At 45.4% G+C, this 116455-nt stretch overlaps 6 protein-coding genes across 14 annotated transcripts; 2 read left to right on the forward strand and 4 right to left on the reverse strand.

Moving 5' to 3' along the window:
• Nucleotides 1-418: 418 nt before the first annotated feature.
• Nucleotides 419-13718, forward strand: BCL7A (BAF chromatin remodeling complex subunit BCL7A). 2 transcript variants are annotated; one of them, XM_081338937.1, is made up of 6 exons: nt 419-699; nt 5370-5451; nt 6590-6686; nt 7500-7667; nt 8848-8969; nt 9815-13718. In XM_081338937.1, the coding sequence occupies exons 1-6, from the start codon at nt 608-610 to the stop codon at nt 9887-9889; spliced, it is 636 nt and encodes a 211-aa protein (XP_081195063.1). In that variant the 5' UTR covers nt 419-607; the 3' UTR covers nt 9890-13718. The 2 variants fall into 2 exon arrangements, with proteins under 2 accessions (XP_081195063.1, XP_081195064.1); XM_081338938.1 differs by having other exon boundaries at nt 7500-7600.
• A 794-nt stretch (nt 13719-14512) lies between these two features.
• MLXIP (MLX interacting protein) lies at nt 14513-55331 on the forward strand. 6 transcript variants are annotated; one of them, XR_014027905.1, is made up of 26 exons: nt 14513-14940; nt 26787-26893; nt 31379-31458; nt 31763-31852; nt 32468-32509; nt 32923-33067; nt 33873-33956; nt 34753-34835; nt 35174-35732; nt 36320-36435; nt 36648-36749; nt 36884-37011; nt 37318-37441; nt 38095-38224; nt 46444-46496; nt 48558-48839; nt 49129-49239; nt 50153-50292; nt 50898-51136; nt 51427-51605; nt 51740-51863; nt 52213-52259; nt 52442-52581; nt 52911-53042; nt 53234-53425; nt 53686-53782. XR_014027905.1 is itself a non-coding variant. In XM_081339043.1 (26 exons), exons 1-26 carry the CDS (start codon nt 14528-14530, stop codon nt 54389-54391), a joined length of 4035 nt encoding a protein of 1344 aa, XP_081195169.1. In that variant the 5' UTR covers nt 14513-14527; the 3' UTR covers nt 54392-55331. The 6 variants fall into 6 exon arrangements, 4 of the variants coding, with proteins under 4 accessions (XP_081195169.1, XP_081195170.1, XP_081195171.1 ...); XM_081339043.1 differs by lacking the exon at nt 52213-52259 and adding an exon at nt 54249-55331; XM_081339046.1 differs by lacking the exons at nt 26787-26893; nt 52213-52259 and adding an exon at nt 54249-55331 and having other exon boundaries at nt 14857-14940.
• On the reverse strand, nt 55041-58960 carry DIABLO (diablo IAP-binding mitochondrial protein). Of its 2 annotated transcripts, XM_081339051.1 has the most exons (6): nt 58079-58960; nt 57562-57682; nt 56904-57035; nt 56618-56728; nt 56312-56408; nt 55041-55748 (listed from the first exon to the last, which is right to left on the reverse strand). In XM_081339051.1, exons 1-6 carry the CDS (start codon nt 58126-58128, stop codon nt 55534-55536), a joined length of 726 nt encoding a protein of 241 aa, XP_081195177.1. In that variant the 5' UTR covers nt 58129-58960; the 3' UTR covers nt 55041-55533. The 2 variants fall into 2 exon arrangements, with proteins under 2 accessions (XP_081195177.1, XP_081195176.1); XM_081339050.1 differs by having other exon boundaries at nt 57562-58960.
• A 571-nt stretch (nt 58961-59531) lies between these two features.
• On the reverse strand, nt 59532-59977 carry LOC308674515 (uncharacterized protein; the record flags this gene model as incomplete). Its single annotated transcript, XM_081339052.1, has 1 exon — nt 59532-59977. One exon carries the CDS (start codon nt 59975-59977, stop codon nt 59807-59809), a length of 171 nt encoding a protein of 56 aa, XP_081195178.1. The 3' UTR covers nt 59532-59806.
• On the reverse strand, nt 59532-71723 carry VPS33A (VPS33A core subunit of CORVET and HOPS complexes). Of its 2 annotated transcripts, XM_081339048.1 has the most exons (15): nt 70789-71723; nt 69968-70033; nt 69582-69709; nt 68928-69117; nt 68684-68800; nt 67875-68049; nt 67264-67457; nt 66338-66464; nt 66064-66131; nt 65441-65578; nt 64686-64823; nt 64410-64578; nt 61778-63681; nt 61067-61245; nt 59532-59991 (listed from the first exon to the last, which is right to left on the reverse strand). In XM_081339048.1, the coding sequence occupies exons 1-13, from the start codon at nt 70888-70890 to the stop codon at nt 63488-63490; spliced, it is 1806 nt and encodes a 601-aa protein (XP_081195174.1). In that variant the 5' UTR covers nt 70891-71723; the 3' UTR covers nt 59532-59991; nt 61067-61245; nt 61778-63487. The 2 variants fall into 2 exon arrangements, with proteins under 2 accessions (XP_081195174.1, XP_081195173.1); XM_081339047.1 differs by having other exon boundaries at nt 61067-63681.
• An 836-nt stretch (nt 71724-72559) lies between these two features.
• On the reverse strand, nt 72560-115859 carry CLIP1 (CAP-Gly domain containing linker protein 1). Its single transcript, XM_081338652.1, has 28 exons — nt 115378-115859; nt 109927-110057; nt 108812-108981; nt 107315-107841; nt 104882-105006; nt 104419-104635; nt 101520-101717; nt 100667-100770; nt 100180-100240; nt 98446-98478; nt 95825-95929; nt 93787-94731; nt 92651-92767; nt 91743-91800; nt 91483-91566; nt 90688-90844; nt 89942-90107; nt 89142-89357; nt 85689-87974; nt 84278-84415; nt 83408-83514; nt 81303-81417; nt 80039-80091; nt 77119-77236; nt 76652-76793; nt 76086-76135; nt 74944-75068; nt 72560-74521 (listed from the first exon to the last, which is right to left on the reverse strand). The coding sequence occupies exons 3-28, from the start codon at nt 108903-108905 to the stop codon at nt 74299-74301; spliced, it is 6564 nt and encodes a 2187-aa protein (XP_081194778.1). The 5' UTR covers nt 108906-108981; nt 109927-110057; nt 115378-115859; the 3' UTR covers nt 72560-74298.
• Between the last annotated feature and the right edge of the window lie 596 nt (nt 115860-116455).

The raw sequence follows: 116455 nt of genomic DNA on the forward strand, positions 1-116455 counted from the left end.
TGGGAGTTGAAGTCCACCCATTTTATTTTTTTATTTACGCAGGCAAGGACACAGAGAGAGAGAGAGAGAGAGCCCAGGTTTTTATTTATTTATTTATTTTATTTTTATTCGTTAAACTTCCATGCCGCCATCGGCCAAGGAAGCAAAAGGCTCAGGAGGGACCAAGAAGCCCATGCTCCACTCGGCTCCTTCACTCGACGCCTCGAGCATGAGCGGCGGCGACCGCGCTGACAGAAAAGGGCGGGAACACGCAGGCCCCTCCCCTCCTCCGCCCCCACCAGCGCGAGCCGGGCGGGGATCCGCGCTTGCGCGGCGTGCTCCGCGCTTGCGCAGTGAGCTCCGCCCGCCTCTCCCGCCCACCGCCTCGGCTGGCCTCCCTGGCGGCCTCGGGCCTTTCTTCCCTCCTTCGAGGCGGGGCGGAGCCGGCCGGGAGGCTTCATTGTGCGTCCGGGCGCCGCCGCCGCCGCCGCCGCCAGCCAGGCCGGGCCTCCCTCTCCTCCTCCTCCTCCTCCTCCTCCTCCGGCTGCTGCCGCTGCCCTTCCTCGCCCCCAGCTGCCGAGCGGCGCCGGCGCCTCAGTCCGAGTCCCTCCGCCCCCACCTCAGCAGCATGTCGGGCCGGTCGGTGCGGGCCGAGACCCGCAGCCGCGCCAAGGATGATATCAAGCGGGTGATGGCGGCCATCGAGAAAGTGCGCAAATGGTGAGGAGGGGGCTCGGGGAGAGGCGGGGACCCCCACCCTCGGAGACGCCCCCCGCCCACCCCATTCAAGACCCCGACCAGGCTTTGCCCCCCCTCCCTAGGAGCGGCTCTCGCGGGCCTCGGGAACGGCGAGCCGAGGCTCTGGACTACAACTCCCATCGGGCCTTGGCCGGCTGCGGGGGCTGATGGGAGTTGAAGTCCGGGACCTCTTCTCCCCGCTTTGAAAGTCGGGGTTCCTCCTCCCTTTGGAGGTGGGGGTTTCTCCACTCGGTTCCTCCCGCGCCCCCCCCACCTGGCCACGAATCCACGTGGCTTCCCTCTGGTGGGGCTCCCTGCCCCTCCCTCCCTGCCCTCCTCTGGGCCCTTTCTCCTGCCCGGCCGGGGGCTTGAGATGCAGGGAGGCCGGTCGGCTATCTCGGCTGCTTGGGTCCTTCCTGAAGGTGCTGGACAGCAGGGACGGTCCTGCTCCTCTGAGCACGGTGGGCATGGGATGGATAGTCCGTCCACAGACTCGCCAGTTGCCCTAGTGGGAGAGAAGATTTGTAGCTGAGGGTTGAATCGTGGGGGTCCTGGGTGCTCCCTGAGCCGGGTGGTTTTCTTGCAGGCGTTTCACGACCCGACTAGGGAACATCAATGCTTGAAAGGAGAGGGATTTTGCGGACAGGAAGACGATGTGGGGTCCTTGGTGCTCTTTGCGCTTGGTGGCTTTCTTGCAGACGTTTCATGATCCAACTGCACTGATGATGTTCCCTAGTTGGGTCATGAAACGTCTGCAAGAAAGCCACCAAGTTCAGAAGAGCACTAAGGACCCCCACATACCTCTTCCTCTTCTCTGCAACCCCCCCCCCTCCTCTAGTGTTGATGATATTCCCTAGTTGGGTCATGAAATGTCTGCAAAACAACAACCAGAGAGCACCAAGGTCCCCACTCTTCAGTTGTTTGGGGGGAGGTATTACTGGGGTCATCTGCTGCCTATGCTGAATAATGAATATGGGGTTTTCACCACAGAAGATATACTATGTCATTAAGATGCGACTTCTCTACGTTCTCTATGAGTTGTCCTCCTAGCTGCTATTGGTCTTCAGGGCCCGTTTCTCTGATGTGTCCTGTTCCATTTTTTTTCTATAACTGTTAGCTTAGGATGTTCCTTAAAATGTCCAAAGTATTATGAGAGAATATTCTTTTGAGAAGTGCTTTGTTGTTTTAAATTTATGCCTCAAGTCAAAACTGCTTGTTTGTATTGTTCTATCGATTTTAAGTTCTGAACAGAACCAGAAAGAGGTGCATTATTGCTATTTCAACTTGTCTGATATAATGAGATTTTTGTATCTTTGGTAAATCCATCCTGGTTTATTGAATGTTTGCAGCATGTAATGATTGCGTTCTTTTTGAGAAAGGTGGTATGACTTCTATTGTGGAATTTTGTATGGCATAATTAAACATAACACAGTGAAATGGTTATTCAGACCCAATAAGCAATAATTGTGTAGTTTGGTATCTTTGGATCAGATGACATCTTAAAACGTTCTTCAAGAAAAGTTTAAACCCATTTCATTGAGTTGCATTGTGCCCTTCCACAATTGATTCCAGTTCATAAATCACAATTTTTTTAGCTGATTGTTAAAAGCAAGCAGATTTTAAGAGAAACACTTTTTCTTACAGAACAGTTGATTAGTTTTTTAAAAAAATATAATTTAACTGAGAGAGCAGTCTTGTGTTGTGCAAGGAATCAAGGTGCTTTCCCCCCACTCCCACACAGCAATTTCCAACTAGAAACTTAAAAGATTCTGAAAAACAGAAACTCAATGAGCTCATTTAGAAATGAGGGAATTGACAGTGCTGGATGTTTTGCTAGTTTTGCATGGTACTTGATTCCCCGTGATGGAGGGGGGAAGAAAATGCCAATCTTTCTTTCTTAACTGCTTAACAAACAAAAGTGGAAAACTTTTGGCTAGTGTTTTCAGTTGCTATAGTAACTGTGAGCAGGTGATCCTACTACAGTAGCTCAATACTTCAAAGGGAGATTGTTGATGTTCCTGACATTTGAAAAATTGTTCATGCCAGTCATTTGTCTCTCTGCAAGGACATTGGGCTCATTTCTTCCTAATAAGTTAACAAAACTGCTCAGCTTGTTCTCTTGGGGGACAAAAGACCAATTATCTGCTCATAAATGTATAATGGTGAATTGATGACAACATCATCAGCCTTCCGATTTCATTATTTTTTTAAGTGGAAATTTTGGCATGAAATTAAAACTTCACTGAAAGTTGAAAATTAAAGCTGGCTGTAGATAAGTGTCATTGTGTTAAATAGCACAATAGAAGCCAACTTGTACCAAGTATTCCAGGCAATACAAAATGTGATTAAATCAGAACTGAAGAAACCCATCCTTCAGGTAACACAGAAATTCAAGCATAAAATTGTGAACAACTTTGATACGGCATCATTTTGTTTTCTTACTGGACTGGAATTTTAAGTGTTTCCTGTGATGGGGCTTTCATCCACTTGATTTGTGTGTGCTTTGACATTTCTACAAGAGTAATACAAATCAATGTGTATAATTTGTGTGGTGGGTTCAGAACTGCTTAGTTCAAAGCTGTATTTAGATGCAATTAAAACTGTACAGTGCTTGAATCTATTTTTTTGTAGGTAGTGAATTTTCCATCTGTAATAACTAGAAAAATATTTTTTTGCAATTACAGGTGGAGTGATGAGTTTATGGGTAACTCTTGTTCCCCCTTCAGTTATTTTGATCAACTGGGTGGCAAAAATAAAAGAGTTTGGGATTGTGTCTATGTTCATTGGGGGGGGGGAATCCTTGGGACTTCCTAATTAGTATAGCTAGAGTTTGGGCTGTTGCCACTATTCCTCATTCACTTGGCAATCCAAGAAGTTTCATAGCTCCAGGGCCTGGAGTTTACAGATCCAAAATAAGATTATTGTTTCATAATTCCAGTCATTCTCAGGGGAAAAGTTAAAGGCAATGGATTTGAGACACAATACTGTATAACAGACAGCCTTCATGGGAAATATTTATAACTGGCAACAGTTCACTTATCTGAAAACTTGGGAACCAACAAACCATAATTTTTCTCATGTATTTTTTTTTGCCAGTATCCTTCTACACGCTGATTGACAAAGCATGTGGTTTGGTTACTTATGATGGTGTATCAAGATCATTCTTTAAACTCTCATTGAACAGACCACCTAGAAATTCATTTTAGATACTTACTTTAAAGACTTATCTATAGTGCATTTTGAAATAAAATCTGTGATTGAATATTCCTGATAAATACAGAGAATTTAAAAATAGACAGTTTGACTTTATTTCGGATAACCAACCCCCCCCCCCCACCACCACCACTTTTAGCCACTAACAACGGTTTCTATCATTCCTGCAAGTTAGATAATGTACAGCAGAGAAATAAACAGTGCATTCTACAGTGATGTGTAAAAAACTACAGTGTATATCATATGTAATGCAGAAATCCAGTTTAAAGAAGAAAACCCTTATGCCTGTTTTGCCCTCTTCCATTAAGATGTATGCGATTTGTGTAATACCTGACACACCGTTATACCATCAACAGGGGAAATTAATCTAAAATGAACTGTGGGCTCGTCATGACGACATGATTTTGTTTGGAATCATCTCAGACAAAGATGATGCAAGCTTTGCTTTGTGTGTATAGCCCAGAAGCATGAAATATTTAAGCTAGGACTTTACAAGTTAACGGTGGTGATTTAGGGAATATCTGAAGACACCCCCCCAAAGTGAAGTGATTGAATGTGTTAATGTTCTTCCATGGTGACTGGAAAACAGTGAATGCTGGCAATTTTGGATACCGGGAAGACTCAGTGGCCAATGATTCTTTGTAATGTTGAATGACTTGCTGGGTTTGCTTTATTTAGATCAGCTATTGAGAGCCGATATGTTGCTTTCTTTCTTGAGTTTCTGCTGTTGTGAGAATTAAGAAGGCTTTCAGCAAAGTGGTTTCTTTAACACTACTTGAGTCCAACCTCTGGTTGAGTTCTACAGATTTCCAGTGTCATCTCCACGGGACTTGTTGGGGTGGATTGCTTGTGGCTTGGTTAGATGAAGGTTTTGAGTTCTTTTTATCTTGGAAGGCATTCGGTACAGATTTCTGCTGGATCAGTGTGCATTTTTGGAGCCAGGTTTGGGGGCCAGGGTGGTGCTGTACGGCCTTCTGTTTACCAGATGGCTCTTTCTCCCTTTACTAGATTTATCTGCTTGAGCATATAATGAAATAGGAACGTGAAGTTCCGTCTTGCAAATATTTATTTTAACCCAGCGTAGATGCTGATGAGGTATATTTTGAAGCATGTAAGTGATAATATACCTTTATTTCACCTTCAAACCCAACTATTTACTGGGGAAACTGTGTATTTAAATCCTATTAAAAGGCCATGCTTATTATCTGATTAAATAATATTGATGTGAGTGGTAGTCTGATCCAGGAAATTAGAAATTCTTAGCATTCTCTGGCTAACATGTCTGCATAGGAGATGTTTACCCCGATTCACCTTGTGCCAGTTAGTTATTCAGAGAAAATGGTTTTTATAAAGCAGATCTACTTGCATGCCTTCTCTTTGTTGCCTGGGTTTTGCACAGGGGCTTGTAACTAAATGTTTATAATTTTGCCACTTTCTAGGGAGAAGAAATGGGTGACGGTTGGTGACACATCCCTTAGGATTTACAAATGGGTGCCAATAACAGAGCCCAAAGTAGATGATGTAAGTATTTCATGGTACCCCATTAATTTGAAAGTTTAGAGACAATGACTCTTTTGGCAGCGTAAATGACATCATATTGAATATTAAATATTGAACGTTAAATGTCCTTTCTGTTTTACGTGAAACTTTGCAGTGAACCCTTTGATAGCAAAGGTCTTATGAAAAGATTTCCTCTCCCATTGTGGGAAGCCACATTTTTCAGCTCACCCTCAGCCTCTTAGGACTTCCTGATTGCATCATATAAGAGAGTTCGGCACCACCTGTCCTTGCAGTTACCTTAGAACCTGTAGTGTGCCCCTAGGCGTAGCTGTTACGTTTCCACCCATCTTGCCCGCGGTGGTGCCACTCAGAACAGACCTCGTCAATATTAAGTCAGGGCCTTCTACGGCATGGGGCTGTCACTTTGCCATCTGCCTCTGATTTTGATCCTATTGCCCGACCCTCACGCTCTTTCTTTCTTTTTGCATGAGGCTGCCTTTTGATCGTCTGGGTTTCCTTTCGCTGAGCGGGCTCTGTATATTGAGAGCAGAGCGGTGCAGCTGGTACTTTCTCCTTGGAGACCAATTACGTCACCTTCTAATTGAAAGTGCCGCATCCTTTTTCATGTGTGTTTTTCCCCCCCACACAACGGATCCTATTGTCTTTCTCTGCTGCTTTATCTTTTGTGATGGTGCTGGGGTGGGGGGAGAGACATAGAACCTGGCCCTTATGCACCCAGCAAGGTTTGTGGTTCCTTATTGACCCAGTTACTATCACAATTAGTATGAATCAGTAGTATTAAAAATCGGTAACAGTAGACGAGATTTAAGACAAATTCAGACCAGAGCCCATCTTTTGGATTGTATCGCCATGTATAAAAACATGCTAATGTCATAAATGAACATGTAGAAAGAAGAAACCAAAACCTAAAGTAGGCTTTTTGAAGCTGTGTAATGATCCTAGGCAATATTCCTTCAAAAAAAGGTTCCACCTTTCTGTTTCCAATCAAATTTTAAAAGACAGACAAACTACCCAGCAACAAGGTGGCTTAGAACAAGGGATCACCATAAGAGTGGCATAAGATTCAGACTTCACTGGGAAAGCCTATCTTTCAAGCTAGCCGCACGCAAACTTACCATCTTCTTCTCCTTTCTCTCAGAAAGCCAAGAACAAGAAAAAAGGCAAAGATGAAAAGTGTGGTTCTGAGGTGACGACTCCAGAAAACAGTTCGTCTCCTGGGATGATGGATATGCACGGTGAGTGGGGACGGGGGGGGGGGGGGAGGGACTGCTAGGGACAGCCAGCACGGGGAACGCTAAGTCTTCCCTAGGAGCAATTTTAGATTTAGCTTTGAAGAGTAACAACTGACAAGTGCGGAATAAAAAGGCACTGTTGAGGCTTACAAGTCTCCTGCTGAGAATTGTGGCACTTTATTTTTCCATAGTGTTGTAACCAAAAGGCTGTATATATATATATATATAGGGCTCTAGCTTCGTGCTGATTGCATTTTGTGGCCTTTTAAATAAAGTTTTCCAAATTCTCATTTAAGAGGAGGTTTTGAGACACGGGATAGCTGTGTCCCTTGGAAGCCTCCAGCCTGATAAAGTTGAACCTGAAAAATTAAGATATTTTTTTTCTTTCCAGAAGCACATGCTTAACATTTAAAGTGAGTCATTACATGTTGCCATGGTTACCCTCACTTGAATCTGTAATTTTCCCATTCTGAATATCTCTCCGAGAGGATAAATGGGTGAAGTGGTAGCTTTTCTTAGCATCGTTCAGCAAGTGCCTGAGTGGGGATACTGTGATGTCAGCAGTTGTGCCCTGGACAATTTTCGTATTAGGCCAACCTGTTGGACTTCAGCTTCTGTAATGAAGCACTCTGGGCACCGAATGTCTGAACTGGCCCTGCATTTCTGTTTTAATTAAGTGAATTTGCGAAATGCAGATTCGTGTGGCGCTCAACCAGGTATTCATTTTGGCAAGGGTGGGCTTGAAATCTCATCACCTGGATTTTGTGAGTGCTGCTCTTCAGCCTGTCTCACCAAGCCAATCTCTCTTGTTTGCAGATGACAATAGCAACCAGAGTTCTATAGCTGATGCTTCCCCCATAAAGCAGGAAAACAGCAGCAACTCGAGTCCCGTGCCCGAGCAGAACTCGACAGGGCAGGTAGATGGTCCTGGCTCAAAGTCGGACGATACTCCGACGGATGGAAAAGAAGAAGCTGGGTCGGAAGGTAACCATGGGGTTGTCAGGTTGAGGAGCAAGCTGGACATTAAGGCCAGGAAATTTATTAAAAAGATTTCAATGGGGTTTCACAGCGGCTTTTCCTAAGGGATTAGAGCAGTGTTTCTCAACCTTGGCAACTTTACCAAGCAGTTGTTTTCTCCCAAAAATCTTGAAAAACATGTCAGGAACTTTGTCCAGCATACGAATTTGTCATTATTATTGGGACTTTGAATTCTGGATCACAAATTACCAGCTTGTGAAGTCTTGAAAAGGAGATACATTCACGCCTTGCATCCCTCCCTCTCCCCAGAAATTATCTGTGTCGCAGAAACACTGCCCAAATATTTCCAAAGGGTTTTAAATCACATTGGTTAAACGCGGTGGCTCAGTGGGTTAGGACGCTGAGCTTGTCGATTAGAAGATGGGCAGTTTGGCGGATCAAATCCCGAGTGCCGCGTATCGGAGTGAGCGCCTGTTACTCGTCCCAGCTTCTGCCAACCTAGCAGTTCGAAAGCACGTAAAAATGCAAATAGAAAACTAGGGACCACTACGGTGGGAAGGTAACAGTGTTCTGTGCGCCTTTGGCGTCTAGTCACGCCGACCACAGGACCACGGAGACGTCCTCGGACAAGCGCCGGCTCTTCGGCTTTGAAAGGGAGATGAGCACCGGCCCCTAGAGTCGGAAACGACTAGCACGCGTGTGCGGGGGAACCTTTACCTTTACCTATATCTTCTGTATTGCCTAAAATACCATGCTTCCCTCTAGTGGTGATTCAAAAGGATCCTAGTCAGCTGCTGAGTTAATGAATTCTGTAGAGTTCTGCTTTTTTTAATCCTCTGGTTAAGGAAAAAGCTCTGTGACAATTTGTATAATTAGATGAAAAGTACAGTTTCAGCCTTTCAGTTTAAAGTTTTTTTAAATTAAGTCCTCTTTTTAAAGTGCTCAGTGCTTGCCATTGGCAGCTTTTTGTTTCTCCCTTGCTTTCCTGTGGAAATTTTTTTTTCTTAGAACAAGTATGTACGATCTTCAAGAACAAAGTAAAAGTGCCTGCCTTCAGAACTCCAGTGGCAATAAAACTCAACCAGCTTCTCTTTAATTTCTCTTTAATATGATGATAGAAGTGAATTGAAAGCAACCTTTGGTCGGATGATTTGAGAGCTGTTTTCTTGTCATTTTTCCCCCCCAGATGCATCTGATGAACAGAATTCGCAGTCTTCAATGGAGAATTCCATCAATAGTTCGGAGAAAGTTGAAACAGAGCCTTCAGCGGAAAATGACACAACCACAGAGACATCTAAAAACTCTCAGGTAATGAAAAAAAAACCCTCCTTTTATGATGCTTTTCTGCATCTCTTGGTTTAAAGCTAAACTGTAATTCTAAATTCATGGAAGCCTGAGACAACCACTTAGCTAGTCAGCTGCCTGAAATAAAATCTGGCTTTCCTGACCTACTGATGGAGCTCAACTATTTGTTGCCCCTCTGACAATTCCTTAGCTATGAGGTTGAAGAACAATCTCCTGGCTGAGGAATTCTGGGAGTTGTAGTCCACCCATCTTAAAGTAGCCAAGGTTGAGAAACACTGGATCAGAGCATGCTCTATTTCCTAATATTGAATGTTAAAAAACTGGAAAGATTAGTCATCTGGAAGAGAACCAATTTTGATAAGCTAGTGCTGCCAGTTTTCTTCATTTTAAAATTCTAATAAGAAAACATGAAGATTGGATTATGGATAGGAATGAAGTATTTTTTTCCCCTTCCAAATCTTTAAATGTGGTGCCAGCATATTCTGCAGTACAAGAAATGTCTAACCCTTTGGATTGTTTATAGCCCACATGGAGTGTAAGCTTCAAGGATGTTCTTTTGATATACTTTGGAGAATTTTCAAAGATTTATTTAAATACTCATTGTGATATAGAAAAGAGCCACGTAAATAGCTGTGCACAATGATCTTCCGGTGTAATCTTGTACAGAAATAAATTCTGCGATTTGGAAAATTATACAATTAACTGTGGTCGGACTGAAGAGTCTCCTTTAATAGTGGTGTTATTTATTTCTTTATCCTCAAATATATAAAAATAACCGATTAATTTTATTCATTGCTAACGCTAATTCTCCTCTCCCCACCCCTTTCTCCCTCTTTCTCTGCATTAAGGACTCTGAAGGAGTGCCACCTCCTAAAAAGATGAAAGTAGAGGCTCCCTCTCAAGAAAATATGGATGAAATATAAACTTTAGATTTTTCCTGGGCGGTTTTTATGTAAAGGTACATCAATGGGCTAAATTATCAAACAACCGTACATAAGCATCTTCTCTTGGACCAGGAGGGAACTCCTATAAACTTTGCAAGTTACCAGGCGAAAATCCAAGGAAAACCAAGCAAACGTTTAATCTCTTCAGACACTGAAAACTTTTTTTTTCCTGTGAAGCAAAACTGTCGAGCATTTAAGTTACTGTCTCTGAAATGGTTAGAGTAAACACTCAGGAGAGGTCTACGCACTGTTTCTAATTTCAGAATTACAATTATGCTGCTGATGTTTTTTTTCCCCCCATTCTCTATTTAACATTATAAGATATTTAAGAATGGTACAGGTCAGGTATTCTCTTCACATGTGAAGTTCACTGTTCTGATGTGATGTCTCTTTCTTTCTTTCTTTCTTTCTTTCTTTTTTTTGGTGCCTTGTGTCCCAAAACGAAAAACAAACAAAGCAGGGATAATTCTGCAACTTCTCTTTTGCGAAGTAGCCTGTTAGTACAATGCCATATAAAATATGTTCCGTTGTTTTTTTTAAAAAAATAAAATACTCTGGTGCTTACTGTCCTGATAAGAGATAACATGAGAGAAATTAAGAAGCCATTTTCACAATTGGAGGGCGAGCGGATCCACGCTTGATTTTCCTGTACCTCCAAGGCTCACTTCCTTTTGGGAATGCACCGTGTTGAAGTTTAAATTTTCTTAAATAAGTAAACCTCTCCTGCACTGCCTTGTGTGCCCCCCAAACCTCCTTGCTTTACAGACTTTCATAGCGGAATAATGCATCTTTTAGGCTGCCCAACATAGCCTTGTTAAAATTGATTGATTGGTTTCACTTAAATTAGGGTTTATTTGGTTACAAAAGCAATTATGCGTTTTAAGTACTTGAAGCTGGAAATCTGTCTTTGAGCTTTCTTGTGGCTTCATTACAAATGGATGCACGCTGAATGCCGGTGTAAATTTTGAATAGATCTGTTCTCCAATCATTTTTAAAGATTCAACTGGATTTTACCGTTTTGTTCTTTCATGAGATGTTGACTCTTGTCCAACATTTGTGTACTTGAGACTCCTTTGTTTCAAGATTTGCCTGCAAATACAGCTTTGTGATTTTCGGAATCTCTCGTTCAGACAGCTGTGTCCTGTGCACGCTTGACCTGGCCACAGAAGTTGATTTAATAGAAGCTGCAAAGGGCAGAGTGACTTACGCATTTGGGGTGCTTTTATGCCAGTTTCTGGGGGCAAAATCTAGTGAAATCAACACAGCTTCGGTCGCAACAGATTTGCACTTTGTCATTTTCTAGTGGGGCTATGTTGCGGTTGGACTTGCTAGATTACACTCATTTTTTGTGCACCTAAGGACTGGATAAGCTCCTACAGCTCCTTTGAGTAGGTGGGAATATTCTCTGTAGGAGAAATGCTTATAAAAAGCAAAAGGCAGCAAATGAGAACAAATGCATTTTGTCACAGCAACTATTAAATAGTTACGCCTAGTTTGCTATGGAATTAGTAGGTGGCCTTTAAAAAAAAAGCTTCCAATCCAGACACTTCCCTTAATAATTGCTTGTTTAAAAGATACATATTTCTGATTTCTCCAACAGTGAAAATGGCTTTAGTTTTGACTGCTGTGTTGCATTTGCAATTAATAATGAAAAAAGGTTGGGTGAAGTGAAGGTGTCAATTCTGACTGTCCATCAAATGTTTATAGAGGCGTTAACTGCAAGAAAGAGGCCGTGCATTTAAATTTGAGAAGATCTTCTCATTTTTGTGTTGAAATAAATATTTACAACTCATCAAAATTAAATTTTCTTGCAAGTTATTCATGACAGCAGTGTGCTCCTTAGAAAGTCTCTTTGTGCTTGGATCACAGATTCATTAACTATCTGAAAGAGACGTATTTGCACAATATACAGAGTTAAATGCTAAAGTGATATTTTCTCTCATTGGTGTATCTGCTTCAGACATGGCAATGACTGGTTAAATTGCAGTTAGTGTGGACATGACATCTTTAACCAGGGTTTGTGGGGGTTTTGGGGGGGGACATGTCGGCTGATCTATGAAATAGACAAATATATTTTTTGAAGTTTTAAAAAATCGTAATTATGTAGCTTTTAATTGATCACTCAAATGGTCCATGGCTCTAAAACCACCCTGTCCAATTGTCTATAGAAGGTTCGATTTTTGTGGTTGTGCTTTGATGTTTTTTTACAAAGTTTCCAAGGAAATAAATAGGCTTCTTTTTTTAAGTTCAAAGCTGAATCCTGTACTTAAACGGATTATATATATATATCACTAAAATACCTCAATTATTTCATTTGGTAGAAAAGATCTATTGGCATTACTGACATTTGATAAGTTTAGTGATAAAGCTGGCTTCTTAATTTCTCCTGTGGCCTCTGCAGCTGATTTTCCATGAACTTTAGATGAATTCTGCAGCAGGAAAAATGCTCAGGAGTTAACTTTGAAGAATAGCGGTCATTTTGTCCTTCCATGGCTCAGAAAAACCAGCATCCCCCTAGTCCTCAACTGGCAATGCAGGCAGCTGGGTGGAGCTGAGAGAATTAGTTGTACGAATTATTCCTGTTAATGTCTGTGTGCACCATTTGAACAGGTGGGTGGGTAGGTGGAATCATGCAGACCAGATATGCAGAATTGCACAATGGTGTCTAGATTGCACTTTGTGTCTTTTTTCGAAGTGCCTAATAACATGGATAGGCCCTTCGCTCGTGCAAGCTTGTTACACTTTGAACTGTTGGAAAGTTTAGCATTGAGAGCCAGCTGTTCAGGATGTGTGTGTAGGGGGGGAATCTCCATCTCTTCAGATCTAGTCCCAGATCCAGTTTGGGTCTGGCTTTACTGGGACTCGGGTTCAGCAACTGGTTTGATTGCAGATCCTAAGGTGGGGGGAGAGAATTAAAATTTTGCATCACAGTGACTGGAAATTCTCGTGTGAATTAATAGTCATCTGCCAGGCCTGCAAAGGGGGGGGGGGGAGGAATTGTGCAGCCCTAGAAGGGTGCTGGGCCGTATCCAACCTTAGTCAGAAATAGTGCAAGAGTTCTGAAGTGCTTCCTAATCTACAGTTGGGTTATTTGGCCCTCCAAGCAGGTAGCCATAAGCTAGCAAGGTAATTAACTGACTTTGATTGAGATGGAAGCTATACGAACAGGCAGGTGTTTTTTTTATAGCCGAACCGTTCGTTTCTGAAATTCAGATGCTTGGGGAAAGAGTTAAACATTCCAAAAAAGTGCAGGCACTTTAAGAACAACAATTAATGAGGCAGCATAACAGTTAGTGGCTTGATGGGTGGGTGGGAGATGGGAACTCTGAGGAGCTAGCTTTCTTCGCCCTGAAACCATGGATATGTTTTAAAATGTTCTTTATACAGTATCTAAAGGCCTGCTAGCGAGGTGTAAAGAATTTTGTGGGTTTTTTTTCTTTTGTTGATGGGGTTTTTTTTGTAAAGAAAACACCTAACTGTTTTTTTCACCACCTTCAATGATTTTGTGTGTGTTGTACAGCAGTATAATTTTTCCACTTATTTATTCCATCAGTAGCTATGGTTTGTACAATGTACAATGGTTTCATTTAGAAAAATAAAAATTAAAATTGCGAGAACTGCAGCTTGTGACGCTTTTCATTACAATCATCGCTGGGTTCAATTCCATTATCTGTTATCTTGGATCATCCTATCCGGTGGCCTGGTCGATAAATTTTTCTCCTTGAATATCGTAAGTTATTTTATTTGTGACATTTAGAAACTGCCCATCACTCGCAGGGTGACTGTTCAGCCAAAATAAGAGTTTTATATAAAATATCTTGCTCTGCTCTTAAATTTATAGAACTTTTGATGTGGGGGGCTGCAGGAGGGCTTGTCTGGGAACTAGGCAGGACCCCCTTTTGCACAGGGGGACTTGAGGCAAAGGGGGGGGCAGCTGGGGCAAACCATCCTGTAGAAAAAACTCTAGACCGGGAGTTCCCCACCTCTTTGATCCAAGGACCCCTTTGCATTCTTGAGAATGGGGGAGGACCCCCTCCCAAGAGTTTTGATCTGGGTCCTATCGGTACATACTGCGTTAGAAATAAAAATTTGAGAAATGTTTAAACGTGTTTCTTTTCTGACCTTGCGGAGCCCCCAGGAGCCCCTTTTGCAAGCCGAACGGCTTCCCCTCCACGGATGCCAGTTCAGGTTGAGGGGCTTCAGAGCTAAAGACCCCCCCCCAGACCGAAGCTTCAGCTCTGCAACCCCCTCCCCCCCACGCCCCGGGACTCCGAGCTGGGCGGCAGAGGTTGAAACGGAGCTTGGGGTCCTTCATCCGCCCAAAGGGGGAGGGGGAGGCCGAGCTTGGCCCCCGGACCGGCCTTTTGCCTTGGGGGGGGCTTCACCTCCAAGCCTGGGCCCGGCAGGGCATTCCGGAGAGCGCGACCCCGGCTGCGGCCGCCCGCGTCTCTCTCTCTCCGCTCGGGAAGGGATCAGGGCGCGTGGGAGGGGCGGGAGGGCGGGGCCAAGGGGAGCCCTGGCCCCGCCCCCCGCACGCGAGGAAGTCCGGCCGCCAGGGCGTTCCCGGCCAGGCCCCGCCCACCCGCGAGGGCCGTGGCGGCGGCGGCGGCGGCGGCGATGGCCTCCGGCGTGTCTCTGCGGGCCGGGCCGGCGGCCCCTCTTCCCCGGCGGCGGCGGCGGCCCCCCGCGGCCCGCCCGTCCTCGTCGTCGTCGTCGTCGGGCGGCAGCGAGGGGGACGATGCGGCGGCGGGGGCGGCGTCGTGCGGGGCGTCGTGCGGGGGCCCGGCGGGGCCCGGCGGGGGCTGCTCGTCGGCGGGGCAGATCATCCACTCGGGCCACTTCATGGTGTCGTCGCCGCACAGCGAGCACCCGCCCAAGAAGGGCTACGACTTCGACACGGTCAACGAGCAGACCTGCCAGACGTACCGCTTCGGCGGCTGGGCCCGCAGGGAGGCCGCGGCCGGGGGGGGCCGCCTCAGCATCGACGCCTCGCTGACCAAGCTCTTCGAGTGCATGAGCCTGGCCTACAGGTGGGCGGGGGGGGACAAGGGGGGCGGGGGGGTGCAAAGGCCGGGGGGGGGTGAGAGGGGGCCGCTGCTAGGCTAGGGCTGGGAATATTGGGGCCCATCGTGGAGAAAAAGAGCCTTTGTGGGGCGGGGGTCTCTCCCTCCCCCTCCCCCCTGATTAGGCCATTGCGGAGCGCTGCACCCGGCTGTAAAGGTGAGCCGATTTGCAAGCGCCCCAAATGTGGTCACGTGACCTGGGGAGGGGTCTCTGCAGCTGTCAGAGCTCCAGAACTGGGTCATCAGTCGCTCGGGTGGGGGGGGCTCTGTCGTAACTGTGGATAGTCGCCACAGTCGCGAGGACTGCTTGTATTTCTGAACGAAAGAACAGGACTTGAATCTGGCACCTTGTGGATTGTGTTTTTAATATTTCTGGGTTTCGTTGCTTTTTAATTTCTGGGTTTCTGATCCTCCGGCTTTGGGGAGTTGGATGTTGCCTGGGCAGTTAAGGACATGTTTATGTTTTGGTCACATTTACAAGTACACTAAATCCAAACAACGCATTTGTATATACTAAAACAAAACCCCAACCTATTTGTTTTAACCATCCATACCTGCAAATGCAATGTAAAGATTACAAATGAAGTGTGTTCTTTTGAGAAAAAAAAACAAACAGGCTGAATCTGTGGCTGTAACTACCCTGAGGTTGTGTGTGGTTTCACCCAGCAACAGCTGTAAGTGTACAGTATTCTGCTCTGCTTTGAGGCTGATCCCATATTAGGAAGTGCAATCAACATATGGTCTTCACAGAACGAACTTGAAAAGCATATTTATAATGTGGAATTTATTCCAAGAAGCATTTTGCTTGCCTCTCACTGGGTGCTGGTTGCAAGAAATGTTTATGCTTCAGCAATTTGCTTGCAGAGTGTTTACTTTTTTTGAATAATGGTGAGGAAATAGAATGAATCTGGATCGTAAGTAGTGCTGGAGAGTTCCATCGTAACCCCGAACAGTCGCTAAGCCAGTGATTGTAAGTTGAGGAGTACTTGTATTCTGGATCTTGTAATGTTCTGGTAAAGAAGTGGTTTCCCTGGAATGAAACTCTCTTCCTGAAAAAGCTGCCTTATCAGCTGAAATTTACTGTTTGCTCCCGTGCGCTATATCACGTTCTCAAACTGGTCTGTTTTCCTGCTGATAGGAGAGTCTGTTTTATGACTCAAATGTAGCCGGAGTTTCCTCATTTTAAGTGCCTCGAAAAAATGGTTATTACAGGGAAGTGGAAAGTTGTCCCTCTCTGGCATATGAATCACCGCAGGTGCAGAGGTTGGGACGGCTCAGTGCACATGAAAAATGCAATACAGGATGTGATTATTATTATTATTATTATTTACATTAAATTTATATGTCATCCATCTCTCCTCCCTAGATTGCTTATTCGCCTTCTGCTTGGTTATATTTTCCTATATTTAATTTTTGTCACTTCTAGAAGTTCTAGTCTTACCTGGACATCAGCTATTTCTACAGATTCCTCTCCTTCTCCTCTCTTTCTTCCTCTCTCTCCCCCTCCCTGTCCTTCTCTCTCCCTCTCTTTATCTTCCTTTTTCCCTCCTCTCTCTCCCACTCCCTTTTTCTCCCTCTCCCCCTCCCTCTCCTCTCCTCTCTTCCCCCCTTCCTTTCTCTCCCTCTCCTTCTCTCTCCCCCTCTTTCCCTCTCCTTCCCTCCCTCTCCCTCCTCTCTCTCTCACTCTCTCTCCCTCCCTCCCTCTTCCTCTCTTCATGGGAGAGCTTGTGAGATCTTTCAGTAGATAATGTGTGAACGCTTTCCTGGAGGAACAATGCTGGGCCTGTGAGGTGTGACCTGTGCTGTTCCTGAGTTTTGTTTTGTGTTACTAATTTACTTCCCAGCGGAAGCTCTTAGCGGCCCACTTCATTTCCTGTTTATAGAGAGAGTTTTGGCCTGTTGTGAAATATGAGGCACCCTTGTTGCTCTGGAGCTGATTTCGCTTGTATGCGTTGTTCTTAGCTAGACAAGAAGGAGCATCCACTTATTAGGCCAGTGGAAAAAAGAAAACTTTTCCTAAACCCAGGTGTGGAATAAGATGCTTTGGGCTATGAGGGACACCGAAACTGTCATAAGTACATGCCAGTTGCCAAGCCTCTGAATTCTGATCACGTGATTGTGGGACTGCTGCAATGGTCGTAAGCGTGAAAAAAACAATCGTACGTCACTTTTCTTAGTGCCATTGTGACTTTGGACGGTCACTAAATGAACCGTTGCAAGTCGAGGACTTCCTGTACAGCAGATTCCCCTTGGGAAGAGCCGCGTCCGTCTTTCCAATAGAGGAAAGAGAGGGATGTTGCTCTTCCTGAGCACAGCGGCCAACTTCTTTTCCCTGCCCGAATCCTGACGGTGATAGTTCAGACAGGAGCACTGCAGCAGACTTGATTTTAAATCTAGCAACTCTGCAGGGTTCAGATGGTCTTAAAACGGTGCTTGGGAAAATGCCTGCCTGCCTGCAAACAGAGCTGCTTTAGCTTCTTTTTGAAAGCGTAGAAGCAAAGTAGTTCTGGGTGTGCTAAAAGTAGGTTTCATGCCACACCTAAACAAACAGGCTGAGAGTTTGGGAGATTGTTTTATTCTTGGTGCAAATAAGTGAAGTGTGAAAGCGTTCGGGTGCTTTTACAGCTTCCCACGTGGGAAAACACCTTGGCGTTTGGGCTAGAATTCAGTGTTAAATCATTTCCCTCCTTCCTTCTCCCTAATTTCACTTGGTCCACTTGGATTTCGAAGAGCTTCTTGTTCCTCTTGTATGGAAGGGATCTACCGCCTTCCTCTGTGGGTCGAAACAAAATCTCTGCGCTTTGTTCTGCTTTGCTCTCGATGGCAGATTTTTCCCCCAAAGCACCCTCTCTTTTTCATTTCCACACCCAAACAGTCTTTTTTGGCATTGGAAAAGCCGTGCTCGGAAAATAAATACGCCAGGGGGGGTATCTTTAATCCAGTTATATGCCCTTCGTTCAGAAGACGAGGGAAGAAGATGTTGCTCATTTTGTCAAGCTTGTCAAGCGCTCGTGGTGTGTCCCTTTGCAGGCTGCTGGGGGGACCCTTTCACCAGACGCTCGCTGCATTATAGGATAATAAAGTGCCACTTGATAAGACAGCCACTCCAAAGTGCTAAGTGGAGGCTGCTTGACCATCTCATCGCTTGAGGCTGTCCCCGCGGTGCAAAACCGCCTCCAGTTTGGATAGTTCTCTGGCACCGGTTGGGCCAGCCTGACTTCCTTGTAAACCACTCCGGCTTGTCTTCTCCTGATAAGGGCTAGCCAGAAATCTGGATTTTGTCCCAGAGCAGATGCTTGATGGGGTGGGTCAGCCACTGTCCCTTCGCCTCCAGATACAATTTGTAGCTTTCAGCAGAGATCCGTTGTTGGAGGAGAAATGAACAGATTGGACAACCATTTGTCCAGAATGGTATAGGGTCTCCTCCTTGGGCAGGGCTTGGACTAGAAGACCTCCAAGGTCCCTCCCAATTTAGATAGATAGATAGATAGATAGATAGATAGATAGATAGATAGATAGATAGATAGATACATAGATAGATACATAGATAGATACAAAGAGAGAAAGAGAAAGAAAACTTTTATTGGCCAATGTGATTAGGCACAAGGAATTTGTCTACGGTGCATAACCACTCAGTGTACATGCAACACAGCAAAATAATAATAATAATAATAATAATAATAATAATAATAATAATAATAATAATAGTAGCAAAGTAATAATCATAATGACGATACCAATAATAAAAGGTAGTGGATCAGATGAGATCTATTAATTAATTTAACAGATTAAAATCGGTTAAAGCAGAGCTGGGCAACTATGGCCCTTTCACAGTCTGTCGACTTCAGCTCCCAAAATTGCCATCTCATGAATTCTGGGAGTTGAAGTCCACAGGTCGCAAAGGCCCATAGTTGTCCATCCCTGTGTTAAAGATTTTTGTTTAAGGTCTGGGCAAAGATGGCGACGAAAGCAGCAAAACCCCCTCTTCATTAATTGCCACCATATTGGCCTCTTGGTCAGCCGAGAAACACTTTGCAGGGGGGGGGGGGCTGCGGTGTCTCTCAGTGTGTGAGAGGTGAGCCACTGCTTTTCCAGATCATTTGAACCAGATCCTCACTTGCCTTTGATGTATTTATACACCCTCGGGTTGTTTAGAGAACATGATGCAACCCTGGATGACAGAAGAGGGTTTCAGATTTCTCCACCTGTTATATGTCAGAAACCGCTCAGTCTTGAAGTTGGGGGCCTTGTCCGGCTCCGTTTCCTCCAGTTGGAGAGGTCCCCCCATGAAAAATTGGACTTGTGATTGTTTTGAAGAACTGCAGACAAACCCTCTTGAAGTGTGAAATCGACCCAGGATTGCCACCTATCCTGAATGTTGGCCCAGAGGTGGAAATTTATAAGGTCCCCAAAGGGCTTGACGATTCTCGTCTCTTGCTGTTAGATCTTGTCCAGGATACAGTTCCCCTCGAGCCAACTCAGTTTCCCAGGAACTCAGTTGTCATAAAGTTTGTGGGAACATTTGTGAGGCCCATCTGCAGCTCCTCCTCCATCCTGGCCCTCGGGCACCCTCCAATCTGATTTCATTTGTTCAGAACTAGAGTGGGGTTGGACTACTAGAAGACCTCCAAGGTCCCTTGCACCTTTTATTGAACGAACGTTTGCTTGAAGAAAGGTTGTTAGTCTTGACTTGAGGAGAGCAGGATTAACACGTCTGCTTCCCCAGAAGAGAAATTTGAATTCTCTAACCTATACCACGTATGCATCACACACATTATCCTTAGGAGGAACTGTGAAGCGGAGCCAAAAATATATTCTGGGTATGGAGACCGTACGCTACTTTCGGTTTTGGCCTTGACCCTGGGAAAGATTTCCAGCAACCGCTGTTTACGGTCCAGAGGGAAAATGAAGGAAGGAGCTGCAGCGTTTGAAGTAAAAACTGGGGCTTGCGTGCATGAGGTTTCTTTTATTATTGCTTAATGCTTTCCAGAAGACTTCCGGTGGCGGCGCGGCGCCGTAGACAGCCTTCCCGGGCTGCCCGCGGCTCAGCTGTTTGTTTTTTCGCCCGAAACAGCGCCGATCAGCTGTTCGGGCGAAATTGAAGCCCCCTCCTCGGGAGAAGAGGAGGGGGTGAGGCCCCAGGTAGGGGTAGAGTTCTCCAGGGCCGCCTGAGCTTGGAGCTTGGGCGGCTGAAGGATTGAACTCCCCCGAAGCCTGGGTTGCTCCCAGCTGGCCGGCGTCTCTGCTCCGAACTTCTTGGAGCGGAGCCAGGCGTCTGCGAACCATCCCTGCCTGCAGAAAGGACTATGATTTAAAGGAGCAGGCAGAGCGGTACAAGAGACAAAGGTGAAGAGATTTATTTTAATATACTCTCTAGCTTGTTGGACTTTGTAAACTTTTGAAAGTGCGTCATAATTGAGGACTAAAAGATGGCGGCGAAACCTCCCCCTAAAACTCTTCGGAGTGGTGGATCCTCGCCAGTGCAACAATCATCACTACAGGCATTGCACCCTCCTGAAGCGCTGACACCGAAGGATTTACGAGATGCTTTGGATAAACTTTTGGAATCAATCAATCAATCAATGGCAGATAAATTTGCGCAGATGGAGGAGAAACTGGAGAAACTGGAGGAGAGAATGGAAGAGAGGATGGAACAGAAGCTCAGCGTGATGAAGGTAGACATTTTGTCCTCAGTGCATAAAGTGGCGGAATGTGTGGAAGAATTAGATGAAAAAATGGATGATTTGGCTCAAAGAAATGCTATATTAGAAGTAAAGGCTCGAGAGAATGAAAATATAAGAGACAAAGTGGAAAAGGAGTTAAGCTTGGCCCAATATTACCAGATGCAGTTTGCTATCAGAATTAGAGGTTTAAAAGAGGATATTAAAGAAGATTTAAAGCAACTGATCTCTGAGGCTCTTGAAGGGGTATTAAACCAGCCAGCATCTGAAATAAGAGCAGCTATGGATAAAGTGTTCAGGGTGAATTCATGGATTGCTAGGCAGAGAAAGTTGCCTAGAGATGTGGTGGTTTATTTTGCAAAAAGAGAAATTAGAGACCAAGTTATACAAGCTGCCTATGATGTTAAAGTGGTGATTGCTGGACAAGAAGTTCTGGTTTTAAAAGAAATTCCTCCAAGGATCTTAAGGGGAAGGAAGGACTATGCATTTCTTGTGCAGGAGCTTAAGCAAAGAGATATAAGGTTCAGATGGGAGATCCCTGAGGGGCTGATGGTGATGCATGAAGGTAAAAGGTACCGGCTGATTACTGTGAAGCAAGCGCGTGATTTCTATAACAATGTCTTAAAAGCAGCCCCATTAACACTTCTGGAAGCTGGAAAGGGATCTGGAGAAGGAAAACATCAAGAGGATGGAACAGAGGAAAGTGGTGTTGGAGGAGATCAAGCTACAACTTCTTTGGATGATCCTAGAGAGCAAAGAGTAACGCGTGCTGCTTTAAAACGAGCAAAGAAAATAAAAGAACAAGATCAGCAAAAGTCTTCAGATTCTTCACAACGTACATATAGTCAAGCTGTGGGAGGAGCACGGCCTAAAGAAATTAGTCCTATCAAAGCTGTGGTCCAAGAGCTTTTGGAGGATATGCATGGCAACTAAATTTCTAACCTGGAATGTTAATGGATTAAATTCACCGCAGAAGAGGAAGAAAGTTTTTCAATACTTAAAACAATTTAAGATAGATGTTATATGTTTGCAAGAAACGCATATTAGAGTTTTGGATCAAAAGTATTTATTGAACTCGAGACTGGGTACGCAATTTGTTGCCTCTGCAGAGAATAAGAAAAATGGAGTGGTTGTTTATGTTAAAAGTGCCTTAACAGCAGACTTAATTGAAGCAGATAAGCATGGACGATATGTTATGATTGAGCTGTTGTTAGAAGGTAAAAAGACGCTTTTAGTTGGATTATATGCACCTAACCAACAACAAGCTGATTTTTTTAGCTTACTTCACACAAAGATTACCCAGTTGGATTATAAATCTTTTATTTTTATGGGAGATTGGAATGGTGTTTTGGATGTACAGCTGGATAAGGCTGGAGTTTTTAAGCGCATTCCAAGTCATGCAAGACTGCCTAAATCCTTTTTTGAAATGAAGGATGACTTGGAATTACGAGATATTTGGCGTGAGAGACACTTCCAAGAGAAGGATTATACCTTTTATTCTGACAGACACCAATCTTTTTCAAGGATTGATTTTATTTTGTTGACTAATGACCTTTTTCTGAGATCTAAAAAGGTGAAGATTTGTGCGAGAATTATCTCTGACCACAGCCCAGTTTGGTTGGAGATTGATGAGGAGAAAAGAGACAGACGCTCGTGGCGTGTAAATGAGAATTTGTTTAGAAATCAGAAAAATGTGGAAGAATGTAAACAGCGGATGAAGGATTTTTTTGAGATTAATATGAATAAGGGTACTTCTATGGACATGGTTTGGGATGCTAGCAAGGCCTATATGAGAGGGGTGTTGATATATATGAACAATAGACATAGACGTGCAGTGGAAATTAGAAGGAAACAACTGGAGAATGAAATAAAGGAAAAAGAAAAGGCTTTGATTTTGAATCCAGAGGATGTGAAGATTAAGGAGGCTATTAGATTGCTAAGAGGACAATTTGATAAATTAATGGCAGATCAAGTGGCAACTAATCTGCGGTTTGCTAGGCATAATACTTTTTGCAACGCTAATAAACCAGGCAGATGGTTAGCTTATAGACTGAGAAAAAAGCAAAGGGCCTCTAATATAGATAAGATTGAATATAAAGGAAGGGTTGTGTTTCAACAGAATCTTATTAAGGATGCTTTTCTGGATTTTTATTCGAAATTATATACTAAGGAGGAAATTAATATAAAAGATATTGATATATATTTGGAGAATGCTAGCATCCCGGTTCTTACGCAAGTACAAAAAGAGGGGATTAATCAACTGATTACAGAAGAGGAAATTTTTACAGCTATTAAGGAACTGAAGGTGGATAAAGCACCAGGCACTGATGGCTTGACTGCGGCCTATTATAAAAACTTGCAATTAGAGATGATAAAACCGTTAAAGGAACTGTTCCAGACAATCCAGAGGGGGGGAGAGGTGCCCCCGTCTTGGAGAACAGCTTTTATTTCTTTGATTCCGAAGGAAGACCAGGATGCTACTCAAGTTAAAAATTATAGACCGATATCGCTTTTAAATACAGACTATAAGATATTTGCTAAGGTCTTGGCTAATAGACTGATGAGGGTCCTGCAACAGGTGATTCACGGGGACCAAACGGGGTTTATTAGTGGTAGGCAAATGAAAAATAATGTGAGACATATAGTTGATGTGTTAGAGTTTTTGGAAAGGCACAACCAGATCTCTGCAGCGCTAATCTTTTTAGATGCTGAAAAGGCTTTTGATCAATTGAATTGGCAATTTTTGTTGAAAGTCTTAGATAAAATGGATTTTGGCGAAAATTTTTTGCAGCCGATTAGGGCATTATATCAAAAACAAACTGCCCGAATCATAGTTAATAATAGCTTGACAGCAGTATGTAATATTGAGAAGGGCACAAGGCAAGGGTGTCCGTTATCGCCCTTGTTATTTGTGTTAACATTGGAGATACTATTGACCAAGATTCGGAATTCAGAAAAAATTAAGGGAATTCAAGTTGGAGATCAGGACTATAGATTGAGAGCATTTGCCGATGATCTGGTTGTTACAGTGACCCAGCCAGAGAACTCTGTTGTGGACCTGATGGAGATAATAACACAATATGGCAAAGTTTCTGGATTTAAAGTAAATATACAGAAAACTAAAATTTTGGCTAGAAATATGACAGTTTCACAGAAGGCTCTCTTAGAAGGATTAACTGGATTTGAGATTGTTAAAAGGGTTAAATATCTGGGGGTGATTTTGTCGCCCTCTAATACAAAGCTATATAAAAATAACTATGAAAAATTATGGGGAAAAATTCAAAAAGAATTGGAGAGTTGGCAAAAATTGCAATTGTCTTTGTTGGGACGGATTGCAGCAGTGAAAATGAATGTCCTGCCCAAATTTTTATTTTTATTTCAAATGATACCGATTCTTAAGAAAGATTCTAATTTGGAGGAATGGCAGCGTGGTATCAATAAATTTGTCTGGGCAGGGAAAAAGCCACGAGTTAAACTTAAGATTATGCAGGATACTCGTGAGAGAGGTGGCCTTAAGCTGCCCAATTTGAAATTATATTATGAAGCTGCTGCATTAGTAGGAATAAGCGATTGGATTAATTTGACGCAATTGAGGTTATTAAATCTTGAGGGCCATGATCTGTTGTTTGGCTGGCATGCATATTTGTTGTATGATAAGAAGGTAGATATTGTGTTCAGGATGCATATTTTAAGACAGGCATTGCTGAGAGTTTGGAAGAAGTATAGACATAAGTTAAGCAGCAAGATACCATTGTGGGCAATTCCAAAACACGCAATAGAAAATATACATGCTGGCTTTAAACATGATGTGACTACGTACAAGGAGATTTTAAGTTTGGAAAGGAATATTTGGTGCTTGAAAGCATATAGCCTGTTGCGAGAAGAGAAGGTTGTCCAAACTTGGTTTCAATATATTCAGTTACGGGCCAGGTGGAAAGAAGACCAGAAAAATGGATTTATAATGACTGATGAAAATTTGATAAAGCAAATTAGAAACCAGGGACCAGCACATATTAAACGGATATATCTTGCATTGCTGGAGATTGATTCAGAAACGGAGCTTGTTAAAGATTGCATGATAAAATGGGCCCAAAACATTCAGGAAGTTATTACAATGGACACCTGGGAGAAGATTTGGGTGAGGAATGTAAAATTTACTCAAGCTCAAAATTTAAGAGAGAACTTTTACAAAATGTTTTATAGATGGCATTTAGATCCCAAAAAGCTTGCAAGTATGTATCCGAAATACCAGCCTAAATGTTGGAGATGTGGTGATGAAGATGCAACATATTTTCATATATGGTGGACATGTAAGAAGGTTAAGGCTTTTTGGATAAAAGTCTGGTGGAATATGCAGAAGATTTTTAAACGGAGGATAAAGTTTTGTCCGCAATTTTTTTTGTTGGGAATAATTGTTGACGCTACAGTTGTGGACTCTAAGCTGATGTTGAACTTAGTTACGGCAGCAAGACTTTTGATAGGTCAATATTGGAAGAAAGAGGTACTGCCGACTATAGAAGAATGGACTTTAAAGGTTTCCGACCTGGCAGAGATGGCGAAGATTTCAGCCTATTTGAAAGATCATTCGCAAGAACGTTATATTATGGAATGGAGAAAATGGATTGAGTTTATCCAGAACAAGTATAGGGTTAAGAAGTTTTATGTAGCATTCGAATGAGTCTTCTTTCGTTTCTTTTTCTTTCTTTTATGCTAGTTTTTTTTTTATATACATTTATTATGGTTAAGGTGTGTTTTATCCTATATAAGCTAGAGAGTGATGGATTTTAGAATCTATAGTCTTTAGTATATGGTAGTTTATGATTGCTTTTTTACATACATATACCTTGTATTTAGCTCTGGGAAGTCGGGGGGGGAGGGGGGGTGGAGGGAGGAGGGGAGGGAGGGACGTTGGGGGGAGGTAGGGGGGGTAGAGGGAGGGGGAAGGGTTTTTTTTTTTTTTTTTTTTCTAATGGAAAACTGTATTTTAAAACTTTTCAATAAAAAAAAAAAAAAATGCTTTCCAAAGCCCTGGTTGGCATCAAGGCTCCTGGCTATTCCGCCCAGAAAGCTTCAAAGGAGATTTTCCTGGAGTGATGGAACAGAAGGGGAGGCAGCTGTCACGCCTGCCCTGTCTAGACTTAAGTCCGTCACGGCTGTGGGCCCTTACAGAATTATTTCAAGAATAATGTCATTAAATTGAGGAGCAGGAGGGCGAATGGCTGGCAGCAGAAACCAGAACAGAGAGGTGGGGTGGGGTTAGCTAGCATCGGTTGGGGAAGCTGGTCAACTCAGAGACAGCCAAAGAAATCAGGAGTGTCGAATTAAAAGTGGGGATTGAAGAGGTCTATTGGTAGGAGGAGGGACGTTGCAGTATTCCCCAAACATGCAAATTCCCATCTTGTGGAACTTTAGCTCGGAACTCCTTTGGCCATTTTACCTGGAGAATTTGTGTGTGGGGGTGTGCTTTTCTAGCCTACCTGGTGGAGGAAAGCTTGGAAAGAGAAGTACCTTCCTGATTTTTCAAGATCTAGAACAGCGTTTCTCGCCCTCGGCAACTTGAAGAGGGGTGGACTTCAGCTCCCAGAATTCTCTAGCCAACATGGGTAGATTTCTAGCCAGGTTGCTGGCTGGGGAATTCTGGGAGTTGAAGTCCACCCCTCTTCAAGTTGCCGCAGGTGAGAAACACTACCAGTTTGGCTCAAATCAGTCCTTCCGAAAATAATTCCTTTCTGCTTTAAAACAACTCCGTAGCATAGGTTCTTTTCGTTTCCAAACCATAAACCAAACCATATTGCTAAGCACATTGATTTGTGCTTTAGATTGTAAGCCGCCCTGAGTCTTCGGAGAAGGGCGCGATATAAATGGGATTAATATATAATATAAACATTTTTTTTCCTTCCGTCTTAGAACAGACTCAGCTTTTAGAATACCTTCCCGGCATCTCCCAATGGTTCCCGTTGAGGAAAATGTGACAAATTCCCAAAGCTGTCCATTTTGGGGCGCTCCAAAACTGGGAACTGGCATGAAAAAAGCCCCTTGCGATTTCTTCCAAAGGTTTAGGAAAGGCAGGGCAGACTTCAGAGCTTGTGGTTTGTCTTTGTCTTCATGCAGATCTGCTCTGCTTTGTTACAGTGGGACCTTGGTTTCCCCCAAGTGGAAGAACTTCAAAGGGTTGAAGTTATTGTGTCGAGACAAAATCCGACTCAACAATGCCATCTGGAGGGCTTGGTACATTCAGTGTGAGTAACAGACAACGTTGTCCCAGAAGAGTTTTTTAAAAGAGAAATTCATGTCTCAGTTAGGAACAGAAAGAGTCCAGTTATTTCAAAACAGCTACAATTTGCTTCTTCACAAGATCTTTCTTGCAAGAGAAGGGAATTTTTAAATCTGTTTTTTGCAAACAGAAAAGGGGAGGTGTGGCAAAATATTGCCCCTTAATATTCCCTAAAGAAGCTGGATTTTAACCTATTGTCAGGATCCTGTGAAGGATTCATAGGAAAGCAAGACAGTCTCCCGCAGTTGATCAGGAGCAAGACATGATCTGTTCTTGCCTGGATTCCAAGAGAATTTTGGCCGGCCTCTCTTTATGGCTCACCACGTTCCCTGGACATAATGTTTGGGCCTGTATTGTTTTTTGTGGAAGTTTTATTCTTGTTCTAACATCATTTAAAAAAACCCACAATGATTAGGAGAGGCATGCATCATTAAATTTATTTATTTATTTATTTATTTATTTGCATTTATATACCGCCCTATTCCCTGAGGACTCAGGGCGGTTTACAGGGAATTAAAAATCCACCATACAAAAGTTAAAAAACCAATTAAAAGATATTAAATTACCCTGTATACATTAAAACCCGAATTAAAAATTTCTCCTCAGCCTGGGCCTGAGAGCTCAAAGAGCCAGGTCTTCAGGCCCCGGCGGAATGATCGGAGGTCGGGGGCAGTCCTCAGCTCCACCGGCAGCTGGTTCCAGAGGGCAGGCGCTCCCACAGAGAAGGCCCTATCCCTGGGTGTCACCCGCCGGCAATCTCTCACCGGCGGCACCCTGAGCAGACCCTCCCTGTGGGAGCGCACTGGACGAAGGGCGTTTGATGCCGGCAGCAGGTGTTCCCTCAAATAGCCCGGACCCAGGCCATGTAGGGCTTTATAGGTAATAACCAGCACCTTGAATTTCACCCGGAGGGCAACCGGAAGCCAATGCAGCTCGCGGAGTAGAGGTGTTACATGGGAGTATCGGGAAACCCCCATTACAACTCGCGCGGCCGCATTCTGCACCAGTTGAAGCCTCCGAGTGGTCTTCAAGGGCAGCCCCATGTAGAGAGCGTTACAGTAGTCCAAACGGGAGGTCACAAGCGCATGAGTAACTGTGCGTAGGGCGTCTCGGTCCAGATAGGGACGCAACTGGCGCACCAGGCGAACCTGTGCAAAAGCCCCCCTGGTCACGGCTCCTATGTGGTCTTCAAAATTGAGCCGTGAATCCAGGAGGACGCCCAAGTTGCGAGCCCTATCAACGGGGGGTAACACCTCACCCCCCATCGTTAGAGGTGGAATAACTTGGTTAACCCGAGATGCCGATATGCACAGCCACTCAGTCTTGGCGGGATTGAGACGAAGCCTGTTTCTCCCCATCCAGACCTGAACCGCCTCCAGGCACCGGGACATCACGGAGAGGGCATCGCTGGGTTGGTTCGGGGTGGAAAGAAAAAGTTGGGTATCATCAGCGTACTGGTGATACCCCACCCCGAAACCACGAATGATCTCGCCCAGCGGCTTCATATAGATGTTGAACAGGAGAGGTGAGAGGACCGACCCCTGAGGAACTCCACAAATGAGAGACCTCGGGGTGGATCTCTGCCCTCCTGTCAACACCGACTGCGAGCGGCCCTGGAGGTAGGAGGAGAACCACCGTAAAACGGTGCCTCCCACTCCCAACCCCCTGAGACGCCGCAGCAGGATACCATGGTCGATGGTATCGAAAGCCGCTGAGAGATCTAATAGGACCAGGACAGAGGAACAACCCCTGTCCCTAGCCCTCCAGAGATCATTCACCAGCGCGACCAATGCCGTCTCCGTGCTGTATCCGGGCCTGAAGCCCGATTGGTACGGGTCCAGATAATCAGTTTCCTCCAGGAACAGAGGGAGCTGATGCGCCACCACACTCTCAACAACCTTCGCCAGAAAGCGAAGGTTGGAGACTGGACGATAGTTGTTTAAAACAGCCGGGTCCAAAGCAGGCTTCTTGAGAAGGGGCCTCACCACCGCCTCCTTCAAGGCGGCAGGGAAGACACCCTCCTTCAAAGAAGCAGTTATTACTGCATGGAACCAGCCTCGTGTTCCCTCCCGAGCCGCATAAGCTAGCCAGGAGGGGCACGGATCCAACAAACAGGTGGTGGTGCTCAGTCTCCCCATGATCCTGTCCACATCATCAGGGGAAACAGGGTCGAACTCAGTCCAGATAACATGCTCAAGACCGCCTGATTCCTCCACGTCAGACTCTGCCCAGTCAGAGTCCAAGCCGGTCCGGATCAGAGCGATTTTGTCCGCCAGATGATGACTAAACTCCTCGGCTCGTCCCTGCAAGGGATCCTCTCTCACCTCCTGGTTAAGGAGGGAGCGAGTCACCCTAAACAGGGCGGCCGGGCGATTATCTGCGGACGCGATAAGGGAGGCAAAGTAGTTAGACTTTGCCGTCCTTATCGCCGCAAGATAAGACCTTATAAAGGTTCTTAACTGCAATCGGTCGGATTCGGATCGGCTGGATCTCCAACCGCTCTCTAGACCTCGTCTCCGACGCTTCATCTCCCGGAGCTCCACAGAGAACCATGGGGCCCAACGGGATCTGCGCCGAGTCAGAGGTCGCGAGGGTACAACGCAGTCGAGTGCCCTGGTGGCAGCCGTTTCCCAGGCCTCCACCAGAGCATCGACTGGGCTGTGGGTAAGGGTGATAGGTATAGGCCCAAGCGCCCTCTGGAACCGGTCCGGGTCCATTAGGCGCCTGGGGCGGAACCACCTGGTCGGTTCCGCCGCCCAGCGGCGGGGGATGGCATGACGGAAAACCAGCCTCAGGAGGTGATGATCTGACCATGACAGAGGGGTGATGGATGGAGAACCCCCTCCCAGATCATCCAACCACTGTCCAGACAGGAACACCAGGTCGAGAGTATGATCCCCCAATAACCTGGGTCAGGCCCATGGCTGTCATGGAAGCCATGAACTCCCGAGCTAACTCCGACGACCCCCCCAGTGATGGCAGGTTGAAGTCACCCAGGACTATAAGCCTGGGGAACTCCACCGCCAACCCTGAGAGGGTGTCGAGCAGCTCAGGCAGGGCTGTTGCCACACAGCTGGGCGCCAGGTATGTGAGCAACAAGCCCAACTGAACCCGAGGACCACATCTCAAGAGGAGGGATTCACTCCCGGCCATCTGGACAATGGTGGCCTCCCGGGGACACAAAGACTCCCGAATAACCACTGCCACCCCACCACCCCTGCCCTGAGCCCGCGGCTGGTGCAGCACCCGGAAACCCGGCGGGCATATCTCGGTGAGAGGCACCCCTCCCTCCGAGCCCAGCCAAGTTTCCGTGATGCACGCTAGATCCGCACGTTCCTCCTCGATCAGATCACGGATGAGGGGAGCTTTGTTAACTACGGATCTAGCGTTAAAATAGACCAACCTGAGCTCAGGGGCCTGATCACCCTCATCCCCGGGTAAGAGGGCGCTAACCGGAGGGTCGGAGCGCGCCACCGCTCGGAGATAGCGGGGGCGCGATCCCAGATGTTGATATGGCCCTCCGCGCAGACACCTGCTGCCGTTCCCTATCGCCGTGGGGATTTGAAGCCCCACCCCCACATTCTCAGAACCAGCAGCCACCTCCCCCAACCCCGTCCCGTCAGGACCTCTAACAGGACCAGACTGAGTGCCGGTTAAAAATTCCCTCCCTTCCCTCCCCCTCACTAACTTCTTAAAATAACCGGCTAGAAATTTTATCAGGGGCCTCTTAACATATCTTGACTCGAGGCCCCTATCTAAGCCCAACCACCTCTCGGAATCCCAAAGCTTGGGATCGTCATTAAGGGGAGTATGGAAACAGGCGACAGGTCGCGCCCATGAGGCAGAGACTGCCCTAAGGGCATACAAGTCAGCTCCGGAGTAGTGATAAATCATACTGCGCTGGGATAGTCTTTTAGGGCAGATGTTATGAGTATGTCCAAGGATCACTCAATGATGGTATAGAGATGGTAAAAAGTCCAGTAGGCATATCTCCTAATCTGCAGAGCCATCTCAGCTCTCACCTGAGATGGGAAATCCAAGGGACAACCTCAGTCGTCCTCTCACTCCGGCTGAGGAGTCCAATCAAGGGCAGAGAAAGAGAAGGGAATCCTGGGCCAGGGCCACCCCAACTGGTCTCTCACACCAGTGAGGTGGCCACTGACCAGTCCAAAACCGTCCTCCCACCACGGTCCGGACCCGGCCACACTGGACTATCAGTAGGAGGGATCTTAATTCCCATCAGGTATGGAGCTAGCCAGGTGCCTGCCTGTCAACAGGGAAAATATGAACAGGCAGGCCGGGCCTCTGTCGATCCTCGCATCTCCAGCCAGCGTCACCAGTCTGGGAGGGGGAAGAACAAAAACATAACCTAAAAGAGAACGTCCGAAGTTGGAAACATCAAACGTGCACACCAGGAACCCGTCTGGCAAAGCCTCTTGCTCTCTTTCAGATCTAGAGAAGAGGAAGAACCCCGTGTGCAATTTTGTGACCCCCCTGGATGGTTCTGTGGATGTTCCTGAGGTAAACCAGGTGGGTGCTTTGAGGCCACCTGTCCCACCTCCCCCTTCTTGTAGATCAGCGGACTATTCAGCTTCATGGCTTTAGTTGATTCCTTCCTGAGACTGTGCTATTTGGGACTTCCTGAAGGGGTTTGTGGGGAGACATCCATGGGCAGTAATAGTGACCCTGGGTTTCCAATTTATGCTGATAAAGAGTTGGGTTGGATTGGGTTGGGTTGGGTTGGGTTGGTTGGGTTGGGTTGGGTTGAGTTGAGTTGGCTTGTCTGAAATTCCTTTGATCTCTCCTGTTCCTACCACGTTTCTTTTCCTTTTAGGGTAGTCGAACGGATGAGAAATATTGGAGGCAGCGGATTGACATTGTCATCCGAGAATATCACAAGTGGCGAACTTACTTCAAGAAAAGAGTATGTCTCTTTTTTTAAATGGCTGATATTTTGGTTAAAAATAATTCCGTTTTGCCAGGGAGTTGCCTCCTGAGCTCAGCTTGAACAGAGTTAGTAAATTTAACCGTGTGGGTCCGAGGGCAACTGGTTTATGACAATACAACTTAACCTTCTAACATAGCGTCTTTCAACTCTCCCCTTTCTGCTGGGTTTGGGACTTCAGATTGCAGAATTCCCAGTTAGAGGCCCCAGGAACTGAGATGATTCTCTCGTCAAGCAAACAGGCCAGGCTGGAATCAGGCAGCTTAGTCAAACAGCAGATAATGAGATGATATTTTGGGAATGGGGGTGTGTTTAAGGCATAATAATGGCTGTTCTATTTTTTTGTATCTTGTCTGCATAAATTTGGGGTATCGGCTGTGTTTCTAGCCCTGTAGTAAACTGATTTGGATCCCATAAAATGGGTGACTCAAATTCTGCTCCAAGTTGGACAATTGTCCTTCCTTCCTTCCTTCCTTCCTTCCTTCCTTCCTTCCTTCCTTCCTTCCTTCCTTCCTTCCTTCCTTCCTTCCTTCCTTCCTTCCTGTTTCAGCTCTGCTTTCAATTATTTCAATTTCCTTCCTCTTTGTTCCCCAGTTACAAAAGCACAAAGATGAAGACCTGTCCAGTTTGGTCCAGGTAAACATTATTTTGACTATCGTTGGTTTTTGTTTTTTCAGTTCAGGAGAGACCTCCCTAAGTTTTCCAACAAATGAATGACTGAAACAAATCCAGATTATATGTTTGTTTGATTGATTGAATAGAGGATCTGCTCCACCTGAACGCTCAGGTAGAGCACTTTGGAAGTTGGAAATTTTATAGAAGAGAAGAACCGGGGTTGGGAGGGGGTGAAGCCTGCTGTCACGAGCACAATAACCCAATGCTGGCTGGGGAATTGGAAGTCCACAAGTCTTAACATGGCCAAGGTCGGACACCCCTGTCTTAAAGGGTTAATATCAATTTCAGAGCTGTCCTCATTCTCTCCTCTGAGGAATCCTGCAGGATGCCAAGTTTCTCCGCTTCACCTTTTCCTGTCCTTCTCCACCCCCCAGGATGATGGCTTCTTCAGGAAAGAAAGCCCCATGGAGCTGGAAGAGTTCTTCACCACGGACGATTACGTGTCGGGATCTTCTGACACCCTGTTCTCTACGCTGTCCAGTCACCAGCTGGTCACCTGGCCAAATTCGAAGGAGAGAGGTAGGCCTTTGCTTTCACCTCCATCAGGCCTCGCGGCTGCTGATTCCCAGTCTGATTGCCCCCTCCCCAACCCACAAAACTAGCCCCAAAATACCTCCCACGTTGCTCCCCCCTTATATAGGCAGTCCTCGACTTACAACAGTTCATTTAGTAACCGTTTGAAGTGACAGCTACACTTTAAAAAAAAAAAAGGACTTAACGGCCGTTTTTATACTTAGGACCGTCACAGCCTCCTCACTTTCACGTGATCAAAATTCAGACACTTGTCAGCTGACTCACATTTATGACGGTTGCAGCGTCCCGGGGCTCACGCGATCCCCTTTGGCGACCTTTGGAGAAGCAAAGTCAGTGGGGAAGCCAGATCGCTTAACAACCATGTTGCTAAGTGAACAGCTGCAGCAAAACGCGGCAAAATTTGCAACAAAATCTCTCGCTGAGCAACAGAAATTTTGGGCTGAATTGTGGTTGTAAGTCGAGGACTTCCCTGTGGCTGCCCCTGTTAGGATCAGGTGGCATCCAAAGCTCCCACAGGGCATCCTTCCTGTGAACAGACGGAGTGCTCCGATCTGCGGCCCCTTCATTCCAAAGTCTCAGCAGAGATGGGGACCGGTTCCTAATGGTTGGGATCTGTTGGGATCTGAAGTTGGAATCCTCCTCCCATTCTCTCCACAACTTGCAAACTGAATTCATTGTGGAAGGATGCCTCTTGTTTTGGGCCCCCTTACGGCTCACCGCTTTCTTTGCTGGTCGAATCTTGCTCTCTAGAAGTCTCTGACAGATGCTTTGGTTTTTCATGTGTTTCCAGCACACCTGGGCAACGCTGACATGATTCAGCCAGGACTCTACCCTCTCCAGCCCAACTGGATGGAGACTTTGGAATTTTTCCCAGGTAAGCACAACTGGTTCCAAACTGCCAATCTCAGCCAGCAGCGGCAGCCCTTAGCCAGAAAGGATCCCCGTGGAATTGGAGGGGGCCGAAATGTTGTCTCAAGCTGTGTGTGGGATGTGTGTGAAATCGCATATAATTACAGGGTGGTGGGTGTTCGCTGAGCTGGGTGGTTTCCTGGCGGACGTTTCATGACCCAACTAGGTTACGTCATCAGTGCTAGAAGGGAGGGGGGTTGGTAGAGTGGTGGTGGAGGAGGAGGCTTGTGAGGTCCTTGGTGTTCTCTGACCTTGGTGGTTTTCTTGCAGACCTTTACCCAACTAGGTAACCTCGTCGGTGCACTGACGGCGTTACCTAGTTAGGTCATGAAACGTCTGCAAGGAAACCATGACGCTCACAGAGCACCACGGACCCAGGGGTCAGCCCTGAGCTACAGAATTTCTCCTCTATCAGGAAAGATGAAAGCGAGAACTCTTCTCGCTTCCCTTCTTTGCTAAAACAGGGCTCTTCCTCCAGACTTTGGGTCAGGCTGATCTGCCGAGTCTTTCTCCTGTTTTACCTTGGGGGGAGGGGGCTGCTATTCCCTTGGGACTTTCATTTTCCCGTGTTTTACCATTTGCACACCTGTGAGGTCACCCGGTGTTGCTGGGGTAGCCTAGAAATTTGAAATATAAATAATCCACCGAGATTTGGCACCTGTAGGAGGAGGCGTTTGTGCTTTCTGACAGAGCTGCCTTGTTCTAAAAAGAGCTGAGGAAATATAACCAGGATCTGCTTCCTTTCCTTCTGTCCTGGCCAGATATTTTTGCCTTTCCTGCCAGCACTACCTCCAGCCTGGCACCCAGTGCCACTTTGCCAGGGGCCACGGAACATTGTGCCCAGGTGAGGAAGAAGGGAAGAGGTGATACTAAAGTGGGGCGGTGCACGGCATCCCGGTTGACTGGGCAGTCAATATTTTCCCCACAGCGTTGCGTGAATTTGAAGCCCGGCTTTAAAAACGTCCATCCTTCCTTTATTTATTGCAGTATTTTTCAACCTCGGCCACTTTAAGAGGGCTGGACTTCGATGCCCACAATTCCCCAGCCGGCACAGCTGAAGTCCACCTCTCTTGAAGTGCTCAAGCTTGAGAGACACCAATTGATTGCACTTTGATTACCAGTCAAGTAATAAAGACAGAATATTTGTATAAGGCATTGAACAGGCCTCCGTTCCCTTTTCAGACCCCGAGCCTCTCCTCGGCCTCTTTACGCAGCCCGCTTCCAACGGTGAACCTCGGGGAAGAGCTGGTGGCCCCTCCGGTGCCCGACTCCATCCTCTCTGCTGACCAGTGCCTGGGCCTGAGGAGCCAGGAGCCTTGCCTGCAGACCCCCAGCTTCCCCCCAGAGCTGCCCCTGACCGGCCAGCCCCACTTCCTACCCCGCTTCCCAACTCTGGGGCTGCCTCTCCAGGGGGAGGGCCCTTCCCAACCGCCGCAGCAGACCCTCCTCTCCGTCATCACCCACACCGCCTCGGCCACCCCCACGCAGAACGTGCCGGCCACCACCTTCAGCCACGGCCCGGCGGGACTCTTGACCCCCCAGCAGCCCGGGGCGGGGGTGCCCTGCGCGGTGGCCACACTCCAGACGGCGGTGGTGCATCCCCAGGGCCTCCTGCAGCCACCGACGCCCTTCGTCCTCCCCCTGGCGGGCCCAGGGCTGCGGCCCAGGAAACCCCAGCAGATTGCGCCCGCCCCAGTGGAGCCCATGCCTTTGATGCTGAGCAGTGCCTTCCTCCCCCCAGGTGAGTGAGGGGCTGCGTTGGGGAGGGGCTCTGGGCAGCGCATAAGTAGTCCTCAACTTACGGCCACAGTTTCCATCGCTAAGTGAGAGGTTTGTTTAATGAGTTGTGCCCCGTTTTATGACCTTCCTTTCCCACAGTTAAGCGATCCACTGCAGTTGTTAAGTTAGTAATGCGGTCGTTAAGCGGATCTGGCTCCCCCGTGGACTTGGCTTGTCGGAAGGTCGCAAAAGGGGATCCCAGGGCACTGCAACCGTTGTAAATACAAACCGGTCGCCAAGCCTCTGAATTTTGACCTCCTGACCCTGGGGATGCTGCAGCGGTCCTAAGTCCCCTTGTTCAGTGCCATTGTAGCTTCGAGCAGTCCCTAAAGGAAACGTCGTAAGTCGAGGTCTGGTTTTATATGTCAGGGAAAAGCGAGCACTCCTCTTCCGCTGCTTTCTCCTCTGCAGGAAAAGGTTCGGACTAGATAAGCAGTGATTAAATCAAATCTCTCGCTGCTGCGGCGGCTTAGCTGCATTTAGCTGACGGGCTCTGTGTGTGCGTGTGTGTGTGTGTGTTTCCTTCTTGTCGTTTCTTCTCTTCCCAAGTCCGAGACTGCCAGCCGTCGAGACAGGCCTCTCCCCACCCGTCCGAGCAGGGTCTCAGCCCTCAGTCCCCGCAGGGCGGCCGGCCCAGGAAAAGCGCTCTGGAACCACCTTTCAAGGTGGGTTGAAATCTGGAAACCTCACCCAAGTTTTCCAGGGTTTCAGATTCCAGAGATTTGGGATCCAGCCCAGGGAGATCACCTCACCCTTCGCGGCCCATCCGGGTTGTGGGGGAGAATCCCTGAGCTTCAGGTAACGGGGTTAAAGTAATTGTGTGTGTGTGTGTGTGTGTGTGTGTGTGTGTGTGGTTGTTTTGTTTTGATGGGCACAGAGTCGCAGAATGAAGCACATCTCAGCAGAGCAGAAGCGCAGATGCAACATCAAGATTGGCTTTGCCACCCTCAACAGTTTGGTCTCCCCAAACTCTAAATCGGTATGTGGTTTTTGGAGGGGGGGGATCCCCAAAGAGTTTTCTTCCTCCTCCTCCTCCGTGCCAGATTTCAGGACCAGGGTGGCATCGCACAGCTCCCACCGCCACCCGGACCCTCTTTTTGGTCCCCCCTGCAGATCAGCCACGCTCTCACCCTGCAGAAGACCGTCGAGTACATTGGCAAGCTGCAGCAGGAGCGTTCGCAAATGCAGGAGGAAGCCAGGCGCCTTCGGGAAGAGACAGTCGAGCTGAACGCAGCCATCATGTGAGGACTCGAGAGTAGCTACACAGACGTTTTCTCCTTTGCGTGTTTGCTAAATTGATTTACGTGGCCGCCCAGCTCATTAAAAATGCTAAAAAAATTTTTTTTATTAACCTGACCCCAGGACACCGCGACCGTCACAAATGCATGCTGGTTGCCAAGCAGATCCAGATTTTGATTGGGGGACCGTGGGGATCCGTAAGTGGGAGGGCTGGTTGTAAATTCACTTTGAACAGTCACCAGCCAAACGTTTGTAAGTCAAGGACCACTTGTACACAACTCCCTCCTTTTTCTTCTCCCTTTCTGCAGTTCCTGCCAGCAACAGTTGCCTGCCACCGGGGTGCCCATCACGAGGCAGCGCTTTGACCAGATGAGGAGCATGTTTGAAGACTACATCCAAAACCGGAGCCAGCAAAACTTGAAATTCTGGATTGTATCCTGCTTTGGTGTGCGTGAAACTAGGGGAGGCCCAAAGGTCGAGCAGGGGAAGAAGAGAATGAGGAAGGGATTTTAGCAAGGTGGGAGGGCCCATCGAGATTACACAGGACAAGTGGGAAGGGGAGAGGACTGGTCCTTCGGAGGTACACTGCCCCTGAAGCTGGAGTCTCTGTTAGGCTGCTCTGGTGTAATTTTTAAAGCTGGCGGGAACCTTGCTGCATTTTCAAGTCGTGAATTTTACAGGTTTTATTCCAAATGTCCTGAAGATCTTTTTTTTAAATGGTTAAAAAAAGGGGGGGATTCAGAAGGAAGGAGGGACGGAGGAAGGAAAGGGAAGGAGGATGGATGGATGGATGGATGGATGGATGGATGGATGGAACTGGAAAAAGCCATCGTTCCTGTAGAACCCCCTGCTTGTCTTCTTGACTGACAGCGCTCTCCAACTTTTCACACTTCTGGAGAAAGACCCAGGAGCTTCCATAAACCAACAAAGCTGGTTGGACCTCTGCCTCGATGTAACCACCTACATATTTCCCCAGACGTGCCCTGCCTTCCAGCCCCCTCCCCTCCCCTGAGGGTCCCTTAGTCTCCAGAAATCTCCAGCTTTGTGTTTGCACCTTAACCTCCCCCCCCCGACCCTCTCTGCAGTTCAGCGTCATCATCCAGCCTCTGTTTGAAACCTTCAACGAGATGGTGTCCACCAGCAGCCTGCAGGAGCTGAACCGGACAGCCTTGATGTGGCTGGACAAGCACTGCTCGCTCCCCGTCCTGAGGCCCAGTAAGTTGAGTTGCTCCTGAGAGGCTGTAGAAATCTCTTGGTTTGGGATGCCGTCTGAATTAACCGGGCTGGATGGTTTGTTTTGCACCCTCCTTTCCTCCTAGTGGCCTTGAACAGTCTCCGGCACTTAAGCACCACCACCTCCATTCTCTCCGACCCATCCCTCTTGCAAGAGCAGGCCAGCCAGGCCTTGGGCAAACTCCACAAAACACCCGGGGAAACGTAACAGAAGACACGCTCAACTCACGGTGGACATCCCGGACTCAACACAGACTTTTATCACTTTCCCCATTCTGGGGGGGAACAAGCAACGAGCTTTCCTTGCATTTCTCAGCCCGCCTGCTAGCTGAGAATACAAGGCTTGCATTTCCCCACAGTGTGGAGGGCGTCCAGCTGTAGCAGGAGGCCTTGGAAGCTTCCTTGTGTTGACTCGCCATCGGGGACAAGAGGCGTCATCAAACCGAGCGTTGTGCCGGGGAGAGCAGAGAGTGGAGATTCTCCCAACGCTGCCTCCGAGTTTGGTCCAATGCGAAAAATGCAACTCAGGGAAACTGTTTCCAGCAATAGAAGCCCCCTTCAGTGCAACCTCTCTTGAAATATATGCAGCAGGAATAAGCTTTTTCTCCAACCCGACCTCAGTCGCAAGTGGCGCGGTGGTTAGAATGCAGCATTGCAGGCCAAAACTCTGCCCACAGCCTGGCATTCGATCCTGACGGGGCTCGAAGTTGACTCAGCCTCCCGTCTTTCCGAGGTTGGCAAAAGGAGGGCCCAGGGGGTTGGGGTTTGCAACACGCAAATAACGCTCTGCCTTGTAAATCTCAAGAGAGTGCTCTTAAAGCGCCACGAGGTGGTCTATAAGCCTAAATGCTGCTGTAATTGCTATTGGAGAGAAAAGGTAGGAAGAGGCCACGAGACAGAACAGAGGTGGGAGCTGGCACCTGAAGACCTCCGCCCTCGCCTGTTCGGACAGCCCTCATCTGAGGCTGCCAGGAGCTGTGCAGAACAAGCCAAAAAGCACATTGTTATCTCCCCTAACACCCATAATAGCTATGAATTTTTTTCCCTCCGTAACAGACAGTGATGGTTCATCAGGACCTTGGCAGCCCGAGAGACTTTTAGCTCTTTGACTCAACTGCTTGACTCTTGACTCTTTCTTTCAACCTCTCAGGTCACTTTCTAGTCCAACCGAGGGTTTTGGGGGGGGGGTCCCATCTGCCTTAGAAGAGCCCACTTCTCTCGAGCCCCCCCTCGGCAGCCTGTCTAGGAGCCTGTTTCCACAGGTGTACTTTTGCACACAGCCGTGCAATTTCCCCCCTTCTTTGGGGAATAATAAAAGTTTGAAAGTGCAGGAGAAGAACAAAAAAGCGGACAGTCAGCTTAAGAGCATAAGGCGAACAAGTTGAATTCTAGTCTGGGTCTCTCACGCACGGCTTTCTTCCTGCGGTAGCCATCCCAGTGTCTCTTGGAGGCTCAGCTGCAGTGGAAGTGTCCTCTCCACATTTTTCGTCTGACTTCTTCGTGCGTGTGTCATTCTCACAAATCTCAGAAAGTGGCCTTCGAAGAAGAGGTGCCTTCTAGGGTAACCGTTTTTGAATTTTGCACCAGGATTGCCCGTCAGACATTCTCGAGTTTCCAGTATTGGCCTCCAGCGAGGAAGACCACCTACTTCGCCACTCCATGCAGTACGTTGTACCAGCCTTGAGTGTGAATCGCGATGGCTTTCCATCCACAGAGTAGGACAAGGCTGGTAAAGAAATCTTGATAGCAGTGAGGGTTGCCGTTGACCCAGACTTCTGAACTTTATGGAGACAGAGATTATCTCATGGGTAAGATAAGCTGGCTCTTTGTACGATAGCTAGCAGGCTCTCTAGTCCTTCAGACCACAAGTGTTGGAAAGGGGCGCCTGGGTTGAGATCGTGATTTAAGCTCTAAAATGGCTCTCGGGCAAACCCCGTCTCTAGGCACCAATGGAGAGCAATGTTCTACTTTAGAACGGCTGTTATCTGGGCAGCTTTTATGCTCTAGAACATTCTTCCTCCAACTTGGAAGCTTTAAGATGCATGGATTTCAACTCCCAGAATCCCCAGGCCTGCCATGCTGGCTGGGGATCTCTAAGAGTTGAAGTCTGCCCGTGCTGGCTGTTGAATTCTGGGAGTTGAAGTCCATCGCTGCTGGTTGGGTACTCTCTACCCAGAATGCAGGATCTGAGTACGCATTGTTCTTCTGCTGCAAACTCCACAATCTCGATCACCTGGATGGAGCAGGGGGTGATAAGCTGGCGCGCTTTTGGAACAGTTATTGCTAATGCAGTTTCAATATTGTTCTGTGGGGGCTGGGGCTGATTTTAATCTGCAGCAGGCAGCCAAAAAAAAAAGATGCATGTCTTTTTAGCAATGCAATCGGGTTTTTTAGCCTCTGGGGAGATATTTTACCTCTATAATGTCTGAAATCATTGGGCAATTTGTACTCTCATTTGCAAGCAAAAAAAAAGATGAAGTTGATTTAACAAATACGTGTTGTTTTTCTTCTTCTTTGTTTTCATCAATAGCCTTTTTGGGAGGCTCAGAGTTAAGCCGCTGCCTTTTGTTATCTAGATTTCTGATGAATGAAACTCCCAATTCTTGCATTTCGATCTTTCGATAACATCACTTCATTTTTTTTAATGAGTCAACAGAAATAAAATGCTATTTTTGAGGAGCTCCAAATGTGTAACTTTTTTCCGTCAGGTCACCTGCCTTAGAATTCTAGATGATCAGTTTCCATAAGTGTGCAACATCGGAACCGTGTGACAGGAGCATCTGGCACCATCAGCCATTTAAGCCCCCGGAGGTGGGGTCATCAAAGAGCAAATGGGTGTCTTAGCTTTTACACCTGAGCCATTCCCCCCCCCCATTTTTTTTAAAGCCATTTTCCCCCCTTCCACCAGGATTCCAAACCAGAGATTTGGAGACCTGTGAACTGTGTTGCATTCGTGTGGTAGAGAAACACATCCTGTTTAGATCAGCTCAGAGTTTCAGAGGTTGCCAAGTGGCAAGAAGACAGTTCGGTGTGGTTCAGATGCTTCAAACGGGCGAGGTGTGACTTGCTGGCTGCCGAATTTCTCAGCCTTGTAAGATGCCCCCCAAATCCACCCTGCTTGACCTCATGGCAGATGGCTGTAGAGTCCTCTGGTTTGATTGCTAGGCCGGTTATGAAAATGGAGCTTGTCCGGAGGCCTTGAAGCTGCCTTTCCTTCTCTTCAGACTTGTAAGTAGACTTGGGCTGGATAAAACCTTTGGATGCTTTTTGTTGAGGAGCCGAAGCACACGGAGGTGTAACCCCAAAGGTGCTTTTCTTCCAGGAGGCAACTGGACTTCCTTGTTTTTCTTTGAAGATATTTCGCTGCTCATCCGAGAAGCTTCTTCAGCTCTGTCTGGACGGTGGGGAAATGGAAGGATTTATACCCCTTGCAGACCGCTGGTCCTTTGTATAAATGAGTGTAAATCCTTCCGTTCCCCACCGTCCCGTCAGAACTGAAGAAGCTTCTGGGATGAGAAGGGAAACCTCTTCAAAGAAAAACAAGAAAAGTCCAGTTGCCTCCTGAGATAACTGTGATCCGGATGACTGAGAATCTCCGCAGACGGAGATGTCATCTATAAAAGCGGACCTGTTGACGTGATTTTTGATAGCAAGAATGGCTTCGGATACCTGTGGGCAGAACTCTGCCTCACCCTCGGTTTGCTAAGAATCAATCGTCTGGATGTTTGCAGTTACAAGACCACCAAAAATGGGATTTGTGACTGGCGTTCACCCTTTGCAGCATCCACATCAGGGTCACGTGATCAAAATTCAGAGGCTTGGCACCTGGCATGTACTTGTGACGGCTGCAGTGGCCCGGAGATCATTTATCCCCTTTTGCAACCTTCTGACAAACAAAGCCAGGCTTGCTTAATGACCGTGTGATTCGCTCAACAACTGCCAAGAAACGGCGTAAAATGGGGTGCAACTCGCCGAACAGCAGCCTCGCTTAGCCACAGAAATTTGGGGCTTAATTGTAAGTCGTAATTCGAGAACTACCCGCATTTTTGTCCATCAAACTCCATGTCAGAATTAGTGGATTCCAAGCTTCTAGAATGATTTTCAAGAAGGTGGAATTTAAACCCAGAATCAAATTTGAAATGGTTTGTCATCTTAATTGAGCAGAATAACTAAAAACCCTTGGAGGCAGAAATAAAATAACTGAAATGTAGTTTCCAAACCTCAAGAAGAAACTGTTTCATTTTTGTATATGTTTATTTATTATATATTGCATTTTAAGACATGACTCACTTAGAATTAATCCATATTTATTTAAAACACCAAACTTCAGTAGCACCTTAATAGCATTCCTTAAATTAAAACACTCAAGAATACATTCCTTCCTCAGTTGATGATCCAAACATTTTAAATAGATTTAAATATAATAAAATAACCAATGGAACTGTTTCTCTAAGAAATAGTAAATAAATATTAACTATAATTTAATTTTTAAATTAAGTTATATAATATACATTATATGAAGTTATATGTGTATAAAATAGCATAAATATAATAAATTACATTCCTTAATTTGGTAAAATTTAGTTGCAGTTTTTCTAATGACCCTTAACTTTACACATTTCCCTTATGGTTTTCTCTGCTAGCTTTAATTTTGAACTCAAAAACTTCTCTACGTGAGCTTTGTAGAGTTCAAAAATATAGTGAAACATGTTCTGTGTCGAGGGCCATTTGCTCTCTGTGCTGTACTTCGGGCCGTTGAGCGGTGCTACTTCGTCTGATGCTCCTTCCGAGCAGGTCTGGTTGGTGTAGCGTTCGTGAAGCTCAGTGAGGAATGTGAAGGAGCTCATCACGGATTTCAGGAATTTATCTTGCCGATAGGTGTTCTTCAGCCCGATAAACAGCCCTTTGAACTCCCAGAGAATTTGACATTCCTCTGCTGACTTGGTGAAATTGTAGGATTGGGAAAATTCGAATTCCACTTTTGCCCTCATTTCGGGAGACAAATATTTGTTGCCGATCTACAGAAATGGAAACAAAGATCTGCGTCAGTTAAAGTTGGTCTCCCACCCAAGACCAGCCTACATTTTATTCTCCTTCTGATAAAGGTGAACCTCAAGAGAATTGTCTCTCCAGTTGCTGCCCTGGGCTTTCTCTCTGTCCCCTGAACCAAATTATAAAGAAGTGAGACTTTGGGAAAAGTGCAAAGAAGAGCAACTAAGATGGTGAAGGGCCTGGTGACTTAAAACCTGTGAGGAACGGTTGCAGGATTTGGGCATGGCCGGTTTAGAGAAAAGTAGGACGGGGGGTGGGGGGGTCATCATAGCAGTCTTTCAGTATTTGAGGGGCTGCCACAAAGAGGAGGGCATCGACTTATTTTCCAAAGTTTGCAGGACAAGAAGCAACGGATGGAAACTAATCAAGGAGAGAAGCAACCTGGAATTAAGGAGAAGCTTCTTGACAATGAGGACAATCAACCCGTGGAACAGAACTGCCTCGAGAAGTTGTGGGTGTTCCAACACTGGAGGCTTTTAAGAAGAGAGTGGACAGCCACCTATCTAAAAGGGTACAGGGTCTCCTGGACTAGAAGACCTCCAGTGTCCCTTCCAGCTCTATTCTGATTCTGATTTTTAATGTCTTGAGTGCCACTCTTAAGAAATAAGGAGCTCTGGTCTCGCTTGAGAAAGATGGATGGGAAGACAACTATCTTGAACTGGCCTACTAAGTGGAAACAGGGATGTGCAAAATTGGAGATTTAGGGGCATCAGTTCAGCAAACTTACAGATTCATAGTTTTCAAGTAACGATTCTGCTTCACAGTAGAGTTGACACAACTTCAGATTAGCTTGGGAAGGTGGAGTTGGCATTCCCTGGATGCCCCACAGGACAATCGCCAACACGGTCATTTCTGTCGGGAAAGCAAATAAATGGATTATGAGTCCTGGGAAAAGAGGGCTGTGATTTAAAATAGTGCCTTTCTCTCAGAAAGTGGTTCTTCCCCCTCCTTCTCGATCTCTGCAAGGCTGGGGTCACCAGCGATGAAGGGATCAAGTCCAGTTAGAACTACGTCCATTCCTTCTAGCCGGTGGTCAGCATTAGAAGATTGAATGGAGCATCCTGTCCTGTTTATCACCTCTACTCCCAAGTTCTGAAACTCCAGATACATTTGTCCATCTTAATTTTCACTGCAACCTTTTGCTTTTTTTTTTAAACCAAACCAAACCAAACCAAGGCACTTGAAGGAAAGACCCTCTCGGTAGCCCAGACCTATGAGTATTTTTTATATTTTGATGGGTGATAAAAGCGTTTTTTAATTTCCCACGTTATCCCCTAGCATAGAAGTGTCCCACCTTGGCAACGTTTAAGAATTCTCCCAGCCAGCATTCCGGAAGTTGAAGTCCCCGGGTCTTAAAAAGTGGCCAAGTTTGGACCCCCATGCCCTAGCACCTTCCCTCAAATCATCTCAGCTTCTGCACTGATATTGGAAGGGTTGGGAACCAGATTTTGCATTGATTTTGGAAGAGGTCTAACCCTGACATAAAAACAAAGAGGGCCTAGAGGGCCCAGCTCTTCCCCATTAGCAGTGGGGCAGGTGTGCGCCTCTGGGCATTTTGTATTGCCAAAACCCTACCCAAAGCCCACCCAAGAACTTGAAGTGTGCCTACCTTTAAGCATGGTGAATGAAGCGCTGAGAGTCGGAAGTCGCCTACAACGTTTGCTTGTCTCTTCTGAGTTTGCTTCTCTGCTCTGGCTGTCGGTCGCACCATATTTAAGCTGCTCCTGAGGAAGATGGTTATCTTGTTTCCTACCCTGACGAAGTGCCCACAAGTGATTGCGATCAGTTTCCTAAGATAATCCGTGATTGATTTCCCACGTGGTGTGTCTGTGTATAGTTGCCGTGATGCTGTCGCTCTGAAAAACTTCCTGGATGTCCAGTTTCCGCTCGTCCGATATTTCAAGATGGGTCCAATTGCGATGGGTCTACTGCCCAAAAGGGACTTTGATGGCCCTTGGATGGTTCTGTCCGCCATCTTGCTTGGGTTGACCCTTCCCTCAATCTTGGATTCTGCTGACCCTACCTTAGAGAAGTGCATTTATTGGTTCTGATTGATCAGATAAATAGAGGGGAAGGGTCTCTGTTAGAGCCGAATGGCCATTTTATGAAAAAGGGGTGTTGTGTAGGCTTACATTGGGAACACGTTTTGGCCATCCAAAGTTGGCTGAACTGACCTCTGGACATTGAAGGCTTATTATAGTATCAGTTTGGCCTCTAAACGGACAAATCATCTTTTTTATTTTTTATTTTAAAAAAGGTCCTCTCTCTCTCTGCTACGGAAATTACCTAAAGATATACTGATAAGGTGAGAAATCAGTCAGCCTTGTTGTAATTGGCTCTGCGTATTTTTTTTCTAGCAAAAAAGATTGCCTGCTTCCTTCCAATTCAACGCACCCAGGAATTACACCGTGATGCTTTCATTTTATTTCCATTTGAAAAAATCCATTTTCCTTTCTAGTGCCAGAGAAGCTGGATGTTGCAGAACCTCAAACCTTTTCCTTCTCCTATTAATAGAGGGTCAAATGTTGGTTTCTTTGTCCAGGGCCGGATGTAGCCCTTACATCGACAATGCTGGAATTGGGTGGGGGGGGGGAAAGATGCTCCCTATTATAAATCTTGGATCTTGCAATTAAGCAATCAGGAGGACCTTTTCATCTAATGGTGGCACATACTGAATTCCATTTTCCCTCTTTTTTCCAAAAAAACATCTTAGGGTTTCTGAGAGAAGATAATATTTGTAGCTCAGGGCTGAATTGGAAGTCCTTGGTGCTCGATGGTTTTGTTGCAGACGTTTCATGACCCAACAAGGTAACATCATCAGCACCTAGCAAGAAAAGTGAGATCAGAGAGAAACCAGCCTTGCCCGGTACAGGGTTAGATATGCTTTTTCTTTGGCTGGGAATTCTGGTTCTAGACCCAAAACAAACTTGATTATCACAGAATAGAACCATGCTTCTCAACAGTCAGTGGATTTCAAAGAATCTTGCGAAGTGGAGACTGGCTGTGTTTTTAAAGGCAGGTAAAGCTTTTTTTTTTAGTAGATTAATTTGCACCTCTGTGACTGTGTCATCTGCAAAGCTGTTTTATGAAGATTCAGTATGTGAATTTCTCCCTTTTTCTTTTCTTTTCTTTTCTTTCCTCAAAACCAGAAAAACTGTTCACATCCACCCAAATACGGTGTGGAAAAGCCCAAAGAATGAAGGTAATGCTTCTGGGGTTTTTTTAAAAAAAATTATTACTATTATTAAAAGCCTTAATCATGTTATCTCATGGAAAGCATTTCTTTGACTCACTTTCTCTAGTTTTTGAACTTGGGAAATGTTAGTCACACCTATTAACCTTTCAAACGTGGATACCTGGGGAAAGAAGGGGGGAGGGGAAGTTAGTCTGCAGAAATAGGAAAAGGAAGAGATAAGATGGTTCAGATTGATGAGAGTTGTTAATTTTGCCCATTACAAGGTGATGGGGAATTTTGCATTTCTGCCCCAAAAGGAAGCAATTCAAAGGTTCTTGGAAAGCCAAAACCAAGTCTTAGAAGGAGTGAAGCTGCATTTTGAATATTCCACGATTACATTTTTTACCCACTTTTTAAGATCAACGTTGATCGCGGTGTTTCTGCTTCTGATTGCCATCTAGGGATATTTTACAGGCAGTCCTCGACTTACAAAGTGCATTTGGTGAGCGTTCGAAGTTACAACGGTGCTGAAAGAAGGGACTTGTGACCATTTTTCACACTTAATGACCGTTGTGGCATCCAGACAATTGATTCATGTTTATGACAGTCAGAGCACCCCGGGATCATGTGACCCCTTTTTGCGACCTTCTGACAAGCAAAGCCAGATTCGCTTAACAACAGTTGACTAACTTAACAACTGCAGTGATTCACTGAACAACTGCAGCATGGAAGGTCATAAAATGGGGCAAGATTCAACAAATTTCTCACTTAGCAACAGAAATTCTGGGCTCGATTTTGGTCATCTGTAGAGGGCTACCTGTACTGTGTTTAGGTCTCTAACCATGACTTGATTTGATGTCTCTTCGTTGCTTGATGGGGCTGCAGCCCCTGTCCTCTTTTGCCTCTCTCTGCTGTATGCGCTCATAAGATTTAAAAAAAAAGCTCTAGAGCCTTGGAGTTTTGAGGCAGAGAAATGAAGAGAAACTTAATGAAGAGAAACTTAAATATTTAACTTTATTATTATTTAAGCTTAATTGCTCTGCTTCCAAACCCCAAAATTTTATTTTTCAAGGTATTTTTTTTTTTGGTCCTCCTTGCATCTAGAGAGGGAGAGCTGATTGCCGAGAAGGACATTGTGTTATATCAGTCAGATTCCTTCCACCGCTTGGGTCGTTTCCAGAAGGGTTTGAAACAGAAAGAACACGACAAAATAATTTTATTAAAATCAAAATTAAAACAAAATCTTATCAGTTGGAGTTAACCTTGGTACCTATTGTGGGTGTTTAAAACCACCTGCAGGCTAACATGGAGGAGGCCCCGCCCCCTTTGAGAGCCAGCAGTATCTCCCTCCCCTGGCGTCGGTGGGCACCCCTAGCAACCAGATCCTGTATCCTAGCAACGGAAGTTGTGGCCTGGTCCTGCTGCAGCCGCCATGCCATGGAAGGGCTGAGTGCCTCGGCCGCTTTCTGGGATCACCTTCGCCAGCTGTGCCTGGACCAGTTTCCTTGCGGGGTGGGGAGCTGGGTAAGGGGGGGCAGCCATCTGGGCCTCCCCCAGGGAGAAAGCTAGCTAGGGCAGGGACTGGGGGGGGGCTATTAGCTACTATCCTTCTCCCTTTTCCCTATTACTTTTCCCTTAGCTTTTTATGACCCTTCACTTTGTTGTTTGTATCTTGTGATTTATGTTGATTGGTTACTTAATATCCCATGACTATCACTGAGTGTTTTATGGTGGTGGTTTTTTTTTATGATTGTGATCATGGTTTATCACTTGTTGCTTGTGTGGACACAAGAGAGCTTCTGCACCGGAGACAAATTCCTTATGTGTCCCATCACACTTGGCCAATAAAGAATTCTATAAAGAAGTCTCCGCATTGGAGGTCTCACTGCACATCATCCACAGCCAAGCCCTCCGAGGCTTCAGGCATTGTGGCTTATTGCCCAAACCATGCTTAGCCAGGCCCACTCCAAAGAGAGACCCTCTTAGGGCTTAGCACCCTGGGGGGAGATGCCCACTATCTGCAGCAACTCTGGGCATCCTCCATGCTCTGCCCTTCAATGGTTTCCCCTCTTCTGTGCCCCCACACAGAATAAATCCCGCTTCCCCCCTCGCCTGTCCCCCCGTCTCCACGGCCTGCCTGCCCCCCGACTGGCCACTCTGCCCCGGCGCAATGGCTTCCTATCGCCCAACGAAGAAACGGTGGAGGCCCTGACAGAATTCCTACGCTGCCCAGACTCCCCCTGGACCTTGCCCCCCCACTGCAGCACCCCCGAGCAGCAGCTGCGGGAGCTGGCCGTGCAGCACCCCCAGATCGTCCGGACCAGCTTCGTCTGCTCCTACTTCAGGTCGCTGCGGATCGTGAACAAAGGGGTGAGTGTTGCTGGCCCCTGAACCTTTGGGATTAATATTCCCCCTCTGTAAAATGGGTCCAATGTCCCAGTAGGTTCAAACACTGGCTGGGTCTTCTTCCTTTGGTGTACAGGCTGCCAAATGAGAAATGCTGGTTAGATTTAGCTTAGATTCAATCTCGTCGCCCAGGATCATTGACCTCACATAGCTCGAATTGGAAAGCTGGTCTGGAGGGTTGTCTGTGTGGATACGGATTAATCCGAATGACCTCTGGGTGTCCCAAGACACATTCTCTTGACTCCCTTTTCAGGTGACTGAAATCGATGGGGGTTTGTTAAACTTCCCCAATTTGGAAGAGCTGATCTTAACGGCAAACTATATCAGCACCATCCCGGCTGCCAATCTCCCTCCGGGCCTCAAGGTAAATCAAAGGAACAATTTCCCCCCCTCGGTGGTGTTTTTATAAAGTAGGGCACACTGGATTCCTAGTGGAGAGAGAGGCAATACCTATATCAGATCATAAACAGATTAACAGCCCCCACCCCCCAGATTGGCTTTGCAGAGTGAGATGGGCAGGCACGTAAGTTTAATAATAAATCAGAAATAAAATCCTACTCCTTATTTGCACTCGCTGTGCAAATCTGGCCCTTCTTACACAGGGGAAGAAAACTGCACAAAACCCATGACGTAAAAGGATCTTATCCAAAAAGTGTACTAAAGGTGAGAGACGTGAAAAAGATAAATTTTAGAAAATCCCAACTTGGGTGGGTGGGTGGGTGGGTGGGTGAGTGGGGCAGCCCTGGACTTCAAGAGAATTGGGCCTGATTCATTCCTGGATGGCTGACGAGATCCTCACGAGGGAAAGAGGTAAAAACCCGTCGAAAGATCTTGCAAGGATAAATCAGTTTTCTCTCGGTGGAAAATGATAAGAAAGTGTTCACGGAGTCCAGAGGATCAAAACGCCCCTTGGGAGTCTCCCTCCTGTGGCCATTGCTCTGTCACCTCACCGTATTTGGGCATGTGGCGAAGCGGCTTTCCTGTCGGTTGAAGAAGGAAGATAAAATGGCTGTTATCGCTGGCTGGCATGAATCCCTCACCCACCGGCCTTATCTTGCGGCTGAGGTACAACTCATGGCCAGCAAATCAAGCCCAACAGTGTTTTTGTTCTCCTAATAGTGAGAACAATTAACCAGTGGAACTGCTTGCCTCCAGAAGTTGTGGTGCTTCATCGCTGGAGGCTTTCAAGAAGAGACTGGACAGGCAGGGGGCTGGACTAGAAGACCTCCAGGGTCCCTTCCAGCTCTGTTCTATGCCTCCCTCCCTCCCTCCCTCAGGTGCTGGAGCTTTGTGGCAACAAGGTGCAGAGTTTAAAGGACCTGTGCACATCCCCCCCAGCTGGACTGCAGCATCTGGGTCTCAGCCACAACTGCCAGCTCAGTTCCTCGGAGGAGCAATATCTGACAGCTGCTTTCTGGTAAGGGAGCCAGTTGCAGGCAGGGTCACCTGTCCAGCCAAGAGATGCCCCCCTTTTTTTAAAGGCTGTTTCCCCCTGTGTGAAGCCCCCTCCCCTGCTCTCCTTTCTCCTAGTTGCCCTGGAGAAAGGAGAACAGGGGAGGGGGCTTCACACAGGATGGAGGGAGCAAAGGAACTTCTCAGATGCCGATGGGTAGATGAGCCGTGTCTCACCCCCAGGTTAAAATTCCCCTCCAGGTGTCCAGAGGTGAAGGGAAGACGTGGCTGTCCTGCCTTGCTCCAGAAATGGAGGGTCAGAAAAATAGCCTCGTAGTTTTCTCCAAGCGATGAATGTTCAAAGGGTTTGAGACGAGAACAAAGGAGAATTTTAAGCCTAGCCTAGCCTCTCTTTCCAGGATGGGGAGCTTGGCGGTTTTCCTGCAGACGTCTCGTTACCCATCCAGGTAACGTCATCAGCGCAGCAGGGGTGACGTTACTTAGCTGGGTCATGAAAAGTCTGCACAAAAGGTCGGAGAGCACACAGGAGCCTTCATTTCAACCCCCGGGCTACAAATATTCCCTTTCTTAGGGAGCTTTGTTGTGCCTGCACATGTTGCCCCCTCTTAGGCCCAACCTCGTCTCCCTGGACTTGAGCTACAACAACTTCACCGACCTGCTCAGCCTCCTCCCCGTGCTCTCCACCTTGAAAAAGCTCCGGATCCTCGTCCTGCAGGGAAACCCCTTGGCCCTCTTTCCAGGTTACCGAGGTTTTATCATCGACAGCCTGTCCCAAATCTCTGTCTTTGATGACATCATCATCACCCCAGAGGAGAGGCACAGCTTCCTCAACCTGTCCTCCTTCCCAGGTGAGTCTTCCTCCTGTCCTGACCTGGAGGCAACTTCTGTCCCGCTGATTAATTGTCCTCATGTCAGGAAGTTTCTCCTTAGTTCCAGGTTGCTTCTCTCCTTGATTAGTTTCCATCCGTTGCTTCTTGTCCCACCTTCGGGTGCTTTGGAGAATAAGTTGACCCCCCCTCTTATTTGGGGCAGCCCCTCAACTGTCAGGTCAACTCCAGTCTCGCTCCCCAGTTTGCTAAACAGCTTCACACGATGTCTCCTGTCTGGAGCTTGGAGAAATTCAGATTTTTTTCCCCAGAGGCCTTACTGTCGGATGTCAAACTGATAGTCAGCGTTGGCAAAATGCGAGGTCTCCCCAACCCGCTTATCCCAGAGGAACTGGAGGGCAGTCCTGACTCCCCAATCATCACTCACAGCTACTACGTGACGTACGAATTTGCCAAGGGTGAAAAAAAAGGGGAGAAGGCAGCCAGCAAGGTAGGGGTGGAGCTTTTTAGTCATTTGTTGTTTCTAAATTATATCGGGGTGCCTGATTAAAAAAAACAGCCCAAATTGGGGATCAAAAGCAGGATGAAGTGTTTGGGGCCATCGCAGGTGTGTTTGCGCTCCAGCACAGGGGAATATCGACCGCAGGGGACGTGGCGAGCTCGCCCTTAGCGACGGTGGATGGAGAAACAATTGAGCCCCTGTCTTCTCGGCCTTCGCCCAAGCTGGACCTGCAGCCCGAGCCAGGAGGTGCGTAAGTTTCTTCGTATGATTAAACACAGCAGGTAGGAAAGAAGGATCCGCTCCTTGCCCTGCTCGGGGTGCAAGGCGCCCAGCTTTTGAGAATCCTCACTGTGGCTGCAGGGCCGAGGCTTAACCAGGCCACTGGAGACGCGCGATATATTGACTGTCACAAAATGAGCAAGGTTTAGCCAGCAAGCCAGGCTGTGAGAATGAAGCAAAGTTAGGGCCAACCGAGCTCAGCGTGGTTGTGAGAAGGACTAGTTTAAAAATAATTTAAAAAGCATGCTGCAGGAACGCAGCGCAAGCTCACATTTCCCCCGTTTTCTTTCTGTGTTTTTACTCCTATAATGGATAGCCAGTTCCTGTCCTTTGCAGAGGAAAACATCTGTTGAGGACTTCTGGGTAACTGAAAAATTTGGACCATGATGATGAGGGTGATGAATCCCTGGTTTGTGGCTTCAGCTCCCTTTTACCAAAATGTGCCTGCAACCAAGTGCGAGCGATGGTTGACGGAATGGAAAGTTGGTAACTTTAATTTGTTAAATGGCAAAAAAAAATAAATTCCCCCTTTCTCGCCCACGTAGCAAATATGCACTCGACTGCCAAGAAGGGCTGGGCAGAGACCATTGACTGCGATTACCGAAAAGAGCATCTCACCCAGGATCTGGTGGCTCTCAAGGCTTATCTTCTTGCTGGAACCACCGTCTCCGTTGTTGAGGAAAAGGTGTAGTTCTTTTTGTTAAGTTTTGGTTCATAAAAACTTCTCCTTGGACTGGTGTCAGCCTGTGTTTTCTTAAGCACATCATGCCATCAAGCTGTTCAGCAGAGCTCAATCCTTCGTCTTTCTTTAAACTTGGCTTTCCCAACTTGGACAAAGTTTTTGTCCTTGTCTGCAATAAAGACTATTTTTGCAAGGCTTCCTTCCTTCCTTCCTTCCTTCCTTCCTTCCTTCCTTCCTTCCTTCCTTCCTCCCCTCCCCTCCCCTTCCCTTCCTTTTTCCTGTCCTCTCCAACTTTCTCTTTCATCCAGAGCAATGAAACACACCTTTTCCAGGTTGTCTCCTGGCCTGTGGTCCTCACTCCTGAAGAAAAAACAAGCAAGAAAGGAAAGGGGAAAGGGGAGAAGGGAAAACCCGACTCGGGAAAGGCAGACAAAGGGAAGGAGAAGGAGAAGGACACTGGGAAGGTAAGGCTTAATTCAAGGCCCCGTCGAGAATTGTGGGAAGCCAAACATCGTGTTTTGTGCAACTCCCAGGATTGGAGGATAGAGGGGAAAATAGATCCATGCCGTCACATCCAGGGTGTGTTTATGGGGGTCAAAAAAGTCAAGATGGTGGCTGTAGCCCTGCAGTCAGATTCCTTTCTGTGCCCAACTAGGGTGGGAACAAAAAGAGAAAGAAGCCCCCTTCGCCAGAGCTCCGAAGCGACCCCCCCACCGTGAAGACCCTGGGCTCCCTTCACGTCAGCTTAGAGAAACTGCTAGCGGGGGCATCGTTGCTGGAGACCACCTGCGATTTTGGGGTACAGATATCCGAGCGGAACGTCTCCCCGCCATCGTCCAAGGACAAGGTACCAACTGAGGAGCAAAGTTCCCTTTTCAAAATCCTGCTGCACTGAATGTCTGGAAAGATATTTATTTAATCCGTGTGTATAGTTGCTCATCTCGACAAGTGGTGGTGAACTATGTTAAATAAAAATGAAAAGACCAATATTCAATAAAAATAAAAGCAATATCCGATAACAAGTAGTAAATAAAAAAAAATGATATAATAACAAGGGACGTTTTCTGCCATTGGTTGAAATGCAGAAATCTATCTTCTACTTTGCAGGAGAGTAAGAAGGCTGCCAAAAAAGACTCCAAAGCCAAATCTGGGACTGACAGCGTTCGAAAAACACCTGCACCCCCAACCCCCTCCCCTACCAGAGGTAAGCGAGACAGCTGGGCTTCCGGAGTGTTTGCAGCTACTGCGAGCGTATTTTAACCGTCTGAATGACGACTCTCCGAGTTTCTTGGGTTGCAAACATAAGGCTCTCATCCAATACTAAAAAGTTAAGGGTATTCAAAAGTGGTTGGCTTTATTTTTGTATTTAACACCCATCCTTCCATCTTGAGCCCACAGTGGTGTACAAGATCTCAGTGGCAAGGTTTTGCTGCCATCAAATGGACTAGGAACTTTTTTTTAAAAAAGGGGGAGAAACGATTGGCAAACCACAATGCCCTGAGCTCTGTTGCTTGAGGGGGCTCTTGTACTGCACTGACCGTTTCTCAACCTTGAGCACTTGAAGGTGGTTGGACTCCAACTCCAAGCATGCTGGCTGGCCGGGGAATTCTGGGAGTTGAAGCCCACTCATGGAGTGATGTATTTCTGATTTTTTTTTCCTCTCTGAGCAGGAAAGGGGCGGAAGAAGGACTCTCCAGAGGGACCCGATTCGCAACTCAGCCAGCCCGTGCCTTTGACCGTGGAGTTTCAGATGCAACACATCAAGTGGGAATCGGCTTCCTCTGTCCTAAAAATGCAGGAAGCCTCAGAATAGGTTTGCAGAGAGCAAGACCAGTTTGGCTTTTAAGAGATGACGCTGGTCCTTTCCTGAGCGATGTGGCTCTTTGCCGCTTTATGCAATGTATAGAATATGGCCAGACTTCTTTTTCTCCTCCTTTAGACCAGAATTTCTGCTGGTTGGGGGAATTCTGGGAGTTGAAATCTACCCATCTTACAGCTGGCAAGATTGGGAAATGCTGCATAAGAGCAAAGAGGAATAACCTAGAAGTTAACAGACACTTTCCTGTTGCTGCAATCAATACCCAGATTTATGTGTGACTACTGCACAAGGACATGGCATAAATGATAACCCTATGCCGGAATCATCAAACTAAAAGCAGATGCAATGCATTGGTTTTAGCTACACACAAACTTAGCTAAAGTGGGTCTAAAACTTGGCACCAGGAGCAAAGTCAATAAACTGAAAATAATTAAGAGGAGTCTTATTTGCTTAACGACACTCCAGATGTTGTCTGTTTCACACAGCTCCCAGTGTGAGTTCTGAACGTGGCTGCTTCAAAGAGGGGGTTTGTCCTAGATGACTTTCTGTGGCTGCAACTAAGCTTGGTCTGCCAAACGCCTCAACCATAACAACGGATGTTTTTCCCAGCGCACTTTCCATCTCACTGTTAACAACAAAGGAGTCTTGTTCCTCAGACTTTTATTTTAAAAATTGGTTCAGGGAGGATGATCCCAAGTACATCAGTAGAAAAACAACAACACAAAAATGATATTTAGCCTCCAAACTGGTTAAAATTTTCCACAACTAATGTTAGAAATTTCAGGCAGAGCATTTGTCCTTCACACCACCAGTGCGTTTCGCTTTAAAAACAAAACAAAAAAACAACAGCAACACAAGACACAGCTCTTAGTGATTACAATCTGCGATTATCTCTATAGATTCTGGCAGAAAATGGATCATCTCAAATCAGCCCTCCGTACCAGAAAAATCACTCCTTTGTAGATTACTTCGCATTTGCATAGCTGTGAATTTAAACACAGAGGCAACAGAACACCCACAGCTCAAAGCCGAGGGCTAACCAGGCTGGGGAAGCCAGAGAGATGGAGTGGCACCTATTCCTCTACTTCTGTGCCATCCCTTCCCACCAAGTAGGATCGTGTCCATGCTAGCAATCCTCAATCTTCACGGAGGTAGGCTTCCTCTGCCTCTTCCCTGACGGCCTGCTGGGAGGTCGGTAGCAAAGGTTCCTCTTCCTTTAGCTTCAGGAGCTCCTCCGTCTGTGCCTCAGCCAGCTTGGTTTCGGCTTTCTGGGACAGCTGCCGTGCTTCTTGGACTTGGGTCTTCACTAGCTGGATGTGGTTGTGGGTTGACACTGAGGCCTGGTCAGCCCCTGAAAAGAGGAGGAAGACTCAAATGTCTTTTGTTTTTGCAGAGGAAGCCTGCAAAGAGTTTGTGCATTTTCAAGGCCACTCAGATTAAGGAAAACCCCAACTCATACTAGGACTGGGATCCAGACATGGTAGACTGAACCAAAGCCAACATGATTAACAACTCCCACTGACTCTACCTCTGGATTTAACCCACAAGGTGTAATTTTCTTGTTGGCAAAGCTAGAAAGGCCCTGGTTTCTCCATTACTTGGTCAAACATTTTAGAATGAATGCACACACCCCTTTATATCACGCACGAGTTCCTCCTCAAGACCACCAGGTCAAGTGGAGTTCCTATTATGCATTTGGGAGGTACTGAAGAGTTAAAGGCATATTCTGAAGAAGGTCTGAAGAGAGTTAAGTAACTTCAGCGCTGTTCCACCCTTTCAGAGAGTGTTCAGTGAAATATAACATTTCTTGCTAAAACATTTTTCTGACAGGTGGAAAAATGAAGAAGCTATTTGATTCTGTCAACAGTATGAAAGTGCGGTGGGTCAAGATGAAGAGGCTTGCCCATCTCTCACCTGACTGATATGCTGCTTCTGCGGCCATCTCTGAAAGTCGCAGGGCCGTCATCCACCTGGATTCTAATTTGAGATATTCCTGCTGTTTTGTCGTCATCTAAGCAAAGCCAGAATTAAAACAATTAAATCTGGCACATTTTTTTGCACAGCTTACAGATCACTCTCACCCAAGGTTCCTTATTTATGGTCACCCACTAGAAATTACTAAGGATCTGACCCTCTTGGGTCCACACACAACACTGTCAAGATGGTGGAGACCTCCTGAGTCCCCGAAGGACAAAAAGGCACCAAGATCAAGTTGCTCACCTCCACTCGGGCCCCGATGATCACTTGCCAAACCGCATCCTCTTCTTTGGAATTCATTTTCCCCAGGAGATGCGTGTATTTCTGGTACAGGGACACCAGTGTGTAAACTGCCTGTAAACAAACCCAGCCTTTTTAAGGTTGTGCTTGTCTGGAGTTTAACATTTACTTTTTACTTTATATTTGATAATTGAGGGTACTTCTTGGAACCAAGCTATCCTATAGCTTAACATGGAGCTGTATGTGCACCATACTACCAGACGTGGCATCCTGAAGGCACGTGTCTTACCGTTGTATATTCTGTTAGAGCATCAATTAATGCGTAAGTAGTTTGAGAAAGGAGAGTCCCGGTGCTGTCAGTAACTAAAGAGACTGCTCTTCGGATCAAGGCTTCATTGCTTAGAGAACCCGGATCGTGTTTCTGAAAGACAAACATTAGTTGCTGCTTCAAAAACAGAATGGCTTTTCAAAACTGGGAGAGAAGGAAATAATCTGTGTTGTCATTAAAAAGAAAAATAAAAGCTAGGAACTGTTATACAACTGGAAACTTGTGTCCCTACAAGTCAACTGGTAAACATAAACATAAGAACACAAGAAATTGAAAGGTTTTACTGGAATAATGGAGCAACCGTTGGCAAAAGAAATGGCAATAAATCTGGGGGCTCTGATTGCTTTTTCGCCTCTTGGCTAAGATTAAGTGACGGATTAACATACATTTTAAGGCCATAATTTCAGGTAAACTATTGAAAACAACTTGGCTATTGCTGAAACTGATTGCTGCTGGGCTCTGAACACCTGCAAAAGCTGTCAAAAGTTGGAGATGGGAAGGAACTAACGGGAGGCTTAGCACATAGTGGCAGATTCACCTAAAGACGACAGCAAAACTAAAACTAAGGAGAAGCTCGCATCCTGGCATCAGAACAACACGGGAATTTCTGGGAAACTACCTGTGCAATGGGAATAGCAGCCAAGGTCATTCCAAATCCCAGCGTGGCCATTTTCCTCCATGGTGCCCTCAGTCCAGGAGCGCATTGTGTCCTCACATTGGAGAAGAGCGGAAAGTTCCGTCTAGAAAACGACACCCATCCCAAGTAAAAGAGCAGCAAACCAAACAACAACAACGAACAAACCCAAGCCGGACAGCCCGAATCCAGCATGTCCTAACCAGCCAACCCGCATTTCGTGGACACCAAGCCAGGGGGCCTCGCCGACTAACCGCAGAGCAGCACAGTAGGAGACCCAGGCAAGGGACGGCTGCGGATGATGGGAAGTGAGGTTCCAGGCGCCCCGGGACCCCCAACCCGCAGAGGCCGCTCGTCCGCCGGTGTAAGCAGCGCCCTTAAGGGCCCGAGGAAGGAGAGCCCGGGGAAGCTGGAAGGTGCCGGGATCTCCCAGGGAAGACGAGCCCCGGCCAGGAGCTCCGGGAAGCGGAGGGAAAAAACAGAAGCCGCCGGTTCTGAATACCCGAAAAAGGCGCAGCAGCGCCACAGCCAACGGCTCCTCGCCGACGCCATCTTGGCTCTTCCTCTCAATGGCAACAAGGCGCGCAGGAAATGACGTATTCTTACAACGCCCAGAGCGGATTGTTGTAGCTTTCCTGGATTGTTCCACGTGCCTGCAATTACGTCATCCCGGGTTTCTTTTCCTTCCCTGGCTCCTCCTCTCTTTCTGCCCACGCCCACTTTATTGTGATGTCATCGTTTCTTTTCTGTTCCACTCTAGGATGGAACGAGTTTCCTTCAACTTCCAATGGAAAGCAAAGGTCTGCACCATAGAGCCAGCGAGGCCTAGATCGTCAGACCACAGTCGGTTATTCTTTGCCAAAAGGCTATTTCTAATGAAGAAAGGGGGGCGGATCCGCGCATGCGCCCTAAGTATGTAATTCATTGAAGAGGGCGCATGCGCCCCTTTACCTGTCACTTGATAAATTTTGTGCAATACTTTTAATGTTACTAATTTGCTCCTCTAATGCTAAAATAAAATTTTCCTAGATGTCTGCGAACATCTGATGAACTTTTCAAAGGAGTTAAGCAGTGAGCATCATCATAAAAGTGAATTTTCAGAATACTTTAAAATTACCCTTTAATAATTTTTTATTATTATTTCTTCATCCCAATATAAGGTGTTCCGGGCATTTCCCTGATTACATTTTTAATTGGCTGGCAAGGTCTAATTAGTGTGTATGTTTGTAGCTGATTAAAAACTAACTTTAATCATTGCTAACTTAATATTGAGGTCAGAATTAAACGCTTCTGAATCCTATGATTGTACACATATTCACACACTTCAAGCAGGCTGCTTTGCACAAAACAGGCATTAATGTTAATCAAGTCAGCAAGCTGGGTGGGAGCCTCTGCTAAATCTTTCAGTCTGAAACCCACCAATAACTCAATTATTGGGTAATTAATTTCCCTTGAAGAGAAACTGTAGTATTCAGGAACGTCAGACAAATTTCCCATACTTGTACAGCACACTTTTGTCACTTACATAAAGGGTTGGAGTTAAAGCATATGTTAAATTTTATTAATAGGAAATGGAGAACAATAAAAAGCAGCTTTGTTGTTAACTTTTACCTAAACATTTATCAATCATTCAGAATATGTAGGACAGTGTACATGTTCAAATCTCCTGTTTCCCTTTTTTTCAAAAGTTTACATGTTATAAGATGTAGCAATGTGAATTGTTATGCTTACATTTTTGAGCACTTCACATAGACAGTCCTAGGCTTGCAAGTAATTTTATTGACCTGTTTTTTTGAAGACGAAGCTGTCTGAAGCCGGAAATATAAAAAACCTCATTAAAAAAAATTCAAAAGTGCAGATTGGGAGTTAATTTCAGAGTTCAATCAAAGGGAGGAAAAAAGCTGACACTGAAGTGTTTAACAATATCAGGAAATAAAAGGCATGTTACAACTTGCTCAGCCTCATCCAGCTTTTAATATGGATATTCCCACGAGATTATATATACATATAAAAAATGGATTGGAGAGATAAAGTGCATTAATCACTCTCTGAGATTTTGATACTTGATAAATAGATTTTAAAAAAGAAACCTTAGATTGAAACCAAGTGGTTCTTTAAAAAGCATCAGAATTAGCATGAAACAAAATTTAAGTCTGGAAAAACGCTGGAACAGAAAGGGATATTTGGTCCAGTTGAGGTCTCCAGGCTCCAGAACCGCAACAAGCTGTCGTCACTTCAGCACAAGGAAGTAAGTCGTCCATCCAGCCAACAACAGCGCTCCAAACAAGACGGTGTAACTGAACAGCACAAAAGCCAGGAGTTCCTTCAGCACTTTCAGAAAATGAAGAGTAAAGGATTCTTGCATCATCCTGGATTTCAAAGTTGGTGGGGAAAACTGCATGGGAACAGCTGGCTCTGGAGGAGGAAGGGAAGGAGGTGAAAACAGAACTTCAGAATTAAAGATGCCACAAAATAGAAGCTGGTTCGTGATCTACGGCAGGAATTTAAAGCAGTGCATATTAGACAGAACTAGTGAGAAAGAAGCTTTATTGGGCATTGTCTTTGGTTGGTGAGTAAATTGGCCTAGGATTAAAATATCTGTCTGTTTGGGAGTGAGGTCCCTGTCTTTGGACTGGAAGATAATTTTGCAAGATCTGATCATAATTTTTAAGAAAGTTGATCCTAGTGGCCGGCCCGAGAGGATTCCAGGGTTGTGCACCCACAGAACCTCAAGATATATAACTAATGGTCCATTAGTACCAACTAAATCCAGTCATCAAAGCAGTCAATTCTTCCAGAGGGAGTCTACTTTAATATTTAATGTTATAATTGCATCTAATGGACAGGCTGCCGGGAAAACAATGTTTCTGGTTTGGCGATTATCTACAAATAGTTTGGCCTGCATCTTTCCATCCACGTAAAATAAGGGGAGGGCAGATTTAAAATTAATCTCCCCATCAAAATGATCTGCAACACTGTAATAACTTGATAGTGCCTAAATTTTATAAAAAGTTCATTTTCAATCTCCAATTTTTAGAAACGTGTGGTTGAGGATCTAATAGATGCTGCCATATCTTTACGATTTGAGATATTTTGCTTTGAGCGTGTTAATTATAGTAAATTTTCCTTTTACTAAGAGAAATGTACTAACAGGGCAGCTAATAATTACTCTCACTTTAGTCCCAAAGGTGGAAAAAAACAAGCCGAGATCCGCATACTACTAATTGAGATTATTTTTCTTCCCATCAACATACAAATTAGACAGCCAGCAAACCAAGGACCTGCAATGTATTTACTTTAAAAAAAACTTTCAGAGAATTTCCTTAAAATCCCCAGACGTATGATTTTCAGCAGCAATGCACGTTTGGATGAGAACATTATCTTGCATAAGATTATTATAGTTCTTATAATTAAACCACGACACCTCTTCTATAAATAAAAGTTAATTAATAAAAGTTAATTAATACTTCAATGCGGATCAGTTGCTCACCTTTTCTGAAGGACGAGGTTTGAGGATCCTTTTTGTGGCTGTATCTGGTGCTTGTCTTGAGTGAGCGGCTTCTGGACGTGGCTGGACCTTCTCTTCATCTGAAGAGGCAGCACAGCAAGGCTCTCTCTATATATACGCCGGACGAGTGAAACACTAATAGGTGTGGCCAGAGGGTAATTCTGCAATGGGATACACAGATCTCCTTTGTTCTTCACTGCACAGTAAAACACATATCCTGATGCTTTTTAAAAATGAAAATAGTAAGTAATAAGGAAAGTGGTTTTTAAAGAGATTCTTCAGTACTTGCAGTGTAATAAATTTCTTACCCTTTAAGATACCACTGGACTTTTCTACTTTTCCAAAATAGTACAGGGTAGGTTTTTATGTCTAGCCACCGGATAATATAAATCTAAGTAAAGATCCATTATTGAGAGTAACTTTCTCCTCAGTGTTGCAATGGTAACTTTTACTATGAAATGGAGGCAGGTTTACGTGCCACGCTGCAGTCGTTAACTAAAAGAAATGTGTTATGCTTATTAAAAGATGTGTGGTTGTTCAACACAAAGTGAATGTACGACAACAGCTAAACATAGATGGATAGAGCTGAAAACAGCCCGTTTTCAAATTCAACATCTGCTTTAAATCTCTCAACTGACAACAAGCAGCCATTTGATGCTTGGATCTGTTTCGCTCAGCCAGTTGCTTATGTACCTGTGTGTATTTCTCTGCGGGCAGAGCAACAATCACTGGGCTCTAGTTCCCCACAAGAGACCACAATGCAACTCTGCTGGTCCCGTCAGGGCCACGTGGCCAAGTCCTTCGGTGACATTTTGCAATGTCCCTTACTTAGGGACAATTTTCTCCCTCGGCTACTTGAGTATCCTATGAAAAATTATTAAATGTTATGTTGGTTCCCTCGTTTAAAATGTAAAAAAAAGCCAAATTCAGAGGTGCTGAAAATAACACGGGGGGAGAAATGGAAGGCAGGAAAATGGCATAAGGCACGCAGGCCGTTTGGCACTTGAGAAGAAAAAAAAAACGACTTCTGCTGATAACCTATTTTTTTTACGTTTTGCTGCAGAAATCTTGCATTACGCCTCTCTTTATCTCTAACTTGAAAAGCATGTTACTGCTCTATTTAAAGTTTTATTTTCCCCTTCTGTTTACCTGTCTCTTCCTAGCTATTATACCCTAAAAGGTCTCAATTACCTCCTCCCCCCCCATTTGGCTTAGACATTATGGCTTGACAAATGGACTCTAAATTTAATCAGGAGATCTTATTATCAAATTATTAGCCTTGTGATCATCCAGGCCTCCATCAAAAGTAGATCAAAATCAAACTACCCAGGAAGTTGTTAAGAGGATAATTATCTCCCCCGAGACTCGGTCAACATTGTCCAGAAACGAACAAAGTTTCCTGATTCTAAGGTTTTGCATTCATGGGGCTGTGGCACTCTGGAGAATGGGGAGTAACACAACTATTGCAATAACGATGTTGAATGGGAATCATATTTTTACATTGATAAGGAGAGGGTCTACTGCCACTATTGTAGAAACTGCGCGCGTTCAGTAAAGCAGTCACACACACACACAAGCTGGAAAATGCCTGTGTTTGCCTCTTTATAACATTTATCTTCTCGGTTTTCAAATGTAATATTTCAGTACTTTTTAAACATGCTTCTTTGTTTGCAACTGAATGAGGTTTGATTAGACAATAACTCTCGTGTTCTTCTCCCACTATTTGCAATAATGTTCAGTGCAAAAATGTTCGTTCAATATTGAGGACCTGTAAGCATTTAAAGAGATATTAATGAGAGGAGGAGAGCAGGATTTTTCAAAATAGGCAGCAAAGCAATATTTCCAGGATTGCCATCGAAAACTGTGAGAAACAAGGAAACGAATTCCATCAAAATAGGAGGGTCGGGGTAGAGCTGTGTAACCTAAGTGGCAGATCTGTTACAGATTTACAGACTTTCAAGCTTTCAAGAATGGCAGCCCAAGAGGGAATATGGTTAGAGTGTAATCTACCAACATGACTAACTGTCTGGGGAGAAAAATTAAGAATATTGGTGGACTGAAAGAAGGAAACCAAGCTAAGTACAGAATGGGAAGGAGGAGGAAATATTAAGGAAAAACGTCCCGAAAGACTGTGCAACACACACTAAAAAAAGTAGGATTTAGAAACCATAAGTAGTCGTCCAGGAACGACACTTGTGAACGACGCACGGAAGCAAAGCAAACGCAGATCGCCAGGCTGGGCTTCCCTCCCGTGTCTGTATTGGTTAGACAGCAGCTGAGAAGCCGTCTTCCTCGCTGCATTTCAGTCCACTTTTTCTTCTCTCTTCCGAAGGCCTCGGTTTCCCCTGAGGTACTCTGCACGTCGACCGAGTCCTGCTTGGCCTGTTCTGCCTGCCGCTTCTCCTAGAAGGGTGGCGGCTCCAGCTTCTCCATCAGTGACTTGACCCAGCTTGTTCCGTTGATCAGCTTGGTGGTGGCGATGACGTATTCGGTGCCCCCGTCCTCCATCTGAGAGAGGAACCGGAGGGCTGCGATTTCAGCGTAGGTCACGCCTCCCAGAAAGAGAATGAGAGTCACGCGGTTTTCTCCCTGCTGGCCTGGAATTGAGAGAGAAAAAGCTGAAAACTGCCTTCAAAATCCTATTTTGTGCTTTGCCGCTCATTCCCATCCACTCAACGGCCCTCTTGCGATGCAGTTCAGGGCAGTTCGGTCACAATGAAAAAGTATACTATGCTATCGTTTGAGTGTGAACAAACGTGTGTATATAGGGAGTCCTCAACTTACAACCAGAAATGGGATTAGAATGTCTGTCGCTAAGTTGCTGAGCGAGGCATGTATCATTTTACAACCTTTATTTGCCAGTTGTTAAGCGAATCACGTGGCTGTTCAGTGAACCGCATGGCTTCCCCCACTGACTTTGCTGGTCGGAAGTGGCTGGGAAGGTCGTCATAAAGACAGGACAAGCGACCAAATTTGATCACACGACCCTGAGAATCACAGTCATAATCCTGAGGACGTCGTAACTCACTTTTTCTTTCAGTGTCCTTGTAACTTTGATCAGCCGTTAAACAAATGGTTGCAAGTCAAGGATTCCTTGTAATGCCGCCACACAGGAGGTACGAAGTGCAATGCAGAATTTAAATGTGATTAAACCTAATCAAGATTCTTTGGGTATTGTAATATTTTGGAAACAGCTGGTGCCTCCCAGAGTTTACCTATCATCCCATTTGTGTGGCCACACTGGGACCCCCCAAGTCTGCAAGAGGCAACTGGGAGCACTTAAAATACATATCCCGGCTTGAACAGGATGTCCAAGGAGACTTACGCTTCTTCTGAAGCCCGGTTGGCAGTTGTTGCCTCTCCTCAAAGTGTGGGCCAGGAAGTAATTTTAGGACTTCCTCGATGCTTCGCCAACCTGGCCGGGCAAGCAGCTGTGCCAGACGCACACTGAGAGGCGCGTAACCGCTGTAGACGTAAGAGATATCGTTCGGGTTCTGCAGGTAGCAAAGAAGGGGGCGGAAGTGAAGAGGAACAGCAGGTTAACTCAGGACCACTTTGCAAGTCGTCTCTTAAAAGCTGCAAGAGGCGGGGGTGAGCTTGCCTGTTCGTTGACGTCGTCCATCCATAAACGCAGAGTTTTCCGTATAGTTGGGTAATTGTTTCGGCTGCCCACCTGAGGCTTCAACAGCCCAGCCTTTTCTAGGTTATTTAAAGTCAGGATGTGTTCGTAGCCGTAAGTCTGTAACAAGCACCATGGCCTTTTAGTGTCAGTATATTCATTTTATACATTATTTATGAAGTGGTGAGTTCACCCACTGAGATTAGAAGCTATCTGCCTGCCAGGTTGAAAGGAAAGGGGGAAAAAAAGGATTTTCAAATCTATGAATTCATTTTAGCTTTCTTTTCAAGGATTTGAAAGTCCAGCTTTAACATTAAAAACCTCTCACTGTTTCTAGTCTGCATTTTAGTCTGCAAACGATTTTCAGGGGAAATATGGAATTATAACGACTATTCAAATAAGAAAAAAAGGAAGCCTGACTGACTACTGCATAGTCAAGCAAAATGAATCGTAAGGCAGGATAAAATATCTTGATCTTCTGGTTGATTTTTTTCCTTTCCTTATCTGCGACTGTTTTTTCATTCTACAAAACTCTCCAAATCAGGGGTCTTCAAACTCGGCCCTTTTATGACTCATGGACTTCAACTCCCAGAATTCCTCAGCCAGGCACACTGGCTGAGGAATTCTGGGAGTTGAAGTCCATGAGTCATAAAAGGGCCGAGTTTGAAGACCTCTGCTCCAAATCGTTTAAGGTCTTCCCCAAGCTGTATCAATATTTGCCTGTAGAAAAGCCTCACCTGGAGGATTTCTCTCTTGTAATGATCCAGCACCTTCTGCTTTAAGCCACTGTTGCACACCGACTGCAGGCAAACGAGCCTCAGTATCTTAATCAAGGGATACTTTTGGGCAATACAATCTTCTATGTAACTGTTGACCTGCGCAGAAAAAAAATCCAATTAAATTTTCAGTCAAAATCACGAGCTTGCATAGAGGTTGCCTTCTTTGCTGAAATGACAACGTGCTGAACATCTTGGATTTCAGAAATCTCTTGTACCAATCTGATGAATCACACACAAGGCTACCTTTTATTCTGTGGTTTTTATTCACCTGTTAGGGATCACTAAGGGCAGTGTTTCTCAACCTCGGCCACTTCAAGAAAGGTGGCCTTCAACTACCAGGATCCTCCAGCCAGCCATGTTGGCTGGGGAATTCTGGGAGTTCATTAGTAGCTAAGGTGGAGAAACATTGGCTATGGGATTAGTTTGGTCACAGCAATCTGGGTTTCAAAGATATTTAAACCCCACATTATGGATGCTATTTTCTTCAATTAATGCCTGTAGCCAGATGTACACCCACCTCAATTCCACAAGAAACCAGATTATGCAAAACACATCAGCTATTTGAGAAAACATTGGCCTACCTTATCGGTATCTATGCCGGACATAAATTCTTGTTCCACCGTTAAATTATCGAAGAAGTCTTCAGAGGCTTACAATACAAAAATGAAACGAGTTGCAAAGAAGGAACTTAACGGGATCCCGAGATATTTTAATAGCAGGGATACTGCTGAGATCTGGCCAACGGCCAAAACTGAGGGAAAAGGTTAAAACTGGTTCGGTCTTTATCCTCATTCAAGAGGGGACACTTACCCTCCCTTATGCCCGTCCCCCCCAAAAGATACTCGAGTTACTCACTGGTGATGTCTTTGATGAGTTCAGCGATGGAGGTGTGGTTGGCCAAAGAGCTTCTCGCAGCCTGCATGTGTGGCAGCTGCGAGACAAACTGCTTGATCTCCCCCACCGTTTTGGCGTGGTGCCTTTCCTAAGAACGTAAATCAGAGTCCAGAGCCATTCATTTCATTTATATCCCCCCCTTTATCATTTTTACAATGATGTAAAAATGCCCGAGGTCACCCAGCTGGTTTTTTAAAGGCTAAGGTGGAACCTAGAAGTCACTGTCTCTCACTTTCTAGCTTCATGCCTTAATCACTTTATTAAACCGGCTCTCCTTCCTCGCAGCCCCATTAATCTTGTTTGGATTATTTGCCCTTTTGCACAGAAGCTTTCTAACCCCCCCCCCCCAACCATCTGAGAGGTCATCATTTGTCAAATCTCAGGTGGTTTTTCCGAAGCAGGATTAGTGGAATTATCTCCATAGCAATGAAAAGCAGAGAGCATAACTCTAAGGACTGGATAACCATGAAATATAATGATCTATTAATTAATCTTTTTTCAGGGCAAAGTAAGAGTGGGGAAAAAAAACCATGCAAATCCCACACGCTCACTGACAAGTGCAAAAAGGGAGGGAAGTGACAACGATACGAATGGCAAGCCCAGGCACGGAGACCCTAATGAAGCTGGCCATTAACAGGCTTCTTCTGCCACTTGTAAGCTCCTGTTTCATTATCACCTAACAACCCCTGGCTCTAGAGAGAAGCTTTTTTCAAGGCAGCCGTACAAAATTTGGGTACTGGGTTAGTGACAACATAGTTGGAATCTAAGAGAAGGTGGATGAAGTACGGGTAGCCCTTGACTTACGACCACAATTTATGTTGTTCAGTGAGCTTCCCCCCCCCCCCCCCCCCGTTTTACCATCTGAGGCGGGTGTTATGCTTTATTACCTCAAAAGCAGCCGAGATGATTTTGGCTTTCTTGCTCAAGACGCTGCCCACGGCGTTGAAGTTTTTGTCGCGGATCTCTGCGTACAGCTCCTCCGCGGAGTTCAGCTGCAGCTTCTTGGCCTCGGTGGGGAGCTCCTTGGCAGCCTCGCCCTGCTTCTTGGGGGCAAACTTTTCGGGGGGAAGCTTCACGTAGGCTGCCAAAAAAACAAAAACGAGGCAGATGTTTTAAAGGAAACCCCAGGAGAGACACATTGAAGATATACAGGTAGTCCTTGACTTACAACCAAAGATTTTTGTTGTTAAGTGAGACATATATTGAGTTTTACCCCATTTTAGAAAGGGGATCACATAACCCTGGGACACTGCGACAGTCATAAATATGAACCAGTTGCTGAGCAAGGAGGCCGGAAAGGTCATACCTGTGAAAAACGGTCCTAAGTCACTTTTTCAGTGCTGTTGTAATATTGAACAGCTGCTAAATGAACTGTTGTGAGTCGAGTTCTATCTGTGTATGACTTGATAATGAGGAACCTGCTTCCTCCAATTTCCCCCCGAACAACCCTGCGAGGAACGGACGGAGCTTCTACCTTCTCGGCCGTGATCTTACTTACTGTTCTGAATTCCGTATATTTCATCAATCAGGCCCTCGTAGGTCAGCTGGGTAGCCAGAGGAGAGATCAAATCCACGTTGCGGTCAAGCAGCAGAAGGGTGTCAAAGACGGGCAGTATGGGGTTCTGGATCCCCGAAAACTCCCTCTTCATGCGAATCATCATGTTTGCCACATGCTGCAATCCAGAGAATCCAGCAGGTTACGGCCAAGGCCACCAATGAAGACTAACCTCGCAAAGACCAGGAGACTTTAAAAGTACGTTTCTCACGCTCTGCTCTGCTGGCTCAGCTCTCAATTCCTAGACATCCAAGCCAAGCAGATCCTGCTCTCCACCATCTCTGCCTATTTCAGACATTGCCCAAATTACGTGGCAGACATTCTACTGTTCCTGTGCTTTGACCCTCTGGAGTTAGGACCTTCTGTTGAGCTGCTTTTCGTCAGCGACAAACCTTCCACAGCCTCTGTTTAAGCATCTAAATCGGAGGCTTCCAACCTCGAGAACTGACTTCTGGACTTCAACTCCCAGGATTTCCCAGCCAGCCAAAATTTGTGCACTGGGTTGGTCACAACATGGATGGAATCTATAGAGAAGAGGGATAAAGTATTCTTTTGTCCCTCCTGAGAACAACAGCGGAGACACACAGGTGGCTGGGGAATTCTGGGAGTTGAAGTCCACCAGTCTTAAAAGTTACCATGGTTGGACACTGCTAGTTTAAATGATCTAGACAAAGGGGCCCTCATTGCAAAAGAGGCTGGCAGGAAGTTCAACTGAGCTACACATTAGGAAAGACTTTCCAGCTTATTTTTACCCTGGCACACTCCCCTTTTCCAAAGATGAGTGGGATGGTTCCGTAGAGAGCCTGGAGCGTCACGAGTCCTTTTGCCGCATGGTAGAGGCTGGTCTGATCATTTTCTAAGTAACACTCCTATGAGAAAGGAAAGTCACTCTCAATTTTCCAGGAAGCCAGCATTTCCTGCAATTGGAAACGAGGCCCGGAGAGCCCCAGGTTCCCGTCTCGGGAGTGGCCTCCTTAGCCCTCTGCAGCTTCTGACCTTAAAGGCGTTTTCTGACTCCATGGACAAAAGGTCTCCATCAAAGGGAATGAGGTCCAGGCTGTATTCCTCTCGGTGAACAAAAGAGTGCAACACGTCCAGTTCTTTGAGGCGCTGCTCGCATAACAAACTGCGACGCGGCACAAACAAGATGTGGAAATCGCGCTGCGGACAGCGGATTTTATCTTCGCTGGAAAAGGAGAAGTTTATCCAATTAACCCAGCTGAATTTTAATAGTCTCTGGACCAGTTCAAATGATCATCAATCATTCATTCATTCATTCAATGTATATAGAGCACTCTGTTAATTTATTAAATATTAAGTTATCACTAAATCAGGAGCGTCCAACCTTGGCAACTTTATGACTTGTGGACATCTATCTACTCCTAGAATTCATGAGTCATGGCTGGCTGGGGAATTCTGGGGCTTGAAGTCTACAAATCCTGAAGTTGCCAAGATTGGACACCCCTGATTTAGATTAATAAGGACCCCCGATTCAAAACTGGCTCTGGACAGTGTACAGACCTAAAAGCTGATTAAAAAATGAATAAGCATTAACTGGGGGAAAAAGCCATATATTCTGACCTTCCCCTGCCAACATAAACAGTAGAGTTTGTCCTCGTGAGAAAGCCCACAGCCAACCCGAGACATTACCTAAGCATATTGTCGGCAATGATGTCCATGAGCTCCAATCTGGGCCTGACAAAGAAAATAATGTTCTTGACATCAGCTGGTGGAAGAAGACCTCCTTTAAGGGTGAACATTTTCTCCACCTCATGTTCCTGGAAGGAAACAATCAAAACAAAGATGAAAATATTCAGTTTTGTTTGAATGTTTGAGAAAGAGAAGGGGTTTGAGGATCGGCTTGCTGACAGAGGTAATAGCAAGTCTTTTTCGAAATAGAAGCTCACCGCTCTCTGTATCGCTCCAGATGTGCCAAATGTGTTTCCCCCCCCCACAGGAAGAGAACAAGGCATGCATGCTTTTAAAATGAAAGAGCTAGTGCCTTATCACATTTCTAGCTCTTGCCAATATCTTACCTTCAGAAGAGAATACTGTGCAATCAATCCAAAGGGCCCAGTAAGATACTCATCCCACACAATAGCCTAAGGGGGAAAAAAACAGATTTAAGAGAAACACTTTGGAAGACATATAAATGTATCAATGTATAATAAGTACCAATAAGTAACAACAATGAATCCAAAATATTGATAACAAGAATATCAATGTATAATAAAAACTGAACACTGATGAGTAACAATAAAAATATGCATAAAAACATAAGCAGCACTATAGAATACAATAATATAGAATACTTTATTTGGCCAAGTGTGATTAGACGCACAAGAAATTTGTCTCCGGTGCAACAGCTCTCAGTGTACATGCAAAGCAACAGAATAATAATATCACTGAATAACAAATGATAATTTATAATAGCGAATAGTATCAGTGTAGATTAATATCAACAAATGACAAATGATGACACTTTAAAGTATCAATGCATAATAAGTATCAGTGCACAGTATCAGTGCATAACACTGATGAACCAATGATAAATTAAAAATACCGATAGGCAATAAATATATACCGCACAATAATATCAATGAATAACAAAGGATGATAACAATACTTGAGACTATCAATGCAGAGTACATATCAATGGGAAAGGATATCAGTGCATAATAAATAACGATAATTAAAAATATCAGTGCAGAATGGCACCAATGCATAAGAAATATCCACCAATGACACCTGAGAAGGAGGAGGAGACTAATTAAAAATAGGATCAGGGTTAGGGAGGGGAGGACCCATCCTCCCCGGCCGGCGGTGGAGTATGGGCCTCCGGCGGGCCCGCGCCTACTTTGGATCCGGCGCATTTGTCGAGGAAGGCGCGCAGCTCGCGGCGCCCGGCTTCCCTGAGCGCCGTCAGCGGGACGCGGCCCGAGCTGAGGTGCGCCGCCATTGCCGCTGCGCTGGCCACGCCCACGCCGGTCACGTGAGGCGGCCGAGGAGGAGGAGGAGGAGGCGGACCCTCGGCGCCGCCACGCCCCCTCCGGTTCAGACGCTCACCTGGACGTCCAGGTGAAGCTCGCCCCGCGATTTCTGGGCTCCTGAATTATAGTATCTATCCTATTGCAATTCTGTGGTCCCGTGTTATTAATATTTTATCTTGTCTATTGTATTGACTATGTACTTCTTCTTTCTTTCTTTCTCTTTCCTTCCTTCCTTTCTCTGTGTCCCCTATTCCTATGTTTTCAGGAAGCAACCGGACTTTGTTTTTCCTTGAAGACGTTTCACTTCTCTTCCAAGAAGCTCCTTCAGCTCTGACTGCATGGTGGATCCTGCCATTCCCCACCATCCAGTCACAGAGCTGAAGGAGCTTCTTGGAAGAGAAGCGAAACGTCTTCAAGGAAAAACAAAGAAAGTCCAGTTGCCTCTTGAAAAAAGCACCTTTGGGACAACCATGACCTGGATGACAGAGAATCTCCATAAACATATCTATCTATCTATCTATCTATCTATCTATCTATCTATCTATCTATCTATCTATCTATCTATCTATCTATCATCTATCTATCTATCTATCTATCTATCTATCTATCTATCTATCTGTGTCTTTTTCTTTTTATCTATCCTTTTCATCTTTTTCTATCTATATATTGATGTTTTATTTAAATTTACATTTGTGTTTGTATGAATAATGTGTTTTATTAGTGTTGCATATCAGTGAGAAAACCAAGAAAACCAGGATCATGGCATCCGGCCCTCTCAATTCCTGGCAAATAGATGGGGAAGAAATGGAGGTAGTGACAGATTTTATTTTCCTGGGCTTCAAGATCACCGCAGATGGGGACTGCAGCCAAGAAATTAAAAGATGCTTGCTCCTGGGGAGGAAAGCCATGGCAAACCTAGACAACACACTAAAAAGAGAGATGTCACCCTGCCAACAAAAGTGCGTATAGTCAAGGCTATAGTCTTCCGAGTTGCAATGTATGGCTGTGAAAGTTGGACCATAAGAAAGGCTGAGCACCAAAGAATTGAGGCCTTTGAACTATGGTGCTGGAGGAGACTCCTGCGAGTCCCTTGGACTGCAAGGTGATCAAACCAGTCAGTCCTAGAGGAAATCAACCCTGACTGCTCTTTAGAAGGCCAGATCTTGAAGCCAAAACTCAAATACTTTGGCCACCTAATGAGAAGGAAGGACTCACTGGAGAAGAGCCTAATGCTGGGAAAGGTTGAGGGCAATAGAAGAAGGGGACGACAGAGAATGAGGTGGCTGGATGGAGTCACTGAAGCAGTAGGCGTGAGCCTAGATGGACTCCAGAAGATGGTAGAGGACAGGAAGGCCTGGAGGAACGTTGTCCATAGGGTCGCGATGGGTCAGACACGATGTCGCAACTAACAACATATCAGTGATTGCATGACCTCTGTAGATACCATATGCTAAATAAAGAAGTAAATTTAAAAGCTGAACACTTTCAAAGTTGATGTGCCCTTAAATAACTCATTCCGGCAAATCATCAGGCTGGCCAACATAAGCCAGCACTGTTGCTTGGACAGCATCTGCTACACAGGATACTAAAGCTCCACTCGTATAACAGTTGTGAAAAGGAGGAGGCCAGGCTGATGAGTAGAGAATAATCCCTTTATTAAAGATACAGTACAATTGGTTTAGTTTAATACTGATTTCCCTGCTTTTTTAATGACTATCCCTATAATACATTCTTTACTCCAAAGTTCAGTTACATTGATTTTAAAAAAAACACCTCATAGGCCAAATACTGATTGTAATTGGGAATAATTAGCCACTAGCACAGAGATGTGCCTGTCTATATGTGTGTGCGTGTAAAAAGAAACACATGAACCCAAACAGAGTTATAGAAGAGTTAAAGTCTTCCATCATGTGTGGAGAAAGCGAGCAAGGCTGATAGTGTGTTTTTCTTTACATTTCTTTTTGTGACATTCAAAATAGAGCAAAACCAGCGTGGCGTCATCTTTGTCTCTCTTAAGAGTACATGGCATTTACTCCGTGACAGATTAACTCCACAGGAACGCCACGTGCGTTAAGTTAGCATGACACAGTTTCACTCAGAAATTTTCTCAGTTTTATACTTCCTAAAATGTTCTTGTAAGGTATCGGCTTCTTAGAAACTTCACGTTATTTCAACATTGAGTTTTCCATTTTACATTCATCTGGAACAAAATTCCAACCCAGGGGAAAATAAATAAAATACATATTAATTGGCTTTTAAAAAAGGTATTGATTTCAGGACAGACTTTTTGATAAAAATCTGTTAAGAGCATACAAACTGTAGCTGGAATATTTTTTTTGTCCTTTTTTTGGTACATGCAAACTAGCCCCCTTATTCCCCCAAAATGCCACCCCAGTCAGAAAAAAAAAATCTCCCACGTTTGAGGCTATTTAAAGTCATTAAATAAAGTTACGATGCACAAAAGCCCTCTGAATTCAGAATAACAAGCACTAAAGACAATCAGATTGTTTTCCAAAATATAAATCTTTGTTTTTCTTAAATATATTTATATATGTACTTATGTACAACTCTACAGAAGCTGAAAAAACAGGGAGAGGTTTCCCAAATGCACAGCTGGAGAGGTTTTGTTAGGGAAAATAAAAAATTCCCCTCAGTGGCTGACCTTTTTGTGGTATTTTTGCCATGACAAAAATCTCACAGCATTAAAGAAATCTCACGGAAAGGAAGGCACTACTTCAAGGTCTTGCACCAGTAGCACACGCACGAAGGCTTGCTCACGCGTGTCGGTTGAACGAGAGGTCACAAAGCCAAGGGGAGGGGGGGGAAGGGAACCAAACAACGTTGGGGAAAAAATTAAGAGCTCGCCTCTTAAACCCATTCCAGTGTCAGAACATTACAAACACTAAAAAACGTACAACCGCAGCTTGGAGGAGCTTAGTGCAAATAGGAAAATTAACAGCATAATTTCAAAGAGCTTTAAATTAGCTAAAATAGAACTAGTGCTTGTTGGTTTGACACCCCACCTCCTCTTATTTCCTCCCCCACCCCTCCCCCCCAAAGTAAGCTAGGCGACCGGAGGGAAGTTTCTTGATGCAAACCCAGGAAATGAAATTTCTAAATGAAAATTGGCAGCCCCTGTTAAATTCTTTATTTTAATTTCATCTTAAGAAGGGCAGAATAAACTATCTTTCTTGTGGAAGACGAGATACACTACGTCTTTCTAAGCTGGGTGGCTGCTGCAAGGAATTCTGGGAGGAAAAAGTGCCGATCCCCTCTCTCTTCTCTCCTGCGGGCCCCACCCTTGAAGGCTGGTGGGGGGAGGACAAGGTCCAACTAGCACCTGAACCAACGTTCATCTTCTCCAACCCTGTCCTGTGTCAGAAGGTCTCGTCATCGTTGCAGTTGGAGGTCCAGTGGCCAAACATCTCACAAATGTCGCAGTACGGGCGTTCCTCTTTCCGACTGCCATGGTACGTGGAGTGGAGAGGTTCCTCGGGCGCCTGGGCCTGCGTAGGACAATCTTCGGTCTCGTGGAGGTCGAAACAATCGCAAATATCGCAGAAAAGACGAGGTTTCCTCTTGACTTGGTTGTCTTCCTCGCTGTCAAGACACAAATAGTTTAGAAAAGCTGATGGCCTCCCATCTGTCATGTTGGTAGACTTCATGGGGATTCCTTGAGGAACTTTGCTGAGAAACAGGAGTCCGCAAGAAGTTGGCTGTTGGTTTTTCATTTCTCCAGGCCAATGTTCCTCAATCTTGGCTACTTTAAGAGGTCTGGACTTCAACTCCCAGAATTCCCCATGGTCTGGCCTCTCTAGAGAGGAGACTCTATGTTGCCCGGAGCTCAGTGGATTGGTTTATCCAATGCTTGAAGCCAACGTTTCTCAACCTTGACCATTTAAAGAGATGTGGACTTCAACTCCCAGGCTGAGGAACACAGCTCTGTGTCAACCAGCCGGGTCCACCATAAGCCACTCCAAGCAAAACAGGCACCCAAATCCCCCATTTTTCCAACCACCAACCTGTCATAGTTTATAACTTCTTCCTCGTCGCCGTTGAGAGCTGCCTCGGACATCTTTTCCAGTTTTGATTTCAGTTCGGCATTTTTATCTTGAAGATCCACAATGACCGAATTTAGGAAGTCAATCTGAAGGGTTCAGGATAAGAACGAGAAGTGAGTCTCAGCACATGAGGCAAACTGGATCGACAACATGACCTCTAACCCCTGTGATGGCTGCGCTCAGTTCAACTTCACTGCTTGAAACTAAAAGCTCCTTAATGCCTTATAGACAGTCCTCGATTTACAACTGGTTGCTTAGTGACTGTTGGAAGTTACGACTGACCTCCCAAGTTTGAAACTCTGACTTCCCTCAAAGTCTCCTGATCGTTTTTTTGGGGGTACTTGGCAACGAGTTCACATTTAGGGCCGTTTGTGGTGTCCTGCATTCTTTACGGTAGGTGTTTGCTTAATGACGGTGCAAATAAGGTCATAACATCAAGCGTGGACACCTAACAACCTGAACAAGTTAGAGGATCAGTTCCAGTTGTAAGTCAATGACTGCCTGTAGCCTTGTCTTGGAGACAGAAACACTGTACAAAAAAAATAGGGAACCCATCTTATTATCTTGATTTGTGCAATGTGACACCCCCAGTAGCTCAATAGCTCCATCTCCTCGGAAGGGGTCGAAGACAGCAGGGAGGAAAGAGACCAAGGGACGCTCCCAGCAGGCCCCCAAACCCCAGGGGATAATGCGGTCTCTCCTCTCCTCCATTTGGTCACCCAAAAGAACAAGGGCTCCCTCTCTCGGAGGCTGAGAGGAGGAGAACAGCAGCTACCTGGCAGAAGGACCCCAAGGTTATTATAACTGAGAAAACTTTATTATTTTTTTTAAAACAAAGCAGAGAAAGCTGAAACCAACCATTTGCTGATGCCAGAAGAATATCCCCAGCCGCAGAGCAACGCAAGGGGTGAAAAGGAAAGCGAAGGGGGAAGGAAGGAAGGAAGGAAGGAAGGGGGAAAAAAACAAAGAAACCACATGTTAGCATGTTAAGGACATGACAAACACAACCGCAAGCAAAATCCCTCTGGGGCAGGGGGGAATACAGTCTTTGGACAAGGTTTTTCCAACGATGGAATGATACGGCCAAGAGGAGGGAAGCCTACCTGGCTCTCTTGGACTTCTTCCTTTTGGAGGTCACCACCAGATGAAACATCTTGGACAAGATGGAAGAAAAAACAAGTTAGAAAGTCACATGACCTTCATCCAAGACTGGAATTCTGGTGGGGTCCTGGGCTCTTCGGGAGCGCTTAGCTGACTTGGTCTCAGGAGGCCACATCTGGATCCACTTCTCCATGTTTGGATAAAATCAGACTGCTTTTTCAACCGTGGCTAGCTAAAGACCTGTGGACTTCCAGCTCCCAGAACTCCCCCCCCCCCCCCCCCGGTCTATGGCTGCTGGAACTCAGTGGGTTGTTTTAACCAACGCTTTAAGCCAAGGGACACAGCACAGCGGGCTGGGGAATTCTGGGAGTTGAAGTCCACCCCTCTTCAAGTGGTCAGGTTGAGAAACACCGATTGGTTGGACTTTTCCCAAATGCCCCCTACTTGAATTCTGGGATTGGAAGTTCACACCTGGAGACGTTGCCTCTGTCCACTTGGGAAAATCCCCATGAAACTGGCCTACCTGAGGGGATCCTGCAGGTAACCTGCATTTCAGAGCTGGCCTTACCTGAAGAGCTTTTTTGGCTCTCTTTGAGCTTCTGCTCCAGATTCTTTACTTTGATCTCAAGTTTAACCTTATCGGACTCCAGAGATTGAACGACCGAGTGCAAATTCCTGGCCGTGGCGTTCTCTCCGCGGAGCACGGAGACCTGCAAAAGTCCAAACAGAAAAGGGACACGCAAGGTGAATTTAATAACATCATGGAAGGAAAGAAATGAAGGGTAAACAGATAGTCCTTGACTTACAACCACAATTGACCCCAAAATTTCTGTTGCTAAGTGAACCCTAAGGAAGGAGGGGGGCGAGGGAGGGAGGAAGAGAGGAAGGAAGGAAGAGAGGAAGGGAGAGTGGAAGGAAGGAAGGAAAGAGGGAGAGAGGGAGGGAGGGACAGAAGAAGGAAGAAGGGAGAATAGTGTTTTGAGGGCTACCCAGATATGAGAGGCTGCGACAGTTCACATATTTCGATGTTTGTACCTCGTTTCTGAGTTTCTCCAGCTCTTCGTCTCTCTCTGTAATCAAGGCACTAGTGACACTGATGGATTTCTGCAATGAAGCTCTCTCTTCATCATTCTCTTTTATTAACTTGGCTTCTCTAAAAGAGAGGTCAAACAATTTCAGAAGAGTTGTTGCATTAATCTTCTTTAAAAATCACATCTAAAAAAAAGGATTAGCAGCAATGGGGCTTTCTGGAAATTTAAATGTCCTTTTATTTAGTTGAGCCAAGTTTTACAGTTGGCATTAATGATGGGGGAATCTTACGACAGGGAGACAAAGTGAGAAGTTTTACCTAGGGAGATTCATGCCAGAATCTGCATATCACCGTATCCATTTCAGTTTTTTTTCTTTTTTTTTTAAAGAAAGAAGTTAATAGGGTTGGGAGATGAAGAAATTGAAAAGGGAGGAAAAGAGGGTTTAGCCTCCATTGGTCATTTCTCAGAACGGTTCTGAACAAGCCACAAAAATGCATGCAAAGCTCAAACACCCACACAGTTGTCATGCAAAGCAGGGATTGTGCTGGAATTATCGGCTGGTCCTCCCTAAATTCTGTTAATTTAAAACTTCCATTTTGGGGGCCATTCTGGAGCCTTAGCTGAGGTTTAAAATTATATATATTTTTTAAAAAATGTAACTCTAATAGAAGAAAATCTCTGTTGCTCAGGATTGAACTGTGGAGTCCTGGGTGCTCTGTGAGCCGGGTTGCTTTCCCGCAGACGTCTCGTGACCCAGCTGGGTAACATCATCAGTGCTGTAAGGGAGAGGGGCTTGTGGATTGGAGGAGGGAGAAGGGAAGTGGGTGAAAGAGCCACTTAAAAAGAGCTTTGTATCACTTTGGGAAAGAAGGACCCATATTAATTTTAGAGAGTTACGTCAAGTTTTGTATTAACTGAAGGACAGCCAGGGCTCAGCCCAGCAGGAGAATCTCTGGAGTAGGTCTCTGACAAGGAGTAAATTTCACTCCACCAAAAGGACTTGGTGTGTGCTTCATTTCTGTAGATTATTAGTTTGGTAACTCTGGGCACAATCTCAAGAGTTAATGCCAAAAATCTCCTCCTAGAAAACACCACCCAGATTTTTCCCTTGCCACAAAAAGGAAATAAAAGAAATTGCAATAACGAAGCAAGTACCTTAAAGTAATACTGGGCAAGCTTTAAAAATGCAAGATAACAAGAACCACATGTTAGAAACATGGCAGAGAAATGCGAGATACAGTAAAGGAAGAACTAAATTTGCACCTAAGGTCGATTCTGCTTGTTGTTGTTAAAATAGATTATATATATACAAATTTAACACTGCCGAGTATTTTACAAAACCAAAACTCAAAAAATAAAAATAAAAATTCAAAACCAGAAACCAAAAAAAAAAAAAAGCAAGACACGGAGGTAACGAAAGGCAGCCAAAAAAATATGTACAACGATTTCATTGGAGGGGGAAAAAAAAGTTATTTATTGTAACGCGGATAGACTTTCTTTAGTCTTACCATGAAAGACACACAGATATAGCAAGGAAGCAGAGAGGCAGGAAGGGAAGAGAGAGATTCAGAAAAAAGCGCAGAGCCAAGTCAGACAGTCAGCAAATCCGCTACGAGTCTAAGGAGCCGAAATAACGCCAAATCCCCCGTCAGCTTCTTACCTCCACCTTCCAAAGCACTGACCCAGGGGCTGAGAAAAAGCGTGTGTGTGTGTGTGTGTGTGTGTGTGTCCCCTTATGGTAGGGAGGGTGATGGGGAAGAGGGGGCAGTGTGACACCCCTCCCTCTGCTTGCAAAGGTTGCCTGTTGCCTGCCAAGCCCAGATCAAGAGCTTAGAATCATAGAATGACGGAGTTGGAAGGGACCTTGGAGGTCATCTAGTCCAACCCCCTGCACGGGCAGGAGACCCTAGAGGAGAAGACCCCTGAGAAGGTCCTCAGAGGCCGACATTTGAGGCGCAACAACTTCAGTCAACAATTCCCTCCTAGCCTACACATAAAAACCGTGGGCGATTAAAGAAGTTTGAAAGAATAAAATACAGGTGAGTCCTCGGCTGGCCAAGCGATCACGTGACCCGTTTTTCCAGTGCCGTCGTAGCTTTGAACGGTCACTAAACAAACCGTCATAACCCGAGGACTCCCTGTATTTGGTACCGCAAATATACATTTGGTGCTTTCAGCTGATTTTGAGCTGAGTTGACTAATCCCTGCAATTTTCCTGGCAAAGTTTTAGCAGAAGCGGGCTGCCCCTAACCCTTCCCCTTCCTACGGTTGAGGGGGAGGGACAGGCCCAAGGGCACCCAGTCGGCACCCTGTCTAAGAAAGAACTGGAACTCACAGTCTCCTGCTTTCAGACAGCAATAAGGACCCCCCAATAATTGGGGGGACCTTTCCTGAGGGAAGTGGGTCTTCCTGAATGACAATGTCCTTGGGGGGGTTATTTTCAGGCTTCTAATTTTAGCAATGATTTTGTTTTTTTTTTTTCGCTGGGGGGAAAAGAGAAACTCTCCATGAAGAATTTAGAAGTGGACAGAGAGGGCTTTGAGGATTTGACACGTCTCCATGGAAATCTCCCCCCCTCCACACACACACACCAGGAATGCTAAAAATGGCTCAGAATTAAGTGGGGATTGAAATGCAGAGAAGTGAAGAGAACCACTAAGTACTGAGGATGAGGGAATGAGTTTCCAGAAATTCATGTTTCCATCCAGATTTTAGGGATGGGTAGGGCTCAGCTGCTTTGATGTATTTTTAATGTAATAGTCCAGCTGCCGAAGATGTTTTGAGCAGCCAAGGTGCAATACTAAGATTACTTTAAGCGCGGAATAGTAGCGGGGATCAAAGAATCCTATTTGAGATTTATGTTCTCTCTTTTTTCCCCCCTTTCTAACTGCTTAGATGCCCCAGAGCTGTGCAAATAAACTTACCTCTTTTTCATCTCCAAGAGCTGGTTATTGAGGACTGATCTCTCTTCTTCCAGCTGGAAGACCAAAAGAGGAAGGAAGGGAGAAAAAGCAGATTTTTACTCTGCTCATTAAGGCCTCCTTTTCAGACTTCTTGGGCTCTTGAATCTATTCCATATCTTTTTTTTTGGGGGGGGGGGGAAAGGATTTTATTTAGCCACTTCTAAGGCTTTTGGCAACCTTGTTGTGCAACCAGCATTTCCTTCTTACAATTTCATTCACTATTAAGCCGCCCACTCCACAAGACTCCAGCAGGTTAAAATATCCAAAAATAGAGTTAAAAGCATGAAACAAAACAGGGTGGCCCTGACTAAACTCAACCGCAGCAGTAACAACACAACACACAAACGGAGGAATAGAATACTGCCTTACTCCGTAGTTGTCGTACACTTTTTTATTATGAGAAACTAGCTTTAAAAAGATCCTTTTTAAATCTTATTTCTTCCACCCTCTTCTTGCAGGGGGCATCTTCAAACCTTCAGCCCCATAAGACATCTATTGCTCATGTAAAAACACCAAAATAAAAGATAATGAAATAATTTAAAGATCTGAAACCTCTATCATACTAGACCAAGAATGGGGCAGAATCTAAAATAACCCTCTTGTCAGGCACAAAGAATCAGGACCACATATTAAGTTCCAGTTAAACTGCTGGCTGGGGAATTCTGGGAGTTGAAGTCCACACATCTTTGAGGCGCCAAGGTTGATCAAACACTCATTCATTGTCCCCAAAGCAAGACTCCCAGCACAGCTGCAGGGATTTTTTTCTCTCTCCACTTTTTCAACGTAATCTTCCTAAAAAGCCATTTCCTTCCGGTGCAAATTAAAAGTGATTCTGGGTGCGCCCCAGAAAATGAGCTTGGTTTGCAAAGATGCGCCAGAAAAGGAAAAAAATAATAACTCCACCGAAAATCTATTTATGGTGGGAATTCATCCTCAAATATTTAAGGGGTGTAGGCAGGCCCCCTCCCAGTTTTGGGCCGAGGTGGTATCCGAGTCTCTCAAAACAAAGGGCTTGCTTTGCACAGCCAAAATGAACTCCTAACAACGCAACTTCTCCCCTGGAAATGTCACCGCAGAAGAAGGCCCCTTCTCCAAAGCCCTTTGGCAGCCCTCCTCTTCCTCTCTCCCACATCCTCGTGCCCAGCATCTCAGGGACCCCTTTAGACTCTCTGCCCCCGCTTTCCCCGCCCAGCCAAGAAAACCCAAGGCCGAAACCTCTGCCAACCTTCTGGTGACTGGCCAGATCTCCTTTGCCCAGCTCTTTAGCAAGTTTCAGGTTCTCTTCCTGGAAGACGGCGAGCTGGTGGGACTTCTCCTCTTCTGCCAGTTTGAGCACTTCTCTGGAAGAGAGGGGGGAGGCAGCAGGGTTGCCATAGGAACAAGGAGGATGGAAAGGAACGGGGGAAGAGAGACCGGCTTGCAAAGCGCGTCATGGTTTGTCACGGTTTGACGAGACGGCTGATAAGAGAAACAGCCCACCCACCCACCCTCTCCTCGGTCTAGTATCGATCCCCAAAGGGTCAGGGCTTGCTCGTTCTTTGCGTCGCCCCCTTGGAAACAGAGCACGAAGCAGCCATCCCAGGAAATCCTAAACGCTCGTGCAAGTCTCCGTTACCGGATGGATAGGAAGCTGCCTTTGGTGGCTTCTGGATTCGAAGACCATCTGCCGGTGCCTTGGCTGGCAGCCATCAATTCTGCCAAGCAGCCGGGGGGCTGGTTCATAAAAGCTCCATTCACTAAGCATCCCGTTCACGCAGGCTCATGGACGCAACCGCAGAGCCCTGGCTGAGCCCGGTGGAAACCCCCCCCCCACCCCCGCTTTGGAGAGCGCGTTCCTCTTGTGGAAGACAAAAGTCCCTGACTTGTACAAAAATTGTGTGAATAGGACCTGGGGTCCCCTGAGCGTCTCCCGCCTGATATGCAAGGCGGGAAAGCTTGGATATTTTTCGAGACAAACGTCTGCCCGGATCCTTCCGGGTGCATCTCGGTGTCCTACATTCCTGTAAGTGAATTAATCCGCTGCAAAATTAGATTTCTTCCTCTCCAGATTGGCCGGCGCGAGCGTGCGGGAACAGTTTGATTTGAAAAGCCTGCGCTAAAACCTAATAAAAGAAGTCCAGGCGGGATTACCATCTGCTTTCCTGGCTGCTGTGTGCAGGAGTTGCATGCGCGCATCCGTCAAGCTATCTATTTTTAGAAGAGGCTTTAGAAGGTCAGGCTTTTCAAGCAGCGCAGCGTATGTTGGTAGAAAAAAGGGATTTTTTGTGTGTGTACAGGCTGCCCACACACAACTGAGACTAAAACTGTATTTTGTATAGTGTAAAGCATAAAGAGAGAGCCACAGCTTAGTTCATTAAGAAAAAGGCACTGCGTAGGCTGTAATTCTAGTCTTTTTCAGCACCGTGGCAGCTTTCAGTGCAACAGTACTGAAAAAGTTACTTCTGACCAAATGTCACCCTTACGACCGTTGCGGTGGGTCCAGGGTCACGTCATGAAAATTCGGGAGCCTGGCACCTGGCACGTATTGTGATCACGTGATCCCCATTTGGCGGCTTCCAATGAGTGAAGTCAGTGGGAAAAGAGGTTTGCTGAACAACGCTGTAATTCGCCTAACAGCTGGAGTGATGCACTTAACAACCACGGCAAAAAAAAGTTGTAACCTTGGGTGCAACTTGTGTAACTGTCTCGGTTAACAACAGAAGTTCTGGTCGTTAAGTCAAGGACTGCTTCTACTACTGCAGTTTTGTACATTAAATCTCATAACAATCTACAAAAATGTGACTTTTCCGCTTCTACGAGTCAAGAGATAAAACACCCATAATAATCTTAGAATAAGCCTCAAACAGCCCATTTCTCCTACCTAGGACTTGCGATGAACACTTTTGATTTGACCCGTAAAATAACAAAAATGCACCATGAACGTGGTTTATGAAACAGAATTTGGAAAGTCCCGTGCCGGTGGACTTCTTGCATAAAATCTGCCATTAACAGTAATGAAAAAAAACATGTTTGGCATTTCCTTGACATTTTGTTCCTGATGGAGATAATACACAAGGGGAAAACAAAGGAATACTGGGGGGAAAATGTGCCCTCTTCAGCCAGTTGAGACCGAAATAGCAATCTCTGCTTAACATGCAGCCCCGTTTTGTCTCTTACACCCAGAAGCAGCTGCAAATTCTGGCTATTTTTGTTCTACGCAGAGCTTTAGGAATGTTGATTTTTTTCTCCGCATTTCCTCTCCTTCCCATTCCACGAATAAACATTCCCCCCCCCCACACACACACGCCTCCCCCCCATGAAAGTCTCCCACAAAGTAGAACAAAAACTCACAGTTCTTTTCGAAGTTCTTCCAGGTTTTGGCTCTCGGTGTTCAGACGTTCCTGAGACTTAGTCAGCTCCTCTCGATTCTTTCGCTGGCTTTCTTTAAGAGTGTCCAGCTTGAGAGGGGAAAGGGAAATTAAAAAAAAAGGGGAGGGGGATGAAATTAATTCCAAGTGATCCCAGGAGTGAAGAACGCTGACCGAGTCTTGTCTTGACCCTTTTTTCATTTCTGCTAAAGCAGCTGTGTCAGATGTGGGCCAGGGCCTCCGCCTGAGGATCTAGGACAGCCTATTTAGTGTGGAACAAGCTAATTCGGGGAAAAATATATATATTATCTCTTTAGGGGGCCTGCAAAGTCCAAAGCGAGGTTTGGAGCCCCCACGTTTTCATTTTTCCCAGCAAGGTCTTGTCATCAGCCTCTCAGTCTCCTCTCTCCATAAGCAGTTGGGGGTGGGGGGAGAGAGATATTTTATTTCATAACAGATAATCTCTGGAAGAATTAGAACGGGGTGGAAGGTGGGGATGGATTTAGCCATCTGTCTGGAAGCCACGTAGTGGATTTGATAAATACAAGATCTTCTTCCACTGGGATTCTCCACCAAGGGGAGAAACAGGAGATCCTTTTTCTGACATCTGCAAGGATCTCCCTGCTAATGGTAGCCACTGGCTGTGCAGTGCATCTACACCAAGTGGAAAAAGGTCTTCTCCATCCTTTGTTATTATCCGAGTCTTTCTCTTCATTGGAGATTCTGGGGATTGGACTTGGGATCTAAAGTGGGAACCTCTCATGCATTTGGGATGTTCAATCTGGAATCACGACGTTGACTCCTCCCGAAGTGAAAGGAAGGATGAAAAAGCAGAGATTTAATTTTTATTTACCTCTTTTTTCAACTTCTGATTGACCTGCTTGGAATCTTCGAAGGAGGCCAATATTTCCATCTTCTCTTTATGAAGGATGTCTTTCTCTTTGGTCACTTGTTCCACTATCTGCAAAGCATCTTCTGCTGTTTTTGCAGTCTAAAAGATTTTTTAAAAAGAAGCCTTTTTTAAAAAACAAAACAAAACAAGCCAGGTCAAGTCCTGGGCAAAAGATGGTGGCGGGCTTACCATCAGAGGACACCTTGGTGTCCTACAGAGCTTTCTTTTCCATAAACTGAGCCACTTTGATGGCGGCTAAGGATTATGGGAGCTGTAATCCAAGCTCTCTGCAGGTTTACACTCTGCCTGCCTCTGATTGCCTGCCTATAACACAGCGTTTTTCAACTTTGGTAACTTTGAAGAAGGGTGGACTTCAACTCCCAGAATTCATAGCTGGCTGGAGAATTCTGGGAGTTGAAGTCCACCCTTCTTAAAGTTCCCAAGGTTGGGGAAAACGCTGCTCTAGTCAATAGTATTTCTCTCAAGTAAGCAGCAAATCATGATGCTAAAATCCAGCTGCTACTGGTGTGTGAAACCAATCTCTCTGCTTCCAACGTTTCCGTGCCAGAAGCGCAATTACATCTAGTGTTCCATGCAGAAATTAAATTAGAATCCCATGCTAGTATTATTCAAGTAAAATTGTGGGCCCCAATTCAATTATCTTTGTGAATTATTTTTTTTTTAAAAGTTACTCTTAATAATTCAGGAGAGAGCTTCACCACCACCAATTTCTATTCTTTTTTAAAAGATTATTACTGAAAAATTTGGGGGACAAGAAGAGATAATCGAAACGATTCAATAAAGCCTTCTGAGCTTTAAGATCAGGCTAGTTAAGATAGAATAGCGGCTGAAATAAACCTTTAGAGGTTCTACGAAATGGAGACAGGATTGGTTCAGCCTCCTGATTTGTGCTCTGTTGGTGGTGAAGCCCTATTGTGAATAAAAAGGCAACAGGCTTTGCAACTTTCATTTTGGAAACAATTCTGCTTAGAAATTGTCTCCTTGTCTTTCTGCTCCAGTTAGACAAGGGATAGACACCAATTGAAAATAAGACCACTTCCAATCACGGGTCAGTGTCCAATTCACACCTACGTGCCTTTTTATTCACAATTTGAAAAGCCGATTTGAATATTCAGCCATGGTGAGACCCCAAAAGAACTCTCTTCCACTCCTCCATCACCTCATTGCAACGGCTGGAGAGAGGCGTTCCTCACCCCACAGTACAAATCAACTTAATTTGCTATCATCCGTAAGAGAATTAACAAGGGTGTTCCAAGGGTGCTCGATCGTGCAAAATTAAGTGCAGACACAGGAACCATTAGTGATTGGTGTTAGTAACCATGTAACTGGACTGATTTAGCAGTTTCGATACCTCGAATCTTTGCATTACCGCCTGGGCTTGCAGACTCTCAATGCCCTCCAGTTTCAAGACAAGTTCATCTCGCTCTTTCTGAAGGCCCTGGCTTTTGTTCTGAGCCGCCAAAAGGCTGGCGGACATCTCACTGTTGGCCTGGGCTAGGAGGGTGATCTCCTCGTGCAGTTTGTAGTAGTCCTTGGAGAACTTCTCCTTCTCCTTCAAGATCTCTTCCTTGATGGCGATGAGATGCTTCTGCTCCAGAAGCAACGTCTCATTCTCTTGAAGCAGCTTAGCCCGTTCCAGTTCGCTGGTTTGGTGGCTGGAGCGGAGGTCTTCCAGGATCTTGGAGACGCTGCTGTGAAGTTCCTGCAGCTCCGCTTTGGATGTGGTCAGAGCTGCAAACTCCTTCTTCAGCTTCTCAATGCTGGAGGCCAGCTGGTCCGTCTCGGCGCTGAGGACCTCTTTCTCCTTCATAATTTCTTCCAGCCTGGACTCGCTCTTCAACTTCTCCTGTTTCAGCTGGTCCCTTTCTGCCAACAACTCCTTATTCTTTAGCGTCAGCTCTTCCTTCTCTGTCTCTAAGTGACTAATGGCGTTATGGAGCTGGGTGTTCTCTACCAGAAAGGACTCCTTCTCCAGCGTACGGCCTTCGTGCTCTATCCTCAGGTTATTGTAGACGGTGTTGAGCTCTTTGCTCAGCTTATGGCACTCTTCCTGCAACTGGACCTTCTCTTTGCTCAGTAGCTCCTTCTCCGAAGAGCTGCTCTTAAAGGAAGCAGCTAGTAGTTGCTTAGCGTGAAGCAAGGCGGAGTATTCGTTTTCCAACACTGTTTTGGCACTTTGGGTCTCTTTTAAGATTTTGGATAGTTCGGCTTTATACCGGACAAGATCTTGGTTTTCTTCTATCTTCTGGTCAAGCTCTCGCTTCAGGGTTTCTGCACTGCCCTGCAGCTTGGCCTTGTCTTGGACCAGCATCCTTTTGGCAGAAATGTCCAACTCATGCTTCTTCTTCAATTCACACACAGCTTTGGTGGCAGACTGCTTCTCCGCCAGGAGCTCAGCGCATTTGGCTTCCAAGGAGGCCTTCTCCTTGAGGAGGCCCTCGTTCTGCTTCTTGAGCTTCAAAGACTTCTGAGATGCCACCTCTTTCTCCGCGCTCATCTGGCTCAGCTTCTCATTCAAGATTTTCTCAACCAGGGCAGCTTCTTCAGTGGTTTGGGCCAGCTTTTCTGAAAGGTTCTTGTTTTCGTTCCAAAGTTCCTCCCTTTCAGCTGCAAGTCTTCTCTCGGAGCAAACCAGGGCTTCCTTCTCCTGCAGGAGCTGAATCAGCTCGGTGTCTGTCGATTCCCGACTGGCCTTAATCTCTTCCAGGAGTTTTGAAAGACTAGCGTGAGAGGCCTCCAGTTGGCTCTTGTCTTTGGTGACCTTTTTAAGCTCTTTATCTGATAACTCCAGTTTGGACTGAAGGCCTTCGCTTTTCAACTGAAGCTCTTGTTTTCCTTCTAGAGCCTCCTCTAAGCTCTTGCGTCTCTCCTCCTGAGTTTTCAAGAGGGTCTCCTTGTCAGACTGCAGGTCCTGGCTGGTCTGCAGGAGACTATCCCGTTCCCTCTTCAAAGCGACGTGCTTGTTTTCCAGATCCAAATGCTTGCCCAAGAGCAAGTCCCTCTCAGCAGCCAAGGTGGTCACTTCCTGAAGCAGCTCTTTCTGGTCTCTGGCCATGTCTTCGTACGAGCTCTTCAGCTTCTGAATGACGTCATCCTTATCTTTGAGAAGAGCGGCATTCTCCTCCGAAAGCTTCCTCTGACAATCCTCCAGTTCTTCCCGTTGGCTGGCGTGCTTCTGACATTCCTGGGCTAGGGCCTCCTTGTGAGCTTGGAGCTCCTCCACCTGGCCGAGGAGAGCCGCCTTCGATGTACGTAGAGCGTCGTTCTCTCTCGCGATCTTAAGCAGGTCGTCTTGGGCAGCCTCAATCTCCAGGAGCAACCTTCCCTTTTCGGAGATCAGCTCGTCGTTCTTCTCCTTCTCTTGTTGGGTTTTGTTCTCAGCTTCTTGCTTCTCCTTGGCCGTTTTTTTGTTCTCCAGGTTGAGCTCCTCGTTCACAGTCCAGAGTTTCTCCTGATCTTGTTTCAACAGCCCAATCTTGGACTCCAAGTCTACCAGCTTGGATAACAAGGAACCTTTTTCTAACTTTAAAGCATTGCCTTTCTGTGCCAAGACCTCCTTCTCTGCTATCAAGGCCCTCATCTCCTCTGACATTAGTTCAATCTCCTTGCTGGCTGTGGCTAACATAGAGGTTAAAGACTACATGAACAAAAGGACAGGGAGACAAAACACAAAGAGAATGAAGTCGAGCAGACGAGGGTGGATTAATAAATAGCACGACTATCCCAAAACAAGACTAAGCAAGGTTATATACTGACACACAGAGACTATACAAGTCGCTGGAGGGGTTGCAGGGAATACTGGCATGAAATACAGGTGGTCCTCGCTTTACAATGATTTAGTGACCGTTTTCAAAGTTACATAGCATCACTGCAAAACGTGACTTTTTTCACACTTACAACCGTCGTAGCACACCCCCCCTTTGGTCACGTGATCAAAATTCAGCAGGTTGGCCATTATCTCACATCTGTGACGATTGCAGGGTCCCCGGGATCACGTCATCCCCTTCTGTGACTTTCTGACCAGCAAAGTCAGTGATTCAGCCAGATTCACTCAACAGCTGTGTTACTCGCTAAACAACTGCGTTGATTTGCTTAAGAAAGGACGTGAAACGGGGCAGAACTCAATTAACAAATGTCTCGCTTAGCGACAGAAAGATTGGGCTCATAAGTCGAGGACTACCTGTGTACCTCATCCTAAATTAAAGGATTGCTACGGAGGCCTTGCAGATCACGCTAATTCCAAAACAGGAAACAGCATATTAGTCCCAAGTTTTAGCTCACACTCATTCTTTGAGATGTGAGGATTGGTTACTTTTTCAAGTTTTCACCTCGCTCGTGAATATGAACCTTCCTACTAATCTGTGTGTCATTATATACACCACGTATTCAGGTATAGGACTTGCGGAACACAGAGCTTAAAAGCACAGTGACGATATAACGGGAAATGGGAATGTCAGGAATAATTTTCGAGGAGAGGCAAAATAAAAAGCAGTTAGAACTGAAGCTGCTCAAAGCCAGTAAGGAACACGACCAACTGCTGCCGGAGGTTAAGCAGTGAGAAACACCGTTAAACTAACCGCATTTCTACGGTAGCACAGGCTATGTTTCTGAGCAGAATAAGGAGTTTTTTAAGCATCCCCCCCAAAAAAAAGCTATAAAATGCTAGCAAACTGAAAGAACAGCAAAATCAGGAAGGGCTTGGAAGCCTAGAGCAAGGAGGGTTTCTCAACCTGAGCAACTTTAAGAAGGGCAGAGCTCGACTCCCAGAATTCCCCTGCTAGCATGGCCAAAGACAGATGTGCACCTTTGCATGCTCAGCTTCCTTCTTCAGCTCCTTGGCCTGTTTCTCTAACTCGCTGTTGGTCTTCTGGGTCTCTGCGAGCAGCTGCTCCTTCTTCTGAAGCTCCTGCTGGGATTCCTTCAGGGCTGCTTCATGCTGGGCAGCCATTTCCGACCGCAATTTCTCACTGGCAGCTTGCAGGTGTTTATGCTGCTCTTGGTGAGCTGCAATTTGCTTCTCCTGCAAACAAAACAAAACAGGCAGAGGAACATCCGGTTGAAGACAGGAGTCTGCAGCCTGCCTGTTTTACAATCCACACAGCGTTGCAGATCCACAAAGGTGGGATGTCGCTGGAGATTCCTAACCATCCAGATTCGTGGTTGTCCCGAAAGTGGTTTTTTCCCCCAAAAAGGCAATGGGATTTTCTTGTTGTTGTTGTTTTTCCTTTAAAAAAGTTTCACTTCTCATCCAGTTCATCAGAAGCTTCTTGGATGAGAAGTGAAGTTTTCAAAGGAAAAAAAAATGAAGAAAGTCCCGTTGCCTTTTGGAGAGGAAAAAAAACAAAAGCACGTTTGGGACATTCTCTTAGGTTGTAAAATCAGGTCAGCCAAAAAATGACCTGCTTTGCAACCATCATGGCTTACAAGCGCTCTGCTATGGTCATACATGGAAGACTCTTCTACCCGGCTTTGCATCTGCAAGCAAGACAGTTGGGGTTGAACTTACAAGGACTTCTCAATTACCTAAATTTTGACTCTTCGGGGAAACCTCCCCCCACCCCCAACAGCCCACCAGATTTCTGTTCCCCCCCCCCATGTTCTTACCAGGGTGCCCAATTTGTTCTGCATTTTTTGCTGCTCCTCCTGATGCCGTGCAAACATTTCTTCCTGCTTTTTTTCAGCCTGACGGGCCGCCTGCACCAAATTCTCCTGCAGCTGAGCCATGCCTGTGTTGGCTTGGCGAAGCTGGACCTGCAGCTCTTCCACTTGCCTAAAATTGACAAGAGCAAGACCAGGGTTCGTGATGACGGTCCCCGAGGGTGAGAATAAGCAGGTCTGGATGATGGCGAAGCTCTTCCAAGGTCTGCATTTTATGGGCAAGGTTTGGGGGAAGATGTACAGAATTCCACTCCCAGATGTGTGGACTTTAACTCCCAGAATTCCAAGGTGCGTGGACTTCAACTCCCAGAATTCCAAGGGGTGTGGACTTCAACTCCCCAAATTCTCCAGCCAGCACGAGGGAGATCTGTGGATTTCAACTCCCAGAATTCTAACATGTCTGGACTTCAACTTCCAGAACTGCTGGCTGGGGAATTCTGGGAGTTGAAGTCCACACATTTCAGAGCGGCCAAGGTTGAGAAACCGATGCTCAGAGTATCATTCAAGAGCTAGAGACCATAAAAAAAAAACAGAACTGACAAGCTTTTTTTTCCAAACAAAAAATACATAATTTTTTAAAAATTTGGAAGGTCTCCCCAAGTTATTTATCCAGACCTAGGGGCAAGAGGGCTGAAGCCTGGAAAAGCTGCTTTAGATGGTGTGTGTGTGTGTGTGTGTGTGTGTGTATTTACTTGTCTTTGAGCCGCAGGGCCTCGTTCATTTTGGTCAGCTGGCAAGAGCTGTCGCCTGAAGACTTCATGATTTCCGCCACCTCGTTTTCCAGCTTGGCTTTGGCCTCCAACAGCTGCTGCTCTCTCAATTCTCTTTCTGCCAGCATCTTCTCCATGGCTGCAGGAGGAGACGAGAAACGCAGGCAGTCTTACAAAGATGGGAAGTCACCCTTCTTCCCACAAGAAATTGGGGGCAAAAGCGACTGTTCTAGATAAATAATATGTCTAGTTTTCTTTCTTGACTTACAGCCATTCGTTTAGTTTCTGTCTTAAGTTACAATGGTGCTGAAAAAAAGTGACTTATGACTTAAAGACAGTTGCAGCACGTGATCAAAAGCCGGATGCTTGGCAACGGACTCGTACTTAGGACGGTTGCAGTGTCACGTGATCCTCTTGCGGCCTTCTGACAAGCCGAGTCAACGGGGAAGCCATAATTCCCTTTGCAATCTTGTTACCAACTTAACAACCGATGTGTGGTGAAAAAGGTCGTAAAGTGGGGCAAAACTCACTTAACAACTGTCTCGCTTAGCGACAGAAATGTTAGGCTCAATTGTGGCCGTCAGTTGAAGACTACTTGTACTTGGAAAGTGCTTCTGGACTTTTTGCTCAAAACTGTGAAAAATACGAAACTTTTGATTTTAGGTTGGCATGTTTTTTTTTGTAACGATGGCTGCAAATGTGGCGAGGAAGAAGTTGAAGCTGCGTTATTTTTGAATTCGACCGCAGTGAAAAAGAAAGTCTGCGTCTTCTTCTTACCCGTGAAGTGGGATCTTAGCTGATCGAGTTCGCCTGACATTCCTGCAAACTGCAGATCTTTTTGGTTCAGTTTTTCAAGAGTTTCTAAAAAGGAGCAAAATGCAGGGATACGTCAGAGTTCGGTTCAGCTTGTCAAAGAGAGATTTTCTTAAATTGAGCAAGCTGTTTATTATTTTTAAAAAAATAAGATTTCATTCCTTGTTCCTCCTGCCCCATCTTAAAAAAAAATTAAAGGAAGGTTGCGTTCATGAGAAACTTACCTTGCATAGACTTTTGTAAGCTTTTTGCCTCATCAGCACCCTTCGTAAATTTTTCCTTCTAGAAGAGAAGAGTGAGAAACACATTTGGCTGCATAGAGCAACATAACCAGACTGAACAGCGAGTCGCAACGCTACGCTTTAAGATGCAACAGCCCAAAGCAGCTTTAAGCCAGACCCCAAAAATGCTCCTTGAATTCTTTGCAACGTTTGGCTAGTCTTCTAGAATTAAAGCAAGCCTAAGAATATTATTTGACAACTGCAAATCTCTGAGACCTGCTTCCTGTAGGCGACCGGGGAAAGAAATGTTGTTTGTACAGGTAGTCCTCAACTTATGACTGTGATAGAACCCAGAAATTCTGTCCTGTGACCCACCTGACTGAACCTGAACTTTAGTGATCTCGGTTGTAACTTTGAATGGTTGCTAAGAGACCAGTCATAAGCAGAGGACTGCCTGTATCTAGGACTTCCTTTATTATTACATAAAGTCAATATCTTGAATTTCTCTTATCTGTAATCAGGGAATTGTTGAGTGGAAAAATGATGTCCTGCTATAGGAGAAGGACAGGCAGAGGCTGGGGGGTAGAGTCAAGAGAGGAATCAGCCTGGAATCTTTACGTTCTCACATGTGTGGTCCTGATTCTTTGTACCTGACCTTGCTCACTGCAAAAGGTCCTGTTCGAACTTTGGATGGCTGCATGCTTTCCCAGACTGGGTCACGCATCACACTGAGTCAATGCAACGATGCATTGACCCAGTGTGCTCTGATCCCACCCCTGCAAAAGTGGCCTTTTTTTGACCGTCTTACCTTGGAAGCTCTAAATGCCTCTGGAAGAGCTGCCAACGGCCCTCTCAAAGCCCTGAAGCAAAGCTCTGGAGTGGATCGGCCCCTTAGCCCGGCGGTTACTCACCAAGTCCTCCAACTCCTTCTCCAGAGAATCTTTAAGTTGGTTGACTGTGCCTAAGTGATGCTCCAGATCAATCAGCTTTTTCTCTCTCGCTTGCAGTTCTTTGACTAGACTCGCAGCCTAGCCAGGTGGACCAAGGGTGGATGTAAAAATGAAAAGTTACGCAAAGGAAAGAAGAGAAGCAAACCAAGGCATCTGCGAGAAGGACAAGTTGAAATGCAGGCAAAAACAAAACACTTTCATGAACGGGAAATGAAGGGGAAAGGGGGCGGTTAATGCACTGAAATGGCATTCAGACATGACACTAATAGCATCAGGAGAACTTTAGGAAGATAGCAACTCTTACAAATATATATATATTATTTTTTCATTCTAGACTCCATTTCTAAGTTCTGAAACCCCTAATTTGCTTTCGAAGGAAGGACTAGGCTTCTTGAGAGACTGATCGTCTTCTCCTCAAAGTGAAGAAGACAAAGATGAAAGGTTGACGCTTACTCTGCCTTACAGGCCTTCGGTTGGAATTTCTGGTCTGGAACTACGCACAGTATCAGGAGTCTCTCCAAACTTGGCAACTTTAAGACTTGTGGACTTCAACTCCCAGAATTCATAGCTGGCTGGGGAATTCTGGGACTTGAAGTCCACAAGTCTTAAAAGTTGCGAAGGATGGAAAACCCTGCTCAATATTATCCCACAATCAAGGTATCATCCTGAACAGTCTTCTATAGAAGTTAAAATTTAAGACCTCTTTCAACCAAAATCTTTTACCTCTCCACAGATAATTAATGGCCATTTGGAAGCTGAGCAGAGAGTCTCATTTTATATTCCACAAATTTGGCTAAATTCCAATTAAAACCCTTCCAACTTGATAGACATCTCTGCAGCTTGTTGCCAATTCCATCAAGGAATTGATTATGCTGCTTTAAATAGTTCCTTCTGTCACCCTGTAAATATCACAGGAAGTCTATTAATTTGTTCAGAATTTGTGATCTATTAATTCGTTCAGAAAGCTTGATGTAAGTTTTCAAATGTGTGAACAACAGACTCCTTCAAGCCAACACAAAATGAAATCAATGGAATGAAGAAGGAAAAAAATGACAAACGTTAAAGCAAAATAACGCAAAATGGATGTTGGTACAAACCTGGCTACTTTCATTATTTCTGTCATTCTCTAAACTCTGTATCTTTTTTTTGGCAGCTTCGTGTTCCTCGCTGAGTTTCTCCAATTCCAGTTTACCTTCAGAAAGGGCCATCTGAAGGCCATCAAGTTTCATGAGCTTTGCTTCAGCAGCTTTGATCTTTGTCTTAAAGCTATCAATGGCCTTGGTTTGCTCCACACACTTCTCCTGGATTCCTTCTAACTCCTTTACCTTTATTTCGGATTCGTGCAACTTGCTAAGCGTGTCCTCCATTTCCACCAGGTGCTGATCTTCTGCGCTTTCCAGTTGGGTCTTCAGCGCTTCCAAACTTCTCTCCTTCTCCTCCGTGACCTCCAGCAGCTTGGTCTTCAGGGCTTCGATCTCCTTCGTGAGACACAACCTCTCGCCTTCTTGCTTCAGCTTCAAGTTAGACGCCTCGTTCTCATGTTGTTCTCTCATCTTCTCAATCTCCACCTTGAGCTCTGCAAACTCCGCTGCCTGAATCCCAGCTCCTTTGCTGAAAGAGGTCTTCAGCTCTTCCATGGCTTGCCGATGAGAAGCCATCGCAGATTCCAGCTTAGATTTCCACAGTTCAATCACCTCTAAATTCTCCTTCTGGGCTGTGTCCAGCTTGGCTTTCAAGGAGTTGTTTTCTTTCGCCATCTTTTCATTAGAGGACAACAAGGCCTTGATCTCCTTCTGGAAGGATTCTTCACTGACCCCAAATTTTTCCCGCACTGACTTCACCTCCTCCTGATGTTCCTTGTTGATCGATGCCATCTTCTCTTGCAGAGCGTTGATCTCCTGTAGCAGCGAGAGAGACGTGTCCACATTGCTGGTGACTTTACTAGACTCCAGTCTTGACCGAAGGTCAGTGACTTCCTTCTCCCGCAATACTAGATCTCGTTCCAGTTCCATGATACGAGACTTTTCAGACACAGTGGCGACCTACGGGAAGAACAGCATTAAAAAGGAGAATATTATAAAAGGACATACTAAAAGGGGCACTGAGATATTCTAAATACTTCAGAGGACTAACATGGCGTCTTCAGTGCTTCAAAAGAACGTACTGATAATCTACATTTCTCTATTTTCTCTAAATGATGCCCTTAGTGAAATCCCACGTACGATTATAAAATAGTAACTTTCAACTCACACAAAATGTATTTGCTTTTTGGTTTTGCGTGCTTAGAAGTAAATCTCGATCCCAATCATCAGAAATTAGCGATACGTGGGCTGTTAGGATCAAAAGCTTACAGCTGCAGCTTGCACATTATCAGAAGTTTGCAGAACACCTTGAAGGGTTCCTTAAAAAGCGAAACTCTAAGGAAATGTTAGTTCCATGAGTGCAGAAAATTGACAGCCATGACATTTCAGCCCATCTCCAAACCAGTTCCGTGAACAATTAGCCACCAAGGCTTTCTTCACGTGACTTTCAGAAGAGAGTATAACAGATTTGGAAGGGACCTTGGAGGTCTTCTGGTCCAACCCGCTGCTTGAGCGGGAGACCCTGTATCATGACAGACACACGATGGCCCATTCTCTTTTTGAAGAGTTCCAGACCTTCAAGCTTAATCAGGAAGCTAAGATGGTCCTCACCGTGTAGATGAAGGACAGCCGAACGTTCATCAGCTCCTCAAGCTTGGTTACCTTACTCTTGAGGTTCTGGCATCTCTTAGGCTTGTTTTCTATGTATTATTTCTTACTCCTTTCTATGAAATTATCTTACCGGGACTTCACAGCAGCCTGAAAGCTAGTCCAGAAAAAGGGATTTTAAGCTTAGCAAGACTTTACAGGACTGAATGTTTTAGAGACATGGGAAGACAAAATCAAGTGGTAGCAATAGAGGAGAATACTTGTAGTTCAGGGCTGAACTGAGAGGCCCTCGGTGGCCTATGACAGACCACTCAAGTTTTCCAAAATACAACCAGCCGCTTAGCTCCAACGCCATAAACCTTTCCCGCTGAAAACTCTCAATCGCTTTCACGCAGACATGCACACCCCACGGCCACGTTGATTGAAACATAGCGACGTCCATTACCCTAGTGTCTTCTAACTCCCTCTGGAGTTTGTCAGCTTTGGTCTTTTCAAAGAGAAGACTCTGCTCAAGCTCCTTAAGGCGGGCATGTTCCAGTTTGGTCTGCGTCTGTTAGTAAAAAGGGAAAGGAAGAGAACACAACAGTGCCACCATCACATGCCAGCATGAGAAGAAAGAGAAGCGACATGCAGGAGGTGCCACTGGCTGTCTTCTACCAGTGGTGAGCAGCAGAAGATGGGAGGGTGGAAGGAGGAGGAAGAGGACGACAGAGAGGGCGACAAAAATGAAAAAACAAAAAGTGAATCAGGTAAAAGACGGACTCACAAGTGCAACTCAGGGCTGACACGCTGAGCGCCAAGGGGTGGATGTATGAAGGAGCACAACGCACACACAAAAAGCGACAAAACCATGCAGCCAAAGTTACTGATCAATGTGACGTTTATCAGCACAAATTAGAAGAAGTTAATGCTGCGTCAGTCGTGATTTCTGGTCCTGGTGGGCTCTCACTGGAAGAGGACTTGTTTCCCTGGGGGCGGGAAGAGGAGGAGAACTCTGAGGGGAAGGGGAAGAGGAGCTTCTGAGTAAGGGGAGCATTTCGAGAGAAGACCCTGCCAGGATCGGAGCTCATCGTGAAGAGGGTGATCAATCCCTCTCTCAGAAGGACTTCAAGGAGAAGCTGGCAAGCCAGAGGTTGGAGGGGGTGACACACCTCTCGAGTGTTGAACCAGGCGTTAGATTAGATGACCCCAACATGAACCAGATGACTCCAGCAGGTTCCCTCAGCCCAGCCTCCTTCACACACCTCCTTGGGTGAAAAGAGCTCAACTAAATTGAACAGATTCCCCTCCAAAGTTTTACTAGAAGTTTCTTGGCAATGTTTTTACAAGTTAAGATTTCACAAGAGGGATGACTAAAAGGAAGCCCAACAAGCTGGGGCAAAGCTTCCTCAACGTCAACAGCTTAAACTTGGTCTAGATTTGCCAAAGGACGTCGGGCGATCTGAGAGGTCTACAGACAAATATCATGGAGAAGAGACTCTCCTGGGTCCATCAAGGACTTCAAAAGTGGTGCAAGACTCCTCCACTGAGTTTGTCACGTCAGTCAAGGCTACAAGTCCAAACTGCTAAGGGTCCTCAAAGTCAACTGGCACAGAGGATTCCCCCTCCTCTATACTACCGGTCATGATGATGATCCTTAAAATATATCCTTCTCCAATCAGGTCCACCGTTGAGCATAGTTTTTCTCACTAGAACATCTGGTTGTTGTTGAACAGGCTGGGAAGAGGATGGGAGCAACATTAGTAGCGTCTCAAATTTAATTGGCCTTTCATCCTCCTGCTGCAGGAACACACTAGATGGATTGAATAAGGGGAAACTAACCTATAAAATGGTCAATGTCCCATTTTTTGCTAACAAACCCTGAAGATCAAGATAGGCGATTAGGTGGCCTCCAGCCAGCATGGCCTGTGGATTTAGAAATTACAGACATTGTAATCCAGGAGAACTGGAGATATTACTTGACCAGACCTTCTCCAATTAATGGAGCTGTTGTACATGGGCTTCTTCAGACCTGGCAGGGGTCTTAGATGTCACAAGACCCTTGTTTCTTCCAAGAGTTGGCAACTGGGTTAAAATGGGAGGGGGGCTCAGAGAAGTGGATCTTTTTGCAAATGCTCAATTAAATCAATATTCCAAAGTAAAGGATTTCAGTTGGGAGGGGATAGAAAAAAAAACAGCGTACGTACCCCGCTTAGAAAAGATTTGGGTGCAGAAAGAAAGCATTCACAAAAAGAAAAAAAAAAGAATATGTCACATGCAAATTTCATTCAGCTACGCCACTAGCTTGATTTAAGAAGGGCAAAACAAAAATCACAATACCTCGCTGTGCAATCAGAACGCACAAGGCCACAAGGCAAGACAGAAGTGCCAACTTGAGGATTTGATTTTGCACGGGGGGGAGGGGGGAAAGGCAGACGGGACCCTTCAGAGATCTTCTGGGAAACGATGCTGATTTTTGTGTGCGTAGGAAAAGGGCGGGGGTCTAGCGTGTCCTTCAGTTCTTCCTAGGAGTCACACTGCACACGTGCAACGCACAGCACAAGGAATATACTATTAAACATTCTGTAAAAGGGAAGATCTTTCACAAACCCACTGGAGAATAAAGGTGGGGGGAGGGGGGAAATGAAGAAAAATAATGGTTTCTCCGTCCTGATTTTTCACTTTCTCTTATTAAATTATGGAACAGAACCTACTCTAGGAAATCACTCAACTCGGCCTGGATCTTAGTGAACCAATTCAAAGTTTTGAAGTAAATCTCTCCGAGGAAACTTCTCACGAGAAGCTTGCAAGGTTTAAGCCTTAAGGACACGGTGCTAAGTTTGAAGGTTTGTATAAAAGCACAACTTTTATGAATCCTGCTTCCCTCCTCATTCTCTGCTTCTGATCAAAGTCCCACATTTTTAAAACCTACAAAGCTTCTTCAATTCCAGGCAGACACAGCTGGGAGCACATCCCGAGAGCAAACTGTGGTGTTAGTGGTTAAAGAGCACCATCGACAAACGCTTTATTGGGTATTAAGACCGGGAGAAGGAAGGGGTGTCTCCACACATTCAGAGGTCCTCTTACATTTTCAGGGTCTTCAGAAATTTCTCTCTTTGGCTATCCGCAAAAATTAAGACAAAATGAGTTCACCAGAACATTCAGTACGAGAGTTCAAAATACAAGTTAAAAAAAAGAGAAGCAAACCACACCGCGAGTTGTGGCTGAGGAAATGCACACCAGTGGCTGCTCTCAACCAAACATGAATTATGGGCCCTGCTTGGTAGGCTGCAGTGCTCACCTGCGTCCCACAAAAGTACAAGGATACCTCTCGTGTCCTTTTGGCTGCAGAGTGCCTGCGTGCACATAAGTGAGTGTGATGGGCTGGGCAAGCACGATGACCTCTAGACAAGTCATTGTGTGAAATGACCAGAATATGCAAATTTGGGACTACCACAGAGCCCTCGGATCTTCTCATGGACCTAATTTTTGAAACCACTCAACGGTCTAATGGACGTGTGTTCCACAAGGATGACCTGGCGAGTTCTTTGTGATTAAGGGGAAAGATTGAGCAATTCTGACGTTCATGAGCCAGCAGTCTTAGGAATAAAGAAGACCTGAGTACAGGTCTCCTTCTTCAGGGACTGGCAAAGCAAAGCGGTTGCTAAATGAAACCATGGTTATGCTTATGATCTGACTTCAGCATTCCTTTGCTTCACCGACCTGCGAGGGTTGGTCACAAAGTGGCTTTTTCATCACCCTCCTAACTGCAAACAGTCGCTAAACAAGGACTGTATGCACTCTCAAACTAAATAATAATAATAATAATAATAATAATAATAATAATAATAATAATAATAACAACAATAATATACATATACAGTTTTTCTGTTTATTGATCACAGGCACACACACACACAAACACGCACACACAAACACAAAGAACCACAGACTGAAAATGAGCGTTCCTTGAAAAGTCCAGATAAAATGGATGGGTGGGGAACAAAAAAAGTACAACTAAAGATGATATTAATATGAAATATTAAGTTCAAGGCTCCTGATTTCAGTCTGGATTATCTGCAGCTCAACATGTCAGTTTCCAACTTTGCATGGGAAAAGGCACTTATTGAACATCTGGAGAGGTTTCATTTCTGACATCAAGCATGCTAAAGAGGATGTGAATTTAGCGCCCGGCTGCGTGAATTTAGCCTGCAAAACCGGCAGGCCCTATGAGTTTCATTGCCGAAGCCCAACTTGCCAAGCGTTGCGTAGGCCTGCAATCTTGTTGAAGCCGGCTAGGAACACAGTTCAGACATTAGGGTAGCCGTCTGACTGCTTAAACCTTGCATTCTTTGAAAGTCTTACTAAAGAAGTACAAGATGATATTTAGCACCAATCCTAGCTCTGCTCAATCGTGCTGGGGTTCTCAGCCTTCATTTTATTGACCGTCAGGCCTCCGGTAATGAGGAAATGACCCACTGTGAGTTTTAAAGCTTTGGCTCTAATTTCCAGTGGGTTAGGTTTTTTTTTTAATGAACAGCTTTAATTAGGGATTTGGGAAGCATCCAGAACGGTTGTGGAGCAACACAGAAGTAAAACACAAGAATGAAAAAGGTTACTCACTCACAGCGGAGACAAAGAATTAGCAAGAAAATCTGGTCAAATGTGAGAACACTCAGCTAGAAAGGGTTAAGTCACATCACGGGTCCTTTCAGACGCGATAAGATGCCACCACTTTTCTTTATTCGCTTGGTGCTCTGCTAGGGCACAAGCGCTTTCTTTTTCATGTAGCCAGTTTAACAGAATCGGAGACATTTTTACCTCTAAGTCGCCCTTGGTAATAGACTCTTCCTCTACACGGAACTGCAGATCCTCCACCTTCCTGTGAACAATTTTGAAAAGCAAGACAAGGAAGACGAGACGAGCATAAGCATCGCATAAGCGGAATAGTTCTGATTTTTTAACAAAAGATTTGAGATCTTGTAAGATTCAAACCAGCCGCCTACGGATAAGACACTGTTTCCCCTTGAGGAAAATGGCTGTAATCTGGATTATTATTAAAAGATCCAGGTAGAAGGTTAAAAAAAAAAGCTGCATGATCCCTTTTGATCCAGCACGGTCTGGAGTAACCTCTTATAGGCAAGAGGATGGAATGCATGGAGCACAGTTCACTGCTAATTTTTCTCAGAATTCTCCAGCCATTCCTGGATTATAATTCCAGTGAAGAAGAGCAAGTTGGCTGCAGAGCTACCTGTACTTAATTTTTTTCAATTTATTTATTTTTTGCTCGTTTGCATCTTTGTTTTACCTCTTCTCCTCCTCCAGCTGGTTCAGCAATTCCACTTTTTCCCTATCGGCAGCTTCCACCAAGGCTCGCAGCTGATCCATCTTGGCTTCCATTTCCAGTATCCGCTGGGTTTTAACAGAGACGTAGGTGAGAAAAATGCCTTTAATTTAAATGAGGCTACGTTGAAACAGCTACATAGAAGATACATACTGATCCTCAATCCAACCCAAGCTATTCGCTTCTCCCAAGGTCGCGCCTTCGTCCCCCAAATATTAGGTCGCTTTTCATCAGAAATTTAGCTAATGCCGTGTTTTATCTGGCAACTTTTTACAGCTTATGGAGTGGAAAGGACGAGCAATGAATTGAGCAAATGGACTCCCAAAACAAACAACAGTAGTTGACATTTGCTAAAATGATGAAATGTCTCAGGTTAAAAAAAAAGTCTCTTGGTAATATGGAATCTTTTTCCTTCCTTAATCTTTTGTACAGAAAAGTTTTTGCAGGGAAAAGTGGTGTCAGGAAGGGCATCCAGTAACCCTGACTCTATCCTGAATTAAGGGACTACAGGGTCATAAAAAACGGAGGAATCTTTTGCACAGAAGAGATATTTGATCTTCCCCAACTGCCGCCTGATGTCAGGAAATTCCCAGCTAGGCAGGAAGGAAGGGGTCAAGCAGGAAACCAGTCTTGAGTCCTTACGGAGCTGAAAGGGGCATCAGCCTGACCGTCCTTAAGTTCCACTATAGTTTATCTGGTCATTCCCAGGGGAAGACAAGCAGTCTGGGGAGATTCTTGCAGCGTGGGCAGAAGGCAATAAAGTTGCGGATTTGGACTTGCCAGAGTGGCTTTCAAGAGGCTAAACCCCTCGGCTCACCTGATCGTGTCCATCCTGTGCCAAGGCAAGCTGCTGCTCTATCTCCCCAACATGGCTGGTGGCCTTGGCCACCTCCGCCCTCTCCAAATCCCGCTCGGCCAGGAGTTGCTCAATGTGCTGCTGCTTCTCCTTCAGTGCCTCTTGCAGGGCGGTGGTGCCCGAGATCTTCCGTGCGTACCGAGAGGACGTCTCTGTCAACTGCAAAAATGAGAGAGGGGTTTTGAGTAGCCCAGTGCCGGAGAGGTCCAAAAACACACACCGGTGTTGCAAATACCACCGGTGTGTTGAATTTGGATTGGATCAGTGCAGCTTTACAGTGGTTGGCCAGCAAATCTGCCCAGATAGGACCAGATATTCAGTAGGGGAAATGAAGAAGAATACTTGTAGCTCAGGGTTGAAATGAAGGGTCCTTGGTGCTCCCTAAGCATGGTGGTTTTCTTGTGGACGTGTCATTACCTAACTAGGTAATATCATCAGTGCTAGAAGGGAGTTGGGTTTGTGAAGAGGAGGAAGAGGAGGAGGAGGAGGAGGAGGACCTGCGGGGCTCTCTGAGCTTGGTTGTTCTCTGGCAGACGTTTCATTACCTAACTAGGTCACATCATCAATGGTACAGTCCTAGCACTGATGATGTCACCTAGTTGCGCCATGAAACGTCTTCAAGGAATCAACCCAGCTCAGAGAGCATCAAGGATCCCTCAAATAAGGGGAAAGGAAGAGCCAGGAGGCTCTTAAACAGGAGGATCTCCATAGGTAGGTATACAATAATGCAAAGAGAGTGGTTTTACTTTCCTAGAACAGAGGTAATTCTCTTCTGTTGGAAGAGTGTTAAGGGAATATTTCTGCAGGATGCCTTCTCTCAGAATTCAGTTCTGATCTGACGAGAGCAAAACTCGGGGCAAAAATATATGGTGAGGCCGAGATGTTTTTTTAGACTCCTAGCCCCACCTCGAACAAGCGTTGCTCGAACACCAGAACAATTGAGAATGAAGGCTCTTTTAAGGAAGACTCGCTTCCTAAAGGAAACCAATCCACATAAAAAAGGCTGAAGACTCCAATTCATGGTCCATGGTGTGAACCTTGGACCATAAGCTATGGAATGATCCCATATTCTTGTCCAATGAAAAGAACTGTGTGGTTTATTCCACACTGGGCCACGTTAAGATGCACGGACCTCAACTCCCAGAATACCCCTTGGCTGGGGAATTCTGGGACTTGAAGTCCATGCCTCTTAAGGTTGTGAGCTAACTGAAAGAGCACCCCCATTTTAGGGGGAAAAACAAAAAACGAACGAAAAAGACAAATTTTGCTTTCGTATCCTGCACTTCCACCCGCCTAGTAAACAAGAAGTGAACGTACCTGCATAGCAAGACTCTTAATGCAGCATTCGGGAGAATAGGGAACAGAAGAGTTCAAAGAGAAACAAAGGTTTGATGGCCTCAACCTAAGCAGAGGGAGCCTAGAGCAGATTAGCTGGTTAAGCTGCTAAGCATTCTCCGGCAAGGGCACCCGTCCTTCAGTTTAACCCCAGAATTCGCTCCCTTATCCAAGGCATAAACCTGGCATCACATGCAGCAAAAACAAAGGGGCTGGCCAAATTTGGCGGAAAAAACTATTGGGGAGAAAAAAGCTTGCAATTTCCCAATTTTAAGCCCTCTCTCGGTGGGGAAGACTTGCAAACTGAGATTTCCTGCAGGTGATTCAAGATTAAGCCATTTAAGTTAAGGCTAAGCATTAATACACAGCGAGTGATGAAGTTAGTAAAATATACAATTTGCAAGGTGACCAAGTATGTTTACTGTTCACACCTGAAGAGTAAAGAAAGAGGCTTTTTTTTGGTGTAAGGCATTCCTCCCATTTAGACAGTAAAGGTGGTCCTCAGCTTATAACAGTTCAGTTAGTGACCATTTGAAGTTACGGCGCTGAAAAAAATTTATGACTGTTTTTCAGAGTTAGGACCATTGCAGCATCCCCGCGATCACATGACAAAATTCGGACGCTTGGCAACTGACCCGTATTTATGACGGTCGCCATGTCCCCGGGGTCCCATGATCCCCTTTTGCGACCTTCTGATAAGCAACTTCAATGGGGAAGCCAGATTCACTTAACAACCGTATTACTAATTTAACAAATACAATGATTCACTTAGGAACTGCGGCAAGAAAGGTTGAAAAATGGAGCAGAACTCATTTCCCAATTGTCTTGTTTAGCAGCAGAGATTTGGGGCTCATTTGCGGTTGTTAAATCAAGGACTAGCTATATGTTGGCCAGGCGAATTTAGCCATGATTCTGGAGCAAAACCACTAATGCTCAAAATCAACATGTGGGCAAAACTAAATTAAAACCACCTACTGCCATCCCTAACCTCTCTCACTCATATTGGTGTATTTGAGCACGCATATGTTTGCATTTTTGTCTTCAATTAAAAGGGAAATGTAAAGCCATGGTACAGTTTAGATTTTCCACTTTCTAACGCATGATGCTGAGAATACCTTTGCAGGTGAGCGCACATCATACATGCATTTAGGACAGATGCGTTATTGCAGGTATACGTATGCCTGTGTGTGTTTGCATGCATTTCTCGTAGAAATACTACTCTGCATGTCTGTGTTGCAGTGTAAGCCCGACCCCCTCCCCTTAACAATCCAAAACATAACCTCTTTCTTGTTTTAAGAAACTGTGGTTAGTTTGAGTTAAAGGTTAGGGTCACATCTTAAACACAAACGCTTCTATTTGTCAGGGCTAGCCAAGTTTTTTTTCATGCATGCTTGCAGAGATCAGCACCATTACAAGGCCAACGAGCAGTGCAAAACGGCCAGGGTGTGCGCGTGTGCATGTGACCCACAAAAGTGCCCATTTCTGCTCTAGGATCATCAAGCACGCAATTCGAAAAGAAACTTACTAGTCCCGCACGGCTCGGCTTGCTGCTTACGGAAGAGGCCACCGAGCTCAGAGAACTGAGGGACGAGGCGCTGGGGCTGCGTTTCAGACTGGTGGGCGTGGGGAGGACCTTCCGGACGGTGGGTTTGGCTTTGGCCGGGGTGGTGGAGGGGAAGCCGATCTTGGTCACTTTGTGCACCGGAGCGAAGAGGCCGTATTTGGACTGGCAGTGGAAATACCTGAGATGGAGAGGAAGAGAGACCCAACCGTGAAAACAAGACTACGGAGAAAAGTCTTGCATAGATACACCTGACCTGAGATCGAGGCACTGATGCTCTGCGTCGGAAGGAGAGCTGTCTTGACGAATTCTACGTCTCTCTGAAGAAAGACCCAAACAGGGACCCACAGATAGCTCCCTCTCCCGTATGAAGTTCAACGAAACTCAAATGAAAACGCAGCCAGAATCGATCTGAAAGGAATCTTACCTTGTTCCTGCCACGGCCCCATCGTTCTTGCCCAGGGGTTCGTCCAATTCAACACCGCACCACTCCCCCTTGGCGAAATCCGTCTCTCCCAAAAAACGCACCACGCCAGCTTTTGTTCCCCCCACCTGGGGAAAAAAGAAAGTTGAAAAGAGTTGATCAGAAAGTTGGGGGGGGGGGGGAAGGAAGCCGAAAAGAAAGTTAAAAAGAAAGAAAAGAAGAAGAAAAAAAGTTGATAAGAAAGTTGAAAAGAAAATTAAGAAAGAAAAAAAAAGAAAAAAGTTGATAAGAAAGTTAAAAAGAAAGTGGATAAGAAAGAAAATTGAAAAGGAAGAGCAGAAAAGAATTTTGCACCATCTTTCGAAACAATCCTCTCCAGCTAAATTTGAACCACAGCCGACTCCGCGGCTTTTCCACTGCTGAGGGCAAAGCCTTGACAAAAATAAAGACTGCCAACTTTAGCCAACTCTAATAAAACCAAACCTAAAATAATAGCTAGTTCTTCAGGATTTCCTCTTCCGCACGAATGGGGTTATTTTGGAACTGTATTTGATTTGGCCAGTAAAATAGCCGGCTACGTTTGCCAAGGACGGTTCAGATAGTTTAACCTTGATAAGAGAGCAAATGAGTAAACAATATTAACCAAAAGTATGAAGCTTTTATTATTTTTATTTGATTTTATTATTTTATTTTGTAGTTTGGATCTTTCTTTGCCTCCAGCATATAGCCACAAGCACAGCTGGATTCCCATAACCCTTATATCTATGTTTCTTCAACTTGGCCTCTTGAGGATGGGTGGACTTCAACTCCCAGAATTCCCAGCCAGCATGGGAGTTGAAGTCCACCCATCTTGAAGGCGCCAAGCTGGAGAAACGGCGCTCTATGCAGTTAACTTCAAAATCGTTTGTCCTGGTTCAGCAAAGAGAAAAACAAATCCTTTAATGTTTTGATAATATCTTGTGGTGCAGGACGATTTTATTTTCATTAATCTCGCCAAACGAATGATCTCACCTTGACAGTCCTTTTTTACCTACCATGCCCAAAAAGCAGCAACCTGTTGGCACATGAGATTTGCAGACACAGCAGTTTTTATCCTACCTGGAGACAAGCAAAGCCCAGCCAACAAATGAAGTCATTTCTCAAGTTGGGTGTCTTTAGAGAAACTTAATCTGTTGGTTTTTTTTAATCCGAATGGATGGATTAAAAATGCTCTTTTCACTTACTGCAGAAGCAGGGCAAATGGAGGTGAAGGAGTCACACTCCACCGCAAAATAATTATATTCCATGCAGAGAGTAGACAAGCAAATCCTTAACTTACGACCACAATTGAGCCCAAAATTTCTGTCGCTAAGCGAGGCATTTGTTGAGTTTTGTCCCGTTTTACGACCTTCCTTGCCACCGCAACTGTCATAAATATGAGTTATTTGTCAAGTGCCCAAATTCATTTAACAACTGTGTTACAACTGCAGAGATTCACTTAATAGCTCTGGCAAGACAGGTCAGAGCCAAAACCCGCTTAGCGACTACCTTGCTTAGCAACAGAATATTTGGGCTCAATTGCGGTCGTAAGGTGAGAGCTACCTGCATAGGAAGAATGAGAAAATAAACGCTGCCAAGTGAAATTCACATTTCCTTCCATCGCCAGGTTAAACACACAGATGGAAGGGGTGTCGTCCTCTCTTTTCTGGGGAAAAAACCCCCGGCTTAGTAAGTTTACCCCCCAGAGGAGGGCACCCTGACCCCATGTAGAAAATAGCCAGCCTGACGACTTTTGCTCACATCCAGGAAAAGTGATAAAAAAAGAGAGCAAGCGAGAGGTTTTGCAAAATCTTTTTTTAGTAAAGCATGACGGCACCGTGTAACTCAGAAGGGATGATGCAAAGGCGTAACGAGCCAAAGCAGCTGATTGAGATCACCAGACGTTTATATATAAATATTTTTCTCCCCAGACCGCGAATAGGATGGTAAGTAGAAGAAAGGGGGAAAAAAAGGTTTACATCGTGATTATGGCTAAAAGGATGACTCGAGATCCACTGGTAAATTAAAATAAAAACAGCATGTGCTTTCCTAAAGTGGGAGCTAAGAGAAATAGATTTTTTTCCCTTTTTTTGTTGACATTATACTTTAAAAAAAAACAACAACCCTTCCTGAGCAGACTGGATGGTTTAAAGGCATCTAGAGCAGTATTCTCCAACTTAGCAGCTTTAAGAACTGTGGCTGGGGAATTCTGCCCGTTGGAAGTCCACAAGTCTTAAAAGATGCCAAGGTTGAGGAATCCTGTTCTACACGCAACATGTTTTAGCCTTCCTTCTCTGTAAATACACAAATACTTTAAATACACAACATGCAGGACATTTTCAACCCTCTCTGGCCTTCATTGATTTGAGAGGTCAACGTAACGTCTCTTTTACTTTTCCAAGCCACCCAACAACTTACCAGCACTCGGTCCCCCATTTTGAGTTCCCTTTCGCCCTTCTTCAAGGACCCGGCTTCGGAGAGGTTCGAGACGGACTCGCTGGGCGTTTTAGAGAGGTTGCTTGCTTGAGACACGGGGGTCTTCTGAGGGATGCCGGTGGGAGTCAGGTGGGCTGCTGCCGAAGGAGAAGACACGAGGCTGGCCGCCGAGGTGGGCGAGGTGGCCTGAGACGCCTGGGTCCCGTTGGCTTCATCCTCAGACACGGCCTTCCGGGCAAGCTTCGAAGGCCTCGTGAAGATGCCCCGCAAGGGCTCACACTGGAAGTACCTCACGCCGGCCACGGAACCGTCGTTCTTCCCAATGGCTTCGTCCAGCACGATTCCTGCCCACTGGCCCGGAGCAAACTGGGTTTCTCCCAAGAATTGGATGAAGCCAGGTTTATTCCCATTGACCCAAATACGCTCCCCGATTCGGAAGTCATCCACAAACTCATCCGGGCCTTCTGTGGCAGGGGGCTTCTCAGCGGCTGGGGTCTTTTCTGGAGAGGCTGAAACAGAAAGGGGGAGAGCGTAACAGATAGTAACGAGAGCTGTCTTCCACTTACCACCATTTCCTTTGTAAAAATGGCCCACAGCGAACCAGAGATTCCCTTAATGATCGCTGCAAAACAGGTTGTAAAACCGCGTTGGTGATGGGCATCACCTCTTGGTGTCCCATCCTCAGCTAAGCCTCCCTCCACACTTTCCTTGAATCTGTATGTAGCAGAAACCAGGCTAAAGAGCCAGCACAACTTAAGGGTACCATTCATAGGGGGTCCCTGGCTACGAGGGGTGCCCGTCTTTGGATCAATCGAGAGGCAAAGAGGAGGAAGAGTCGTCCTCAACTTACAACAGTTCCTTTAGTGACTGTTCAAAGTTACAACGGCACTGGAAAAAAGTGACACAACTATTCCGGCATCCGTCTGGTCACGTGATCAAAATTTGGCCACTTGGCAACTGACTCACATTTATGAGGATTGCAGTGTCTCATGGTTGTTCTATTTGCAACCTTCTGACAAGTAAAATCAGCAGGGAAATCAGATTCGCTTAACCACCTGTGTTACTGAGCAACTGCAGTGATTCACTGCAAGAAAGGTCGTAAAATGGGGCACAACTCCCTTAAGAAATGTCTTGCTCAGCAACGAAAAACTGGGGATCAATTGTAGGGTTTCCTTCCTGAGCAGGGGGTTGGGCTAGATGACCTTCAAGGCCCCTTCCAACTTTATTATTATTATTATTATTATTATTATTATTATTATTATTATTATTATTATTATTATTATTATTATTATTATTATTATTATTTGTATCACAGGTAATCATCATCATCATCATCACACATTAACTTCCTTCTTTTTTGTTCTCCCAGTTTTATCTGCTGCAATTCTCCTACTTAATCCGTGACAGAAACACGAGACGATGTGGAGAAGCTCTACTTTGGCTTCTGTTGTCCGAAATGGGATCACCTTACGGCCTTACCTGCAGCCACAGGTGGGGCTGTTTTTGCCAGCACGCTTCCCGGTTTGGTGATCTTGCTGGGGGCTTTCAGCCCACTGGGTTTCAACATGCTCATGGTCGGTCAGTTTGAAGGCAATCACTATCTTTTTCCAAACATATGGATCTCTCTTTGGCTTGCCTGGGGGTTATACCTGTCAATTGAGGGCAGAGAGAGTAGAGACGTTAACTTCCATTGCTCCAAACCGACTTGCAAAGAAATTCTGCTTATCATCCATGCCTCCTAAGCAGGGGGAAAAACAACGTTTTTGCAGTCAGCTTGCCAATTGCACATACCAGAAATCCTCTCCTATTTAAACAATCTAAACTATTCAATTCTTTTTCTGTTTTTACAGAAAGTTGAAGACAATAGGAGTTTTTTCTTTGAAAAAACAACAACAACAACAACAGTAAGAGCCTGTTGTTTAAATGGCTGTTTTGGGTAAGTAATCTCACCCCAGAAGCTGTTCACTTCTTCGTAAAGATATTAAGTGTGCTAACATTTTCATTTGTACTGATTTAGAACGCCAATCTTTCAAACACCTCAGCTCCCAATCAAAAATCCAACCCCTCCTATATACAATCACTTAAAACTATCAAACTCAACTAATACAAACATTAAAAATGAACTGAAAACCTGGCGTCATTCAGTTCAAGGCCTGGGCCGAGAAGCCAGGTCTTGAAAGCCTTAAGGGGGGGGCTAAAAGGGTGAGGGTCTGCTGGACTTCAGTGGGCAGAACGGTCCATGGTGCTCAGATTTATTTAACTATTTAACGTATGGCATGAAATACGCAGAGAGCAGCAGGAGAGATGCATGAAAAGAATGAACACATGGCAAGAATACACATTTTGCAAGATGTAAGAAATTTGAGAAATTATATATTAAGTTGGTTCAAAAAAATTAAATTAAATCCTCATGAAAGCAGGCAAGACAGCCAGGAAGCCAACAACACCCCCCCACACCCCACCCCCTTCCTTTTTCACATCATCGCTAGAAAAAAAAAATCACCTCTCGGCAAGTCTTGTGCATATACAAAACCCTCAGGATGGCCGATCGGAGAGCATTACGATCCCTTGGCAACTCACAACTTTGCACCCACCTCGGTAAGGCCAGGGCTAGAATTCCCTGCTGACGATCACAAGATGGTTTAGCATATTGTAGAGTCCCCGTGCAGTGCCCCTCGTCAGATCCTCGGAGATAAAATGAGGTTTTCTTCCTTCTCTTTCGTTGCTAGGAAGGGGGGGGGGAAACACAGAATAATTTGGATTGATCAGAGGCCCCGTTGCAGGCTTCTCAAAGAGAAATCATAGGCCGGATAGGTTGGGTTTTATTTTATTCTTTCTTGCAAGAACTCTTGCTATAATCGCAGTGAGAAAGGGAGGGATTATTTTCAAGCCAAACTATACAGCAACAACAATAACATCTCCTGATCAAGGAGCTTCAAGTAACTGGATTATTTGCACCGGAGCCAAGAGGTATTTGAAAAACAGGCAGAGCCTGGGAAGGACCCATCGTGGGTGGTGACGCACTGGAAAAAGAGCAATTAAATCACTTACTGACAAGCAGTGCTGGTTCCAAAAGGAAGGGAAGAAGATTTGAGTATATGGAAAGAAAAGATTTGCTCGGCCAGACCTGTGCTTCACCCTTGACCCGAGGTTTTGCGCACCCTTGCGTTAGATAGATCAAGGCCTGCAAACCTGGCAACTTTAAGACTTGTGGACTTCAACTACAAGAATTCCTCAGCCAGCCAAGCTCAGTTCAACCCACTCTCCCTGCCGTGTTCCACAATCTCTTTGTCTGTTGATCCTGCAGCAATGTGCGGCCTTCCTTATTTAATTTGATTTATGTCCCACCATTCAAGGCCACCAGCTGCCTTAAATGATTGTCCTTGGGGTTTCTGTAATGCCCTCCTTATCTACTAAGGAGAGACACTGCACAGGGCTATCTTTCCTTCTTTATATACAGGCCTTGTCCAAAATTTGGGAGAATGCCATGGGAGCAAGTTTGGAACCAAGATCTAACCAGGTTATCCAGCAGCTTGTGGGCCGAGTCCTTGAGCCAACCATCCAACATTCACAAACAAGCCAAGAATGAAGAACTGGGCGATCACGGAACATTAAAAGGTGAGTTCAGCCTCTTTGGAGGGGTGAGGTTGAAGGGCCCCAACCTCTTCATCCATCTGAAAAGTGACCCATCTCCAGATTTTGAGCCCAAGATGATGTTTTGTGGAAACCACGTCACGCAACACAGGTAGTCCTCAACTTACGACCGAGCCCAAAATTTCCATCGCTAAGTGGAACATTTAATTGAGTTTGCCCCATTTTATGACTTTGCTACGTGAATCGCTGTAATTGTTAAATTAAGTCAGATCTGTCAATCAATCCGCCTTCCCCCAAGGACTCTGCTGGTCAGAAGGTTGCAAAAGGGGATCGTATGGCCCTGGGACACTGCAACCATCATAAGTATGAGTCAACTGCCAAATGTCTGAATTCTGATCACATGACCGTGGGGATGCTACAACAGTTGTAAATTGTAGCATCCCCTAAATCACCTTTTTCCAGTGCTGTTGTAACGCTGAGCAGTCACTAAACAAACTGTTGTAAGTCGAGGATTTATTTATTTTTTGCAGATTTTCCAAGATTCTCCTCTCAAAGTCTAAGTAAAGATCGGATAGTGCTGAACGTTACCTATCCAAACCACGAAGAAGTTCTTGCAGCATTAATATGTTGGGCAGTGCTGAGATCTAAGCAGACATCCAGGGAACTGGATTCTTGAACGGTTCAGGAGAGCTTTGACGGCTACAACTTAGAATTGCCTTAGCTGGCGCTCTTTAATTAATAACACCAGAATGCCCAGTTCAGCCTGCTTCTCTCCCCCTTCCTCCCTTTTGTATTATGACCTCACCGGCTCTGACATCATCCACCAAGCATTCAGGAATGCCTACCACCACGTCCCTTGGAATGCCACTACAGAAAGACGGGCACTGCCACCCAACAATACTGGCTTTGTTAACTGGATCCCTCAGAAGAATGGAAGCTCCTGATGGAGGCTTGTTCTCCATACCATCAGGGAGAACAGAAGCAGACTTAGTTCCCCTATTACTACCAGGAATGGCCAAGGAAGAGGAAACAGAAACAAGAGTAACGAGGGAAATATTTCAGTTCAACTACAGGTATCCTAAGCTTAGCTTTAGTAGACAGCACCCGCTTCGTCTAAGAGTTGAGTTTGGAGAGGTGCCGTGAAGCAAAGAAGAAAGGGATGGTCTCGGGGATTCAGGTGTAAGGCAAGGAAAAAGAGGAGGGATAACCCTAACCCTAAATGGATACTCAAAAGTGTTGTGGTGGGAAATTGCCTGCTAGGCTGGAAGGAGACAAGCGAGGGCCTAGCTTAGCATCCTTGCGTAGCCACAAATGACAAGATCATGAAGCCTTATCAGGTCATTTCCAGGGGAAGACAAGCAGTCTGGGGAGATTCTTGTAATTTAGGCAATAGATAATAAAGTGACTAATTTCCATTATTCATCATTAGCTCTTGTTGTACCCGTCATGCTGAGACCGCCATTCATAAGCCAAGTAGGAATTTTCTCTGGAAGCCCATCTCCAAGGGATTCAGAGACCTTCACACAAGAGGAGTATATATTTGAAGGAAGGCAAGAGACAAGAACTAGATCAGAAGAGGTAGGTCCAGTTTGCTTGACTGCTAAACATTGATTAATCAAGAGATTTAAGAAGCTGTTTTTCCATATGGTGCCATTTGTATTCTTTAAAGCGGGGGTCTCCCAACTTGGCAACTTTAAGACTTCTGGACTTCAACTCCCAGAATTTCCTGGCTGGGGAATTCTGGAACTTGAAGTCCACAAGTCTTAAAATTGGCAAGTTGGGAGAACCCTGCTTTAAATCATCATTTTAATTTTTGGCTTAAACAAATCAGCCCTGAAATGGATTCTAATTGTTGCTACAGCAACAGGTTAATGGGAAGAGTCCTTTTTCTGGGAAAGCTTATGTATTTAGCTAGTCTTTTTTTTCTTTTGAAGGGAAAAAAAAGCAAATTTCTATGCACCTCCAAGCATAAAAATAACAGCAACAAAAAACACGCACACCAAGCATCTGGACTAACTTGACTTCTCTGAGGGTATATCTCACCGAGCTTGCTATTAATAGAAAAATACAGCTTGTTTTTACACAACTCTTGTTCTCCTGGAGCTTTTTAAAAATAGACAAGTGGAGTTTGACGGGGCCATCAGAGAAAATCTGCCAGAGCACCTAAATAAATAGGTTTCAAAGGGTCCAAAGACAACAATCGGAGTTAGAGAACAGTTTCTTCTATAACAATAAAACAATGTGCTAATTTTGCGTGTGAATGCAGACACTATTTCAAAAGAGTAACTGACAAATTGACAAAAAGTCCCACCTTTAATTAACAGAGAAATCAGAATAACAGATAGAAGTCTAAAGAACCAAGTAAGGTGTGAGCTGCTAACACTTTGAATCAATTTGTCTAGATCTATTTAATGATAGCATGGTTTTCTAAAGTCCTCAAATACTTAGGGTTAGGGTTACGTCACCATGAAATGGACCTGGCCAACAAACTCGGAGGGCTTGGGTATGGTTAGGAGGGCACTGACTTCTCTAGGCTGCTCTATCTGTTTCCTGGTAAAATACATGGGAAAATCCCATTGGAGGAAAATTCAACTTAGCCTAATACTTCACTATGCCCGCAAGGAAGGACACGACTGACCCCAAAATTTCTCCTGCTGAGATATTTGTTAAGTGAGCTTGGCTCCATCTTAAGATTTTTCCTGCCACCGTTGTTAAATGAATCACTGCAGTTGTTCAATTAGGAACACAGTTGCTAATTGAATCTGTCTTCCCCCTTGACATTGTTTGTCAGAAGGTCGCCAAAGGGGATCGCGTGACCCCGAGACACGGTGACCGTCATAAATACGAGTCAGTTGCCAAGAGTCTGGATTTTGATCACCTGACCACGGGGAGTCCGCCACAGTGAAATGTGAAATACGGTCGCAAGTCATTTTTGTCAGTGCTGTTGTAACTTTGAACAGTCACTAAATGTCACTAAAGTCGACCATTGTTTCACTTAACAACTGCAGTGATTTGCTTAACCATGGCAAAACAGTTGTAAAGTTGGTCCCAACCCACTTAACAACCGCCTTGCTTAATTAGGAACGTTTGACCATAAGTCGAGGACTATAAAGCTCCAGGTAGCATTTAAGATTCTTCTTGTTCAATGCGTTCCCTCAGGAGAAGAAATCTGTAAATATTAAGACAATGTTTTAGAAGCTGTTGCTTCATTCTTGAGACAATTATTCAGGCTGCTCTTCGGTGTGTAATTTATGTTGCAACCTTCCTGTGACGTTTCTGTAGAAATGTTTGGGAGTTGCTCAAAAGCACAGCAATCAGCCAGACTGAAAAGTCTAACAGAGGCCTTCTAGTCCAACCCCCTGCTCAAACAAGAGACCCTAGACCATTTCATATAAATAAATGATTGTCCAGCCTCTTCTTGAAAACCTCCAGGGATGGAGCACCCACAACTTCTGGAGGCAGGTTGTTCCACTGGTTAATTGTTCTCACTGTTAGGAAATTTCTCCTTAGTTTTAGATTGCTTCTCTGCTTGATAGTTTCCATCCGTTGCTTCTTGTCCTGCAAATACAGGTGCTATGGAGAATAGGTTGACCCCCCCCCCTTCTTTGTGGCAGCCCATCAAACACTGGAAGGCTGCTATCCTGTCCCCCCCCCCCAGTCCTTCTCTTCACTAGACTAGAAGCTGACAAAAAGTGAAGAAAAGGGTGAAACGTAACGAGCCAGAGGCTCATCTACCTGCCTTCCAGAATCCCTTCTCTTCTGCTCTGAAACCGATGAAGATCAGGACCGAGAATAAGTCAGGCCCCCAAGATGTTTGCTGTTTAGGAGACGAGCCAAGAATGAACTTCACAGCTCTTTTCTTTGTGTTTCCCCAGCTGGTGAAAATATGCTGTAGCAAACTGAGATCATCGGCAGCTTCCTAAGAACAGGCATTTCATCCGAATACCGAATGCCGTCTCATCCAGGCGCAGCCCGTAAAAAAACCAGTTAAACCGATTCCACTCCGAAGGGCAGGAACGCCAAAGGTGTCGACCAAGCTGAGTTCCTTCCTCTGCTAATTTCCAGAACTGCAACTGACCGGAGGAGGAGATACACCTCCAAGTAGCAGCAGCTCAGAAGAGTCTGTCTCCACCGTCTCTGTGAATTCTACAATTTTTCACCCGCATTTCGAGCCGGGTTCAAAAGAAAGGCTGCAAAGTTGACGAGAAGCTTGGCAACAACTGTTCAAAGTCACGACAGCACACACACAACCATTGCAGCATTCTGGCAATCAGAATCCGGGCATCTGGCAGCATGTATTTATGATGGCTGCGGCATTCCAGGATTACGTGATTGTCGTTTAGGACAGGAAAAGTCAAAGGGGGAAGCCGGATTGGCTTAAGAACCTCATGGCTCAGTTAACAACCGCGGTGTTTTGCTTAACCACCATGCCAAAATCAGGCGCAACTTACTTAAGAACTGCCTTGGGTGGCATTGGAAATTCTGGCCTCCGTCGTAAGTCGAGGACCAGCTGTATCAGGGATCACGACCACTTTGCCTGGGCTGATAATGTTCTGCTGAAAAAGAGGCCGTGCAATAAACGCAGGAATCGCGGAGCAGAAATACCTTCACCACCTGCACGTCGTGTTTCATAATGGCAACCTCGGGAGTTACAAAACCTGTATTTTGATTTAATCGACACTAATGAAGAAGGGCGTGAAGTCACCTATGCATCGGGAGCTGAAAACTTGGCTCGCCCCACGGAATTCAGTTTTTAAAGCTACGATTTTACTTTGTTGGTGCAAACCTGGACAACTCCGCCTATTTAGAAAAACTCTTCAATTTTATGACGTTTCCTAAGTGGAATAGGGGGAAAATTGAGAATAAAGGTGTTTCTGGTCATTCTTCATCTTCCAAAATGGTTGGGGTTAAAGGCAAAACCTTAAACAGTTCAACTACAAGGTTAATTGCAGCTTTCAAATACTAAATTTTATTTAGATTGTTTCTTACCTAACTTCCCTTAGGAAAATTAAATTTCTCATGCCTTCTCTCTTTTACGGAGCTCAAGAAATTGCCACCCAAATTCCCCCCAAAAATAACAAAGGCCAGATAAACCCTAAACATATCTTTTTTGTTTTGAATTCTGGCACAACACTGATAATGGATACCTCCATTTCAAAGTGCAACAGGAAACAAAGATATTACTTTCATTGCATCACACAAAGACACATGCACACTTAGCACTGTAAGTCTCTAGATCTATGAGGTTAAAAATGATATAACAAAGGAATTGCTTTGCCTTTTTATTTACTGCAAAATCAATTTCTCTGCTTATATTTCTTAAAATATAACTAATTTTGGATTCTAATCTGAAGGATATGTGTTGTGGAGATGACATCTCAAGAGCCTAAATATTATTAATGAGGCTATCCTATTAAGCTTTTGGTCATATGTACCTTCTGCACAAAACGCTTTAGAAGACATAAAATCTATTTTGCTGAGAACGAGAAAGCACGCTATATCCTTTCTTACTTTTGACTAACATACAAA

Source organism: Vipera berus, assembly GCF_964194415.1.
Source record: "Vipera berus genome assembly, chromosome: 14".
Taxonomy (NCBI): domain Eukaryota; kingdom Metazoa; phylum Chordata; class Lepidosauria; order Squamata; family Viperidae; genus Vipera; species Vipera berus.

Coding starts and splice junctions, on each gene's coding strand:
- BCL7A (XM_081338937.1), top strand. CDS start 608: ATGTCGGGCCGGTCGGTGCGGGCCGAGACCCGCAGCCGCGCCAAGGAT. Junction 6,687..7,499: donor TGGGATGATGGATATGCACG/GTGAGTGGGGAC, acceptor TCTTGTTTGCAG/ATGACAATAGCAACCAGAGT. Junction 8,970..9,814: donor AGACATCTAAAAACTCTCAG/GTAATGAAAAAA, acceptor CTCTGCATTAAG/GACTCTGAAGGAGTGCCACC.
- MLXIP (XM_081339043.1), top strand. CDS start 14,528: ATGGCCTCCGGCGTGTCTCTGCGGGCCGGGCCGGCGGCCCCTCTTCCC. Junction 31,459..31,762: donor ATGTTCCTGAGGTAAACCAG/GTGGGTGCTTTG, acceptor TTTTCCTTTTAG/GGTAGTCGAACGGATGAGAA. Junction 33,068..33,872: donor GCCAAATTCGAAGGAGAGAG/GTAGGCCTTTGC, acceptor ATGTGTTTCCAG/CACACCTGGGCAACGCTGAC.
- DIABLO (XM_081339050.1), bottom strand. CDS start 57,771: ATGCTGGATTCGGGCTGTCCGGCTTGGGTTTGTTCGTTGTTGTTGTTT. Junction 56,729..56,903: donor CTCTAACAGAATATACAACG/GTAAGACACGTG, acceptor GTTTGTTTACAG/GCAGTTTACACACTGGTGTC. Junction 55,749..56,311: donor AGAAGCAGCATATCAGTCAG/GTGAGAGATGGG, acceptor TCCTCTTTTCAG/GGGCTGACCAGGCCTCAGTG.
- VPS33A (XM_081339048.1), bottom strand. CDS start 70,890: ATGGCGGCGCACCTCAGCTCGGGCCGCGTCCCGCTGACGGCGCTCAGG. Junction 68,050..68,683: donor GAAAAGGGGAGTGTGCCAGG/GTAAAAATAAGC, acceptor TCTGGATTGCAG/CATGTGGCAAACATGATGAT. Junction 64,579..64,685: donor TGGACGACGTCAACGAACAG/GCAAGCTCACCC, acceptor TGCTACCTGCAG/AACCCGAACGATATCTCTTA.
- CLIP1 (XM_081338652.1), bottom strand. CDS start 108,905: ATGAGCATGTTGAAACCCAGTGGGCTGAAAGCCCCCAGCAAGATCACC. Junction 107,842..108,811: donor AGCCCCACCTGTGGCTGCAG/GTAAGGCCGTAA, acceptor TTTCTGTTTCAG/CCTCTCCAGAAAAGACCCCA. Junction 76,136..76,651: donor GAGCCAAAAAAGCTCTTCAG/GTAAGGCCAGCT, acceptor ATCTTGTCCAAG/ATGTTTCATCTGGTGGTGAC.